This window comes from Aplidium turbinatum, chromosome 3 (genome assembly GCF_918807975.1).
Source record: "Aplidium turbinatum chromosome 3, kaAplTurb1.1, whole genome shotgun sequence".
In the NCBI taxonomy this organism is placed as follows: domain Eukaryota; kingdom Metazoa; phylum Chordata; class Ascidiacea; order Aplousobranchia; family Polyclinidae; genus Aplidium; species Aplidium turbinatum.
The window spans coordinates 8,240,552-8,384,595 of NC_137474.1; the positions used below are offsets into that span (position 1 = coordinate 8,240,552).

The following is a 144,044-nucleotide window of genomic DNA, read 5'->3' on the forward strand; positions in this document are numbered from 1 at the left end:
TCTTTTAATTGGTTGTCGTTTAATGTTTTTATCATTGCAAATAAACTTTTGATAACGGTTTGAATTTAGTCAAGTTTAGGTGGCCACCAGTTGGAGCTAGTAGTATTTTGGGACTTGGTATTAATTTAGTTGGTTAGATCTATGCTTGTGCTTTTCAACGATTGCAAATTTGTTTAAATTGAACAACAAATCAATAAACAAGAGACAATTTCCTTCTGGTGTGTTTAATTGCATTTCCACCCCGCTCTTCCTCCTTCATAATAGTCCATTCCAATGTGTTTGACGTACTATGACGTCCTCATTTTGTCCGGTTGACCAATGGGGCGTCTTGTGGAAGAGCACCGATTAATCATGGTGCCACGCAAGTGAAAAGACTATTAATTTTGGTGTTAAAGCAGGCGCGAATCTAAGAGTTTTTTTTCGGGAGGGGGGCCAGAAAATTTGAAAATTAATTAAAAAGAAAGAAAAAGCTAAACAGATATGAACAATGATACTACGACATATACGATATGCTAGAAAATAGACATTAAAACAATCATTTTCATCAATTGTGATGCCGAGGGACTAATATCAGCTGTTTAGAAGCATATCAAACCATTTGATGCGGAAACATACAATTTTTCACAAAATTTCGGGGGGGGCCCGGGCCCCCCCCATAAATCCGCGCCTGTGTTGAAGTGCTAGTGAACTAAACAATTGTTGCGTCAATGGCGAATCCAAGAGGCAATCACCCCCTAAAATACAATGAAGTAACTTTATTTACAGTGTATTTGCAAAGTCGTATTAATATATAAACATTCACATCATGGTGTTTTGTTGAAATTATTCCTATAAACCTAGTACTTGCTGGATTAGCTGTTATGCTGTTGGATGCCATGATATTGGCCTGACGGACCAACACAAAACATCACTCCAATTATTATTGGGTTTAAAATAAGAGAATATTGTTACAAATTTTATTCCAATGAACAAAATGCATGTACGGTACATATTGGCTAATGGTACAACTTGTTTTTCTTGTGGTTCTCCCAAAAAGCTCCCCTTTGACGTTTTTAGAAGGGAGCGTTGTTTTTTCTCTGAAGCCTGTTCAAACCAAATATTTCTAATAAAAGTTAATTTTGACGCAAAATGCCGCGTTAACAATCCATTGATTTGATTAATTGATTGCTGAATGCTGATTTTTAAGATTTTATTTATTTTCCAATTTCATGCTCCAGTTGAGAAATGACATTGCGCCACACAAATGTTGCCAGATGCTGGTAAATGTATTCTTCACCTTCCACTTGCATATAAATTTCTAAAAACAACATTTTCGTTCGTGTGTTCATCTGCTTCAGAAATAATGTTTTATTCATTCTTGCTAAGTTTTCGTTTTTTATACTTTAGCACAGTTGTCAACAATGTTTATTAGCACCGTTTGAAAGTGTTCAAATTATTTGTTTAAAGAGATGACCGCGTATGGTCTTTCGCTACCATCTTGAGTGCGCCATGACATAACCAACAACTGTAACTAACAATGCATTATTTTACTTTTCATTTACTTTATGTTGCGTTATTGAAACAACATAACTTTACTTGAGTTTTGAGTGTTGGAAACGTTTTGAAATAACTTCAAAGTTGCGGTCGCCATTTTGCTTTACTTCACATCAGTTTTGATTCTGAAAAGGATGACATGCTTTTGCTTAACGTCCGCTGTTTTGTTTGAATTTTTTTACATTTATTTTTTTGCTTTTTTATTCTGAGGCTTTGGCTATAAGTATAAATGAAAGCAAAAGTTTAATCATTCAGCCTATTATTTTTTCAAAAGCCAGTCATAAACCAATTAGGAATTGTAGATCATAGGGATGCGAAACTTCATCCGCTTTTGGCTTATCCGCAACGGTAGAAGGGTTACGTTTTTTTGTAATTTACAAAATATTTTACTTTTTATGGGTTACATAAGAAGAGTGAAGCTCGTTTTAAAGTAATTTAAGGTTTTTAGTTGAAAGCAAGCCAGCAGTAAAGCGTAAAAAAAATGTCAAATTGGCAATTGACCCTTCTAATATTGGCGATTGACCCTTCTAATATCTACACCCACGACCTGCCAACCACGGTCTCCGCAAAATACGCTTATGCGGACGATCTGGCAATTCTCCACTCCACAAAGTCGTGGGAAAATCTAGAAGACACCTTGAGCCAGGACATGCAAACCATCTCAGCTTATCTTCAGAACTGGCGACTGAAACTCAGCGAAACCAAAACTGTGGCGGCAGCTTTCCACCTACACAATCGGGAAGCTGATCGTGAGCTACATGTCCACAACAACGGAAAACCTCTGTCCTTCTGTCCCGAGCCAAGGTATCTTGGGGTGACACTAGACAGATCGCTCACATACCGCCACCATTTGGTGTCACTTCGCAAGAAACTGACATCCCGCGCTGCATTACTGAAGCGCCTGGCAGGCTCTAGCTGGGGGGCGAGCAGTAGCGGCGCCACGGGGTGGACTGGGGTGGACATGTCCACCCCACTCCTATTTAGGGTCAATTTTGTAATTCGTCGAGATCCGATGAGAATACTTGGGGGGTGTATGCAGGGGGTTAGGGGGGCCTAGTAACTGCGTCATAAGCTAATTTCAACTACTTACGTATGAATTACTTTTGCAGCATTGACATACGAAGAAATGAAGAATCTTCAATTGTTATCGCTCTGTTGTATTGATTGATGGTAGTCTAATTTTACCATTTTGAGGTGATGGCTTTTATCACAGCTGAGAAACAAGCTTTATAAGACCTAATAGGCAAAAGTTTTGATGGGGCCACCAACATGTCAGGCAAGGATGAAGGTGTACAGCAACACCTAGTTGCAGCGAGTGCCAAAAACTGTCGGTATATTTTCATTGTTTTGCACATCGATTAAAGCTTGTGCTTGGGCGCATTGTTGAAAGCGTAGTTACAGTCAAAACAATTTTTGAAACAATTGGTAACATCTCCCACTTTATGGACTGTTCTCCCAAGAGATATTTTTTGTATGAAGAGCATTTGAAAAAGGAGGGAATCACGTCTGGAAAAATTGCATTGCACTCGTTATCTGATAGGCTACTAGATGGTCTGCACGTTTAGATGATCTGGATGGGGTTATTATTGTAGCCTCTATCCAGCACTGCTGTCAATGTTCCAACAGATGTCAAACGAAGGTAATGATGTAGCTACTTGTTTGTTGTTCCGCATCAAGCAAACTGAATTTGTTACTGCTAGTCTTATCCCTCATAAATGCTTTTCGTTAAGTAAACAGGCTTCAGATTATTTAAACAGTGAAGAAATGGATCTCACCACTGGGGTTGTTGCTATCAACGACTTGACAAAAGCAATTGACTCACTGCGTTCAGAGGAAAATATTAACAAATTGGTTTTCAACTCATCGCTGTTTGCGGATAGAAATCCAATTACCAGTGAAACCATCACGCCGGCTAAGCGATGCCGATGCCCACTAAGCCATTTCCGAGATGGTAAGATATTATATTGATAGGTTGCAACAGTCTTTTTTGGAGTGAATCTGAATCCATTACAGAAAAGTTAAGAAGAGATTTTTCTCCATCCTTTGACGGAATGCTAAATGAACTTAAAAAGCGTTACTCGGATCAAGCATGTGAATTAATGTAAAATGCCGCTACATTTTATTTCATGCACATGTCTCCATCAAATTTGCCTAAAGTTGAATATTTAGTCAAATTCTATAATTTCGATGAAAATCAGGTTGGGCAGCAATATCTTATTTTTTTGATGTCAGCTAATTGTCGCAAGTGGAAACTAGAATTTGAAAAGCACCAAGTGGATTGACCAAGACCGCGTGGTTGTGTTCGCCTTCACTTTTGAATTTGTGTGGACAAAACGATCTTAAATCATTTGTAGGCTACAGCGATTTGTTTCAAATTATTGCTACTGTTGCTACTTTGCCCATGACTGTGGCATCTTGTGAACGTATCCACAGCAAAGTTTAGACAATAAACTATTATATCTGCGACCTGCCATGTCATCACAAAGACTTGAGCATCTGCTGCAGATCAGCAATGAGCGAGACATTGCCGTTAACACTGGTCCTCAAAAATTGGTGAAAGCTTTTAAACTGACCTGCGAGCGCAAAATAAAACTTTAGTGCAGGGATTCTTAACCTATGGGTGGCTATGGGTAATATTGGGTAACAGCCAGGTTTTTAAAAATTCTGTTTAAGAGGCCACCCAATAAATTTTTATGAGGCCGCCTATCATTGCAGCAGCAGCTCCATGACATAAAATAACGACAAGCTTGCTAACATCAAGATCGTATTCGGCCATCCTAGATGGACCGCAGAGGAAATGTTTGGGAGCGTTTGGCTCCATTCTATTATTTTGTTCATAATTTAGAGTGCGCACAATAGAAAACCAGTTTTGCCCCCTTTAAATTTCCTTTGCTTATTTTTCAATAATATTCGCAACCGAGTTGCAGTGAGTCACATCGCAATCGGTAATCTTAGTGACCATACTTTACGGTAGTATATTACCTCGAAATATGTTTGTCCACCCCACTCATTTTTGGCTGGCGCCGCCCCTGGGGGCGAGGGCTGACACTTTGCGATTAGCAGCCTTAGCCCTTGTCTACTCTTCAGCAGAGTACTGTGCACCTGTCTGGTGCCGCAGTGCTCACTGCCACAACATCGACACTGCCATAAACAGCGCCCTGCGCACAGTGACCGGATGCCTGCGTCCCACACCATTGGACAATCTCCCCATTCTCGCTGGCATCCAACCTGCTGAGCTTCGTCGCGAAGAAGCCACTCTGTCCCTCGGTCGACGGGCACTGGAGCCTAATCATCTTCTCCACCACAAGATCTCTGCCTTCCCAAACGGGCACCCCCGCCGACTGAAATCAAGACACCCATTCGTGCCAACCGCTCGGCTTCTGATCAACGAAGCTGATGAACAAGACATCTCTGCGGCTACTTGGGCGGACCATAAATGGAATTCTGAATGGAGGTCAAGCACCACCAGACTCCATTCATTCATCCCCGACGCCGACACACGCCCCATTGGCCTGACACTACAGAGACAGGCATGGGTGCGCCTCAACCGTCTCCGTACGGGCGTCGGGCTTTTCCGCTCAACCATGCACCAATGGGGAATGGCTTCTTCCTCCTCCTGTGAATGTGGTGCCGAGGAACAGACCGCAGACCACATCATCAATGACTGTACCATCTTCAAGCCACCTAACGGAGTGGAAGGTCTGCGCGTCATGGATGATGAAACCAGGGGCGCCGGAAGCGGGGGGGCAGGGGGGGCGAATGCCCCCCTGCCCTCAAATTTTCTGCAGATGGAGGGGCAGGGGGGGCAATGGTGCCCTTTTAAAGTCATGTAAGCTACTGCACATTTTGCAATATAACAATTTCTGCTATTCGCTTTTAGCCTAATTAACTTATAATCTTTCACTTTTGCTTCAAAATAATATTTAAGGCACAAAATTTTGCAACACGATACAGGCCTTAAAACTCGTTTTTTTTTTTCGACAGCCATCGTGGCCTAACGGGAGCTCCTTCTCGGCGGCCAAATCTGCGTGCTTGGAGGCCAAAATACAAAATAAAAATAACGATAGCACAAGTAAATAGAATTAAACTTGCAACAATGCTAAAATGATCACTTAGCGTTGTTGAAGTCTGGGCCTGGGCGACGTCCTACAATAGAATCGCTGCACCACGCAATAACTGCATTATCGGGATTGTAATCCAGTACTATTCAAACGACACTCGCAGGAGTGTTTCCAATGTGGCTGATTTTATAAAAGTTCGCTACTCCCCTAGAATTCTTTTTAGCAACGAAAAACAACGTTCGACATGTGTTGACGATGACGGCAAGGTAATAAAATAAGTATTTCAATGATTAAAACGTTACTTGTAGGCTTTAACTGCCCTTTATCAGAACTGACGATGCACTAGCAAGTGCGAAATATTTTTTCTGTTAAATCTACTGACATCTGATCCTGTTGCTTTAGCAATTGAGGTTTTAGCTATTTCAATGATGTACATTACTAAAAGACATTACTAAAAGAAGCATAATTTTTGCAAAATATGATCAAAAAATGTTTTCCCATTGATGTCAACTAACTTTGTTCTCCTTTTTAACAACGGTTCAATGTCCGACAACATCGAATCGACATAAAAACGACAATATTGCCAGCCGATGTAAATTAGCAATTCGGATTAAGACTTTGTTAAAATAAACGTCGGGAATTACAAACAAGACTTACAGCGCTGGCGATCGCAGATGGATATTCCATCAATAACAAATATTCCCCACACAATGCAACAGTGGCGATTATGACGCGCTGATCCAACTTTGCGTCACTCTTTGATACTGCATGTTTTCGACAGTTAATCCACGATCATTCTATTGCGAAATTAAATATTTGGCTAGAAGAGACCGGCGGCCAAACTTGACGGATTGTGGAGGTAGCACCGGTGGTCATTCAAGCACTACTTAGCGGCCATGGCCACCGGCTGCTTTAAGGCTTGACAGTAGGTTACATCATTATAAAATAGCATGGTGCCCTTCTTTGTATACCGGACACTTGTAGGCTATCATTACTCAATACATAGTGAGCTGATAGATTAGCATTATCGCTATGTTTTATCTTAAAACTTGAAAAAAAATTGGCCTTTTAGTAAACAAAAGTGCCCTTTTTTCGTAATCTTGCCCCCCCAGTCAAAAATCGTTCCGGCGCCCCTGGATGAAACTAAAGACTGGCTGCTCTCTAGCAGCCTTCCAGTGTAGTCCGGAAACATCTTGAATCTGGGGTGGTAAAAGGATAGACCCTCGGCCCCAGAGGCTCAGACGACGACGACGACCCTTCTAATGTTGAAGGAAAAACGGAGTTGCGCGTCCCGTAATGTACCGTCCCTAAAACCAATGCACACTCATGTATACCAGAGAACACAAACGCATTTGAGATGACAAGCAATTGATTAAAATGCCATCTTCTATCATGCAGTGCAATTTTTTGTATTTTTACCCCACATTTAAAATTATAGTTTCGGGAGAGAGTTTGCTTTCTTGTACCAAAGACAGGCAAGACACAACAATACCACAGAGTTGAGCATTACAACAATATATTTTACATATTTACAAATAGTTTTGACAATCGAAGGTTTTCGGCTTTACCTAAGCCCTCATCAGGAATCTGAAAATATTTATAAAATGCAATAAATTTCAACTTCTTGAAGGTAACTAGCTAACTGATTATAACCAACAAGAAAAACGCAACGGTAAAAGCAATAGTGTGGAAAACAAACAGACAGACGGAAAACAAATTACATTAGAAAATAACATTAAAATTACCCGTCCAATTTCTATGACAGCACTTTTTTTTTTTAAAGAAACAGCTACAATTAAAGTACAGCAATAAAATATTGTCTTCATTTCATTCAGCATTTCACCTGAAGGAGAGGAGCTAGAAATTTTAGTTTTAGTAAGTTAATTCCAAAACAAAACGTTTATTAAACTTTTCATCAAATGTTCTTATGATTTCACTGATGATCCAACAGGATGAATAGTGTGATAAAATATTTAAAACAAAAGTAGATAGCCTGGTATCACACTAAATCAGAAAAATCAATTTATTTATAAAGCTTTCGCCACACAAGTGTGGATTCTTCAGTATAGTATTATTCAAATAGAAGCAGCTCTATTCAAATATAAAACTCTATAAATAAATTGATTTTTCTGATTTAGTGTGATACTGTCTTTTTGTTTTTAAGTCTGTGTTCAGTTTATAGCCTATCTATATATATTTCTGATCATCACAACAAAAACGATATAGGCTATGCCAAGCACAGCAGAAGTTTAGAAAAAGGTGCAATAGTGGTAGCTTATTGGATCAATACAGCCTTTTTTCTACATTGCAAATACATTTCATGAAATTCAGCTTATGCCAAGATCACTGCCTAATTGATGCATACCGATTACCGATATTGCTTTAGTACAATAACAAAAAAATTTGGTATTGTTTTTGTGTGTCTTTTAACCTAGTCACATTGATTTTACATAGCTGTTTACTTTTGCGTATGTATCACTGTTGTTACCTCCGTTAACCTTAATATTGTTATTATCTTTATTAGTTGTTTACTGTACGTGATTGAAAGATGAATAAGCACTCTGCTGTACAACATCTCATATATCATATTATTATTATCATTATTATATGCCACAAATTAATTCCAATTGGCATAAAAGGTGAAGATTTGATTGTAAAGAATAAAATCCACATAGACTTTGAAAACATAACTAGATTAAAATTACGTCCCAATGCTCAACTATAATCTCTCAAATAATCTAGTTATCCAAGTTGGCTTCATACATCAAAATCCAAATCCAGTTAATGTAGCTCAGTGGTTACACGCTCGATTCATGATCAGGCGGCGTGGTTTGGCTCTCGGGTGTGCACTTGAAGAACGCACTTTAGGACTGCTCTCCATTCAGCGGCACCAAGTGGATAGAATAATTCCCTGGCAACAACACTTTACAACTATCAGAAATTTCACTCTGTCAATCTCGGTGACCGGACCTGCATGGTTAAAAGCCTCTACAAGTACGGTATGCGAAACTTTCAGAATTAAGCTCTCAAAGAAACTTTCCTAGTCCGAAGATAAAGATTTAATCAATCAATCAAAGCATCTTTGGATCATGGCGATTAAAAGTTTGCAGTAAAACTATATAATAGACTCAAGTATATTTTAACTTGAAGCTTCATTGTGGATTTGACATCCATCAACATAGGCCTATAACAAGTAAGATAATAATATTTTTATTAGGAACCATTTTCATAATATATTTGCTTTTCACTTTTGTCATAAGTAAAATTAATCTGCTACTATGGTATTTTAACTTCGTTATTTGCAATCCTACGTAAATTGCCAATGTAGCTCAAACAAAAATGGAAGATTTTTTTGCAGGTTTGTAAAATAGTATCTCATTTTTTCATCACATATGTGATAGTGTAATTATATTCACTTGATCCATATTGAAGTACAGATCTATAGAACTTTTCATTGATTGATGATAGCACCAATAAGATGCAATTAAAACATTTGAGTACGCTGCTTGAACCCCAGGTGAGTGAAGTGTATCTAAAAGGATGTATAGGTCAATATTATGAGTACTTTACTAGATTTACAATTTTTTTGTGGAAAAATTCAAAGAAAGACTTAGCAAAGTAGTTACTGATTTTTTGTGTTTATCTTTGCCATGATGATGATGATGTTTACCTTTCGTTTTCAAATATGACCAATGAGTCTAAATCAGGCTTCCTTACATGTGTGGTTGGCATGCATGGGTGTGAAGAGGACTGATAAAGTGATAAGGTCTATTTGTGTGGTGAAGTTCCTGCTACAGGATGAAAACAGGAAGGATGGTGGGCTAGAGTTCTTGTTCAAGACTTGGCCTTGTAAGTATCGTATGCAAAACAAGTATGCGAAACTACCCCAAATAACCTGTCAAAGACTTTGTCCGTCCATGGATTAAGATTCAAAACCAAACTAAGGTCAAGCAAAATTTCTGAGTCAACATCACCATCTATACCAGCATTTCATAACATCTTCAAGTACGGCACAGGAAATTGATATAATGAGCTTAGAAACATTAATTTATTTTTAGTATAAGAATGACAATAAGTATTTTAAATTTTATAAGATTTCTATTGAAAAGGGATGTATGTTTTGTGTATTACAATGTAAACATACATTTAATTAGTATAGTTCATGTGTATAAACTGTTACTTTTTTTTGTAGCTTGGAGAAGCAAAGGTATGTTGCATGTGCTGGGCACCAAACAACAACAAGCTTGCTGTATGTACTTCTGATCGAATTGTTTTGCTTTACGATGAGAATGGGGAGAGAAGGGACAAGTTTTCTTCAAAACCAATTGATTCTAAGGTGGGTTAAATATAAAGGTTGTTTCAACACATACCTTTAAGCAGAGTTTTGTTTTCTAAGAGTCTTTGTATAAAATTTCACATTTGAGTAAATTCGTCATTCATTAGTAAACTACCAATTCTGCACTGGTAACCACACCTTCTTAGCTGTTGCTGCTATGTGCTAGAACTGTTTCTTATTTGATTAAACAAGCAAAAAAACAATCTATGAATTCATGAATTTAAAATTCATTTGAAAACATTTTATTTCACCAAACGTTATGACTGAATTAATTAGTTTTTAACCATCATTGTGTGCAGCGCCTTGGTGTACTGTACATTTTGCTCTGTGTGGCACTGTATAAATGCTATTAATATTTTTATTGGTCTTGTGAGTTGTCTATCAATTTGAGTTTTTACACTACTATGAATGAAAGAAGTTATGAAAAATGTAAAAAATGTTACTTTTTATTGTTACTATCAGTTCTGTTTTCATATTTATTTTGGGCAATAAACGTAAGTATAAGCTCTTGTTTTTGTTCATAGTATGGCAAGAAAAGCTATTCTGTCAAGGGTATTGCATTTTCGCCTTGCTCCTCCAAGATTGCACTTGGGCAAACTGACAATATCATCTATGTGTACAAGATTGGCGATGACTGGGGAGAGAAAAAAGTTATTTGCAACAAGTTTGTTCAAACTGTGAGTCAATCAAAAATGATTTAACCCCTTTTGTGTTTTGTTGTTATTTTGATCTTTGCTGTATGTATGAGCAAACTTTATATATATCATTCAAATCTTCTGAGCATTAACTCATGAAGCCTACCCAAGTTGCGAACCTTTTGATTGTATTTACTTGTTTTAATTGTATGGTTGGTTGCATCCTAACATCAAAAACATAGCTTTAGGGCCATCAGCATCTTCCTCACCATATGTGTCCAAGCCCGCTATTTTATATATGCGTTATTCATTTGTTTTTACATATTTCTGTGATGATATTCATATTTAACACGACATGTAAAAATGTCTGTTTATTTGTCATTATTTTTATCGCTCACAGAGTGCAATAACATGTCTCATGTGGCCGATGGAAGGTGCCATTGTGTTTGGATTGTCCGAAGGGAAAGTTAGATTGGCAAACACAAGAACCAACAAATCATCGACGATCTATGGAACCGATTCCTATGTTGTTTCTGTAACAACCAAGTGAGCTTGCAATCTCACTATTCCTTGGATAGATGTTGGTTAACTTTGATCTGTCTTGTTTGTTTGTGTTCCTCGCATAAAGCAATCAATCAACTTTAAAAATAATGGTGTCAAGACATTATATAATGATTGTAACATTCAAGAAAGTAAAAATTGTTGAGCTTTTTGTTTTTTACTTTAAGAAGCCTCTTCTCACCTGCACAGGGTCCACGTCTTTTAGGCGCAGACAGTTAGGCGCCGGTCAAATAGGCGCGCACACTGTGGCGTCTGGATATTTAGGTGCGGAGCACTGTGGCGCCCGTTCATTTAGGTGCCATTCCTAGTAAAATCTGCAGATTGTATCAGCTTGGCAGGTAGGGCAATGCTTTTCACAAAAAATGTTACATTGAACAGAAAAATATGTTGTTTTGTTAATGCGCGTGTGGAGATGAGGTGCGAGACAACGCTCTACTACTCTTGATATTAGCGCATCTCCACAGGACATTTGCTATGCATCCTGAACACAGGTTGCCGCCAGATGGAACCTTACTTAATTTGTTATCTTTCGCAATTGCTTCTAGTCGGGATAGATTGGTCGTACGGCGAGTTCGTATGAGACAACGCTCTACAACATGAATACATTTCTATCGGGCATATGAACCCTAGCTATAAGTTGCAAGCATAATGGAGCGACTTTGCTCGTTATTACACCTAGTCGGGGTTTTGACGAAAAACTAAGTTATTTTTCACTCAAGCCTACCACCCGCTTGAATATAGGCTACGGTATATTTTTTACTGATGTTTAGTGTATCATAGTTATTATTTTACTCACTAAAAGTGAACTCAGTCATGTTCGGAAACTTGAATAATTTATTGATAAAACTTTCGCCGACGCAAACCTGGACTAACAACAAATAAATGCCGAACACACGCATTCAAATACAGTATATTTTTCTGTTCAATGTAACATTTTGTGGGAAAAGAATTATCCTACCTGCCACGCTGATACAATCTGCAGACTTTATTAGAAATAGCACCTAAATGAACGGGCGCCACAGTGCTTCGCACCTAAATATCCAGACGCCACAGTGTGCGCGCCTATTTGACCGGCGCCTAACTGTCTGCGCCTAAAAGACTTGCTCCCCCTGCACACCATTGGTTAGCTGATCAGTGATCACGTCTGCATACTAGTGCGTAAACATTTCATGATGAGACGATGCTCCTCCTGATAAAATCATTACCCCTTGCCATTAATTGATTAATTTAAAACTTCATTACTTTCATTTCGAAAATATCCACAGGTTTGTTAAACAACAGGCATAAAACGTTGAAAATACGTTAATCAGTGGAATTCGTATGTCTACAGTCCAACCGGCAAAGGCGTGCTGTCCGGTCATGCAGATGGAACATTGATCCGATATTTCTTCGACGATGAGGGAAGCGGTGAAGCGCAAGGGAAGATCATCACCCACTCATGCCCTCCTTATGCAGTGGCATGGGCTACCTCTTCGTAAGATACTTACTTTAATTTTGTATTGCTGTAAGATGGTCTCATACTCAATTACTGAGCTTCAGGGGAATGACAAGATAAGGTTCTCATCAGTATCATACTAAGTCTTCGGCACCAACACGAGCAAGATGGCCAGTTCCTTTCTCTCGACCGCTTTTCCTTCAGCAACTATGCCCACTCAATTGCAATTACACCCTAGGTAGAGGTGAGCGTTGTTTACCAACAACCAGCTTGAGCCGGGAGTTAAACTAAGTTCGTATTATTAGATAGCCAACGCTAACCCTGCGTCATCCCACCGCTGGTAAACCAATGTAAAAGCTAATATAGAACTCTTAGAATAGTTGCAGCGACAAATGGTAAAAACGCTTTCTGGGCTACCTTTTTTGCAATGTTGTCCTTATTGTCTCACTTTAACATCCTCTTTTATGACATCCGCAATAAGATTGCTTATTAATTAAAAAAAAAAATCAACTTTAGCATTCTTGTGGCTGGGTGCGATCGTCGTGTTGTGGTTTACAACAAGGAAGGCAGACCTGTGCAAAACTTCGATTATTCTCGTGATGAGACTGAGAAGGAATTCACTGTGGGTGTGGCCAATCCCAGTGGCCAGAGCGCCGTGTTTGGAAGCTACGACAGGTAGAACTAAAGGAATTACTCCCAAAACGTTGTGCTGTGCCATATTGAATAATGCTCTGTAGGCAACAGCACTGGTATTATTGTCGTATTCTTAAATATAATTTACTACCGATGTATTCTTTCTAGTTTTTAATCAATAGTTGAATTTCTTCGATTTCTGTTACAGTTTAGTGTCATATTTGATACATCTAAGATTAGATATGTGTCAAGCTTTAGCTTTTCGATTCCACCAATGTTCACATCAGCTGCATCTCCATTCTAGGCTCCGCTTGTTCACACACAGTCCACGACGAGGCACATGGGACGAAGCTAAACCGAAGGAAATTAAGAATCTTTACACCATAACTTCGCTTGCTTGGAAGAAGGACGGGTCCAGGATATGCGCTGTACGGTCTTACGTGTTTTATGCCGTTTTTTTTATAACTTTTCCCTTCAGCAACAATTCTTAATGTTATGCAATTTTTCGGAGTTTTGTAGTTTTTAAGTTTTGCAATCCGGAGAAAATATAAAATTATGTTAGTCCATACTGTACGGTTGAATGAACAACGGTGTTGTATTGTATTCACGAAAGAAAAATGAAACAGTCTATTGCAAATTGTGATAAGAAAAACTTAAAATTTTTAATGGCTCATAGTTTTATAAACTTTTCATATACAGTAGCAGTTTAAAAATCTTTTTTCAAAATTCATACTTAAAATGTCTTTAAAATATTAACTTTTTGGATGTCATAATTAACCCTATCTTTCCTGACGGTGTCCTCAGGGCACACTTTGTGGAGGAGTCGAGCTGTTTGACTGTTGCCTTCGCCGTTCCATCTACAAAAACAAGTACGAAATCACTTACACTGGACTTTCTCAGGTACAAGCAAGGGGTATGAGAGTACTATCCCTTTTCTATATCGTACAGCCACATTTCTAGCGCTGTGCATTGTGAAAAACATAATTGTGATGTCACTTAACATGCACATACACTTCATGTAGGTAACTTCCTTTTCATAAGTACGTAAAGGAAACACTGTTTCAAAGTTCAAGTTATATTAACGTAATTCAAATTACAAAAGACATTGTATTGACGTCTGCAAATAAACAGTGGCATTACTCTTTGAACCAGGTGATTGTGAAGAATCTAACAAGTGGAACGAGGGTGGTCTTGAAATCACATTACGGATATGAGGTGAGCAATGCGCTTGTTGGGTATGGATTTGTTTATTGTTGTTCATCAATTATTCAAAGCGATATTTTTGTTTCGTATTGTTAGAAAGTAATAATAAGTTTGATGATGATAATATCTCCGCATTATCTCAACTTTTCATAAAATTGTTGTAACTCTAACCGTCGTAGATCACCATCACAGTTTGTGGTAAGTTTCTAGCCATGTGGTAAAGTAGTGAGAGCGTCTGCCTTGCAATCTAAAGTGGGCACGCAGTTATTTTTTTTTGCGAGGCTCAACGTGCTTGAAGAACAGAGATTGCCTTCTTGCTTTCCCATTTGCAAAATCCATCTATCAGGCACAATTGTACAAATACGTAGCGCACGTAGAAAAACTTTTTCTTTTTTTTGAGTATAAAAAAATCTTCGCCAACGAATCTTCTTCTACACAGATTGATGAGGTGAAGATGCTGGGAGGAGATCGATTCCTCATCGCTCATACATCAGATACCTTGCTTCTTGGTGATCTTCTCACCAACCGCTTGTCAGAAGTGACTTGGCAAGGATCAGGTGGAAATGAAAAGTTCTTCTTCGAGAATGAGAATGTCTGCATGATCTTTAACGCAGGTTTGCTCAGGATTTGCCATGGATGATCTAATACTATGTAATTATGCACATATTTGAACTTTTCACATATTAGATCCAAAAACATACCATACATGCGTATGACCTTCTTGAAGAGTTGATTTGTGGTGCAAAACTTGAAACTTGCGAGAAGAAAGTTTTTCCTAGCTGACTACTAGGCTACCAGGGCTTTCTTTTGCTTTATCAGTGATATATCAACAAATTGCATTGACACACAGAATACGATATCAGATATTTTATAAGCGCCAATACAGTATAGTAGTGGTAGTGGAATGGCGTAGCGGATAAGGCGCTGGATTTCCAATTGTGCGAACCTGGTTCACCGGGTTTAAGCTGATTGATAAACATCACTCAGCTCTACCCAAGGTGTAATAAATTGGGTGGGCTAGTTGCTAAAGAAAAGGCGGCCGAGAGAAAGGAGCTAGCCACCCTACTCTCATTAGTGCCAAAAACTTAGTCACTTAGTGTAATGAAAACCATGTCATGTCTGACCCTAATCAGGAGCTCTCGTCAGAATAAAGTTTAATTTGTTAATTTGAATTACTACGTTTTTCTAAAATTTACGTTTCGTTTTCCTTCTTTCCTTCTTACCATAAATACCTCACCACATTAGGCTTACTATATTCTGACTATATGCTCCTAATGAGAGTCAGACGAAAAACCGCAGTTCCGATCTATGAAAAACCTTCTCGCAATATCATCTTCAATTTGAATGAAAGTAATATTTTTTTACTAATTCCGGTTTTTATTCTACTATATATTCATGTGATTAAGGATGAAAACCAACATCCGCAATCTTCATCTTTTCAATCGCAATTCATTATTCCTTTTTTAGGAGAATTATCTCTCGTTGAATATGGAAGCAACGAGGTCCTGGGTTCGGTCCGCACTGAACTCATGAACCCGCACTTGATAAGTGTCAGACTGAACGAGCGACAACATTCGAACAAGAGGTTTGAAAACAACAAGAAGATGGCTTACCTAATCGACCCAAAGACCATTTCCATTTGTAAGACACTGTGATCTCCATTTTGTTTATTTCACAGTTTAGACGTTAAAAGTTGTTTGTTGACAAACGTAATTCTTACTTTAACGTATTTCTATTGGGTCCTTCAAAATTGTACCCGGTATATTTTAGCTCATTTGTACAACCTTAATTTTGTAACTAATGATATTACGGAGAAAAATGTTAATAAATACATTGCAATAAATAACACTGTTGAAAAGGAGCGATCTTCCTGGCGTCAGCACTACCTGACTACTCACTATAGAACAGCTAATACTTAAACCAATAATTGCCAGCAAGAAAACTAAACGTATTTTTTTCACTTTCTAGTGGATCTAATGCTGGGATACCAAGTGTCAACTATCCAGCATAACTCCAAGCTAGACTGGCTAGAACTTAATGAAACAGGTAAGGATAGGATCTTTGAACGTTCTTCTTAGCATGGTGAAGTGAAGACTTGGAACTTGCTACTTGTAGTTTTATCTTCTCATTCTCAACTTACTTTTAAGCGGCGAAGCTTTTGTTCCGAGACAAACGCCTTCGACTCCATCTCTACGACATTGAAAGCGAAACGAAGATGACTCTTCTCAACTACTGCTCTTTTGTGCAGGTAAAGTGAACTTACAAGGTGAACATCAATTGAATTCTATCACTCACTTCGGTTGAGCAATGTAACAACTTTTTCCTACGTACGTAAAGCTACGAGTTCAATCCCAGGCGACGCTGCAGCAGTATTTTTTTTTATTTTGCACCCTTCAAGACATTCATACCTCGATATATGGTTTTTAGTGTTATGGAAAGCATCTGTAGCATGAACTGCTATTTTTATTCATTCCAAGTGTTTACGTTAAATCTTTTTTCAAGACACGAAATTAACCACACGTTGATGTATTTCTGTGTTGAAATGCAGTTTCTTTGTCGAAATGTGAAAAAATTGTCAAAATTTTTATTGTCAACATAAATGAATTGCAAAAAATTTTCAAAATGTGTCAGTGTGTGTGATCTATTTCTGTGTCAAAACGCGACTTGTCTTGCAGTGGGTTCCACAGAGCGACGTTGTGGTAGCACAGAACAGGGATAGCTTGTGCGTCTGGTACAACGTTGATGCCCCAGAGAGGGTCACTATGTTTCCCATCAAGGGAGAAGTAATTGAGCTGGAAAGATCTGAAGGAAAAACTGAAGTGAGATGTTTTACCTTGTTCATTTTTTTGTATTCTTTTACGCTTGTTTAGTGTTTCATGATGTAACCTAGACAGCAAATCAACCGTTTTTTACATTGATTCAACGTCTGCAGACGTTAAATCAATGTAAAAAAAACGGTTGATTTGTTGTCTGGGAAGGTTCTTCTTTTTTGCTAATTCTCTGAAATTTAATTATTCTGTTATGGACATTGTTTTCAGCAATAAATCTGAATATATTTTGCTCCCATTATTTTCTTGTTTAGTTGTTAAACAAAAGTGAAAAACATTATAAACGTTTCGCACAATACGTTAGCGCGCATCCTCAGACTAAATCAAATGCTATGAAATTTGTTTCCAAGAAACTTCACAAACGACCGTCTCTTTACGTTAAATAAACGTAAATGGACGATAGGATAATGATTTCCACAATGTCCTCTGTCAGGTTTTAGTGCAAGAAGGTGTCAATGTGATCACATACACTTTGGACGAAGGCCTCATAGAATTTGGTACTGCTGTTGATGACGGGGATTTTTCAAGGTGAATTATATCATTAGTGGTAGTGTGTGATTTAGGTTCTCGAATCATTGTTTGTGATTTATGGTCTCGTATCAACGTAAGTTTAGAATATCTCGTATCATTCATGACAAAAGTAGATCAATAATACTGTAGGTTTAGCTTCACTTTAGGATTTTTTTTTGTTTTTTTTGACAAATTGATTGTAGATAGGCCTATTAGGTTTCATCTCATGTTCTGTTAATTCATTAAAACAGTTTAAAGACGCTTTGTCAGTTTTTAAAGCAAACACTGAACAATAAAAATGCTCAAACTTGTTCAAATTTTCAATTAGGCTTAAACAGTTTTTCTTTAGTTGGTGTTTTCTACACCTAGCAGTCTCATCAGGAAAAGTTACGTTTGTATGGCTTGTAAACGTGGCACACGGTGAACGCAAGAACGTGAAAACGTAGCGTGCGTAAGAATTTTTACGTTCGACTCATGTTGCGTTCGTTGTCAGGGCCGTGACGTATCTTGAAACGTTGGAAATGTCGCCTGAGACTGAAGCAATGTGGCGAACATTGAGCAAGTTGTCCCTGGATGGAAAGCAACTCTACATTGCGCAGAGGTTTGTTTGTATGATTTAAGATCTTGCGTATATTTCCTCACCGAGTGCAACGCTAAGCAAATGTAGCACTTAACTCATAGACGCGAGGACCCTGGTTCGATGCCCTGCGGTAGTAACATCGACTCTGTTGGATTTGGTTAGTATTTGTTGAAGGAAATGTAGACGAAAGATAGGAACTGATTGTGCAAATCTTCTGCACAATCGTTGTATTGCCGTTTAACAACGTTACTGGCATAACTTCATTCTTCGTTTCTCGGCAGCCGATTGTAGCAAAAATTGATAGCGATAAACACGTGTTTTGCCCACGAGACTGGGCTCATCAGTATCGCATCGCTAATTCATCCCACAGAGCTATCGACCGCTTTATGATGAACAAATTATTCAGTGTTTCTGTCGTTGTGCAATTTTTATTATTTCTTAAATGGCTGATAAACTCACTTTGACATTTTTTAAAGATGCTTTGCCGCGCTGGGCGATATATCGAAGACGAGATACCTGAAGAACCTTAATGATATGGCTGATAGCTACTCCACAGAGACAGTAAGCTTGATTGATGCTGCACTAATGAAACCTTGCATTCTTTCATATCTTGCTATTTTTCTGCAATAATTCTTCTTGCCAGTTATAGCTGCTGTTGATCGTCTTTTTTTACGTAATCAGTTTCTTGTATGAAAATGCAAGGTAGTACTAACGTAATATCTCGTTTCAGGGATTGGATGGAATGGAATACTACAAGGTTCAAGCAAAACTCGCAATCTTGGAAAAGAAATTTAAGACAGCTGAACAGGTAGTCTGCTTGATTAAGAAATTATCGTTGTGAGGTCAAGGTTTAAATAATATAAATGTATAAACACGACTCTTATGTCTGAAAGCGCATGGTTTTTGAGGTGAGGAACTGAAAAGAGAAACTGAGAAAAAGTTTCCATTTAGCTTTCTTGTTTGATTCAAAATACAATTTCATAACGAAAAAATCTCTACAAAACAATGAAGGCTAATCCTCTACGAAGTGGTAATCCTTCCAACAAGTTAGCCAATGCTTGGTTTTGCCTAATTTCTATGTAATGTCATTAATTCACACTTCTTTCAATACAGCTTTGGTAGAGAGTTTGCTTTGTTGAACCATAGAGAAATAAAACAGAGTAACCTTAGCGGGTTTAACATACAACAATCCATCTCTCAACCGGCAGTTATAGGCCTGTGGCTCATTTTTCCTTTGGTGTGTGTTCTAATTGTTTGTCAAATGCCTGTAGTTTACGCCTCATGTGATCTGTTTCCCACCGCATAATTTACTCGTAATCATTCCTGTATCATCTGTTCAGTTTGTGCTTCTCAGTCCAAAATGTCGTCACAGTTGTACAAAGTCAAATTTATCTTACGATTTTTCATTTTATGTATTTTGTATATTTAATTCCTGATGAGAACACACGTACGTGTCGAAAACGTTTGAGTTTATTTTAATTATGTTATATTTCTTTCAATACAGTTGTTCATTGAGAATGGCGCAATAGACGAGTGCATCCAACTCTACCAGGATATGCACATGTGGAAGGAAGCGATCGCCCTAGCAGAATCGAAGGTAATTACTTTTTCGTATCTTTTTTGTGCATAAGTAGCGCAATCTTTAAATTTCAGTGCGGTAAACTTTTAAGATTCCATGTGCTTTATTAAAACTTCACCCTGTATCATTTCATTTTTTTGTCAATAACATATACGAAACAAAAACGTACCGCTTACTATAAGCGTTATATCGGCACGCTCGTGAACGGGAAAAGCCTGCAAAACTTTAAAGGTACAAATTAAACGTTCCGAAATAGTTGCTAAGATTGTGCGTTGCGCTGCCAGTCCGTAGGTGGCACAGTCACAAAGCCATAAAACAACGGAATCAATCTCCGTCTAGACAAAAAGTTGGCGAAATGTTCAAAGTTAACTACTGTAAAATGTAATTGTTGTTAGTAAATGTTTCTTCTTAAACCGTATCGGAATTGGTTGAATGCTGAAAAATCGGTTAGTTTTTCACAGATGATTTCATAGTGTCCCTTTCTAGAATCATCCGGATCTAGAGAATCTCCGCTCCATTTACTACCAGTGGTTGATCGACACGAATCAAGATGAGTCCGCAGGAGGACTCAAGGAGCAGCAGGGAGACTGGCACGGAGCCATCGCTCTCTATATGAAGGCCGGTCTGCCTGCCCGGGCAGCCAAGCTAGCTTTATCCCGCTCGGTAATTAATTGTATTTGTTACTGGCGACAAAATAGAGCATTTTTTTCGGTTGATATTGTCCAGTACGTCTTATCACAACTAGTCTTCATGTTTTGCTTAAAAAAAAACAAAAAAACAGAAAATCTTTTTTACTATTTCCCTGTATTTCATTAATTTTTTATCTCGATCATTTTTCATATTAAATCAGCCACCCAGCAACTAGACATTTTCCGGCGTTTCTTTAATGTGCAGGTGTTTACATCCGGAAAAGTTTAACACAACTACTTAATGCTGTATTTGCTTCAATAAATCGTGGCGTCTATATTATTGCTTTTACGAACATGCTCCAATAGCATTAGTTTGATGTAACTCAGCCATAGCGCCTACCAGTTTTGCACGCTATACTTAAGTATTTGTGTTTCTGCTTACGAAACTATATTTCCAGCTGCTTTATCGTTTACTGATTTAACCTCGACAGTCAACAGCTTACACTTTTAAGCGAGATTTACAAACTTGGCGTGAGATTTACAAACTTGGCGTGAGACTTACAAACTTGGCGTGAAACTTACAAACTTGACGCGAGAGTTACAAACTTGACGCGAGAGTTACAAACTTGGCATTTCTTTAGGATCTGATGTCGAATCGCCACTTAATGGAACAAATCGCCTCTGGCTTGCTCAAGTACGACCTAAATGAACAGGTAAGATATATCAGGCTACAGCTAACTCAAGATCTGAATATCAAAGAATGAACTCTTTGATCACTTCACAACAATGCTAGAAAACTTTGTTTTCGTCCTGTTGTGTTAAACCGTTTTGAGCCGCCATTTTTAAATGGTTTGTTTTAGACAATGTCTGACTTTGGCGGTCATTTCAACTGGTATTTCTTTATTTATTTGACATGGCAATTGTTAGCTGAAATCTAGCAATAAAAAGTTAAATTAGAAAGCTTTTGTTAAAGTTCATTTCGACCAAGTTTATTTTTGTAAATCTCCATTTTACTTTTGGTTTAACAGGCTGGAGAACTGTTTGAAAAAACTGGAAATTTCCAAAATGCACTGGATTGCTATAAACGAGACAAAGCCTATCGGTATGATTCGAGGTTGAAAAAACAAAAGTGTGATAATTCTTTAAAGTTTTTGTATTCTAACTTTCTATAATTACAATGTTAACAATTTGTAAATAAAACATTAAAGTAATGCACCAAATCATCGAACCAATGTTATCTCACAGCCGTGCAGTGGAGCTGGCAAGGTCCTCTTTTCCATCAGAGGTTGTCAAGTTGGAGTATCAATGGGCTGAACATCTTGCGTCACAGAAGCAACACGATGCTGGTAAGGGAGAGAATATTCACATCCACGCAACATGGACTGCTCATTTTTGCAACTGGATTTCAAGGACACAACGGATTGTCATTCATGTTGCGTTTGTACTGAAGGCTTTCAACGCAATTCTTCATTGTGGCTTTCTGCTGCTTTTTTGCATGAGACTTATTTGCTATACTCCAGGAACAATGCTTCGTAGAATAAAGTCCGTTTTCGTCTTAATGATGATGTTTATGGAGCTAGCCACTCTGCATTACTTTCTTTGTATCTAGATGTTGAATGGTCAAATTCTCGACAGGTGCCTTCTTTTGGTAACAAGGGATAAGTTACTTTACAAGCTGCATATTCTTGGCGCTGCTCTATCTGAATTGTACGGATAAGAATCGCAATCATCTTTGAGGGGACTTCAGCTTTAGATTAAGTATTTCACTGGTGGAACAATGAAATTTAAAGTGGTCTTGTTCCTGGAATTTATAAAGTCAATTATGAAACTACAACAGGATTAGTTGTAGTGGTGTGTGCAGAAAAACTTAACAGTGGTTGTTTTTTTCCTTCGCAATACATCGACTGCAAAAATAGATGCCGTAAATATAGCGAGTGGGGTGTCCACGCTCCCTCCCCGGTGTTCACCACTGACCGTTGCCTTGCTTCTGTGCAGCGATCAACCACTACATCGAGGCCGGTGCAACAGAAAAAGCAGTGGAGTCAGCGATTGGGTCCCGCCAATTCAAGAAAGCCATCTTGATACTTGAAGGCCAAGATCCTTCGTTAAGCAGCAAGTATTACCACAAGATTGGAATTCATTACTCACAGCAGAATGACCACGAGGTATTTGGTTTTGAAATAGAGAAAGAAAACATGATAGCGTCAAATTACATTTATTATAAATTACTTTCTGATTCCTTTTTTTGTTAAAGTAAACCTTCATTCCCAAAACTCCTAAAATTTGTTTTGATGAACGTTTTTTTCTCAATCTTTATCCTCCAGATGGCAGCAAGGCTCTTCATGAAGGCAGGATCTCGTCAGGATGCTGTGCAACTTCTCTTGGCATCAGAAAAATGGGAGGAGGCTCACTCTCTGGCTCAGACTTGCATGGAGCCTGAAGAAGTGAGCACCCTCTACATCACGACTGCTCAGCAGCAAGAAGCTAAATCCAAGTACAGGGAGGCAGAAAGGTGAAGTTTACTTTTTCCTCATTCATTTCTTTCATTGTTTATCATCAATTGCATCTACTATAATGTTGAAATACCAGAGAAACCAGTGATGTATAGCTGCTAAGAAGCGCGAGCTGACTATGACAAAATGGTTTCCTTTTGTCAGATCAGCTTATGAATTTTAAGAGAAACCTTGATCAAGCATTCGAAATTTTTTAACTTTTGCTCTTTGGTTTGTGGGTCATAATCTATAAACCTTGTAACAATATCCAACGTTCATCCGAGAGTTATCTATCTTTTTCATGTTTTATTTCCACCCTCGTTTGATGTTACTCCGCTGCCTTGGCTGTATATTCTTCCGCTTTAGAGTTAAAATAGCAAGCTGTCTTTTGTTCTCTTAGATTGTACTTGACCGTCGGAGAACCGGACCTGGCTATCACCATGCACAAGAAACTGCGCCGCTATGACGACATGATGAGGCTTGTGCAGGAATACCATCCGGATCTTCTCCAGGACACACATTTGCATCTTGCTAAGGTTGATGTGATGTTTGTTCGTGAGCTTCAGATCCTTGTATAAAGATGCAAATGTTTACAAGAAATGTTCTTTTCATAAAAGTGATTCTTATTTTATGTTTTACCTTGAACGAAAGAAAAAAATGGCTCTGCATATGAATACTGCGTTTAGTTCGTTTAGCATTCTATATATTTGCGTGCCCTGAAACGTTTCACAACACGGAAAACTGCACAGACGAAAACAAATAGACATAAAACAAGACAATGAACGTTCGATAAAAAACTTATGCCTGATGTGTTTGTATATAAAAGAAGCTTCGTCTAGAGCCGCTATGCCATGCATTCCATATTGTAGTACTTTGTAAATGGGGCACTTGAGGAAGATATGAACAACAGTTTCTTCTGCGTTGCGTTGGCAATTCGCTGAGTGAGTCAAACCCTACTTATGCTCACTGGAATAGAAACAGCTAATTCCTGCTTGAGTTCGATTTACCTTGGCAAGGCTGGGACAGGTTCAGTCCAGCGGGCTGCTTTGCTGTGTGTTTCATGTAACCAACTTAAACTATTTCTATCAGGAGTTGGAGGGCGAGGGGTTGCTCCAGCAAGCAGAGAAGCATTTCGTCGACGCCGGAGACTGGAAGTCCGCAGTGAACATGTACCGACAGCGGGTGAGTAGTCGATGTTGATGTTGCTCGATGTTGCTTTAACGTGACATAACGTAACAACAATTAAGCTTATGCCCATCCATCAAAATAAAGAGGAAAAAGCTGGAAATTAACTTTAAATTTTTGCAACTCACCGACTCCTAAAATCGTACTTGACCGTGCCACCGCACGACTGCACTGAATTTGTCTGTCTTGTAAAGCCCCAAGAGTTGCGAACATCTGCCGTGAATACAGCGCTGTACAAAAATCTGCATTGTTATTGTTCAAGAAAATGTCTCGTTTTAACCCGTTTACAATCTTCTGTAGGACCTTTGGGAGGACGCGTACAGAATTTCAAAATCACACGGCACAGCTACAGCCCACAAACAGGTACATCAACAACTACAGAGCGAGATGCTGAGCAATTTCCATAATTACAATGTCTCGAATGTCTGACTTTACCTCAGCGCTGTCATGTTCAATTCTTTTTTTTTTATTGTTAAATGAAGTTCAAACCGGTTGAATAACTGCCACGTTGCTAACGAACTATAAATCGGTTAGGACCGTTGATGAAAGTTAACATCTTATCTTGAACACGATGGGCTTAGCGTGGCACTTTTAAGCACAAGAAAATGTATATAAAGAACGTTTTTAAGATATCTATTTTTCTGAGGTTTCTGAGCTGCCGATGCTATTGCTCTGCAATTCTTGAGAAAAAAATTCATACATCAACCTTAGAGGGTTTGACAGAATGTTTGCATTAAGAATGAAACTGGTTATTAGTGTCACTTCTGCACATGTCTGCGTCATACTTAAATGAATCTTTAATTTAAAGGTCGCTTACCTCTGGGCCCGTTCTCTGGGTGGGGACTCTGCAGTGAAACTTCTGAGCAAGTTTGCATTGCTGGAAGCAGCAATTGATTACGCAGCTGAAAACTGGTAAATAAACATGTTATACACACGTTAAAGTGTGTATTTGTATTTGAACGTGTTTGTATTGAACGAAAAAAAAGTATTTGAACGTAGCTTTAAACTATTTGGTTTAGCTGTAACAGTGCTTGCTCTTTTTAATGCGAAAGTTTTGTTTTATAAATAATTTTATCTCAATTTTCGATTTTTTTTTGTCCGAATACGACAGCTGATGAAAGATAAAGTAACATGAAGTGGCGAAAGCTTTCAAGTAGTGAACTATAAACTTAGACCGCATTGGTTGGCTGAATAAGCGGTAGTTTACTTTAGACGTGTGCCAGCGGAAGCAGGAATGCAGATATAACGTATTTACATCGACAAAGGATTTTGTCCACTCAAACTATAGCATGGGTTCTTTACTTTTCTGTCATTGATAAATTGAAATTTTTGCCATCTTGTGATGATACGGCTACATGGGCTATTTCACCTGCAACTGATTAATATAGTTTTCGTAAATACTGTTAAATTTGAATTGATTTTTTTCTTTCATCTTTCTACAAAGACTTGAAAGTATGTCTTGGTGCTAATTTATTTAACGTTTGTAATAAACAAAAATTTTCATCTTGTGAAATCGATGTAAAAAATCTATTGTGAATCAGCTGCATTACCTTGTCTTGATAAACTTTCTGTATCAGTGCGTTCGACTTCGCTTTTGACCTCGCTAAAACGGGAATGAAATCCAAGATGGGAGACATCCACCTTAAACACGCCATGTACCTGGAAGATGAGGGTGAGATGGCTGTGCGGGTTTTCTAATCGGTTTGCCAGGAAAGGTTCTTTTAAAGTTGCTTGATTTATCTTGAAAGCGACTACCTTATTAGCCACATGTATGAAAATGAACTATGAGATGTGTTTCATTTTTACAGCTCCGTTTTTAGAGTGGAGGTTTGTTATTATCATGATAAAGGTTTAAGTGCTATGTAGCATAATAAATTAAACTTGTTTTTACTGAAATTAAATTACTCTCTCCAAACATTTTAATATATCAAACCCAGAAATGATGATTGATCAATAAAATCACTCACGACGATAGCTTTAAAATTGGCAGGAAAAATCAGGTTATGAGAAACATTAAAAATTAGCCAAAAAGCATTAAATTGTCGGTAAAAAGTTTAATTTCTGCAAAAAAGCATTGAATTTGGAGCAAACACGTGTAGAATTTTGTCATGACAACTTTTACAACACAGGCAAGTTCGAGGAAGCTGAAGCCGAGTTCATCAAGGCGTCCAAGCCGAAGGAGGCCGTGTTAATGTAAGTTTTCATATCCATGTGCTTGTCAATAGTTTGACACTAATTCTTTTGTGCGTTGTTCAAAAAATACCTTTTCACTTCGTGTGCGAAAACTTGAATACTTTCTGTCTTTTTTGCTGTCAAGGAAATCACAACATGTTCGATTTCACTGTACAAATAACTGCATACTTGATTATTGTCTTCACTGGCACAGCAATAACGCAATGGCAATTTAATGACACAATGTTTAAATTTAAACTCTTTTTTTTCACGTCGTTCTAAACTGAAAACTCTTCATTAAAAAAACGATGAAAGGAAGCTATTTTAAAACCTCACAACTTTTATTCTTAGTTCATAATGCCCATCTAATATGCAACTTACCGTTGCTCATCCCAGGTACGTCCATAACCAAGACTGGGAGAGTGCACAGAGAGTCGCTCAAAATCACGTCCCAGAATCCGTCAACGACGTGCTTATTGGACAGGCCCAAGTTGCTTTTGAGCAGAAAGTAAGTTTTGAGTACTTGTACTATTTACTGTCTGGTTTGTATGTTTTCAGTGTATTTTCTCTTGACAAATTTTTTACATTTTTTCAACGAAATTTATAAACTAAGAAATCTGCTGTGCTAGTTTTCTTTTCCGCTCTAATATGTATGTCTTCCACTTTTGAAGGAATTTCAACAAGCGGAAGCTTTTCTTCTCCGCGCACAGCGGCCTGACCTTACAGTTAAGTATTACAAAGATGCTGGACTATGGAAGGACGCTTTGCGAATAACCAGGGAGTACATGCCCAGTAAATTCGATGCTTTACAGCGAGAATATGAAAAGGAAATGCACCGGAAAGGACCAAGGTACCATAGATTTATACTAATTCTGGTGTCAGCAGCTGAAAAAGGCAGACCCCCTCTGTTGCTTTGTCCTACACTAGAAGCCGGGTTGTTTTACCAAAGTTGCGTCTTCGTGTGGGGACTTGGTAGGAGTGTTTTCCTACAATCGAAAGGGCTTCGGTTCAACACTCATTGAAGTCACTATGTCTTGCCAAGAGGCTTAAAGTCTTATTTTTTGCGCAGTGGAGCGGATGGTTTGATGAAGCAAGCCAGAGATTGGGAATCACAGGGCGAGTACAGCCAAGCGGTAGCCTGCTACTGCAAGATATCATCAGATATGACTACAGATGTAAGGTATGGGCACTGGGAAAGTTCTAATTCTTTCAAGGTTGAGTGCATTTAAAAAAGAAATTGATAAATGGTGACATCATCGAAAAAGGACTCACTCTAAATTTATTCATTGCAAGTTTTGAAATATATTCACACTTTGAACCGCACATACAAGCAGTCACACGTATAACCAGTCACACGTATAACCAGTCACACGTATAACCAGTCACACGTATAACCAGTCACACGTATAACCAGTCACACCAACCAGTCACACGTATAACCAGTCACACGTATAACCAGTCACACGTATAACCAGTCACACGTATAACCAATCACACGTATAACCAGTCACACGTATAACCAGTCACACGTATAACCAGTCACACCAACCAGTCACACGTATAACCAGTCCCACATAACCAAAGTTGCCTAAAACTTTGAGAATATAAAACGTCAAGTTTTGTGGTTAGCTCAATAGTTTCGATGCATTTTATTATTGTCGTTTGCACAATCATCGAATGCGCAGGTTGTTGGAGAAGAGTTGGGTGAAAGCCGCTGAACTTGCTTTGAAGTTTCTTCCCCTTGAAAAAGCCACCGTAGTCATTCAGCTTCTTGGACCAAAGTTTATTGAAATCAAGAAGCACGCCAAGGTGTGTGTTTTCCTTACATTTTAATCACTGTTGTACAATGTACATGACACTGTTGTTCGCGATTTTGTGCCTTCGAAATGAACTGTTATTAATGATAGGCCTACTTGTAGTTTCAAAGGCCGAATGCTTATTGAACTTACAAAAAAACGCTAAAGTATACCTGCTGTACTATACATATTAACTAAACGTACTAAACGTACTCTAAAATGCCTAGACTTTCAGTAGAAGTCACTTGCAGAGGATTGTTGCAAAACCTCAGCTGAAACAAGTATCAAATCTTTCGGTTGTACTTCTATGCGGCTGCAGCTGCACTGACACTGTCTGCCTTGTAAACTACTGAGAGCCACACAGAGCAATATAAAAGCACACTGTTATCATTGAAATCTTCCAACAAAAAAGTGCTTGAATATGTTGTTTTTACGTTCTAGGCTGCAGAATTATACGTACAAGTGGACATGATACAAGAAGCGGCCGACGCTTTCATCGAGAGCAGAGATTTCCAGAAAGCCAAGAGTGTTTGCCGGGATTACGCTCCTGAACTGGAGGCTTATGTGGATCAGAAGTACAAGCAACACTTGAAACATCATGGAAACACGCAGGAGGTAAAGATTCTGACTTGGCATTGCATTTAACTTCCTAAATTTGCTTTCAGGATCTAGTGTTCATTTTGCCGCAAAGGTTGTGATCATAGGCGCCGACTTTTCAAAAAACCTTGGGGGGCAGGAAAGGTGATGACGTCATAACCGTAACGCTATTTTACTCAATTAAAATAGTCTTTGATTAAGCTTACTGTCTTGTTTATACTGACACCTAGGTCGCAAACCAAATTTATTAAAACCGCTGCTTGAAACGATTAGTTTTATACATGCAAGACGCCTAGACGTAAACAAATTGATATTGTTAGGTCATAATTGGAACAGTTGGAAAACAAGCCGATTAATTTCCTTTCCTGCGAGGGCATAACAACGATCAAGACAGTGAAGTTATCGAAATAAAACGCAAAAAATCATAATCAGCTATCAGTTTTATTAACCTCGTTTTGCTAATTACTTACCTTCAAAGCGTTAACAACGGCGAAGTGTTTTCTCTTGTTTTTTATCGAAAGTCTTTATAGTCGAATACTGTCGAGTATAGGTCGAGATGTTCGCAAGTGATGTTCACCTCAAAAAGACAGTTGAACTTATACACGGAACAAGCTGTTTTTTCCAGGCAGTTTACAAAATGAACGCATTTTTGCTGCGGGAAATTGCCGACGTAGATTACGGAAGGTGAAATGGCGTCGGCGGAAGCAAAGTTTTGAATACGTTTATTTGCAGTGATTCAACCTTAATTTTCAATTTTAATGATTTCTTGTCAATTCTAAACTTTATGCACTTGTTGAGCAATATGCAAAGCTCACGAGACAAAACAGCGGAAAGAGCTGTTTTAAGAGATCGATTTTTTTTATTTTTGCGTGTAAGATATAATCGTTCTTATTACGTAGCATTCCATGATCGTTGAAGTCGATGTCAAACCTTAGCGGCCGCATAAAACGATGATGTCAGGTTGGTTAGGTGATAATAGCGGTAAAAGACGTCGTTAATGCAGGCAATACCTGCGACCAAGCTCATTAAACACCTTTTCTTTTATCGGTTTTCGATTTAATTCTCACACATTGTGAACAAAACAATGCGTTCTGTTCAATCACAATTGATCTTACAGCTGGAAGACCTCGTTGAAAATAGCGCGTCTAATTTAGTTGGTTTACTTAATATTGCCGTGAATAGTTACGTGACTATTCCAACAGCGTAAGTTACACTACGATCTACTTTGAAATTTCCATACCTCATGTCAATCCCAATTCTTAGATGAACCATCGAATGGTAGTGTCGGAATAAGCTATTCGACTTATACACGGGTGAAGGAAATAATACCAATTTTCGGCTCAAAAGTAGGGGTTCGACGTATACGAGATTGACCTATACTCGAGTATAGGCTACACGGTAGTGCAGGAGTGTCATATTTCATATAGATGAGTGTATGAGATGTATATATTTTCACAATATTTACATCAATATATAGTGCTTATTGAAGCAAAACACGGATGACAGTTTTGAAAAATGCATTTTTTCTTTAAGCTGTATTTACGTAATTGTTCGTTGTGTCGTAGTTTCAACTCGATAAAGTTTGCTAAAATCGATTTCATGTTTGAAGTCACAAAAAAATCTAATGGACGCTTGGATAACTCGTGAAATGAGAATAAACATTCAACCTCGCATTCGCTTTTTTGCTACCACGCGTTTTGACTTTGAAGTTGCTCCTCACGCACGGGAAGGTAAGCAGTGTGTGACTGTGAACGTGCGCATCTCAGTAATTCACGTGCCAGAGAAAGCCATGCGATCAGCTGCTGTTTTGCAGTCAAGAGCAACGTTAGGCTGTTTTTCGCTTTCGGCATTCTTTAAATCCGTTTAAATGATCTAAATCTTTTTCGCGAAGTATTTTATCTTTGAAACACCACTTGTAATAGACATTTTTGTTGCCCCTCAACCATAAATTTACGGGGGGCGCCGCCCCCTGGCCCCCCCGGAAGTCGGCGCGTATGGTTGTGATACATGTATTTTTGACTGTTTTTGTTAATGTGTTGTAAAATTTCTGTTTAGTTAATGATATGTTACACTGAAATGGAAATGTTTGTTGCGTGTATCAAGGTACACCATGTCACTGAATTAAGCTCTATTCATCACACGTTGATTCAATGTAAATGAACTGAGTCTTTTGTTTGGTATTTTGGATTACAACACCATCCATATTTAGATCTGATCAAACAACTTTTGTTTTCAGATGGCTTCTGTTGATGTGATAGCCGCACTGGACATGTATGTTGAGCGCGGACAATGGGACAAATGTATACAAACCGCAGAGCAGGAGGTAGACGAAGGGATACCTCAAGGCGTCATTTATGAGCGAAAATTCCTTGTGTGCTTAAGTTAAAAAAAATAGCTTTTGTAAAAGTTGCACTACTTCCAACACACTCGACATAAGATAAATAACAACTCAAAACTTCCTGTAGACGTGGAGGAAGCCTCGATTTCACAACATGCTTGAAAAAGAAAATTTAAACTTTGTTTCATTTTAAAACATGTTTTTCTTGCAGGGTCAAGATGTCTTACACAAGTATGTTGCGCTGTATGCCGCCAAACTTCTCAAAGAAGACAACGTACTGGACGCATTGGAATTGTACGCCCAACATGGTATGATGCTGTATTGCTAAAAAGGGCTAAATGGCGTAGTTTTCCATTAGTTTTTCGTAGTTTTCCATTCTTTGTCACCTATTTTTGACGCATTGACTGCTTTATCTTTTTCATGATCCAAGTTTAGCATGATGATGTAATAGAAGCGTTTGTTCTAGATTTCACCGACATAAGCATTTCTTAATCCTACTTGCTGAGTAAAATTTATCTGAGGTATTCTAGTGTTAACCTAGCCCTAGCCAAATGTTTTGAAGGTTTAGAGACTGTAGAAAAAAATTTTTTAATTTGTTTTCTTTTTTCCTGCTGTATTGGTATTGTCAGATGCCATCGACTCAGTGTAAACTGATCATCATTACTGTGAATAATTTGTTGTAATCTTCAGGTTGTTAACGCCGTACACTGGTGTTGGTTAGTTAGTTTAGTCTTGCGGAAGACTTTGACGTACAGTTGTAAGAAATACGTTAAATTCTATTATAGTCCCAGGTTTAAACTAAGGAAGCTTTCATAGCGATTAAGACGATCAAAAAATGAACAGCCTAAAGTTTAAAAATTAAGCTCATGTTCAGCAAACATTACGAAAACGAAACTGTTTTCATCTTCAGAGCTAAAATTTGAACGAACGAACTTAAAATAAAAACAGATTCGTTTTCCAAACGTTTTCTGAGCACAAGTTTAGCGTCTACAATTCGGGCTCTTTATTTTTGTTGCAATGTATTCTGGTGATAAGTTCACTTCTTAATACATGATGAACAAACGCCATTTGGAATCTCCCATTGCAGGTGCTCCACCCAACAACCAAAACTTCAATATCTACAAGCGAATCGCCAATGACGTAATTTCTTCCTCTGATGTAGACAACTACAAGACGTGGGCCAGCCTTCGGGACACCTTGTTTGGCTTGGTAGGTCACGTCGTCAATGATCATTTACTCCACGTCTACTGGAAGTTTTGAGTTGTTATTTGTCTTATTTTTTCTTTGAAGGCTCAAACCATGCAGGAAACCCAACATAAGAACTCGGCTGAATTGGAGGAATTTGAAACCTTTATGCTACTGGCGCATTACTACGCGGTGAGGGCCGCTTGTAAGGAGCAAAGCAACATGGTGGGTATAGTAGATTATATTGCTCCATGTAGATGAGATTGCTAATCTAAAAGTTCAGGAGTTATTGATGCTTTGGGCTTGTCTTGGTTGCTTTTGTCAAAACCTTGATTGTAATCTGCGGAAATATCAATTTACGTTGAAGATTAGAAATACTTGCTCTTTTTTTCAATCTGCTACATTATTCACTAAAACTGCTTTACAGGGTTGCCATTTATTTAATTTAGAGTAATATAACTTTAAATCAAAGTCTTCAATTGATCAACTCAACAAATAACTTCTATCTTCCAAGGGCGACTTGCTGGCGAAGATATCTACCTCTCTTTTGCGCTACACAGCAGTGGTGCCTGCCGACAAAGCTTTCTACGAGGCTGGGCTTTACTGCAGGGCTGTGGACAAGCTCAACATGGCTTTCTTGTTTTGGAACAGGTATCTGACGATCTTTGTCAAAGTCACACTATCTTAATTAAAGCCGATAAAATTGTACCAAAAACTGAGATTTGTTCATAAAGTGGTATTACGAGGTTGTATGTGGTCATTAAGTTTTTCACAGCTTTTCAATTTCTATTGTTACTTATTTGTCTACAGGCTGCCTGTGAACAAACATTAGTTACTGTAAAGCGTCTAGACCAGGGGTCGTAGACCACGCTGTATCGCTGCGGCCCGCGGAAGGTATCAGCGTACAAGTATAACCAAAAATACTTTTCTTGAGGAGTTAAAGAGCACGAAGGCCAAAAATACTTTCCGGGAAGCATATTTTCGCTTTGCATACGATTCCACCGACCGACCAATCAGATTATAGTTCTAGGTGGGGGTTGCTTAAAGCTATTCCAATGCGATGTCCAGCCACACTGTCCCAGTGGTTGATTAAAACGTCTGTTTTCGAATTTCGAAAATGTCGAGCATAGGGTTGCTTATTTTAAGTTTGCAAATGTAATGTCATGTAAACACTAGTGTGCGTTTCACCGTTATTGTGTTTCACGACCAGTGTTCTCTTTATGCAAGTTTTTGTTGGCAAAATAGGTCGGTGTGCCAACTCAATTTATAATAAATTGGCAAAATATTATATATAAATTTAAAGACTTTTTGTGATTGTATTATGAAAATATTTTGGCGATGAATATTCTGATGAAACCGCTCGCCTCGCTTTCAGTGCGCAAAACAAGTGGCCTCGTTTATTAGACATTGTTAAAAAAAGTCAAAAGTGTTGTAAAAGGAGCTTGGCCTGGCAGTAGCGTTGTTCGATTAATTTTGTTGCTGCGGTATTCTAACATAAATATGAACAACATGTAACGCTGGATACAGGCTACGAAATGCGTTATTTTTTAGCATAAGAGTCAACCTACCTAACATTTTATCAGTGCAGCCCGCCACAGCTCTCCTTAGTGCCAAAGTGGCCCGCATGCAAAAAAATTGGTGACCCCTGGTCTAGACGAATTCACAATACCTATTTTAAAGCGTCTAACTGAGCTTTTTTGATTGACGATAGACTTTGAAAATTTCACAAGCGTATCAAGTCACTGAGTTTCATACATTCAGTGCTACTATTGATCAGGTATCTTGACTTGTCTGAAGCGATTGAAGAAGGTTCGTTGGATATGATCGACAACTCAGACTTCCAAGAAACAGATATTCCGTTTGAAGTTCCGCTTCCGGAGAAACAATACCTTGATGTGAGTATCACCTGTATGCGGATTTTGTTATTCATATCTGGATTTTATTATTTGTATCCGGATTGTATTATCCCCATTTTAATATTCGAATATTTTGCTATCAAAATATCTGTATCATCCGGATTTCTTTACTATTGGGATACGTTAATTATCTGGATATATTCACTGTTAGGATATCTTTAACATCCGGATTTCCACTACCCTCTGGTTTGTGTTGGTACAGTATAAGGGCCATTAGTCACTGAGCAATGAAGTCTAGAAGACACGTTAAAAATCACCGTTGTCTTTGGCTGTAGAATTGTTTACGAACTGAAATTTTAATTGTTTTATTACAAAAGTATAGACCACCTTAACACATGAACGACCGTTCAACATGCAAGCATACAATTGAAGACTGAAACCTAGATAAAAGCAAATAGATGAAGTTTGTTTCTTGTCAATTTGAGTACGAAATCGGAGGATTGTTTATAAGAAATGTACACATCAAACTCAGAAGATTCTAATAACAAGCACAAAGATAACAGTACAGACATTATACTCATCAGAACATCAGTAGGATGTAACAATCACAAAGATAACAATACAGACATTGTACTCATCAGAACATCAGTAGGATGTAACAATCACAAAGATAACAATATAGACATTATACTCATCAGAACATCAGTAGGATGTAACAAACACAAAGATAACAATACAGACATTGTACTCATCAGAACATCAGTAGGATGTAACAATCACAAAGATAACAATGTAGACATTATACTCATCAGAACATCAGTAGGATGTAACAAGCACAAAGATAAAAATATAGACATTGTACTCATCAGAACCTCAGTAGGATGTAACAAACACAAAGATAACTATACAGACATTATACTCATCAGAACATCAGTAGGATGTAGACAAGTTCGAGTTTGCTATGTAACGTGGTTCCATTTCAGTTTGTATTATTTTTCAGTTACATTTTCTATTTATCGACTCTGGTGCATTGAAGCGATGTCATCAGCTTGAGAAAGAAGTTTATTTGTAATGATGCTAAATACAGAATGGGACTGTTTACCAGGCAGTATAATTGTTGCAAGAAATTAAAGAATGCAAGAAATTAATCCAGAAATTTATTTATTATTTTGTCGCAGGAGAGCGGTAGAGAGGAAGTTCGTGATTGGGTTTTAGCCGTTTCAATGGACCACAAAGTGGAGCAAGTGCTTCCTGAAGACGAACGCGGCACGTTTGAATGCAACCTCTTGGCACATAATACCGGGATACGTGCCTTGCCCTGCATCATAACAGGTTAGAATGGCTAAGATGCAAGTTTTTAGTATTTCTACTTAGACTCAACGCTGCTGTTAGAAAGGCTACAGTTTTTTCTAACAGTAAACTATGTATTCATGGTTCTATCATAATCTGTGTTCTATTCGTGTTCTATGTGCCGTTGCACGGCAAAAGTAGCCTGCTGGAATCTAAATCTTGGTAATAGTTTTTATTTAAAAAAAATTCTACAATTTAATCAATGGTTTTTGTTTTTATTAACTGGCTATGATAAAATTTGTCGCTTTAAACTCACCAAGAATATCTATAAACTACCGGTAGGCTACAAGTAGATTTTCTTAGTGAAAATCCCTCGTATTGCGCCTCATGCTTCTCCATGTCTTCACACGGATTGAATTGAAACTGCTTGCTGCATTGTGATGTTTTGTCAGAAACCGTGGCGTTGACTGGGAGTACTCTTGGACCCGGCTTGGGATTATTTTAGGGGCTCAAAATCGTTATAAGCTTGAAGAATCCACGCGTAATCTTGCGATATGGTGCATTTTTTTCGAGAGAGTGCCTCGGTTTGGGACCGGAGGATCTAGATGCCAGGCCCAAGTTATTCTCCCAACAGTCCTGGGGTGAAACATACTAATTAACTTTTTTCGATTATCCAGGTTACCCGGTGCTTCGCAATCAGATCGATTTTAAGGCCCAAGGACGTGCAGCGAACCGTGACGACTGGCAACGTATCACTGTGGCAACCAAAATGACGTCGACATGGGCGTTGCAAGATGTGTTGAGATTCATCAACCAGTATACAGGGGGGATGACGTCGGCTGGAGCTGCGTACCGGAGTTAAAACTGCTTTTACATTGAGTCTGTTATTACAGTGTCATTGTTTTTATGTCTACTCACCACAACAAACACGACCCTTTTTTATGAAAATGCACCTAAATTAATTTTATTCTGAAATTTGCTGAGTCTTTTTGATCAAACTTCTCTTCAGCATCAAATAGAGTTTTTCAATAATTGAAGGCCAATTGCTCCAAAGGCCAATTATTGGCCTTTGGAGCCAAATTCTTGGTAGCCACGTTATTTAAATAATAGCACTATTGGAAATGTTCCGGATAAATGCACTGTGATTCATACACTCGTTTTCTTTTACCCTTATCTTCAAGTCAGCAATGAAGAAGTAACTTTTCTACTGCCTAAACAGCAAATCAGTCCTTTTTTATTCAACATCTTCAGACGTTGAATCAATGTAAAAAGGACTGATTTGCTGTCTGGATAGTTTGATGTCGTAGATCTTGGGTGCACCTTGAATCAACGTTGTTTTTACGTCTGGATACGACCTTGAATCCACGTGCCCTCCTTGAAATGGCATTTCTCTTTTGTTACTTCAACGTATCGTAATGAAAATGGTTATTTCAACATGCTAAGTAGACTATTGGCTCCAATGGTGTAGTATGGTTTTGATTTTATTGTTAGAATATATCGGTATTTTCATGTTTGTAAAAAATATATGTTTTATAAGACCCATCTCTGTTATGTTTCATCAAGTAAGTAATACAAAAAATAGTCATTATGGCCTTTTAACATCAAGCAACGCTCTTAATAAGTAAGTTAGGTAGTTTACAAGTAGAGCACCCTGTCACCATCTCAGAATCGGCCACAACCTAAAAAAACTGGAAAATATGACCCTAAAATAATCAGGAAGGAAAAAGTTTTCAGGTTACAGAAACTATTCAAAGCATTACGATTCAGTTTGCTCAGCTGCCACTGCGCATAACAAGTACAAGAAAAGCTGGTATGTAGCATGTACTTTTTAATTCTTTCAATGTCTCCATAGTTTTGAAGGATCTCACATCGACAATACAAATCAAGTGCATTTTCAGTGGAACTTGCAGAGTAGGCTACTTCCCATCTTAAAAAACCCAACCTTGTTGCATTGATTCAACGTGTACAGACTTTAAATCAGTGTGCAAAAACTGTTTTTCTGACTGGGCATGGGTAACTGTTCGGAAGTGGAGAAGCAAACGTCATATCATTATTCTCATGCTTGCCGCTGGTCAACTCCCAATTGACACCTAGCAGATGGAATAAATTACAGATAACAACCCTACACTGCAAACGAGACCTTCGCATTGTCAACCTTGATAACTTGACTCTGCATCAATGGCACAAGGTTCAAAGTCTTCTACGATCATGAAATGAGTACCGTCAGGACAAGGCTTCAGAAGAATCTTTCTCAGTTTGAGATAATTTTTTTCTCAATTAAACACAATGGAAAAGAGCACAAGTGTTGCCAGATTCAATACCGGAACTTCCACACACTCGGAGATCACATGTAAATAGTTCACTTTAAGGCACCAGTGAGCAAGCTGCGAGAACTTCACAGATCTTGAAGAAACTAGAATGAAACACTCCGTCTTTGCCTCTGTTTTGGAAAAATAGTAATCTTCATACATGTTGTAAAAGCTAACACAAGAATCAGTTTCATTTGTATTGTCAAATCATTGGCCCTGTAAAAAAAAGTAGCTAGTTAGTGTCTTTTTTAAAAAAATGGTGAAGTTCCGGTAGAACTGCATTCAATTTCTCTCAAACGAATTCAAAAAGATTAAACCGTACTCATCTTTATTTTGTTGCCTAATATTAATAATAGAAATGAATAATAAGTAAGCATAGACGAAAACCGAGACGAAGCAGAACCATAAGCAAGTGAACACCCCAAAAAAATATTGTTGCAACTTTCGTAAAGAAATCGATATGTTTTGGTGGAGATAGTATGGTCTAAGTTTTGAACTAATTAAACGTTTCGCTTAAGCAAATGTCTCTTCAGAACTATCTTATTGAAATGTAAAATTAATAAAACAGATAATAGGTAGATCGAAATTAGTTGACAAAGAAAAACAAGAGTTCATTCGATTAAAAATTTTCTGAAACCTTGCAGACGTTATTACCGATACACATTCCCGAAGCAGAAAAGGCTACTGAGTGCCTTCACACGTTTCCTGATTTCGCAAAGGTAGACCTACAAACTATAGAAAGTGAGAAACTGGACCCTTAGTTGTCTGGTTTTACTCTTTTCTGGTTACTTAGCCCAGACCAACCTCACCTTAGCTGACTATTTTAAACGGTCTCGTAAAGATGATTTCCGCACATATCGGTTGTTAAAGAAAGTTTTGTTGATACAAAATTTCAAAATTTATCACCAATTTTGATGTGATAGTTGTAAAGTCGTTTTTAGCCCAATACTTGACCATTTGTTAGTTTCTTTGCATCAAATATGTGTTTTTAAACGTGTTTTTAACACTGTCTTTCTTAGACCAAAACTCTGTCGTAGCCTAAATGCTTTTCATAGTGCAGTTCATATTTTTTCAAGTAACCTGTTATGTTTTGTTACTACTCTCATGTTGTTTTGTTATCATTGCTGAAATATAAAATAAGTTTCATTTTTATAATGATCAATCTAAAAACCCATATTTTCGTCAAACGTTTAAAAAAATCGAATGTTTGATTTTGATTTGTCTTAGAACAGTGGTTCTCAACGGGGGCGGTACCGCCCCCCGGGGGGCGTTTTGATCTTGCAGGGAGGTGGTATGATTACCTCGGCTTAAGGGGGGCATTTTGATTATCAGGAGGCATTCTGGCAAGTCGGCAGCCGTGGCCGAGTGGTTAGCGCGTTGGGCTCGCAGTCGAGAGCCTGCATGTTCGACTCCAGCCCCCTGCAATTGCTGTTGTTTCTCTGGGCAAGAAACTTTACGATAATTGCCTCTACCTAGTGATCGATTTCGAGTAATGGGTAGTACCGTACCAAATTTAAGTCATAAGTAAAGTAGACAACCGGAAACAGACATTGCCGTCGGCTGCAGCGTGGGTCAGGTGTATGTCGGAAGCAGTGGCGTAACTACCCATTGGATCTTGTGGATAAATCCAGGGGCGGCACGTTGCTAGAGGGCGGCAAAATGTGATGACGTTTTAAAGTTTAAACGAACAAAGACAGTCACATTAATTTATTCTCGGAGAGACTCACACAAAAACGACCCAAGTTAACACTGATCTAAGTGAAGCCAAAAAATTAAACAAGTTATGCCTATAAACTAATTTGCAACTTTTTAGATTTTGCCTCACCATGTAGTATTTGTGACGGTTTAATGATGCTCATGCTGTTGAAGTAATGATAGAATGTCGGCAGGGGCGGATTTACCTATGGCGCCGGGGCGCCCCCTAAAATTCCAATTTTTTTTTTATGTTTGCATACAAACTTCCTTTTTATGCTATACTTTAACTTGTAAATTTCCATTTTACTAACGTAAAACAATGCGTGATGTTTAGTTTCGGCAAGTAGACCTACTAACCGCTAATAACCGCTGATAACGGTACAAGAGACAATGGACATTATATAAAATACTAATAACTAATAAAGAAACTTTTTTTAACTCAAGTTTAAATAATATAATGCATGCTAGCAATCCAGATTTTATGGCAGTTTAGGCAGAGAGATAGGATGGAATGCCATACATCAACCTTTTAGACAGTAAAGCTGGATCTGGTCTTGAACACATCTCTGCTAAATTTATTATGTATTTTATTCAAAACATGTTTGTGATCGAATTGCTTGTTTGAGGAAATCTAATGTCATTTTTATACGTTGTTACAACTTACAATTACGTATTGAGACGATTTTGCAACATTATCAGCATGAGTAGTTTAATCGTATTGTTCTTTTGCTCAATTGCATCCTTGTCAGTTTCACAATATTTTGTTTTGCTGATAGGGCATAGGCCCGATTTCGCTTATTCTACAAAATAGAAATAGTAGACTCTTATTGCTGCAAGCGCTTTGTTTATATTTGAATTATTTTTTTATTTGCAATATCTTAACTGAGTAGGCTACCACTCACTTGTAGTACACCTAGGCCTCACCGTTAGAATGTTTTTTATAATGCATTTTTTGGGCTATGCACCAGTGAGCTTCAGGCACTCTAGGTTGGTGATTTATTGAAATGGATTTTGGTAGTTACCCCTTTTCATTCACTTGGAGCAATCACTGTTGTATAGTCTAAAGTTTTCGTGGAAAAAGCAAAATTATCATTTCACGTTCGTTACTATTGCTTTTAATTGCCACGAGCGGCATTATGGCAGTGCCTTAGCTTTACAACTGATTGTCACTTGTGGTGTTGATTTGTGATGTGGGAATGACTGGTAGCCTGCCTGACTTAGATAGGCAATTTTATTGATAAAAACGCAAAAAAAATTCCAAAGATATTTGCGGCGAGGTTATTCCATATTTCTTTGGCGCCCCCTAAAATTTTGCCCTAAATCCGCCACTGAATGTCGGTTGTAACTTGTAAGCTACAGCATTGTTCAGTTAATTTAGCTTTGGTAGTTAAGTTCAGATTAGTTTTAAGTTTATTTCACTTTCGGGAGGAGACAGGAATGAACCGTGAGGTCATCGAGTCAACTGCCACCTTTACCATCTGTCTGTGGTAGATAGATGGGATTCCTCCATCTTCATGTGTAAAGATGGGTTAGTTTAGTGAAAGGTTTAAAGTTTCAGGTCTGAAGTAGATTACCTAGCTTAACTCAGCGAATTTGCAATTATGGTTATTGTTTTTAACGGTTATAGGCAAATTGTTCGTAAGCAATTGTTCGTAAAGCAATTGTTCGTAAGCAATTGTTCGTAAAACAATTGTTCGTAAACTGTTTTTCGTAAAATTAAATCCGTAAAACAATTCTTCGTAAAGCATTTCTTCGTATACATCAAATTTTAACTGCATGCACGAAAAAATGCTTTAGGAAGAATTGTTTTAAGAAGAATTAATTTTACGAACAATTGTTTTACGAACAATTGCTTACGAACAATTGCTTACGAACAATTGCTTTACGAACAATTGCTTACGAACAATTTGTCGGACACCGTTTTTAACTAATGTGCTGCAGATTCCAGAACAAAATTCAAGTTGCAATCGTTTTAAGTTAATTTTTTCCTATGACGAGAGTAAAAGAAAGTGAAGATTTTTTTAGAAAGAAAAAGAAACCTAGAGAAGAAGAACTAAAAAGAATGAAGGAGTCATTTTGAAGATCGTAAAAATTGCCTCCGCTAAAAAAACAGAAGAGATTAGTTAGCAGCCACAGTAAATCGCTACCTCAAATTGAGACGGAAGTGGTAGCGTACCTCGAGCAAAACAATAAAAAGTGATCATTGAAAGACGTCAGCCTGTGAATGAAACACTAACTTATCAGATAAAGATAAAACAGATGCTATCTATTATTCTCATAAAGATGTGGCTACTTGGCCAGAAACATTTACTCATAACATGAGAGTTGAGATGATCAAACTAGGGCCCGAAAGGTTTCAGAATAAAGGGCCATTCAAGCCATCGATTAGAGTAATTAAAGGATACAAAGAATCCTTCAGGTGTCTGAGTAAGAAGTGGTTTTATTTTGAACTTTCAATAAAATTAAACAAAACTGCTTTAATTCTTCTGCTGTGTGGAATGCTTTTACGACGGTGTCAAGGGGGGGGGGGGGGGGATAGGGGCGGCGTTTCGTGCAAAAATCCAAGGGCGGCATATTGCGTTGCTACGCCACTGGTCGGAAGGCGTACACCGATGCATAGCGCTCAAGTCCGCTTTCCCGCAATGCAGGATAAAGATAAACAAACAAACAAACAAACAAAAAACCATCTACCGCCCAGCGTCAAAGAGCTCGTATCTTCGTGGTAGTATTTCCTAACTCATACCTGGTGGAAAAAGGATTCAGCTGTGTTGTTCTGCTACATACCAAACAGCAAAACCCACTTGACATATCCATAAGAGGTGATCTTCGAATGTTTCTCACTGGCTTTACACCGGATGTGAAGAAACTGGCACTTTCTCACCAAGCCCAAGGGTCACACTGACTACCAGTAGGCCTATACTGTTTTCATGCTCGCAAATAAGTTACAGTATAATTATATTGCTTTTCATCAATTATAGTTACTAGTCTCTAATACCCTTACAGCCTGTTTCACCCTAAAAGGGAATCATCAAAAGGTCCTTATTCTAATAGAAATAGAATTCTATTTGAATAAAGACCTTCTGATGATCCCCCTTTTAGGGTAAAACATTTTTTTGTAAGGTTTTTAGAGACTGGTAACTAGTCTAGATTTGACGTAATTCACTCCAGTAGCGTAGCCAGGAATTTTGAAAGGGAGGGGTCTTGACAACCCAGCGGCGGGGGGTCTGGGGGAGGACCCCCAGAAAAATTTCAAAAATTACTTTGAATTTGGTGCATTCTGAGAGCATTTTCAACAAAAATGTGGGTATGAATATTCCTGTAAAATGGTGCTTAGCAAAAGGATAAGATCATGTTTTCTTCGGCATTTTTCGGAAATAAAGCTAAGTCTCTGTGTTTTCTTGTTGCTAATTCTTGGCTGAGATGTTTGGTATTGGCAAAACTTGCTCTTTTAATGCAGTTTTGTTTAAAATTAGGCAATTTGTTTTAAACTGAAAGTATCATTCTCAATATCGTGACGTCACACGCGTGCCAAAGGGGGGTTGTAACCCCCAAAACCCCCCCTTGGCTACGCCACTGATTCACTCTGCTTGGCTTTTTGCTTGGCATTGAGCACTTTTTGTAGTATTAATAGTATTTTTTTTCGCTTTTTGTAATTAATCGTTTTTGTTGGGGGGCGGTAAAATTTTGCCAGTTGATGAAGGGGGCGTTGGGCCAAAAAAGGTTGAGAAACACTGTCTTAGAATGTTCATCCTCATACAGAATGTCTTCTGCTATTGCGAGAAAATGGAATCTTTTCAGTTGTGTTTATAACCATTGAAGTAGTTTTAACGGTCTACAAACAGACAAATGTTTCAGACTATGCTGCTCTAACACCTGTTATTTTATGCATACAATTTTTAAGTTGCTTGCTTTCAATTTTGCAAAATACCAAACATTATGAAAGTGAAAATGCCTTGCAAAATTTGCTTTGAGATTGAAGAACCACTTCTATAAGACATAGTTTCGGGCGACAATTTGCTTTTCAGTACCACAGACAAGCAGGCAGAACAACAAAAAAGATATTGCACGCACATATTTACAAACAATTTTAACAATTGAACGTTTTCAGCTTCACCTAAGTCCTTACCAAGAATCTGAATAAAAAATGTTTTAATTAATTTTTGGACGGTTCAATCGGTGCTAATTTTTTGTTGTTTACTTTGCTTTTTATTTCAGTTTTTTTTGTTTGTTTGTTTATCTTTATCCTGCATTGCGGGAAAGCGGACTTGAGCGCCATGCATCGGTGTACGCCTTCCGACGTACACCTGACCCACGCTGCAGCCGACGGCAATGTCTGTTTCCGGTTGTCTACTTTACTTATGACTTAAATTTGGTACTACCCATTACTCGAAATCGATCACTGGGTAGAGGCAATTATCGTAAAGTTTCTTGCCCAGAGAAACAACAGCAAGTGCGGGTGGCTGGAGTCGAACATGCAGGCTTTCGACTGTGAGCCCAACGCGCTAACCACTCGCCATTGTTAGCAATGGAGCCTGATGTTGCAAAAATGCAAGTCCGCATGAAGTTTCGTTATTTGTAATTTAGCAAATCCGTAAAGTAAGTCATTAGTCATTACTCATTTCATTGTAAGTAGGTATTTTCAATTCAATATTTTGGTACTGTTACACTATCATTGGTATTTACTCTAGATTTTAAGCTATTTTACAATTCCATGTAATAATTCTCAGTTGATATTAGAAAACAAATTTGTTTCCAATCTGCTTGTCTTGTGGTTTTGGCGAGCTAGCCTAAAGCAGCGATTTGCTGATTCAACCGACGGATTCGAATGTCACGAACAAACCTTTACTTTCTAAATGAGAAAGTGATATTTGAAGTTGTAACGCAAATAAAACCCAACAGTGTTTATAATTTATCATACAACGTCATCCAGTTACACTTGAGTGGTCGGAGAGCAAAGCAATCCCTTTTGCATTGATTCAACGTCTGCACATGTTAAACCAATGTAAAATACTGTTGCTTTGCTGTCTGGAATGGTTGTATTGTAGTTTCGTAAATTCGTCAGTTTATCATATATCATGTTATAGTTTTCGTTCACCTGTTGGCCACTGTATTGAGAGATGTCATTACCAGACTGTAGCAGACGTTGAACAGGTGTCACGGTCTACTCAATAAAGATCAACAATCCGGAACAGAACGGTTGATATTTTTTCTTGTCTCATTTTGTCTGAACACGGGTTCAATTATATTAATTGTATGGTTTGAAGGAGCCTTGAAATTGAAAATTAATTTTTTTTCGTGACCATAAAAGAAGCGGTAATCATATCTCAGGTAAGACCGCTGTTTTTCTTAACGAAACTGTTTCAAAAGAAAAATTGTTGACGTTTTACGTCAGTTTGATGTAAAACAAAGTTGGGCTGATGTAAATCAAATATTTTCTCAAGTCTAAAGTTTTACTTTTGCCGGCCTATCAAAAAGTATAAGACAGTCATTATGTCTAATAGCCAGTTACAACAGCTCGTTATGCGGATGTAATTCTTGCAAGATAATTGTCTCACCAAGGCTGAATCCATTTCGCTGCCGCTAAAATCTCTACACTCTGTTCCTTACTTGCAGGTGACATTTGTGGGAAGGTAATAGCATATTCATTGGCAAGATTGTTTTGGTGCAGCAAAAACAAAAACTGTAGCAAGCCAGGTAGACAAAAGCCTCATGTTTTAATAATTTTTTGAACACCAGAGCAGCATGAAGAAATTATACTTGTAATTGAGAAATTCGTTTTTATGCCGTAAGTCGCGACCACTTCTCCTACGTAATCATTTTCTGCTTTGTTTCTCAAAATTAAGTCTCAATTAAGCAAGAATAGCTGAAATACTTCCTACAGTGGCGGGATTGGCAAGTTGGTTTCCTTGTTACCACGCTAAAAAAACAACTCAGCAAATTAGTTTGTCGTTTGTTCTCAGTTCAGGTTGTGTTATTTATGTTGCCATATGGTGAAGGTATAAGTGCTTGAAAAAGTAAACTTTCTCTGTAAGCGTATAATAAAGTAGGCTACTGGTTAATAAAATTTAATTAATATGAAAACCTTTTTTCACAGTACAGTAGTTAGTGTTTTATTTCTGAACATTAACGTTTGTAAGACTTCAAATAACAACTTCATACCCAAACGTTGCAGCCTACAGGTACGGAAACTACGGAAATATTTGCTTCAAAGATTATTGCGTCGATAGCGGCCTGCATTCCTAAAACAAACTTGCAAATACATACATGGCAATTTTTTTGGGCTTCAAAATAAGTTGTAATCTGAAGTCATTGAAATTAAGATTTGCGTGGTAGTTTCAGGGTAGAGCACAGCAAAATAAAATTTAATAAGAAAACCAAATATTTCAGTAAAGTAGATTTTTTTGTCGTTGTTGAATTAGTTTTTTTTCCTTGAAGGAACCGCTAGCGTGACTCAACATAATTAAACAAATAGAAACAACTCATATCAGGAAGTTGAAAACTGTTATCAAGACGTTGATTTGCTAACATTGAATTAACGTAGAAATTGTTACCTTTTGTTTTGGTTGGGATAGCAGCAGACGAAGAAATTTGTAAATGCTTCAATCCTTTGCGAAAAGGAAAAACGCTCGACGCATTGATGCGTGACCACAATGAAAGCCGGTCACAGTCGGCTTTTTCTCTCCCAAGAACAACTGGAGATTCATAGTAAACCTTCATTCGTTGTTGCCTTGTTGGGAGACGTTTTGCAGTTGCGGCAGAAAGGAGAAATGTAATGATTTAATTCAGAGTTGAGTGCGAAATGATGATGAGTGTTGAGGAAGAGAGTTTTCATTTCGTGTTTAAACTTTCATGCAGAATTAATGTTATCTTGGTAGCCTTGTTTATATTTTAATTTTGTTGACTATTTTTAGAGTCGCCCGAGGTTGTTTGATATCAAAGCAAAAGTGTTAAAGCTGCAGGAAAACGGGTTGGTCAGCACTTGTTGTGATTTATCAAGTGAAGGCGATACGTTGAGTAAAAAGGTGTATCCAGAGGAGCTCATTAATCTAACTGTGTTGTCCTCGGATTAGTTTTGGACGCGACGACGACGAAAATATGAATCAACTTCAAATTCCTCTTTTGTTTATTTTCACCCTAATCGCTGTCGGCAATGCAAGGATGGACGATTGCTATTTGAGAGATGGCATATCTCAGCGTTGTTTGCCTCCATTTGTAAATGCAGCTTATGGTAAAACTGTTGATGCCAGTAACACCTGTGGCACGCCAGCGGAGGAATATTGTCTGCAAACAGGCGTCACGGGTGTGACGACGTCTTGTCACATCTGTGACAATGAAAACCCATCTCTCAGACATACAGCTACTTTTCTTACGGATTTTAATAATGAAGAATTAAGTACTTGGTGGCAATCAAGCACAATGCTACAACCTGTGCAATTTCCAAACACTGTCAACCTAACTTTGGATTTAAGTAAGTAAAATTTGCTGCAGGAATTTGTTTGAAAACCATACGACCTTGTTTTGCTTGTTTTCACTCACAGTATGACGTAAAATGACGTTTATCAACCCAGAGAAGTCTGTGAAAGAATTGCGGCCCCCTAAGCTTGGCTAAGCAAGTCACATGATACCTGAATGCCTCTTTGGGGTTGTAGGACCACAGCCCTATATATACATGTGGTCGTTCAACTTAATGTTGCGATGAGAAAGCGTTTACTGAATATGAAAATCGTGTTTACTGTTGAAAAACTGGAGCAAAAATGTTTGAAATCAGTATCAATCGCATCATCGAAGTATACATAACATGTTTACAATTGGTATAGTTTGCCACTCGACTGCCTATGCCAGCTTAACACTTATTGCACCTGTATATGGAACTCAGTTACTTTTCCAATTCGCTTTTCCGTCATTGTGTTAAATTAAAGAGTCATGAAAGCTTTTTCATAGGAAAGTTTTTGCTTGGAAAAACCATAGCAAGACACACGTTTGTTAACGAATTTGCAGATACTGGCATAAATATCTTTTCCATTTGATTTACTGTTATATTTTTGGGGGGTACTCTACTATTCATGTAGTTTTTCGTTGTAATTTCGTGTGGAAAAAACCTCACAGACGAACCTTTCTAGCAAAGTTGAACCTTGATCCAAGTTCCGAAAAGTTGATTTGTTGAATGTTAATAATCCGTTTGGTGGATGTTCGTGTTTTTTCTAAAATTTAATCATCATCCCAGCCAGTTGCAAGTTTTTTGCATTGCTGCGATGATTGCAGGTTGCACAATCAGCTGAAAAAACGACTGATTTACTGCTGCCTTGGGATTTCTTCAAGACAATGTACTTGCTTCAATGTTAGACAAAGAGCTATCCAACCTACAAGAATTGTCGTTTTGGAGGCGGCGGCATCGAGTGATGTAAAAATTGTAATGTAGTTATCTGGGTTAGTTAGCTCCAACGACTGATCGCGTCAATTGGATTTGCCACGCTTGTAATGGAATCAAATTTGATATTTGAAAACTGTTTATTGACTTGTTTTAATTACTTTGCATATTTTCTGTATGACAACTTTGCTTCCAGTTTCGACATTCATTGCTGTGAATGAATGAATGACAGCTTGTTTGTTAAGAGATAGTTGTCGTGTTTTAAAGTTACGTCTTAAGCACTAAAATTTAGTAAAAATATGAGTGAAGCATTAAAACAAAGGTGCTTGATTTAAACCCAAAAGTTTGGATTGGTAATCAAAAGTAAATTAAAGGGTTTAATGTGGTCACCATGAAATACAGAAAATCTTTTCCCACAAATTCTTCAAATTTATTTTTTGTGTTTGAGTGAGCAAACTTTTTAGTGACGCCAAAGAGTCCTCGGAATTATTCTTTCAATATTCTCATTAAAATCATCAAGGTACTCAACTCCCGAAAAAGATGTTATGCATATATTGGCACTACAATTTTAGCCTAATAAGTTAGCTGGGAAGCACAACGTTAGCAAATAAAAACTCTAACAGTGTTTTGTTCACTGTTTTTGTTTAAACAACAATTTTAAATGTTCTGTGCTTTTTCATTCAGTTTTCACTGAATAAAGGGGGTTCCCTGTGCATTTTTCTGAACAGCAATCGTAATTGTGGTGTTATTTTTTTCTATCACTCTTGCTGTATGGTTTAAGTTTGCTGTTGATGCAAATGGTACCTCAAGCTTTTTACGTTTCAGTTAATCGCGTTTTGCAGCTGGCAATGTTTCGAACGCGATTTGCAGCGACGCCAAGAGCAAAAATCGTTTCCTTATCGTATATCCAAACAAGTTGCAATATCGTATCAGATCCGTGAAATGAACCAACTCTTTCCATTTGCTTCCTGAAATTGTCGATTTTTACGTGATATCAGCCGCTTTTAATGGAAAACAGACGAAAAAAATTAACAAAGTGAACTTTGGCATGCTTCACTTTAAAAAATTGTCCTGAATCGGTTGAATTTCTTACAAAAGTACTTCCTCGATACCTCATACTATTGCGGCTTGATCGGGCCTTTGATATTTTCGCGCGAACATTATGTGTTTGTATTATATCAAATAGGTAAGAGTGATAAATGTTAATTTTTATCAGATAATTACCCGTGAAGTTCAATCAAAAATAGGGCACATCGTGTTGAATTTAATCGATGCTAAAAATAATGGCAGTTTTTTTTATAAGAGTTTTGTAACACACACGCGAGCCAGCTGGCTGCAAGCTATGTGTTGTTGCAGCAATTCACTAGCGTTGGGTAGTGTGGAATACTAGCACCACCGTATAATTTTTGACGGTCGCTTGCGTATGTTTGACCTACATTCTCTTTCATATGACTTTAAAAATTGTGAAAATGGCCTTTATCTGTTTTTTGTTGTGTGAATATTTCCTTTTCAGAGACATTTCTACTATCCGCCAACTTTCTGATTACCGCTAAAGTAAAAGAATAAAACAGTTTCATGAATGGTTATGGACTATGGCATTTCACTGTCACTGTAGTCAAGAACTGACAACATTTTCTTTTTGATTATGTCCAGAACTCAATTGTGATAATTATTTCTCAACACTTGAACTGCCATTTACAGTCGCACCAAGATCTCCATAATTTCATTGCTCCTTGGGCGTCTGTTGGTTTTTTCGTAGCTACCGTGTCATTAACAGAAACCCGTGACGTCCTTTTCAAGTTTCCTCGCTGTGAAATACAGGAAACCTTTCGCATTCTTTTCAAGTTTAGCCCATCTCTTTTTACTTGCATGAACAGGAATTTGATTCTGAAAAGAAACTTAAACCAAAGTCGCCTGGTTACAAAAACAATTGACCGAATTGGTTTTAAAGAGTTTGCTTTAAGTTTTCATTGTCACAAATTGTCATGTTGCAATCGTTGTCTATCAATGTAATAACTTTCATTTTTTACATAGGCTCCAAACCAAGTTCAGCACATCAGATTGCTTGCAACATTGATTCAACGTACCCAGACACCAAATCAACCATTTTTACATGATTTCAACGTTTGCAGACGTTGCATTAATGTAAAAAAACAGTTGTCTTGCTGTCTGGGTATGCATACTGCACAACGTGCTGCGACGTCTGACGACGTTGAAGCAATGCAAAACAAATTGATTTTTGTTGAGCATGTAGAAACAGATCTGGATGTAACAAAAAGATAAAGGATGACTCTGTGCTATGACATGCACTTTTAGAAACACCAATCGATGTGATAACAGTCAACACAATAATGAAATAGTTGCATATATCTCACATCATATTACTAATTCTGCCAGTGTAACGTATATGTGGTAACTCTGTGCTCAATTTATTTTTTTATGAATGAGGTTTAAGCCCACTTATACGTCAGACGTAAAATGATGGAGTTACTAAATACGACTTTATTGATACAACTTGGTGTTTTCATTTGTGGTCGAGTCTCTTGAGTCCCAGATCTTTAATTTTTGTTGACTTTTTACCACTTAAATTAAGACCCAGTGCGACAGTATCAATGTTGGCGTTAGATTGGATGAGAATTCGAGGATGTCACGGTCTAGTAACTTCAGTCCACTGGTGGGAAAATCGCCACTCAAACAGCTGAAACAAGCTTTTTTTTTAATCACAATACGAGACTTTTTTCTGTTGTAACTTTGCGACAAATCCTAAACAATTGTCAGACTTTATCTCAAGTACGTTGGCGTTATCCAGTCTAATGGACATCTGCTTAGGCCAAAATTTAAAGATCTAAGAGCACATCGTCGTCTGGTTATTACTAAATGATACAGAAATACTTTTGTTGACGGTTTCACTTGGTTTATCGAAATAAAGATTTTTGTTGAATGATAGCGCCATAGCTGAAATGAATAAACCCAGTTTTCAGATTTTGTCATTTTAAAAATATTTTTTGCCGAAAAGTGACTTCTTGTCTCATTTCGGCAACCATAATGTTTATACTATTCTAACATCATAAGATGTATAAACGACGTGATTGATTCTTCTGTAATTTCAGCACTAATGTGTGGGACTTGTAAATAATCAGTTTCTGTCGAGGTGATGTGAGGCCTATTGCTGTAAATACAAGCTTTTGTTTACAGGATGTAAACAAATTGGATTACTCTCACAGGCTGCTAAAAAGCTTCCTTTTAGTAATTTAGTTGATATATTGCTATGATGTAAAAAGTTTCCCAAGACGTACAGTCGTACATTCAACGCTTTTTATCTGTCTAGCCTACTATGTAACTTTTGGTAATTGCATCTTGATTTTTTCATGTCTGAAAAGATTTTTGCACTCTCATTGAGTGGTTGTACTAGTCAAAAGCATACTCCGAAATCTCGTGAAGCAAGAATGTGAATTTGATCGAAAGTGCTGTAATTGCCATTGAAAAACAAACCGAAAACAATCTTGTAATCTAGAAGCAGCATTGCCTACTTTTTAAATTTTTAGCCTAAACTTAAACATAATTCTACCGTTACGTTTCCAAACCATGTTTACATTTTAGGGTTTAGCCGATTCGTTAAACATGACAATGATAAAAAAACGCAGCAAAATTAAAATGTTTTTGACATACTTCAATTGGGGCATCAGTAGAAATGATTGAATGTTAACTATAAGATTTTCTTAGCTTGGTGCATATTAATACACGGTATTTTTTTATCATTATCAAAGCAAATTTCACAGAACAGGTTTATTTTCAACTTAACCAATGTGTGTTTTGAATTATGCTCCCACGATAGTGCCCGCTTATTAAGCCCAATTTGGTCCGGTCTGGAATTACTAAATGTATAGGAATGGCTGAGAATGGTCCCCCGCTTAATAGGCCCACCCGCTTGAAACCCCAAAATCGTTCAGTTCCGAGGTAGGCTTAATAAGCGTGGACCACTGTATTTGCATTCCGAATAATCGGATAGTTTGCTTTGTACTGAAAACATTGTAAAGCCCAAACTGTTACCAGCCATTTGTTACAAATTCGGATCAGCACTTTATCTGGTTGAATGTTTAAAGACCTTAGCAAATTGGTCATGCGATTACCTGGGCCCGTAAGATGACTTACATAACCATGGAATGGAGTTAGGCAGGATGCTATCGAAGAGTTGATTTTTTTTAGCTTATTTTGCTACGTTTGTGATTTTTTTATTACTTTATTTACGTTCAGACATACATTTAGCCGGAAGGCAAGTCTAAAGCCATGAAAGGGCATAATTTTGTGAAATCTGATTTTCGAGTCATGGCAAAAATATGCAGACCTGGCTTTCGTTTGGACTTGAGTGCGTCTGGCCTAAAAACTAAGTTATTGAGCTTTTTTTAGTTTTTATATGAGAGTCTGCAACATTGAGTAGTCAATGTTTCGCTACTTGCTATCTATGGTGGCTGGTAGCCTACTCTTCCAGAACCGTTAAAGTCCAAACAATCTAAACTCTAAAGAACCCAGGAAGGATGAAACAAGTTGTGAAAGGTCACGTTAGTTGTTGCTTCAAAAATAGTTTGTTTTGATAGCAAATGTTTTCTCTGGTTTCGTTTCGAATCGACTTTTAAATCGACCAAAAAATTCTTTTCCTTTTAAACAGTCTTTCATTGAATAAAAGTTGGCTTGGTTTCAGGCAATAAACAGCAACAATCGTGTCGCAATTCTTCATGCAATGGTGTTGTGATTTTTGCATTTTTATTATGATGCAAACAAAGCATTTTTTGTCTTAAGACATTCAACTAAGAACAAACCAACTCAATTAGCAAACCGAATTCTTTTTACATTAATGCAACGCCTGCAAACGTTGAACCAATGCAAAAAACCATTCAATTGTTTCTTCATGGAGTAAAAATTATTACATGTCATGCAAGAGGTATTCTAAGTTACGTATTTTCAACGTTATCAAACGTTGAATGACGTAAAGTTAACTTGATTTATGTATCATGGCTATCAATTCCTCTGTCAATCGTTGATTCGAAAAATATTACCCCAATCGGTTTTCGAAGTTACAAAAACTGCAATTTTACATTTAAATAAACATTACCAAACGTTGAATTCATGTAAAAACTATATTTGCAATGGCGAAATTTTCTTTGATCCAAGGCAAATTGCACCCTCTATAAAAGCAGGTTTACGGCCGTTTCACTTTCTTTGATGTAACGCGTTCCTTCTATCCAATTCATTGAAACAGGTGCTCGTTTTGACTAGCGACAAATAAATGTTTATTGAATGGCTGAGTATTTCATTGTGTGATGACAATTGGAGAGAATACTCTTTGCTGTTCAAAAACTGGCCCGAATTTTCGTTGGTAGGCAAAATGTGCGATTGTTTTATCAATCAAATGAAAACAAAATTTCTTGTATCTGCATTACAAGAAGACATACAGTCAAAATATATCACTTAGAAATTTGACCGAATTCCATTCCAGCATTTACGATTTATCTCACTTTTATGAAAGAGAGTGTTTGCGACTTTGCAAATTGTAGGTTGTTCTGATATTTACAATAGCTCTTAACCAATCAAAAGGTTCCATAAGAGGAAATTTAAAAAAATGTTTCAAAAGCTTAAACTGACCCAGTACAACTTACGATTTATAAATTCGCTGACTATGCGTTTTTAAATTGGTGGCTGTTTTCCAAGATATCAAATCCATTCTTTTTCAATTTGATTTTAAAAAAATGTTGATTTCTTGGCTGCGTTGCGCTGTTTGAATTTGGAAACCGTTTTTGTCTCATTTTGCAGAACGGTTTCTTATTTTGGTAATTGAGGGCATGGCTATTTTAATGTAGCACGAGAAAGGTTTTGAAGTCGTAGTGGACGACCTGTGCGACGCGCATGGTTGCAGTCATTTGGTGGTTGCCGTTGTTGATTTATTAATTCCAGTTATGCAGATCTAACGCTTTTTGCACTATCGGAAGACTTAAAACTTGATCTCAAAATTGGGACACGTTCGATGTCATAATCAACACAATTTTTCTACCCTATCGTCGAAGCTGAATCCACTGAAGAATCGCATGACCAGATTTCTTCGTTTGATTTAGTACCACTATCAAATTTCGAATTTCACTTAGTTTGTTGTGTTCGAAACACTCTTTTGCGAGTTGATCTTAATCGATAACCCGCGCATTACACAACTCTTGCCAGGTTAAGACTGTAATTGTCCGTCACAAAGTGCCTCGCAAAGATTCAAATAACTAGTTGTGTATCCTTTTCGGTTGATTTGCTGATTTTCCCATTATGAGAATCGAATCACTCTTGTTTCTGTAACATAAAATATCCTCAATTGAAAAACCTGATTCTGCCTTTTTACATCTGTTTGGTTGTTTGTTCATTGAATGTGTTGTAATGTTGAATAGATGTGAATGGTTTAAATTGCAAAGTATTGCAGAGTGAGGATTTGTTTTTGGTTTTCTTAAAAGGACGCATTTGCAGAAGAAATGGGAAATTGTCTAGACCAAAAGCCGCAATTAAAACTCGATAATGCCAACTTGAAAAACACGGTTCTCCTTCAAGTATATCTGCTGGCAAACGCCAGTTGTGCTGAACAACTTCGTCTGCTTCCCACAAGGCTGCTCAAAGTCTAACAACAAAAAGTTGTTTACACGGAACGAGACCAAAAATGACCCCAGTCTATCGGTGAACGGGGTACATTTTAATACACGTACAATTGTACAGGAATTTCAATTTGTAAACCTACATTAATTTACCTTAAAAAAAAGATTTTGTGGACAATATCTTTCAGAAATAAAATTCAAATCTAAGTTGGTTGAGAGCTAATACTTCTCAGTACAGTATAGTATGGATATTAGATAATATGATACTATAGCAGTATAAACACAATTCGGTCAATTTCTCGACACTCTTTCACATAACCTCCAAGGTAGCCAGCAAACCTTTTTTGCTTGTATTTACACTGTTTTATTGCGATTTTACAGTAAACTGGTGTGAAAGATTTGTCTATTGTCAATTTACCTCGAACAATTGTTATTCAAACAAGAAATGAGTTAAATTGGAACTATATGTTTGAAAAAGCAAACTGCGCGACATGTGAAAATTGTCTACGTCTCTTTCTAAAGAGTAGCCTACTACGTAATGATTATAACTTTTGTTAAAGTATCCACGTTAAGACATTCAGCTTCAATTTTTTAATAACATAGCCATGGTGCATTTATTACTTTTACTCAAGACTGTAAGTCTATTGAAGCCCCTACTTTTACTGCTTTTTTATTACCATGCTGTGGAATGGACGTTAGAGAATGAAAGATATGTTTTTCAAAATGTAAGTAATAGTAATGTTAACTTGGATGCTTTAACAGCCTCATCCATTGTTAATAGTTACAGTCACCTTTTTAATATGTCATTACATTCTTACTTTTAGTTTGATAGACATGAGAGTAGCAAGATTGTTCAAAGCGAACTGTGACCAAAGTACCTTGACAACCAGGGCCGTGTGAGCACCATCTTGGGCCCCCTTTAGTGATCGCTCTTAAAAATAGGGACAAAAAGCGTTTAGGGCCGCAAAATCATTCGATGTGGGGAAAAAATTGGCATTCATCATTTTTGCAAAGAGTAAACAACTCATAAGATTTTCTGAAAAAAATGTTAATAAGCTATGCCGACAATGAGGAAGGTGATCTAGAAAAACGTTGGGAAAGGACGAGAATTTGAACAAAGCAAAATTGATAACATAAATGAGCAATGCAAAACTTAATGTCCGAAAATTTAAAACGGAAAGAGTGTGGGGGGCTTGCCTCTCAGAAAAATTTGACAAATATAATCTTGTTTTTTGGCCACTTTTGTCTTTTAGGCATTTTGATGATCATTAATCTTTTTTATCAAGATGCACACATTGTATGTAATCAAATTCAATAAAATAAAATTGGATTGAGGTAGAAGTTTTGGTTTAGGTTAGCCCACCATTTGAAAAAAAAATCATTCATGACCACAAAAGGATTACAATAATTTGTTTCTGGAAAGTTTGTATAGCCTTGGAAGTGGTGTAGCCTTTCAGAGGCTAGAACTTGGAAAATTTATCTGAGGTGTCCCCACCTTCGTCGATAGCATTGTCACTTCATAGCTTTCTTAATTAACACTGGAAGTAGAATTTATCAATTTAATTGTTAATTAACTAAGCTATTTAAATGAGCAGTATATACTTTGAACTATTGCATTATTTTGTTGTTTTTTTTTTGGGAGAAAAAACTTTTCCTTCCCTTAGGCCTTAATTCCCAACCATGCATGTTCAATATCGCCGAGGTAAACGATATAAATTGATAAGAAATTACAAGTCGAAAAACCCTGCACGAACTAAATATGAGTGGGCCCCTATAGGCAGACATAGACCAGTCAGGGGTTTTGAAAGCAGTAAATAGTAACGGCCTTGCATTATTTAAGCCATTGAAAATCGAGCTTTTGTAGTAATTTTTTTATGTTTTAAACAGTCAAAAAACATTTAACAGGCTATAATGAGTGGGTCTCTAATCAGCCGTGTCCCCCACGACCGAGGGGTACGGGGGACGGTTAACACGGCCTCTTGACAACTGCTGATGTTTTGCTTGTACTGGGTGTTTGCAGGTTTGCGATTAATGTAAGGATTCGATGATTAAAATTATTAAACATACAAAAAACGAAATTTGATAAAGCTGGTTTTACTAAACATAGCCTACTCGCAGAAAAGTTATAGCCTGCAATAAATGATAACATGAATGTCAAGTTTTTTGACAAAAATAAATTCTATTCTCGACTTCAGTGTCTTGTTTGCTCCTCCACAAACATCTTTTAGTAGGTAGAGCACGCGAATTGTGATTTTTGCCAAAAAGGTTTGTTAAAATTACTGTTTTCATGTTGTAATTGCATTCACAATAAATTTGTGAAATAACCCATTTTTTGAAAAGTTTCTCAATTATTCAATATCGATTTTGTGTTTCTAAACTTACTGGTTCATCAAACGACTAGGTGGTTCTTTACGAAAACACCTTTTCTTTTATAACCATTGAAAAGAAGGAAACTCTGTTCCAATAGCGGCGTTGTTATTTCCTTACACAGTAAACACTAACAGCAGAAATCAATGTGATGCATCAGGCCGGAATTTCTTTCAAACAAAAACTGCGAAACGAAGGCACGCAACGTTTGTGTGTTGGTATTTCCTATGCGGAGAGATAAAAGAGAAGTAATAATAACATTAATTTCTCTGAGATTGTCTCTTGAGTGCACTCGACAAAGTAGGCGCTGCGTGTGTCAGTGTCATTTTCAATCATAATTTGAACAGGTTATTCCATAGACATGGTTAATAGTTATTCTGCTAAAAAAGTTTTCACTTTTATTAATTGTGTTATGTTTTAATTGCGTTTTTGAACTTCCCAGTTGAAACTGTCGAAATGTAGGCTACACAATTGCTGTTAAGAAAGCGGGCGTTCTTTGAACAAGTTTTATACCAGTTATTCTCACTGTAATAGCACTGTCAAGAGTAACCAAGACGTTCATTTAACAATTACGTGCTAATTGCCAAAGCAGAGTCTTCTTGGTTCATTTGTTGATTTGGTACGAAATTTTTCCTTTATTGCTAAATAAACAAAAGCGACAAGAAAGAAAAGCTACCCCGTGTTCCAGTGCCCAGTCACAACGCAGTGCGATCAGGGGTAGATGTGTGACGAATAAATCACGTCGCGTTTAATTGTAGAATCGTTTTTGTAACGCTTTGTCCGACTGGTCTTCCGTGTCCGACGCAAATCTATCTAATTGTGAGTTTCATTCAACCGTTTCAGACATTCTACTTCCTGTGCTAGCCCTTCCCTACAGCTGTCGCAATGTTTCAAGAACTCCACTCACTGCTTGCGTTGTCTGCACAAAAAATAAGCACCTTTTCTCAAGCAAGAAGAATTCTTGCATTTGTGTTTAGGATAAACTTTTGTGGCTTATTTTTCACACTGCTGTGTGTTGTTTATTGACCCAACTGTAATAGTTTTTATAAGGGATAGAATCAGTTGGTCCAATAGGAACATTTGTCCATACAGTCCACATGATATCAGTGTGTTGTGACTTGTTATTGCTTGCTTTAACAGGATACCATGTGCTTTGAAGAGTGCGATCGGTCATTTTTTGCTTCTGCGCTATAAACTCATCATGCATTGATGCGTCACCACAAGTTATGTTGTACGTTAAAAATATTGCTTCAAAATTCGGTTATGCGATCAAACATCGATCAAGATTTGAAGTTGCTAATGAGTTTCGGTACACCTGTGAACAAAATGCTGTGTATGTTATGGGCCATACAACACTTTTTCTGATGCATATTATGAGATATATCGTTGATAAATCTTCATTTTCCTATTACTGTATTGGTTTCAATTTTACCAAATCAAACGCGACGATTAAAGATAATCCTTTTGTAGAGCTCAGATTGACAAACGATCTTACGGTCACAAAACTTGATCTACTTTTTCGACTTTTAAAAGCAACTCACTGCATAATGTTGGGTTTATCTTTTAAGATTGGTATCCTGTTTCATTCGCAGTGGACCTACCGCGTTGCTGGCACAAAATACATAATGAGACATTTCCGAGCGCACTTTGGTCAATTTTTGAACCCAGGCAGGGCTATGACCCATGCAGATGCAATTTGTCTACAAATGTGAGACTTAACGCAAATCGAGCATCACAAAACGTAAAAACGTGCAATCGATTGATATTTTGCAACTACGGTGAGGCATCTCAGCAGAAGGCTGTGACGGGTCGCAGATTTTGACGATGACGTCATATTTTTGCTGCTTGCAGCTTTTTTCATCTTTGTGATTTGGATCGGTCAATACCATACAGCAAAATCCGTTATACTTACATTGTGTGTAGACGCTGAATGAATGTAAACATTACGGGTTTTGCTGTCTGTTCGCAGAGTAGTTCATACTCACTACTGTTTCTACTATCATTCAAGAAAATACATTTCATAAAATTATTTCCAAATAATTCATTTTATAAACTTATCATTTCTAAATTATTGTGTTTGAGATGTTCAGTACCTTTTGTGAGTGAGTGTTAAAAACGCTGCCATACTACTTTGCAAAATTGATCCTACTGCAACTCTTTATGTGTAATCTCTAATATGTTTTCATTTTCAGACAAAGCTTTCGATATCACATACGTCAGACTAAGATTTCACACTTCAAGACCGGAAAGTTTCGCAATATACAAGAAGAAATGTCAGGAATGCGAATGGCAACCCTTCCAATATTACTCGGGTTCTTGCTTCGCTACATACGGTCTTGATAACAAGGTAATAAAAAATTGTCATTTTTACATTCAATCAATGTCTGTTTTGCATAAAAAACCTCCGCTAAGTCTTTGATTTTCTGCATTATTTGTTGAAATGAAACCGCATGAACTAAATGTTGAAGAGAAGAGGTTCCTTCAGTTAGGCTTTTTGACAAAATTTAGTCATTTTTATGTTTTTTTAGGAAATTGTAACGGTAGAAAATGAACAGAAACCGCTCTGTACTGATGATTTCAGTGATATATCACCTTTGACTGGAGGCAATGTCGCCTTCAGTACTTTGGAAAGCCGTCCAAGTGCATACAATTTCGACCGGAGTCCAATATTACAGGTAAGTTTGCAGCAACGTTCAATGCATTTCCTCCATGAAGCGTTTTGCAAGGCATAATAAATGTCACAGTTTGGTCGTCAGGATTTGTTTGTAAGGCTTAATTGTGCCTACTTTGATTGGATTAAATGAGATTGAACTCTTTCTTTGACCAAGCGGTTTTGTGAGTAGATTGAGCGTTGCGTTAAGTTTAATCAATCGTACCACTTGCCCTTCATGACGTGATAATGACTTGTGAGGTCATCAATGGCATCAGTTTGTGCGTGATCACTTCTCAGCTGTTGCTCATGCTGTGAGTTTGTTTTTGAAGTTTTTTTATGCGTCACATAACAGAATCACGTCCGCCTCTCTTATCACGTCAGGTCTACTCAGCACCCAGCGCGAATTACGTAATCGAAAGTCTCTTCCGCCAGTAGTCGCAAGAGGGGCCTGTAGACAGTTTAAAGAAACCATGGACTCTTTTTCAAGAGCAAAAAATATGGCCTTTTAATGAATTCATACCTTGTCTTCTGCGCCCTTTCGAAGTATGGTAGCACCGAGAACTTCACCCATTGAACAAAATCTAATAAGTAAATGCCATGATGTTTGAATTGCTATAATCACGGTGAACACTTTGAGCAACATTCGAGCAAGACGCTTCTTCAGGATTACTCAAACTAGGTGAAAATAGCTAAAACAGGCCCACTGATCACGATTTGATGCGAATGTTATACTTTTGATGCAAAATAAGCCGATAGAGTCCCAGTTTTCCAGTTCTTATATTCAAGTTTACTCCCCTGGCCTTCATTACCCTCCTAGTTACTCCCCTAGTCACATGCTAGCTATGGTCTTGATTTTAAGGCACAACACATGAAAATGAGAAACAATGGCTGTTCCTAAATCCATTTCATAAAAAATGTGACTGATAAACCAAAATGAAACGTTTTGAGCGAGTTTCAAACTATAGTTAAGTTTTTCTATCCCAGTATTTGGGAATCCATCGTGGTGCTTCATTCAAACAGTCAAGCAGCAAGAATCAACGCGAAATTATTTTGTTCACTGGATTGGCCTCATAACGACATTAATAACAGCAATAGGAAATTATTTGGTTGAAGTCTTTTCTAACTTTATTTCTTTACCAGTTGAAACATAAAGCAAAACCGTATTGAATCGGTGCGATAAAACTGACTTATACCGTAAAACAGTCCTCTTTTAACATTGATTCAACGTCTGCAAACTTATCTACCGGCTGGAAAGCGATATTTTGTATGCCAATCTATCGCCACTTAACCTTTTCGTTGTAGTTATCTTTCATTCGTTACAAGAAGCTACTAATATTCCGCAGTTTTATTGGTTATTCAAAAGGATCCAACACATGTTTCTTAATGACGTTGATATCATCAAACGCTGCATCTATCAATATACTTTGCAATATGGCACTTTGCGTTACGAATGGTAGATTAACTTTGTTCATAGTGACTATGTTTGTATATACCATGGCGATACGTATATACCTGTGCTTTGTGGGTTTTATTTGTGGATATCAGCGACAGACGACAACAGCGATGAAACTTCTGTCTTGCAAAAAAAATTGTTTTGATTTGTGACTTTAAATTTCGAGTAACTTTTTAACTGAAATTTCTGACTTCGTCAACAATTCAGAAACTTTTGTTAAATTTTCACTTGTGTGGAGGCACTATGCAAAGTACAATTTTGCTTTTCTCCTGCGCCACCGTTCCCATGTGGTAGACACGACCAAACAATGACCTGCTTTGTTTATGATTGATTCCATCTGTATGAGTCAATGGTCATTTTAGAGTTTATGACGTTAAAACGATGTAAAAACTGCATAATTTGTCGGCTAGTAACTATATTGTCAGACTACCGATCAAGTAGATAATATTTCGTCTAAGCCAGTACTTAACTGTAAACTTGGGTTTGTCTAATTCATTTCCAGTCTAACAACAACAATATGTGCTTTGTGTGGTTCTTTATATTACATCGCAGGTGAGCGTTGCTCAGGACAGACAGCTTCAACGCTGCCGAGTGCATCATTATCTTAAATCCTTCCTCTAACGATATGCTGAGCGGGAATAAAATTTATTGCTGCTTTTCATAAGGTTTTTGGTATGCGTCGACAAGTTATCCTACCCTCATTAACCGGCTCAGAGAACCGGCAGCAGTGGCCGTGGCAGCGCGTTGAGCTCGCACTCGAGAGCCTGCATGTTCGGCTCCAGCCACCCGCACTTGCTGTTGTTTCTCTGGGCAAGAAACTTTACGATAATTGCCTCTACCCAGTGATCGATTTCGAGTAATGGGTAGTACCAAATTTAAGTCATAAGTATAGACAACCGGAAACAGACATTGCCGTCGGCTGCAGCGTGGGTCAGGTGTACGTCGGAAGGCGTACACCGATGCATAGCGCTCAAGTCCGCTTTCCCGCAATGCATGATAAAGACATGAAAAACAAACAAACAAACAAACTCTCCAACCACGAACACACCGAGTTGGTTATAGGCTTGAACATCAAAGTTTAGTTCAAAATTACTACTTTTTCTTTAAAAAGAAAGGCGCTGAAGCAACTATTCAAAATAATAAATCTGTATCCAGTATAGCTAACTGCTCTTGGCTGATGCTGAGCTGCGTCGGAGTCTGCCTCGCTTTCTGACCTAGTCTTATTCTGAAACGATCCCTGTTCCATATCTAGAAAGCTAAAACCTCAATTGCTAAGGTAACAGGGATCAGTTGTCAGTAGATGTTACAGAAAATATATTTCGCACTTATTCAGTGCATCGTCAGTTCTGATGTATCTGATGTTCTTTGTATCCAGTATACTAATAACATTTTCTTTGTAAAGATATTTCTCCTGATGACTCTCATTTACTCGCCAATGTTTTTTTGTGTGCTTTCTGGTCTGTCTTCCAAGCCAGCTAATCAATCCTTGATTACATTGATTTAACATGTGTAGAGAGTTCATTTAATTTCAATGTTTTGTAACTACAGTTACAGAACGTATGACAGATGTTTCGTTTACGTCATCCATTTGAAATGTAATGAATTCAATTTACCTCACTTGAAAATTACCTCACAACCGCCTGCTGGGGTTTGTGGACGGCTTTTTGATGTTTTATTTTATTGTGACCTCGTAGAGGGTGTGCGCAACACTGCCAGAACGCATTTCGTTACCAGTGCAGCATATCAACTGGTCGTTAATTGCATTAGGATTGAAAAGGAATTTCAATGCTTCATTTGTCCTAATTGAATCAAGCAGTCTTGTTGCTTGTAGCTTACACTGTACTGTAGAACTGATGTCTAATCACAATCGACTGTAAAACTGGCCTGCGTTGAAACGTTTAGTTGAAAATTGTCTCAGACCTTGTTCTTTTTTGGTTTCCAGGACTGGGTAAAAGCCACAGCTATAAGAATATCTCTGAACCGTATCAACACTTTTGGAGATGAAGTTTTCGCCGATCCAAACATATTGAGGTCCTACTACTACGCAATATCCGACTTGTCAATTGGAGGAAGGTACAAATAGAATTTGCTGCGCCTGGTTTTCATGTGTCTTCTGTCTAATGAATGTTTTGTATCTGCGGCAATTGTTAACTTTGACGAAAACTGAATTTTGAAACTTGCTCTCGAACATGTATTTTAATGTTGGCTACCAATCACAGAATAGTAGGGTTTCGATTTTCGGTATTTTGAGTCGCTGTTTTCTCAGTCGCTTAATCAGTCCTTTTATCATTGACTCATGTCTGTAGACGTCGAGACAATGTAGAAAAATCTGAGGACTGTGAAGTTTCGGTTTTGACGCTTTGCAAAGATAGAAACTTCATGTTGGCTAACCACTGTTCACATACGCGTTGCCCCACCTCACAAATCTGGGCTTTTTACATTGATTTACCGTCTCAGATTTACTTAAGACAGAAACTGTGCAAATTACTTTTGAGGAACTCATAAATGTTTTGTTTTTTTCTCCAACTTTTCTCCAACCGGCTCGGTGGCTTAGTGGTTAGTGCGCCGCCTCTGAATCGGTAGGCATGGGTTCGATACCTTGTCGGGTCATACCAAAGACTTTTTAAAAATGGTACTGAATCTAATTTCTGCTTGGCACTGAGTAATGGAGTGGATTCGAGTAATAATGTACTCAGTTGCGCCTCTATACGGCTGCATTGACACTGTCTGCTTTGTAAAGCGCTGAGGAGCAACGCATTCTGCGATGGATACAGCGCTATATAAAAACTAACATTATTATTAACATTATTATTATTAACTTTTCTGCATTTCTTGTCGTAGCTCTTTAATAGGTCAGTTGCTCAGCATGTCCTAATTTAAAAATTGAATGACTCTTTTCACCAGCCATTTAGCTAATAGGTTCTTCTGGTGCGAACATCCTTAATTAAGGTACATTTTTCCAACATTGAGATTGCGTTAATGAATAGTATCCCTTGATCATTAAGCAACCATTCGTACTCTATTTCTCATAGGGCCCTTTATACTAAAAAAATACAGCTCAGACGCCCAGCCCAAGAATCCTTTTAGCACCTTCTTGTTTGAGGTTGATTGATTAAGCTACTGGGTAATAATAATAATTAAGATTGACGATCTGAAATCGATGGGAATATTGTAGATTGTAGAACCATACAACTGTACAAGTCCCAATCACTTTTTCTTCGACAACAGCGTGAGATTGGCAGCCGAGATGAAATGTTCAATGAGTAAGCTTAGTAGTAACTGGATATGATTGGAGACAGCGTCTGATAGTTATGACTCAAACCATAGCCTTTCAATTGCTCGCATATCCGATGCATCCTACAACGGTATAGAAATTTCGATGGCAATTTTGCGTTTTGTAAATGTAAAAATCAAAACTTTACTTCTGACGCTAACTGCAGCTGGGATCAAGGATTTTGCCCTTTACCGAGTCACAAAATGTCGTAAATGCCTCAGAATATTAACCAAATATCCCCTAACTCTGTACCACTTTTTCAGTATTTTTGAAAGCAATTCAAAGTGACGTAGTTTAAGAGCAAGAAATCTAAGCTGTCCTCAGTAATCTAATTTTATGGTAAGAAATTAAGTCATAAAGACTTTGATTGTCTTAGTTTTGAATCTTATACTGTTTAAATGAAAAAGAAAACTTATTTTAAAGTTCTCTGACACCAGCGATTGCTTTTTTGGGTCGGCTTCACTACCTCATAAAACAATGCACATTTTCAACTGGCCATCGATTAACGATATTTTGCACTGATGCGCCAACGCATTAATTGTATTGCAGTGTCGGTAGAGTGGTTATTTGTTGCAGTAAAAAAAAAAATGAAAAAACTGCATACAATTTTGACAATAGCTTAAAAAAATCCCACATTTTTCACGAGCACGTCAAGCCATGCTGACTTTTAGTCAATGTGCTCAGTTGCGCCTCTATACGGCTGCATAGACACTGTCTGCCTTGTAAAGCGCTGATGAGCAACGCATTCTGCGATGGATACAGCGCTATATAAAGTCAAGCATTAGTATTATTATTATTAGCCATGTGGCTTTGTGTCTACATACTCCATGGCCAAACATTGTCTGAAAGAATTGAAGATCTTCAATCAAAATCTACCGATTACACTGAAGCTTTGCGTTTCCACGAAGTTGCTTCCACCAGTTTATCTTGACCTGAACGCCAGTGATGCCATCGCTGTTTTGCTTTATCACACTTTCTTGAAGCAAAATTTCGTTAAAAAGGCGCAATAGAATGTCACCCACACCGGTGCATTGGCAACATTGATCTGCAGCTCACTGGTATGACCGTATAATGCTAAATGGTAACATAATATTATGGGTTACCTAACCCAGTTCATCTTAGCCGTCTGCCACTTTTTGTGCCTGCGCAGAAAGTGATATGGCCATATACCTGATGAAGTTTTGGTTAGCTCTCCTTGCTGATTAATGGAAGTGTTGAAGCATTTTTGTCTTGGTGGCTATTTGATTTTTTTCCGAATGTTACCTCAGGTGGCCCTACTGACTAAAATCTAGTTATTTGCATTTGCACAGACGTAATGAATTGTTGGCAATTTTGCGAAATATTTCTGCATTAGAAACATTACAAATCTCGTACGGAGGGCTGCCACATGATAAGCTGCTTGTAGATTACTGGTTGAGTTTGGAAATGAAGTACACGCTAAAAGTAATATACGAAAAAATGATACTATTAATTTGTTTGGCGATCTTGAAACTTTTTTGATGTTGAACCAAACTCTACAATTTCCGCTTCCAGGTGCGCCTGCAATGGTCATGCATCAGAGTGCTATGTTGCTGCCAACAACGTCCTGCAATGCCGTTGCAAGCACAACACTGCCGGAAGGGACTGCGAGCGATGCGCGGACATGTTCAATGACAGACCGTGGTCCAGAGCATCACGAGACAACCCAGCTGAATGTCAAGGTGAGACAAAACCCAGGTAGCAAAAAATGATATTTTTTACATTGATTCAACCTCTATCGAAGTTGAATCTTTGTAAAAAAGACCAATTTTCATCCATTCTTTTAATTGACTTCTATTAAATATGTTATAACTTCTGTGAAAAAAAGCTTTCTTTTACATACAAGTTTCTTAAGGAAGAGTTATTTGTTCGAGACAAATGTCAATTTGAACTTTTTTTAACATTTGATTTGATAAAACCGCAGCAAAAAGCTATTCAGACAGTGCATGTACCTCACCAACCAGAAGTGTTGACTTCCGCACTCGACTGTAAGTTATAATGATGCTTTAGCCTAGCCCTAGTGCCACTCTAACCAGTGCTGTTGAAATCATGACTTGTCAATTGATGTTTAAAGCCAACGAGATACCCAAGAATACGTCATTAAACCAGATGTCCACTATGTCCTTTATGCCATTTCATTCCAACTTACCTTCTTCGTTAAGGGCTTTGCTTCTTGCCATGGGTTCATTTTTTATCTTCAGAATTTCTTATCACCCAAACAGCATTGCATTGTTACGTCACTGAAGCGTTGTCGTTTTGTGTTTATTTAACGTTTCTGGACACAAGTTTGCGGTGACAGGAAATTAGATGGAGTTTGACGATGGGCAATTTTGAAACGAAAAAGCGAAAGAACTGAGCATTCAGATTGTTTTGTCAGCTTTCAGTTCCACATAAAGACTAGAATTACGTCTTTTTGACGTTAAATTATGTCAAGAGAGCAAAACAAATCTTAATTGTGAATCGTCGAAGCATGGGACTGAACGAGAGTTGTGGCAACAAGAGCAGCTGCTGATAGAATACGGTCTTAATAAACAGTGTTTTTTTTACGTAGATTAAATGGCTGTCAAGAATAAAGGAACGTAAAAAAAGTAATGTGGGAATGAGGGGTGGTGTGAGGTGATGAATGATGGGGTCACCATGGCTCGCCCGATTTGTGCTGTGTAAGAATGAAGCTCACGAATCAGAACCTTGATTTGTTCTCGTGAGTGCATCGACCTTTGCTGGCTGAAAAATACATAATGTGTATACGCAGGGTGGTGCTGTGGAGTTTTATACTGCTTATCACTTGTTTGCGCATGGTAGAAATGTATGACATTTTAACTCACTCAGTTTTTTGTTTCACTCACCGGGTATTTCTACTGACAAAATTTTTGAGTATTGGGCAAAATTACAACGAAAGAAAAAATGTAAGAAAGTGACAAACTGTTGAAAGTTCAGAGCACGTGCAATTTATTGTGATTAAAAGAGCTTGAACATCAATTCATAATTAAAGCTGGATTGCCACAGTCCGAAGTGGCCTAGTTTGCCGGTAAGAAGTTCAACTGAACGCAAAAAACTTGCAATAACTTGAAGCACTTTTCACCTTCCCACTTAAAAACTACAAGCTTCAACGGACATTCCTTGAGGTTCAAAGGTGGTTAGTTTGAACCTTCCCAAGAGCACCGTTGATTTTGCTTGGTAGGACACTGTATGGCGTGCTGTCAGATGGGCGTACAGCCGTACAAGCGTACATATGTTACTTTTTCGTACAGTCTGTTTCGCCTCATTTTCTTTACGCACAAAGAATTTAATTATCTATTTACAGAAGCAGAACAAACTTGTCAAAATGTCAGGACAACCAACAAGATGAATTAACTAACTCTAAGCTCAAGTTAAAAAGCTTTTCAATCGTTTACGACTAGAAGCCTTTTTTTGAAAACTTTTATGGAAGCGTCTTGAAAAGTTAACTTTCCGAACCATACAGAATAGGGCGTTGACACCGTCCGCTCTCAAATCTTTCGCCGCATTGATGCAGCTTGTATTTTAACAACTTGTAATAGCTGTTTGGCCCAGTGTGGAAGCATTCGCCTAAGCTGTTATTGTTGTAGCCACCAATAAAAACAAATCACACAGCTGATGACAGTCTTCTGTCCTGCTCATAACTCAAAGTGGTTTCCTGGGAAATGGTAACTTAATTTTTTTCAACACGTAGGTGAGCAGTGCCACTAAACTTACAGATATTTTGTGTGTTAACAATTATTTTAACTTCACGTGGTATGTGATACACGTATGTGCAAGGCAAACGAACAAAAGGACGACAAAAAATGAAATATTTTGATAATGTCAAGCAAATTATGGGAATAAAAAGCATGCCGGAAGCACTAATAAAAACATAAGACAGAACAAAATGGAGACAGTTCATATGGGAGATCACAGCTGATCAAACATGATCAACCTGTTGAAGAAGAAGATGTGATACAGGAATTAAAATTTGACTAATGTGAAGTTTTTAGGTAAAAATGTAAAAGGTTTGTTTAAAGTGGTCAAAAACTTCAACTTGAGACAAGATATTAAAAACTTTTGCGAACAGATGCCATATGCACTGCACGCTTTTTGACTGTGGCGTTCGATTGTTTGCGTTGTACCTTATCCGCTTTTTTTCTTGTAAAATAATGATTTATTGAGTGGTCAAGCGAAAATTCCAAATAAAAATAAGCAAAATAAAAAGTGATTTATTTTTGCCCAAGGTACACTCGTCTTTCAGGCTAGGTTTGATAAACGATTGTAAAGATTGAACCAAACTTGTAAAGATAAAACCAATTTTAACAATTGTTTTATATTTCAACGGATTTGTAGGCCAAATATTCTTTCGTTTTGGTGGCTTTTGGATGTTTACCTTGGGTGTAAAACACTAAACTAAAGCAATGTTTTTGTTTTTTTAAAGCTGTTATTGCATTGCCATGTCCTTTGTGAGTGCCAACCTGAGAATTCCAGTATTTTTTCATGGTTTTCTATTTTCTTCAGAATTTTTTCGTTCAATTTAATGACTGATTTCAGTTTGTTTTCATTGAAAATTATGCGTTTCTGATTGTTGACGTCACATTCCAGGACTGACGTAGTGATTTCGTCCTTTGCGTTCCAAAATTAATCATTTTTTTTGTCAAATCAACAATAGCAAACATACAGTTTTAGAAAATAGCGCAGAGTATCTGGTCTTCCGTTACGTCATTTTGATCTGTCTTCACTTCGCATTTGTTCGGTGTTATTTTTGCGAACAAACGAGTGGTTCACTAACTTGTCGCGTCGATTACGATGTTGAAGAAAACAAAACCTGGCAAAAATGCATCAATACAACGTTAGGTTACATAGCATTAGTGACAAAACACCCACTTCAACCGTAGTAGTAGCGGGAGTTAACCATTTACGAAAGGAATGGTCTATTAAAGTTTTTATTGACTTTTTCTTATCTGATGAGGACAGCAGGACATGTCGAGAACTGATCGACTTGAATAGTCTTGTAGTCTCTTAGGACATTATCTCATTGGTTCAACTTCCTGCATGTAATAAGATTTCAACGCTCTCAAACAGCCTCATGTCTGTCACCGTCCTTTTTCATACGTTTTACGTTACCTAACGTAACAGTTTTACGATTGCCTTGTCTCAGACAGACAGCCAACACCACCGCCTTGTTTCGAAAGCTAAGTGACGGAAAATCAAAACATTACGCACAGAAGAGGCCGCCGAACTGGTGTGTCCACCGACCACACCGAAAAAAATATCTTTTCAGTGTTTTTGATCCAGTTGTGTGATACAAGGAAATCTTCGTCATAAGTTTCTTCATGGTGGTTTGCAAACAGATCAGCAATCAGAAAAGTACATGTTGAGGAATGCTGTGGTTACTAGCAGTTAACAGCCAGCAGCACGATAAATCGAACTGCTTATTCAGATTATTCAAGAAATCTTAAAAAGTGAATCATGGTTTGCCAGCACGTGAAACAGAATGCACCGACTGCGGCTAGTTCATCAGCTCACAAATATTGCAATTGCAAAGCACAGAAAGAAGACAGAAAGTCGAGGTTAAAATGTAGTGAGCATGCCTTGCTTGGGCTGGCAACCCCAAATAAATCACGAAACTACGTCAATGTGGTTTTGTTTGTGTTTATTATGATGTCATTGGGACCCAGCAGGTCAAATGGTCATATGATGTGGACCGGGAAAGAATGGAGACGTAAGTACTCAATGATGTCACTATGACGTAAAGTGACAATACAGCTTTAAAAACGTAAAAAACATATTGACAAAAATTATTTCTTGCGTTCAAGAATTCTTTTACTTTTTTGTCCCTGCTTTTTTTTTGTCTACAGTGTACCAATTAATTTGTCAGTTGTTTGGACAGCAATTTTTAACCAGCGGGTGTTGCCAAAGTAATCGATCTTGGAAATTACAAACTTGGATGACTTTCATTCTGTTCTTTAAAAGAAATACCGACAATAATTATATGGCAAAACATAGTCTGGTAGCTGTTGGCAACACCTATGGTGATATGACAGGTGTCAAGCAATAGCCACCCAAGGGTTCCGTACGTGTGCTCTTTCTTTGCCTTTTATCAGAATGACATCGCCTATTTAATTTGTTCAAAACCACCTTTGAAAATTGTTATTGATATCTTAAGTGTTTGGCTGATTATAGCTTAAAATGCGCTAACGCAGACTGGTTACATCAGAAGAGCGTCAAATTCTTTGTTTAAAGTTTTTTTTTTTATTAGCGTTTTACGTTCAATCTTGTTGTTATTCCCTTTCTTGGTCTTTTGGTTTCTTTTTGTGATTTTTTTTTCTGGGTACTGTAACAGTGTAGCCTACATACAAAACGTCCTTCCTGTGTTACAGAAACTATATGCCGAATTAACATTCTCAATTTTACTTTTTAACTCTTTTGTTTTGACAAAGCTCTCCACGAAATTAAAGTCAACACCACATTTTTTTGCATTTCACCAACGCTTTTGAACATTGGTCATTGCTTTTTACATAGTGTGTGGATTTTAAAAATGTTTACACAGCTTAAAGCATTATTTGTATGTTATTTTAAAGCTTTTATAACATTGTGTGAGAGACTGTAATACGCAGTTTTGCTGTGTTTATTTTCAAATCAACTCGCTTAGACAAACACGCTTGCAAAAACCTATGATGGAACAACTTAAGCAACAACCGTTCCGGTTTTGTTTATTTCACGTTATTCTAACCAAAGTCATGTTCAATTGGCACGAAAATTTTCCAAACGCATAACACAATAGGTCGTTGACTTGGATGTAAACTAAGGAACCTGCAAGATGTACCTCGTTCACTCTCCTTTTCCCGTTTACCCTCCCTCTCTCAAAGCTTAGGTTCAAATCAGTTGAGCACTCAAAAAAGCAAACATCGTTCGTAGAGCGATGTGATTTCTTTTTAACTTCTTTTCCACAGAGTGTTTCACGCAAATCTCCAGGCGTGGAACTGACGAAGGGACAACCCGCAACCGACCTTTCCCTAAACAAACTATTTGTAAAACTTGTATGTGTTTTTATTTTTTTGTCAAAACACGGGATTGTTTAAAAATGCGACCGATAGGTCTATTTCAGTTCTGCTTGCCCCACGACACAAGTTTTTGCTTTCTCGTTAGCCCTACCAGGTTTGTGTCGCTTTTATGATTTTGTGTCAGTTGATCCTAATATCTCGGATAAGATACTAGAGAGCAAAACGGTATCAAGTCAACGCAATTTCAACAAAAGAAAACTCTGATGCAGTGTTGCCAGAAGTCACCAACTGAAGCTCCCGCTGCTGCTTTGAAAACTCTCAAATTGCATTCGCATATTTCACCAGGCGTTTTGTATTGCGTCACTGTTGACGCGTTTCCATGTTGAGCTTTTCTTGCTCACCACTCGAAAATTTTCCTGATCACAATCTTGTCCCTAACGTTTTCAAGTTTCAAAATTGATAATAGAGTCTTTCATCGGGCAACATTACTTCGAAAGGTTTTTAATCGAACGTGAAGATTCAGCAGAACATCAGATGGAAGTTATAAATTGCAGAATCCCAGAATACGTCACCCCTTTTTGTGCGTTAGCACGTTTTTTATGTTTCAATTCAACTTTTGCAAACGTTAAATTTATGCAACAAGGACTAATTTTGCCGGCTTGGATATGGCACCTCATGTGTTGACGTCCTGTGTGGCGCGTTTTGATCTTTCAAGTAATTCCTTTAATCTAGCACTTTCAAACTTGGAAGTCAGCGGGTTGCCAGAGCCTCGACTTAGCCTTAATAAAACACATACCCACATGAAAAGCTGCCTGTTCGTAGCCGTCGTGGACGATTAAACCGACAACCTCTGCACGCTTTCTCTTCACAAAGGTAGCTAGCAAGTTGTGTTTAATGGGTACATGCGTTTCTAAAAATACGAAAAGCAAGATTTCTGTTTGAAAACGAAATGATCTCCACTACGTGTATTAACTTTCACCTTAATAAAAATAAATTTTCCTGACAACTAAAAGCGAATTGGAGTAACTGCTGCGTGTAGCCAAGTCGTCACTCCTTGCAAGAGATAAAGCCTGGGACAATCGGAGTGCTACAATCTGGAAAATAAACTCCAACTTGCTGCAGTGATTTAAGTTCACTTCTTTTTTACAGCCTGCGATTGCAATGAGTTATCCGATACCTGCTACTTCGACCCGGAGCTCTATCGACAAACCGGCCATGGCGGCCACTGTACCAACTGCAGGGATTACACTTCGGGACCACACTGCGAACTATGCTTGGAAAACTATTACAGAGGTCCCAACAAGAAGTGCACAGCTTGCGATTGCGATGAAATTGGTGAGTGGTTTGTTGATGCAAAAAGTTTTGTATGCATCGTTTAGATTTTTCACTTTATTAGATTTTTCTTTGATTTCCTCTTCTTTTACACATCAATTTTTAACTTTACGTTCATAAAATCGTGCGTTGTTTTGAAGTCCTACCGCAAATATTGACATTTTGCATGGCCGGTATCAAGTTATAAGATTTCTTTTCAGGCTCTGTCAGTCAGCAGTGCGATGTGACTGGACAATGCAGGTGCAAAGCCGGTGTTGGAGGAATGAGATGCGATAGATGCATGGAAGGTCATTATGGCCTCAGTGATGCCGGGTGCCGGTGCGTGGAGTTATAATAATTGAATTGATTCAAGTTAAACTCGATCGACTCCGTTTTGGTCAACTTTTGAAATATAGACTTTTAGTTGATGTTTGTTTGTTTGCAGTGGCATTGCGACTAAATTCAAGGGGAAAAAAATACAAAACTCCTCCGAATGGATTTGACAACAGTTTTCGAAATGTTCATTGAATCATGAGTTGATTTTCTGCATTTCAGCTCTGTTCCACATTGTTTTAATTCCAAAACAACGTTACTGTTTATATTTATAAAATGGGGTCAAAGTAAATGCCAACTGACACAAGGATTTTCGAATGTTTGTTGTTAGCATTTGTTAAATATTTTATCATTATGTTGCGTTAAACCGACGGATCATCAAAATGCTGCTTCCTCTGGCGTTGCAACATAACGCCAAATCGAACACAACTTATGACTACATATGGCTCCATGTGTGCAGGCCCTGCCTCTGCTCTCCAGCTGGGACTGTGGAAGGCACAAGTTGTAACGCGGAAACCGGAGCCTGTGTCTGTAAGCTCAATGTCGAAGGACAACGTTGTGACAGGTGGGCGACATTTCGGTTAAAACTTGTGTTTGTCCGACGTTTGCAGATGTTGATATAATGTGAAAAGAACAGATTTTGCTTGCTAGGGAAGTTGTAAATCCAAGAACAGCTTTCTACTGATAACTTGTTTTACTCATGTTCTTACAATAAAACTATGTCTGAAAACTAATTTTAAAAGTCATCAATCAATATTTACTTACGAGAACAAACAGATATTTTTTGTCACACGCTGTTTCCACTGCTTGTCCTCACAAGCAAAAAGATGTAGCTTAAATTTTATAAAACGGTTCCTTTCAAAATAACAATACTTCAGTGCTTCCAGGTATTGTTTGATTGACATTTCACAGCCCGAACGTAAGCCTATGATGTTATAGTTGTTCTGTGAAACGTATTATGATGTTGTTTCGACAACAATTTATCATCAATTTGTGGCTGATAATACATGAACTGATATAACTTGTCTTCAGTATATTTTAGAACAACGCCGATATTGTTCAAGCAATTGAACATTTTTTTTATTTCTTCAGATGCAAGAGAGCATCCATGAATTTACAAAAGTCAAATCCTTATGGATGCACGTCGTGTTTCTGTTACGGACACTCATCTTCGTGCAGCGTATCCGGTGACTACACAGTCAAATACATACTCAGCGAGTTCAACATCGGTAAGCGAACCATTTCCTAACACAGCTGCTTTTTTCAACCCACATAACTTTATCTAACACAAATTCATTGCTTATGAACGTTAAGATAACCCAAAATTGCAAATCTGTTTCTTCCCATCAGGTGATGAAGACTGGACTGGAAGAGATTTCTACAACGATCCCTTACGGGTGACCTACACTGGTCAAGAGATCACAATGCAACCGAAGTACTATTCCTACTTTGTTGCGCCAGGTCAGTTCCATCTCGTCTGAATTAGTTTTGTTTACCTTTGTGCAATGTTGAATAACAGTAAATAGATTAGGCGACGCATAGTAATCGCATTTAACTTTTAACCTTCTGTTTATTAATTTTATATTTCCTTTGAGACGTGCTTTGAAGTTGACGTCTCAGATTTGATTTTGTTATTCCAAACCGACTCTGTTGTTGAAATGGTAATGGCAAGACCACAATTGAACGTTTTCTAACATAAAGCTGATCAAATAATTTTTTTCACTACCATCTTTGCAGACAAATTCCTTGGAAGTCAAAGATTCAGCTACAATCAAATGTTGGAGTTTGAATTCTCTGTGCGGCCGCAGCTCAATACAGGTGTGGACCTTGGAAGTGGAGAGGAAGAAGCCATCGCCCTCATGGCTCATCCAGGAAGAGAAGACATCATTTTAGAAGGAGAAGGTCACAGGGTCACAACAAGCATCATCAGTCAGGTATCAGAAACACTTCACTTCAAAATTCGTCTGCTTTTTCAACAATAATAACAAAATGTATGATATTGACTTTACCGAGGTAAAATTTGTTTATTGAAGCAACTAGGTTGAAGACTTGTAAACATGTTGTAGTTCATGAATTCATCACTTTCTTCACCTAGCTTTTGCAATAAGTAATGAAAATGATTAAGCATATAAAGATATTCTGCAAATGCTCAATAGGCAGTAACAAGGAAATAAACACCGTCGAATAGTAGACCAAACATGCGATTGAATTAACTCTTATTTTTTTCAGTCCTTATTGCATTGCGCCCTCTCAATGTATAATGTACAACAGAGTTACTCAACTAATGCTAACAAAGGTCCAGTTTTTCAAGTTGAATATTTTTAGCGGTCTGGTGAATAAGTAATTTCACACGCAACCACGAAAGTTAAACTATCAATACCAGCACCGAATCATCTCTTTTTTAGGTGAAATGTAACTCGACTTGGAGTTTTGACAAAGTGTTGGGAGTCTGGCGAGCTAAGCCCCCAGCTATCAAGATAATCACAGAAAAATTGCTTCCAGTAGAAATATGTTTAAAGAAGTTTTGAAACGTTGCAATGAGGTTATTCTTCCAGAAACCCGAGGTCCGCCATCAACACGCAGAAGGTCCGGATTTAGACCGCGGTCCCCTAATTGAGTAGCTCTGTTGTACAGGATAGTTCATGACAAGACCATTTCAGTATATGTTTTGTTTTTGCAGGGAAACCCTGTTCCCAACGAGCAAACACAGCTGTACAGGTTTCGTCTCCACGAAGCAGCGGAATTCGCTCCAAGACTTACTCCTCTCGACTTCCAGAAGATGCTGAACAATCTCGATAAAATTTACATCCGATCCACGTATGGGAATGGCCGTAAGTTATCCGGAAAAACGATTGCATATACTGTAAACGTACTCATCGAGATTCGGTTTGTGTTGATGGTTAGATTCGCTATTTTAAAGGTCTCGTGAAGGGTGGCAGTGTTGAATAGAGCCTTTTAAACTTAGTTATCTCAAACGGTAAAACTAACGTTTTGCTACATTTTCTTTTATTGGCGTGATGCTATGTGTATCACATATTTTAGATTCCGTAATTGGAAGACCTACTTTTATTTTTTTGTTCCGTGAACGTTAACCAACGAAATGAAAATTAAACTGCAAGTCACATATGAAAACTGCTTTCAATTCATCGCGTTCAGATGACAGATTTTTGACGTCATCATGCGTCATCACTTACTGTCAATCATGGCTGTGCGTGATTTTAACTGTATTTTGAATTGGTTCAGTGGTCGGCCACTTGGACAATGTTCAATTGAAATCTGCTGAAAGAGATGGGGCCGGTGAGAAAGCTGACTGGGTCGAGTATTGTGAATTGGATGGATACGTAGGTGATTTCTCCGATAACTGCGCCCCGGGGTATACCAGAGACCCTCCCAACGGGGGGATCTATGCCCCGTGTGTCCCCTGCAATTGTAACGGACACTCCGATTTCTGCGATGGCGAAACAGGTACAAGTTGTACAGTAGTTATGAATTAACGGTATGAGGATATGCACCTTTAAATTATCGAGTTTTCAACACGCACAAAAACTTTGAAGAAACCGCCGCAAACCAGTTTTTAAAAGATGTTTTTCCTTGCAGGTGTATGCGAATGCAGCCACAATACCGTGGGCGACCACTGCGAGGTGTGCATGGACGGTTACTATTTCTCCGGCGACGAATCGAGGCGCGGAACCCCGCAGGAATGCCAACCGTGCCCGTGCCCTCAAGGATCCGCTTGTGCGGTGACTAACGACGGGAGCGTCGTCTGCACGAGTTGTCCTCCTGGCCATGCTGGTTAGTGAGATCTGTGCTTGCAATAAGGTTACTGTTTTACTTTACGTTGCTGCAACGTTTGTGGATGTTGCATTGACGTGAGTAGGTACGCGACCCATGTCCATGCTCTGCATTCATAACGATCAACTACACATTCTATGAAAAAAATCACTGTTTTATTTTTTTATGCGTTTGCTTCATTGCCTCCACCTTTCGACGAGAGAAAGAAGCAATAAAGAAGAAACGTTCTAAAACGTTCAATAAACGTAATTTGTTTCATTTTAATTAAATTCATTCGTTTTAACCAAAAATTGACTCATTTCAGGCAAACAATGCGAAATGTGCATGGACGGGTGGTTTGGCGATCCCAGGGGCAGAGGTCCGTGTCTCCGATGCATGTGCAATGGTAACATCGACGAAAACGCCGTCATGAACTGTGATCGGATGACGGGAGAGTGTTTGAAGTGTGTCCACAACACGACTGGATTCCATTGCGAGTCCTGTCTGCCTGGATACTTTGGAAAAGCAGTGACAAACAACGCACAAGAACGATGCCAATGTAAGTTGGTTTTGTTCGTTTAATTGATTCTAAACGGATTCGCGCGCACACACACACACACACACACACACACACACACACACACACACACACACACGTACATACTATAATAAGTCAAAAATTGTGTTTCATTATTTTTGTTTTTTTATCAAGCAGTTACAAGAAAACGGTTAAGGAAGTTCAAGCTACCAAATGCTCTTAATTGTCAATTTATTGACAATGTCATTTTTTTCACGTTGGTTCATACTCTACAGGAGTTGAATCAATGTTGGATAAAGCTGATTTTGTTCACTGGTGTGCAATAGGCGACATCTTACAGACACAGAGTTGCAACACTAAACCACTTTTATATTCCAGTGTGCGAGTGCGACCACATCGGCAGTGTGCACATGACAGCCTGCAATGTAGCGACTGGACAATGTCAGTGCCAACCAAACGTTGAAGGTAAGCTCATGTCACTCAACGACTGAAATCTACAAGATTGTAACATTGCGGTTGCTACTTTTTTGGTCTTGGATCAGTGCTTGTTGCTGGGACACATGCCGCATGGTTGCCTAGGGGACAACTACCACCTAAAATTTAGTGTTACCTTCAGAAGAAATAGTCTTCATGATGATATAAGTCTTTGTTGGTATTAGACTTTTACAGTAGTCATGAAACGTATTTGCCCCCCAAAAAATAATTTTGTCCCCATAAAACTGTCTGTTTGGTTACGTCATCTTGTTGGGGTATTTTGATTAGTGAACCCTTTTATTACATTTCTTCGCTGACGGATAGTTGTCGGTTTGGAGAGCCAACTAATGATGTTTTTGCTAATGCAACGACTTTTACATGGTAAAAATGTTATTTTTAAAGACAAACTCGAAACCGCGTAATTGCTTAGACTTGTTTTAATGAGTTCTTAGCCTATGTGAGAGCATTACCTTACATTTAGATTTAGTCGGTATCATCAGTTATCGTCAAATCAACGTAAAACAACGTCTTTTCTTGTTTTAGGACGTCGTTGCGATCGTTGCAAGAGCGGATACTGGAACCTCGCTAGCGGGCAAGGTTGCGAGGCGTGTAATTGCAACCAGCTGGGGTCCAGCACCGGAAGGTGTGACCAGGATAGCGGTCAGTGTGACTGCCAGCCTGGGGTCGGGGGCCAGAGGTGTGACCGTTGCCTGCCCAATCACTACCTCCTGACCCCAGAGGGGTGCACAGGTGAGTGGAAGTTTTTCAACTCTCGCAATTTTTTTTAACATTAATGCTTTACGACTTTAGCTCACGAGCAAATAATTTGCAAGGTTGTGGTAAGCTGTGATGCTGATGGCAACTCTTCCAGGAAAGTTACATCTTTTTACTTCTGGACGATGTTAAATCAATGTAAAAAAAGGACTAAATTACTGACTGGTTGACCCTAGGCTTCAGGAAATAACCAATCAATCTTTCAGCCTGTGACTGCAACACTGATGGGAGCACAGCCCTGCAATGCGGTGAAGACGGTCGCTGTGAATGCAAGGAAGGAGTCCTCGGGGTGAAGTGTGATCGATGCCAGGACAATTATTATGATATTGCCAGTGGTTGTATAGGTAGGTGCTGTCAGAAGGCTGCTTCTTCTTTACTGTGGTTCAACGCTTGTTGGCGTAGAATTGATGCAAGGTGACACTTTTGTGTGTGCCAGCTGTACCTATTGTTATTATTTATATATACAGTAGAATTCGCCTATAGTGACACCTGAAGGGACCGCGGAAAAAAGTGTCACCATAACCGAAGTGTCACTATAACCGAATTCTACTCAACTGTTGCCTATGCAAACGGGACTTTGCAACAGGCGTCACTATAGGCAAAGTGTCACTATAGCCAAAGTCACTATAGGCGAATTCTACTGTATATATATTTTTTGAGAAACCCGTGTTTGATTTTTAACAAAAATAAAACTGCTTTGTATAACATGGCTGCAGTAGGCTGACAAAAGAATCAGATTGAAATAACTTGAACATCAAATCAACGTTAAATTTTGTAGCCGATTACTGACTCATGTTAGTCTCTTTCCAGAATGTCCCACATGCTACGGTCTGGTGCAAGATGCAGTGGAGATCCAAAAGCGAGAGTTGCAACAGCTTGAAACAATGCTTGACAGCGTAGGTGAAGTCCCTGACGGGAATCAACCACAAGGGGATGCCCTGTTTCAAGAAGAGCTCGACAGGCTTTACAACATGACCCATCACCTACAAATGGTGGCAGAGAAAAATCAAGGTTTTAAGAAAACACATGATTAGCATTAAATTGGTACTAGTTGAAAAAAACAAACAAGTGATGTGATCATTGTGAATGGGCTCCGAATAGTCTTCTAACGTTGAATACGTCAATACAATTAGAATGAAAATGACATACAACTTTCGCCTTATACGCTCTGTCGGTTATCAAAGCTCTGTGTTTTTAAACGGAATCTACTTATTGCCGGTTATAATTGTTACAAGCCTATTAAAAATATTAAAAGCATTATGAAAGTAAAAGCTGTTGTGTATGTAATGCGGTATCAAAAATACATCAAAACACTAATAATAATATAATAAATGAATATTGTTATGAGATTATGTTGAACTTGTGTATATACTGCTATAACTAAGCTCTATATAAGAAGCGATCCACTCGTATTGGCAGCGTATTGATCAACGACTGTTCAAATTCCAGATAGTAAAGACAAATTAAGCAACCAGACCGACGATATCCTGGAAACTTTGCGGGGATTAATGGAGCGACTTGCCGGGGTCGAAGATAACGTCGACCAATGTGCCTCCACTGTGCAAGAAGCCAGTGACAAAAATGCGGCTAGCAAAAATGACACGACTGTTATCAAGCAATCGCTAGATGTCGCTGAAGAAAAATTAAAACAGGTGAGTTGGCTGAAGTCTTAAACATTCTTTTCCCAGTTCGCATGATCAGTCTTGTTTGCGTTGATTCAACATCTATAAACGTTGAATGAATGCAAAAAAACGGATGTTGTTAACAGGTTTTTACACATTTTGAAGACATCTCCTTATTCAACCCAATCTTTTACAGAGGGTGATTCTCCGGCCCAGACAACAAAATCCGTCATTTTGACATTGATTCAACGTCTGCAGACGTCTGTTACTGGTGTTACATTGCTTACACATTGACATCAAAAAGGCAGAAAGTTATAAAATAAGTTTGTGCTTTCCAACAAGAAGCCAATCTTGCAACCATCCAATGGTTGCTTCATGCGAGTTGTGCTTTAGCTCGTGTTGTGCTTGAAGTGTCTTGCTTCACGCGTTGGAGAAATAGCCAATATGCACCACCAGCACCTTGACGACATAGGTGCATTGTGACTGGTGTAGGGACGCAGTTCTAGACTACGCTTGTTGACGAGAATGAGAAAAGCCTCAAAGTAAATGGCTTATTCTTGAGCGAAAAAATCGTTTAGAAAAGAGTTGTTATCTAGTTGATGCAATGAAAAATGAGGAAAACAAAGTAGGGAAGATGTAAAAATCAAATCTTTATTTTGTCTATGCTTTACACAGGCCATGATGGATTTAATGCAAGCTCAAGTTATCGCTGATGACACTTTGACCAAAGAGGACAACATGAGCAGGATTGCTGAAGAGGCGGAGACTCTCGCATCCAGGTGGCTAATCCGGAGACCCAATTGCTTGTTGCGCAACGCCAAAGCTGGCTCGTGACGTCATTTTTGCGTCTTCATTTGTTAACGCTTCTACAGTAACTAGAGAAATGCCTTTCCTTGAAATGCATGTAGAAAAGCAACAATTTTCTTCTTAGTTTTATTCAATGTGAGATGTTGTTCGGACAACTTTTGTGTTAATTCATTCTTGGAATTGAAGGTCAATGTAAAAGTCCACTTTGAATCTCGGTCTGCGAGACTTGATTCTGGATACAAGCAACGTTGATGATGGTTTGATATCTCTTCTGGACAAAGACAAGGACACTTATTTTTGCAAGCTTCCTAAACACAAAGTAGTCCTTCATTCGCCTCCTTGAGGAACGCTCCAGTGGCTTTCTAAATTTTGAACTTGAAACTTATAAATTGTTAAAAAGAATATTAAAAAAAAAAAAATTCCAAAAAAATAATACATTGCAAACTTTTAATGTGAAATTTAGGAACTAAATTTATTCTAAAGCACGGTTTTGTAAATTTTGCGAAAACTTTTCAGGATTTCTACATTGACTTAACAAAAAGATAAAATGTGAAAAACACCACAAGACTTTCATTTTGCGACTCATTTTATTTACACAGCCATCAAACGTCGGCGCAGGAGATCACTGACGACGCGCAGAGCGCCTACGATGCGTCAAGGCGAGCCCAGGATTCGATCCAAGAAGCTCTGGATCTGTTGGAAACTCTCATGAACAACTTGGACGCGATGGTTGAATCCAAGTATGTGCCACAATGGATACTCAACTTCTAACTTAGTATTGAACAGATTTATTCATCTTATTCCCATGCTTTTTTTGCTTTTAAAAATGCTACTTTCTTTTGTGGTTTGGCACAACTGTGTTAAGAGATTTCTCTTCTGCCCATTCATCAATACTTTCTTTGTTACATAACCATCAGTGCTGGATACAATGATGCTGGCATTATAAGACGTATGTCTTGCGTTATAGCACTTACCCTTTTTTATAATAGCTTCGTCACAATACTTGGCTTCTCATGCGCGACAACAGCAAAGAAAATGTCTTGTTGAATGTCTCGCCATGCTTTGTTAGTTGCTTCATGTGAGTGGACGGCAACACATTTCTTGGATGGCCATTTTTCTCGAACATTCAAAATGCAGTATCATAGCCAATTCATTACCCAGTTAGCAAATGAGACCCTTACTAACTTAACGTCTGCAGATGATGAAGCGACGTTAAATTGGACTGATTTGATTAGTGGGTAAATGTACGTTGCTAACAAACCAAAACTTTGATTTCACTTAATTCCGTTTGTTTTTGATATTATTTTGCAATTTATTTATTTTGAATCCATCAACATGATTTACAGACAAGTTCTTTCTTTTCCACAAATGAACGTTGTTTTTCAAAAATGCAACGACATATTCATTTCTGTTGCAGAAATAAGCTTCCAGCGGTTCGTCGTCTGCGTGACGACTTGCTCAATCAGACTGGTACCGTGAAAGACAACGCGGAAACCGCCAAAGATGACTCCACTGATCTGCATGCTGAAGCAAGCAAGCTTGTCGTTCCTTCCGTGGACACAGACGCCATGGACACCACGTCCCAAGACATACAGACGGAGGCGGAAGCGTTGCTGCCCAAGGTAAATTATCTGCAAACAATCAGATAAAGCTACGAGTGTGAATTATTATGCAAAATGTGGAATTCTCCTAAACCGGCGCGTTTCAACCATTTTGTCGTCGAGGAAACTAGGATTTACTTTCGCGTTTTTCACGGAACCCCAACTAACAAAAAGGTTGGATTAAAACAACAACGAAGCTGATGAGTTCAACTGATGAGACAACTTTATTTTACTCAGCATTGCAGTTAGGGTTCTACTGGTCCGAATCGCGCTTAACGTGCTCATATTTCAACTGGTCAAACAAATGTTAAATTGAAGTTATTATGTCCAATTTTACCGTTAAAAGACAACTCCGATAGTGTTAACTTCTGCTTTAAAAATCTGGCATCAGATTGTTCTGATGACAAAAATTTAGATAAATTTCCAAGACTCCCATAAAAACGTTCTATTTTACACGACACTATGAGTAATTGTTTCTCGGCAGTCGAGTGTAGCAAGAACTCAGCTATAGACAGTTAGACACGTGTTTTTCCCGTGAGGCTGGACTCATCAGTACCGCACCACTAGTTTGCATATTGGTTGCTGTTTCCTGTTGCAGTGCTGAGTGGCATGATTCTTCCTACTATGGATGTGGCGCTATGTAAATGGTATTGCATTATTGTTATCATTCATTTCCTTCAAAGATCACTGAACTGGACAGCGAATACAAGCAGAACTTCGGCGAGATGAACGCAAATGTAGCCAGAGCACAAGAACTTCTCAACCTTGCCGACGCCGCACAAGACGTAAGAAATGATTTTTATAAATTTGATGTAAAGTTCTGAATAAACATCAAGTTTCGTCGATTAAACGCATTAAAATTGACGCAGACGGCCGATTCGTTGCTGGCTCAAGCTCACGCCGCGTATGAAGATGGGAAGGAGGCGGTACGAAGTGGAAACGAAACGTATCAATCGGTTTTGGATACGAAAAAGTCTTTGGAGAGTAAGCACCAATTATGACATTTTTTAGCGCAAAATAAATGAAAAAGGGCCACTTCTGGCTCGAGTTTAACGTCGTGGCTTAGACCAGTGCTACTCAAACGCGGTACGCGTACCGGTGCCGGTACGCCAGCACTTGGCTGCTGGTACGCGGTCAGTTAGGAGAAATTGTAAATTGAGTAATTTGTTTAATGTTGATCAGAACGTCTATATAATAATTTTTAGGCAACGACAATGTTCAATTTGCTTTCCCAGCTGTAGACTGTTTGGTGGCCCGCTACTACGACGACTTCCAGTTACGTCACAAAGAAATGTTATTTTGTAATTGTTATCCATTATTTCAACAAAGTATCGCAATGTTCGATGCTAGATGATCATCCTTTTTGTGTGTGCTGTGTCCACGTGCTTGACTATACCTGCAGCTTTACAAAAGAAGTGAGAGGCTCAATCGATCGGACACACTCTGACTTCAAAATATCAGATGATTGTAGTTTAGTATAAATTATTGGATCTATCTGCTGATGAATGTTTGCGAAAATCTTTTGAATCAAACTCCCTTGCAAGCTTCTGGGTCAAAATAAAAGCAGAATATCCGAGACAGTGTACCATGGCTATTAAAACACTGCTTCCATTCCCTTCTACATATCTATGTGAAGCCGGCTTTTCTACCATGAGCTGTTTAAAGAAAAAACACAGAAACGCGTTGGATAGCCTATCCATGCTCCTCTTTGAGTAGCATTGTCTTCCATTGAACCGCAATTGAATAAGCTGGTTGCAAAAGCAAGCGCACACTTTGCATCAAAATTCGAAAGACCATTAATAGAAGCGTTTTTTACTTGTTTTTTTTTTGTGTATTTGTTACAAAAGTAATAATGACTTTGCCCTTGTCTTTTTTTCGCAAATTGACCGGGACGCCAAGTGATGGAAGGTGCTGAGCCGGTACATGGCATAAAAAAGTTTGAGTAGCACTGGCTTAGACGACGCAAAAAGGACAAATATAGCACTTGGAAAAAATCTTCATCAGTCTTTATACTTTCTAGGCTTTGATGAAGAGATCCATATGAACAGGGAAGATGCAGAACAGGCTCTTGGGAAGGTTAACGAGATCCAAGCCAAGATTGATCGAGCTACAGCGATCACTGGCGAGGCGAGGACGTCACTTGGTTCTGCACGCGCCACAGCCACGCAAGCAAACGACAAAGCTCAACAGTCACAAGAAATGGCTGGAAGCATTCAAAGGGTAAGCGGTTAATGGCAAAATTGAAATGAATCGCGTCTGAAGCGGCCCGCCCATGCACGCTACTCAAAGAACTGTATCCTAGTCATCTTTTTTACAATGATTCAACGTCTGCAGACGTTGAATTTATGTAAAAAGGGTTGGATCACTGTCTGGAACAGTGCTAGTAGAAGGAAAGCAATATCTTCATGTTGACAATTCTCCAATTCAGTTTTACTGAGCGATTTGACCGAGATCTGTACGAGGCACTAGAATAACCGAGCACCGAGCATAAGTCTGACCACGACAAACAAACCAAAAATATTTATTTCGTTTCGAAACCTAAGATTTCAAGTTCCCAGCATCGCTGACCTTTTTCTGCACCCGTTGACGACGATATGACGATATTACAGGACGCCGTTGATATTCGAGATAATGCCGAAAGAAGTCATGGTCGAGCAGCGGAGGTTGCGGAATCGGTCTCTTCCTTACAAGAGTCGTTGCAGAGAGAAGGGGGGATGCTGGAGAGGAGCGAACAACAAGCGGAGGAGGATGCAAGCTCAGTGGCGTCGGTGGGTTTGTGAAAGCGAAAACGTTCCAGTGACAATTGTTTTCAATAAACAATGTAAAAATACGTCTAAAAACCGCTTTGCATGTGCAAACGCTTTTCGTTAGAATTAGTAATTCCCAGATAGAAAATTAGTCCTTGCGTTGTTTCAACGGCAGCAGACGTTGAGTCAAACTAAAAAAAGTGATTTTCTGGCTTGGTAGCTATGCTGATGGACTTTTTTTGCACTGAGTCTGCGTCTTGAAACGTTTATACAACGCGAACACAATGCAATGTTCAACAACTCTGAGTGATGTGTTTAGGCAACAAATGCTGCGTCCGCAGCCAAAACGTCCGCTGGCGAGACCAAGCGGAGAGTAGACAGCGTGCTGCGGCAATTGAGAGAACTTCTCACCAGTCTAAGTGAGTTGAACGACTATCTATATTCATCATTTATTCAACGTTAAATTATGCTTTAATACTGAATAATTATGCCTTTAGTGTATAAGAAATTGGAAGTTGAAGTTTGGTTGATTTACAGCAACATGGTCCTGTGTTTTGCCATGCTAGACAGGTAGTCACTTCCTGATTTAACCCCCTGAAGAAGTCAGTCGTGTATGATGGACGAAACGTCGGAATAAAAACAGATCATCACTTTATACATCTTGTGATAGTTCTGCTTAGTTTGCCCCAGAAGAACGTATAGCATGTTATTTAGCGATTTAATTGTTGTAGAAGTTGGTTGGTTCCAGCAGGAGATAGCCAACTCTGTAACGCCTGAAGATACTTTGCTGTTTTTGCTTTACTGGCACATCATCATTATCCAAACTTGATTTTGTCCTCACTAGTGGGGTCGGCCGATTCTTTCCTTGTACTGCAACGTTTGTCTTTATTCCTATTCTCGTTCTTTCCTTCGCATCTTCTTCCTTCAGTCCAACTTTGTCTGCCTCAATTTGTACTCGTTCTGTCCGTGTTCGTTTTGGTGATCCTCGTTTCCTCATACCATCTACCTTTAAATTGAATACCTTTCGAAGAAAACTTTCTTCTTCCCTTATTGGTACGGGCACTCTCTTGCCAAAGGTATTTTTAATCTTAACACAACGTTGAGGCCACAGCCAGCAAAGAATTATTATAGATCGAACTTAGCTATCCTGTGCTTGGACTCATATGAAGTGTGACGGTAATAATTCAAAAGCATCTAAGTCTCTTTATGGAATATGGTTAATGGTTATAGTGTTGGATATGGGCTACACGTGTCTTGTTCTTATGTAGTCAATAGCTATCTACTATATTATTGCTTAAACAATAGCATACGAAGAATTGTAGGCGGAATTTGGCCAGTCTATGCTTGGTTGTTGGAAGCTGTGATGTTAATGTGCTCTCGAAGTGTGATGAACTGATGTATTTAATTTAATAGCATCTAAGTTTCATCATGGAACATGGCTATGTTGTATCCGTGTTAGCAGCGTGCTGTATGTTGTTGCAATGGGCGATAAATAAAACATTATCATTATTATTGTTATGGTGGTAGATATGAGTTGCTCCTGTCTTGTTCTTTGACGCAATCAATAGCTACCTACTATGTTTGTGCAGTTTTTCACATGATTACCATTGTAATAATTAAGACATGGTGTCCTTTTCAGACAACATGGCGGATGTGGATGAAGATGAAATTGCTCGGATGGAAGCCCAGTATCAACAAATCCGAGAGGATGTCAATGATGCTGGAGTAGCGGATGTCATCACGGATCTTCAAGTCAAAGCGGATAAGCAGGATCGCATCCTTCAAGCCTACGATAGTGACATTGCAAAGTTAAGAAAAGACATTGCCAACCTTCAAGAGATTGATCGGGCCATACCGAAAGATTGTTCTGTTGTGGCCGAGGTAGAACAGCCTTAACCCGGCCAAATTTGCGCTCTCTGGCCGATCTAGTCCATGGGACAGAAGTAACATTATTTTTGGAGCAAACTGCGGTCAAAAAGCGCGCCATTTCTACGTCTTTTCACCGTCTGAGAGCGTTGTATCAACAACGCTTTTTGATGCTTTCAACCTATTGACAGAAAGTACTTTTGGGTTTGGTTGGGTTTATTTCCATGGCATACGTGTCTTACACTTCTCAATGCAATTGAATTAATTTTGTTTATTTTTCAAAATTGTGTGAACACGTTTGGACTGTTGATGATGTCACCATTCCAAAAACGATGAGGTCATAAGTGACCGCCTGCGTCTCATTATCTTGCTCCAAAGATGTGTGTCAGTTGTTGATTGCAAATTTGCGTCATTATCATGTCATAGAAGATCCAGCCATTTTAAATGACGTCATCAACAGTCGGTCGTTTCTGTTAATTTAGTTTTTCGCAATCGCCAATTTTAGCCAAAACAACGCATTTCTTACACATTTTCTCACTACGGATTTTATGATGTGTGTAACCAGTTAACACTCTTGCTGCACAACATAGGCTTCGAGTTACGTAACACGTTAGAAACCGCCATAGCAATATTGCAATAAAAAGGTCTAAAGCGATAAACACTCCCAGCCAGCAAAAGACGTAATTTTTCGTTTATTTTACGCCTAGTGACGTTAAAACGATGTCGAAATGGCCTTTTGCTGATTGCGAATGTGATTTTTGTTGCTTATTTTAATATTTGGTGTGGTTTTAACATACAAACCTTTGAATAGTAACTCAAAAATTAAGACTGAAAAGTGCATGTCATTTGTGATTGAGAACATTGCTCCAATAACCTGAAATAACCTTATCATTGCCTCATAATACGTTGTATATTTGCGTTTGCAAAATCGCAAACTATTTCGAACTAAAACTTGCATTTTGAAACATTGTCACGTGACATTTCGAGCCATGTCTGGTGTGATCTCAGACAGCAAATCAACCGTTTCTTACATTGATTCAACGTCTGCAGACGGTTGATTTGCTGTCTGGATCTTGCCAAGTTTAACTCTTCAGCCTCACTTGCTGTCTGGTGACATTGTTTTCAGAAAATTTGCGTCTTTTAATCGTTAGTTTACAGAAAGCCGCATTCATTTGTAACTTATTTTGTACATACGAGTTGTCATTTTTGATTGCATCACGTGCAGTCAGTCAAGCGTGTCCGTGAGTGTTTAAACTTTCCAGCATAAATCGTGAAGTGCTTTATCATGAATCACGGGACGTCACATCCGGCTGAGTTGCTATTTTTTATATCTCCAACGACGTTGGAACGATGATAAACAACTCAGTTAGGTTGTGACCCCGGCAATGCCTTTATACAGCATATGTTTGTGTTGAAGTGTAAGGTCATTTTCTTGTTTACCGAAGTTGCTTTTTTTTCATCAAATCAACGTTGCCTGCCGTTGGACATTGAAAAGAGCAACTTTCGTTTGCTGGTTTTTCACGTCAAATGATGCGAATATCATATAACGCGTTTTTCCTTTATTTACACCCTCTTGCAAAACACGTAACGTCCCAGCCGAAAATTACCCCTTTTCTACATTAATTCAACGTCTGTAGACGTTAGTTAAAATAATATTACAGTTATAAAGCCCTACTCACTACTCTGCCAAAGCGTTACGTGATATTTGAACATCTCAAGCCGATTTTGCGACGATGTTTTTGTTTTGTTTTTTTCCTGCCAGTTTTTACCGCCAAACAACACATTCGGCCATTTTGATGACGTTCTCAGCGTCAAAACGTCGCAAAATGACAATGTGCTGTTGGACGTGCCATCCCAGTGACTTATTTTTGTCGATCAAACGTTTGGTGATGTAGAAACAACTTTGTAACTTTTTCGACTTGAGGAGTTTTTATTCTAGTCAGCAAATCAGTTCCTCAATAAATGTAAAAAAAAAATGATATGCTGATTGGGTTGAAGAATTATTTGCCATAACGGATAAACCACAATGTTACACAATTTTAACGTTAAAATCTACCATAAAATTTCAACCGTTGCAGCCAGCGATAAGTTTTTTGACAACTGCGGTTGACTTTCTGTGATTTCATTGCTCAATTTCTATGTACTGTACTTCATGGCCATCAGAAGATCAGTGCAAAATGTAAAAAAGCAATTAACAGAAGTTATTATTTTATCAAAAATTATATCTTCTGTTGGCTAAACGACGGGAATTAGTTTAGGTTTTCATCTACAACGGTGCATTGCTGCACTCGTAAAGTGTTCGAGATCTTTTATGACTCTAGCGCCGCGTTGTGATGACATGTTCACTGTTTGAAAGAATGGGATTTTTTTGTGGATTGCTTTCAAAATTATTTTTTAAATTTCTTCGACGCGATTTCTTACAAAACTTTGCCTCAACTCTTATCAATTTTGTATAGAAACGTAGTTTTTCCTGGATTTCTATGTTTTGTTCTTCCCTTTCTTGCGTGTTGACGTTTCTACAGATAATGCCCTGCTTGCCCGAAGCAACTTGCTAACCATTCATGAAGCAACTATCCCTGTGTGCTAAAGTCATCGTTTTTACGTTGTATGAACGTAAAGCGACCTACTTTAGCTTTCGGCGTTCTTCTTGTGCATTGACTTTCTAACCCCGCTTGTATTTCCTCATCGTAATCAATTCATTTTCATTTGTTACAAAAATAACATAAATTTTACATAAAATCGATGTTTATTGCATTCGGTGACGTAATCGAAAATTGCCAGCTCAAGACAGGCAATGCGGTGCCATTGTTTTTCTTTTTGTATCATTGAATATTAGCGACATGTTGGACTTTGCTGAGCAAACTCGAAGTGAGGGGTTTCCCCCTTGTGCCTGTATTGTAAATTTCTCATTCTTTTCTGAAAAAAATATAACCGACAAAATAGAATTTGACTTCGTCAGCTTTTTCACAAAGTACACTTTAGTTAGTGCTTTAACTGGACAAAGTCGCCATTTTTACATCGTTTCAACGTATGCGTTGTGGTTAGACGTTGTAGCAATGTAAAAAAAAACGGTAAGACTTGCCCTTCAGGTTAAGTTAACTTATTGATTTTCATTTCATAATCAGGTACCAACAGAGAACTACAGTAATCCATAGGACAAAAATTTGCTTACGTCTCGGACAGGTAAGCCTTTGTAACCTACTTCATCAACCGAGAACACTATTTCTACAAAGCAATACTGCATGGTAAGGGCTTACAATATTGTGGTATTGTATTGCGCCAATTTCTTTATCTAATCACTATACTCCTCTAATTCAAGGACGTCATAGGATATTGACACAGTTTAAAAGTTTTGGTTAAAAGCTTTTAGTCTACAACTCTAGAAGTACACAAAACTGCCGGAGTTGAAGCTTCAGCAGAATAAGAAAAAATATCACAATCCGTAGAAACGAAACATAAGATCGTTAATCGAAATTGTGTTTCCTATAATCAATGACATCAATATTGCATTGTTTATTCGTCTCTTTTCTCCCGTAACTTTGAGTTATAGCTGCTGAAGAGAGTCAGACGAAAACCTGCAGCTTCGAGCTACCATGAACAACATTCTACTCACAATCTTCAAGTTTGAATAATTCGAAAAAAGTTATTCGATCAATTGTTGTTCGATGAATTGTCGGTTTACGCTTGTTCAATGCTGAGCTTCTCTAAGCTTTTAAACGCTGATATCAAACACAGCGTTTGCTCATCTCAGTTTAATATGTATTCAATATGGTTGAAGGCAGGACGTTGCTTTAAAACTTACTTTATAACTTTAAAATGAACACGAACTAGAGTTCTCCTGGTACTGCTGTACCTCCAAGTTTGGCCTTCATGCCGTGTCTAGATGGAAAGAAACAACAATAATAATATTAACAAAAGAACAAAAGAAAAAGTTTAACTTAATTTTTATATTCTAACTTCCGCTTGGATCGTGTATTTGTATCTTTAAATAGACAATGATTCATTTGAGCTTGACACTTGAAGAGTGATTATTTTTGCCAAGAGTAAACTAATGTGATTAAAAGGTTATCGACATGTTAGTAGTTGTTTGTTAGCTTTCTGCTCGTTTGTCGGTTAACGCCAGAGGAAACTTGTTTTTCATTTGAAAAAGATTTTGTATTCGTTTGCTAAATTTTTATGTAAACAAGTGATTGTTATTTTCAGAAATAAACAATGAGCGAAAACGATATTGCAGACGACACATATAAAAGATACTTATTACCTCTAAACAAAAAACAAGTTTTCTGATTGCAGTAGGCATACACGGTGGTTTGAAATAAAAAGCCCAAGGCCACACTGGCTTGTTACTATCTCACTAAGCTCGTATTGACAGTAAACACTGCTTGGAAAATCTAACATCAAATTACTTTGCAACCTTTCATTTGTTTCCGTCTGCACTTGTTATTTCCTCTTGCCCTTCACAGAAAACCTGCTAAGCTGGCGTACGGCTTTCTTCAGTTTATGTTGACGAACGGTAAATCTGGAAAACTTCTTTGTCACCGACAATAAAAGCAAATTTTTACCTGAAGTCGACCACAAAACCTTGAGGTCGCACGAATATCAGTCAATAGTGAAACGAAGCAGATTCTGCGTTCATATAATTCATTAAAAGAAGTGGAAAACGTGAATAAGTTTAAAAGAAAACTGTTTTTGTAAAATATCAGAAAAGTTCAGCTAAAAGACGTCAAAATGACAGACCAACCTCCATCTTATGCAGAAGTTGCCAGTTGCACAAATCAATCATTTCTTAAGGAGGAATCATCGGTTTGTACAGTAGAACCTTCACAGTCGATCTATGAAAATGATAGAAGAGAGAGTTCAGATCAACAGCAGATCTTCACCCACCAGTCACCAAGAAGAGTCGGGTCCTGTCTTTCTCATTATTCGATAGATCGAAGCAAAAGGGCAAGTCAACTGAGCAACCCTTGTCACTCACAAGCCACACTTCACCAACCTTTAACTACATCACCTTCTCAGCACTCCACTTATCTTCCAGTCTATCACAGCGGTTCACAAAGAGGGCACCAAATAGTTACCCGTTCTCCTAGCATGGTACGCTATTCCATTCAGCAAGAAATAGCAATGCACCAAGCAATTTTAAGTGATTGTTCTGTCCAAATGACTTGCTTTGCGTGCCACAATGAAATTTTCACACAAACGAAGAAGGAAACTAAAGATGACGCGTGGTTGATTTGTTTTTTAATGTCTTGTTTTGGTGGAGTACTTTGTGCATGGATACCTTTCGTTCTGGACAGCATGTACCGCACGAAACATCGCTGTCCAATCTGCCATGCGCACCTTGGAATATACAATGCATAATTCAGAACAATATTCTGTTTAGTTATTTTGAAACACGGAGAGACAAATGAGAACCTCTTTGAAAAAACAGAGCTGTTATTCTTTTCAAACCTACTGTATGTAGCCTAGTAACCGACTGTTTGGTTTCGTTGTGGTATTGGTATCACTTTGAACTTGAAAAAATATGTAAAGTTGCATAATTTGTAACAATGTAGAATGTGACACAATGTAAATGAAAACTACTCCAAGTTGAGAGTTTCAATTAGGGAGCGTACCTTTATGAAATATCGTAGCTAGCCTTGCCACAGTTGCTTGTCTCTATTTATGACAAGGGTCGCCTTTCACTGCACAAAACAATTCTTCTGGGCCAAATGAGCAGATTACTTTTATTTTTATCATTTAATCGAGAGTTGTTTCCTGTTTTTCCATTTGTATGTTTTGTATTGTGTTACTTTTGCGTTGACGCCAAAATGGTAATCAAGCCTTTGGCTATAAACACTGTGGGCAAGTTAATCGTTAGTTTTGCTTTAATCGGCTTTACTGTTGTTTATCGCTTATTCACGTGCTGACACGATAAAACACACATCAGTTATAGGCCTGATTCATACTTCAAGCCTTCTTTTTTGTGTACTTTTAATGACAAGTTCGAATTCAAAGAAAGTGTCATTTGCTGAGGCTAGTATGACCGCAAATGGATCCAGATAGCCTAAACATAGGATTTTATGCTGTGGGTTTTGATGTTGTAAGATACAATAGTAAACTTTTCGCATTGAATTTGTGATCAGGCCTGCCAATGCCTAGAAAATCTGGGACTGCAAAATGATGTGTAGGTTATGCAGCATTTGTTTAAAAAATAGCTTTAATATTGTCGTTTTTCGCAAATACTGTAAATCATACATACCGTACTGTAAATCATCAACAATAAAAGTATTCTTTCTAGATAAGGCGTGCGTTCATGTTGCAAGCAAGGTAACAGAATATGCACAAGCACAACCACATTTTTGCTGGTTTAAACTACGACACCATCACTGCTTGTTTACAAATTACACTTCCTTAATTGCAACCAAGCAAAGTTGTTCATATTGTGCTGAAGCAAAATCTTCGTGGTGGTGTTCCTCATAAAAAAGCAAAGAACTTAAGGCTAACAAGTAGAAAAAAGGATGCATACCTCCACAGTTCATTTCTAAATGTAGGCTTATGACTTTCAGATCCTTGGATAGTCGCCGATCCGATTACGCTTAGCGAAGTTTTATCTGCCGGATAGCCCACACAATATTTCCTGGTCAAATGAACTAAAATAAGCGCCATTGGTTGAAATGTTTTAGAATAACTACAAAAGGTATGATCACTTTTGGATGCTAGACATGAAATTCCGAATTCAAGCTGTGAACTTGCAAACATAAAACCAGAAATTCCTGATATTGCACCAACTGTAACCTATAATTAAATCCATCCTTTCTACTTGTTTCCGTTACAATGAGAAACACTTCAAAACTTTCGACCTTTTTGTATGAGAAGCGCTCTTTCACCAACAAATGAGTTTATAATTTGGATATTTCTGGACAGAGACAACGGTTTGTTATTGTTTAGTCTTTGCAAAACATTTCCACTCACAACGCTTTGAAATTCCACAAATGCAAGTCTCCACGCCATTACAGCAAGTGGTTCTCAAATTGTGCGTGATGATGTTATCTGTCAAATGCGCATGCGTTCATCCAATAATAATTATTTCTGTATTTAAGAGCGTTGTGTGAGCTAAGACGACGTAGGCCCAGGGGTGTGCAAAGTCCGGTTTGCGATACGTTTTTGTATGCCCCGCGCCTGTTGATTTACAATGTGTTATTTTCGGCCCGCAGACCCACAGAAAGCATACCAATTTAGCTTGCACTATTAAAAAACAATTAGGACAGCATTTTTTCACAGATAAAAGAAATGTCAGGGAGAAAAGTTAAAATCATTGTTACGTTATGTGCGAAATCAATGTTTGTTGTCCCGAATAGTAAATTTAGTAATGAGTTATAGTCAAGCACTCATTCATTTCCATGATGGCGAATTCAGCGACCGCTTTCGGGATTTTGCTGTAAATGAAAAAAAACTTATTGCTGTTCATTTCTTTCTGCGTGAACGCTGATGAGGCTCCAGATCACCTGCAGCTAATTGAGCTCAGTGGCGTAGCCAGAAAAAAAAATTGGGGGGGGGGGGGCCAAATATTTGATGAATTGAAGAGAGTAACAAAGTGTTTGATTTAAGCCATCGCCAGTTGATGTGCAGTGGCGTATCCTGGTGGGTTGAGCAAGGGAAACAATGAAAGTGGTGGGGGGTTAGAGCGTGCCGAAGGCACGCGTATTCTAGGGGGGATCCGGGGGCATGCTCCCTCGGAATATTTTTGAAAATTTACACTCAAATAATGGATTGTAGCGCTTTCTGGAAACACTTAAAGTAATATTTGTATGAAATTTATTAGCAGATAAACAGCTATTAACTTATTAAAGGTAGCTCTTACACACGAACGGCAAAAACTGCGACTAACATTAGAGAACACCAAAAACTCAGCTACACAAAAACTCAATAACTACAGTACATAAAAACCCAACAGAGTAAACCATTCTAAAATTGCTTCCACAAATTAATTCAAAGAAACGTAAATCGCATAAATTTTGCGCGATTTACGATTTGCAAAATTTATTGGTGTCTATCTGTGTGTCTAAAACAAGTCCTGGGGGGTGTTAATAACCAGATGTCTTGGAAAACGTTATAAATTTCGACAAATTTTATTACATTTTCAACAAAAAGCTAAACTTTGGAATCCAAAGTTGGAAAATTTGGGGGGGCCATGGCCCCTTTCGCCCCCCCTGGATACGCCTATGATTGAGCTTCACTGCGATGCCGAGTGCCGAAGTCTACACTACAGGAACATCTTTTCTCCTACAGGAACATCTTACCAGCAACTGGATAATCAGAATTTTCAAAAATGCAAACGTTTGCAAAGAAAACCTTGAGCTTGTTCGTCTCTACATATTGATGTTTATTTTTCACCTTATTACAGCTGTGTTTTACAAAATTTCTGGATGTGTCAATTTATAATGGAGCAGATAATTTATATTCTCTCTAACTTATCACATCCGGTGATATGTAACTTATGTAACAAAATACTTAAACCTGCATATTGCTTTGTTGTATGAAAATGATATCAAATAACACAATGTTACTATATAACGCACCTTTCTTTGAGCAAAACAAGATTATCAGATATTGTTGGCCCGTGGGCTCTTTCGCATAATCAAATTTGGCCTGCCTAAGGAAAAGTTTGGACATCCCTGACCTAGGCTATTGTATGACTAGGCCTATAGCGATGATCGAAGCACAAAGTATTTTAAAATTGCTTGTTTTTTCTGATGTGAGATTGAACGAAACATAGTAGGCTACGGTGCATAGCGTGTGTTGTAGGCGATGTGTTTAGTTTTATTAACTAAAGTTTCAGACAGTGGCGTAGCCAGAAATTTTTTTTTGGAGGGGCCAAACATTTGAAGAATTGAAGAGAACGACAAAGTGTTTGATTTCAGCCATCGCCACCTGATGTGTAGTGACGTATCCTAGTGGGTTTAGCAAGGGAAGCAATAAAACTGGTGGGGTGTTAGAGCGTGCCGAAGGCACGCGTATTCTAGGGGTGTCCGAAGGCATGCTCCCCCGGAATATTTTTTGCAAAATTACACTCAAATAATGGATTATAGCGCTTTCTGGAAACACTTTTAGGGTAATATTTGCAGGAAATTTATTAGCAGATAAACAGCTATTAACTTATTAAAGGTAGCTCTTACACACGAACGGGCGAAACCTGCGGCTAAATGAGAGAACACCAAAAACTCAGCTACACAAAAACTCAATAACTACACAAAAACATAACAGAGTAAGCCATTCTGAAATTGTTTCCACAAATTAGTTAAAAGAAACGTAAATCGTGTAAATGTTGCCCGATTTGCAAAATTGATTGGTGTCTTTCTGTGTGTCTAAAACAAGTCCTTGGGGGTGTTAATAGCCAGATGACTTGGAAAACGTTATAAGTTTCTATAAATTTTATTATATTTTTAACAAAGGGCTCAACTTCGGAATCCAAACTTTGAAAATTGGGGGGCATGGCCTCTTTCGCCCCCCCCCTTGGCTACGCTTATGAGCTTGCCCCCCCTAAATCCGGGCCTGAACAATAGACTATGATTGATTGTTTAAAACTTTATCCTCGGACTGGGAAAGCTTTCTTTAGAGCTTGATCCTGGCAGTTTCTCTCACTTTTAGAGTAGAGGCTTTAAACTATTAACGCAAGCCTCATCACCGAGATTGACAGAGTAAAGTTCCGATAGTTGTAAAGTTCCGAAGTGTTATTTGTGAATTATCCCATCCACTTGGTGCCGCTGAATGGAGAGCAGTCCTTGAAATGCTTTGCTCAAGCACACACCCGGAGAGTTGAACCAGCACCGCTTGATCTTGAAGCTTCTTCCTGCATGCAATCGGGCGTTTCACCAACTCAGAATTAAGTCAAAAAAGCGACTAAAGGGGCAAAATTGGTCGAAACTTACGAGAAAACAAACGTCTCAGATCCTCTCAATTTAATATATGCATAACTAATGCATGAAATGAAACTCAACTTCTATTTTGACCAGTTTTTCTTTGACTGAACACTGAACAGTGGTGATTGATTCCATTTTTATCTTGATCACCAAGACAAGAAAACCTTCTTGCTTAGTCTTGTGCATTATTTTGGTCATAAGCACATTTTTACGTTCTCGTTTTGTCGCTTTTACCCTTTTCTTAACTCTCGCGATGTTATAGCGAATACTGTATATTATTTTTCGCTTAAATTGTTGCTTGATGAAACCAAGATATCTATGATGAAACGCACTCCATATTTTGGTACGTGAGTGTGATGTCATAAGGCAAACTGTTTTGTTGAATACCATCTTTGGCTTTGCTTCACTCTACTCAGAGTTGCCAGTTCCTCGGTTTTTCAGAGGAATTGGGCTAGTTTTGCTTCGGAGAGAGAGAGAGTGAGAAAGAGAGAGAGAGAGAGAGAAAAAGAGAGAAACATTTTATTTTGTCTGCTGCGACAATAGTACGGTACAATTATACACAATACGAATAAAATAGTACCATAGCTATCTAAATACCACAACAGACAGGAAGCAGCGAAAGACTATATCAGTCATCGAGTCAGCTGCTTCCCAGTTCTTAATGTGACAAATGTCAAGCATCGGCAAATTACGTTGAGTAATGGAAAATGGGAAAATTAATGGGAAATTAATGAGTAATGGGAGTAATGGGAAAATTTTATCAGTCGCTTTTTTTGGTTTTGTTTCGTTTTTACAATTTTTTTTTCGATTTTGAGGATATTTTTCTCGAATTTGTCATATAGGCTATTGTGCTGCTTTTGGGCTTGTTCATCACTTGTAATGATTGGATTTCTTTTTCAGGAGCAATTGGGCTGAAACTTTTATAAACATCTGACAATCTTGGTTTGCAGTCAGTGCTTTCATTTTACGGGAATTTGTCCCTAAATTGAGACTTTTGACCACTTTTAGGGACAAGTTCAGGGAATTTGATAATTTAAGGATTTTTTGGAGATTTTAGCAGTTTTGTCTTGTTCGCTTACAAAATGAATGGAAGTTTATTTGTGAAGTTTTCTTCCGTATTTGAGTTCATATTTAGCAAAGTAGTCACCTGCATAATGTCCCTGCCATGTTCAAATGGAAATGCCCCAGTTGAACAACTTTTTAGTAGCTTGAAGGACATTAAAACTGACTACAGGAACAGTGAGAAAGTTTAGTTGGTTTGCTACACACCCAACAAGGTATGAAGCCAGCTGGCTTATCAGCTGACAAACTGGGTTTAAGTGATCGAGCTAAATTATTGAAGTTGGCAAGAGCTGTAAAGAGTTCAGCTACAGATGCTGAAACTAGGGATTGTAAGTCGAATTGCTAGTCGAATTAGCTCTCATGAATAAGTCGTTAGTCGTGCACAGTTTATGTCATTTTTGGCATGTGATAAGCATAGGTAAATCTTCACTGTATCCCTGTAATGCTAATTAAGCATCACTGTACTGTAGTTTAAAATACTGCTTTTTGCTTTGAGACTTAGCCCACAAACAACAAAGTCATGTAGAAAGGTTTTTGTTAGTGTTGTTGTTTAAACAGCTTAACTCTTGTTTTTTGTTTCAGAACGTGAAACTGAATGTAATAATGATTTAAGGAATTTTGATGTAATCTAGGGATTTTTAGACGTAGCTTTGGGGACTTTCAGATTTTCATTTATGAGAGCACTGTTTGCAATTATGAAGTTGTAGTTGTGTTGACTGTTGAGTGACGAGTGACGACTACTGAATGTGCTGATGCAACCGGCAACCGCGTATGTTGGTTGTGCTAGAGAAGCTAGAAGTAATTTAATTTTGACATACAAGCAATCCGGGAAAGAGCTGTCAAATTTGCGCTAACGATATGAGTTTGAAAGAGGCGGATGTCTTGAGCAGATGCAGACTGCAGTGATCTGTCAGTTTGGTTAAAGCAGGCTCATTCAGCAAAAAGTTTGCTTAACTTGGGTTGGCAATCGTCATTCCGCTTTTTATGGATGGACCAGCATGTAGGCCTATGGATGATCAATTAAGCGATGTGGCAACTGGCAAAGGAAGAATTTAATAAAATTGAAAAAACCTTGAGAACTGCGCTGATGACAAATTCTTATCCTATTATTTCTGCTTTTATGATTTTGGAAATAAACATGGAAGAACGGTGAGTCTATTATACGTGTGATTGGCATATATCTTAAGCGATTATTTCATTTTGCCAATATTGACAACGACAGCCAGGATATTGTTAAGCTTGATTTTGTAACGGGGGAAGGTTGCTTCTCAGTTAGTGCCACAACAAAAATTGATACGCTTGATTGAATAGCCTACAAGTTTTTCCTGTGCCTTGTTGTCCGACAATGCGAGGGGATTCGTTTGAAGCTGGAGCAGTTGCGAGAAGGCGTGGAAGAAAGCCTGAGACTGGTTACTCTACTTAATTGTGGAGGTCCATGCTGTTGCAAAATCTGTCCAAAAGAGATGGTTTGCTGTGCATACAGCAAGCCAGAGCGCTTCGCAGGAAAATGGGTTTTGTGTTCCAACAATGACCCCAAAGACGTCAACGATGCGATCATCACGATGACGATGCGAGTATTAATGTTTACCGACAATCAGTTTATGCTTTAATTGACAGTGATTATTAACGCCGAAGCTGTGACAGAGCACTTTTTAAAGTTTGGGCTAGTAACTAAGCCACCAGAAAACTTGCGCTCTTCAAGTACAATTACTGGGACTCACCAGGAGGAGTTTGACAACATGAGTCCCGGCGGTCCAGTAGAGAAGAACAGAAGTTTTCACGGCGGACCATAATAGACGAAAGTGAGACCTTTTGTTGTGCTTTTGTCGACCGATGATCACGATTTCATGGCAACTTGAACTATCCTAGAGTCTTTTAGAGATGCTCTACTTGGCAGTTATGAAGTTGCTCTGGTGTAGGCTATGTTGATTGTTGTGTGAGTGAAGACACAAGCAACTTGATTTTGAATTCTCGCAAAAAGTGTTCAGCTCAAAAGCGTTTCTTAATATCTTGTTTCGACGCAAAATCCTTTGTCGGGAATCGTTCCCTTTCGGTTGAACTCTCTTTGAGGATGTAACTAATCAACGCCTGCATTAGATTAAGCAATTAAGCATATCAAATTCCAAAGTCATGATTGAGCTTGCGCAAACGCAAAATTGATTGAGCTTGCGCAAACGCATGTATTTCGCAAGAGCCTTGATCCACAAACGAAGTTTGAATTATTTATAGACGACCAAGCGTGATACACCGTTTCGCTTTAGCTGAATGGTTTTCCATGCAACGTAGCTTGCTTTAGTTGCTTGCAAGCGCTTGTTAAATTGAGCCTTCGAGAAGGTTCAATCATTATTTTTCCTGGTTAAGGCTAGTACAACCCTGACACAGGCTATTACAATTTTAGCTTGTATTTGTTTTCATCTCAGTCAATGGTCTCAGTGTTAGCTTGTCATCAACTATATTTTACAACAGAACAGATTGTTTAACGTTGATCACCGTGAACTAGATACCAGTGGTTCAAAGTGGCCTGTGAATAGCAGCTAAACAGCACAGCATAATAGAAGTTTAGCTACATATTTAGCCGAGTCGAAACTTTGCTAACTATAGCCTAGTGCAAATCTTACGCCTTTCATAGTTTTCACTTCGGAAAATCTTTTCATGTAGCCTAAGCTGGACTTGTTGCTATAATCATTGACATTTATAATTATAGCCTACTAAATTTACAACCAATATCGACTTTTCGTACATGATCTGTTCAAGCAAAGTATGAATTATAATGAACTTGTTGGCTTGCGGACACCTTACATGGTCTTGGATCAAGGGAGATCATCTCAACCCATAGGAACAAAATTTACTTAGTCTTAGGCTGTTGATTGATATTAGCGCCAATAGCTGTATTTGCCACTAACTTAATTGAATAAGAAAAGCTATGCAGTTTTTTATGATATTACAACGTTAACATAACATGCGATGTGTTCATTTTAGCGTTTTTTTTTATAAACAACAGCTGCAGTAGCGGGTGTAGGAACAATGGAGCCTTATCCTCAAACAAATGCTGTAGGAGTTCAACCTCACAACGCAATGTTGCCAAGTGCACCATCACAGGTAGTGCCACCTCCACCATATTCGCTCAACAATAAGCCTGAAAATTACAACCAGCAAATGATGCCTCCTCCATACATAGCAGCTGCTGGGGTCACGTTACAGCCCACTCATCCGCCAATAACAGTTGTACACCAAGTTACCACCGCGACTTTAACTGGTTTTCCTGTTAACTTGCCCTGTCCGGCTTGCCATCAAAATATTCAAACAAGGGTCAGAAAAAACCTCAAGGCAGAAGCTTGGATCTGTTGCTGCCTGCTATGCTTGATTGGATGTGAACTTTGTTTTTGGATTCCATTTGTCATGGATAGTAATTACACAACCGAGCACTATTGTCCATCATGCAATTCGTACATAGGAACTGTTCGCTATTGAAGTACAGTATATATATTGCAAGTGTTATTGCACCCCCGACTCCTCAAACGTGCCAGAAGCGGTTTGAGAACAACATTTTATGGACTTTTCAATATGAATCAAGTTGGTGACCAAGAACACTTTGGTACGTGCACGACAACTGGAACCCTAGCAAAGTTTACGAGCTCAGAACCAAGTTCGTTTATGACTATAAGAGCATAAACTCTGATACATATAGTACGATTACGACAACAAGTATTAAGGAGGTAATCAAGAAAAATAAAGTATTGAAATACTGCAAGAACCCAATCATGACGATTTTCTTCTCTCATTAATATTACAAATGGTACAAATTTTGAGAGAAAAGCTATTGCGTTCAGGGGCGCCGGAAGCGGGGGGGGGGGAGAACATGGGGGGCGAATGTCCCCCTGCCCTCAATTTTTCTGTATATGAAGGGGCAGGGGGGGCAATAGTGCCATTTTAAGGTCATGTAAGCTACTGCTCATTTTGCAATATAACAATTTCTGCTATTCGCTTTTAGTCTAATTATAATCCTTCATTTTTGCCTCAAAATAGGCTAATATATTTACGGCGCAAAATTTTGCAACACAGCAGGTTGCATCATTATAACATAGCATGATGCCTTTCTTTGTATACCGGACACTTGTATGATTACTCGATAGTGAGCTGATGGATGGGCATTATTGCTATATCGTATCTTAAAACTTAAAAAATCTGGCCTTTCATCAATAAAAGTGCCTTTTTTTTATAATCCTGCCCACCCACAGTCAAAAATCGTTCCAGCGCCCCTGATTGCGTTGTATCATACGCAGATGACATAGGCCTATTCAACATCTACATTCGCAAAGTGAGATAAATCTATAACTTTTTAAATTGAAACAGCAGTAGTTTACATGTTGGATGCAGCAACAGTAGACTATCCACTGATTAAACAATTTAATTTATGTTTTTTATACACTAAAGCAGGCCTGTGCAACCTTTATTACAGGAGGGCCAGATATAAATAACTGGGTGAAGCCGCGGGCCGCACGTTTATTTAACATGATTTCTAGGCTAGTAGTTGCAGGCACAAAAAAGTAGTTTTTTTTGTTATTCATGTTATTCTTATGGCGTTATTAGGGGCTATCTTCTTTCAGAAATAATAAGTTAAGACACATAAATTTCTGAAGAAAACTGCTATTCTAATTTATTGTGACACCGTCTTTTAACGAGATCAGTGAGAAATTTCCAGCTGGCTTTTCCCAACGGCATTTTTCCAAATTTAGTTTAATGGAAGTGCTCGCAATTCGAAGTCCATTTTCCAAGTGTTTGTCTGTCAGAACCAGGCCCGTAACTAGGGGGGGCGCAGGGGGGGCGAAGCCCCCCCTGCAAAAATGTTGGCACCCCCTGGAAAAAATTATGTTAATTAGCTCTGTTTGCTGACTTTTCAGTTTTATACTCAATTTTCTTGTGTTATTTAATTGTATACATTGTGTGCTTAAGGGTGTGGTAGAATGTTATCTCTAAAACAAAGTTTGCCTAATTTTAAACGAAACTGCATTAAAAGAGCGAGTTTTGCCAATACCAAACATTCAAATATCTCAGCCAGGAATTAGCAACAAGAAAACATAGAGACTTAGCTTTATTACCGAAAAATGCCCTAGAAAACATGATCTTATCCTTTTGCTATGCCACCGGACAGCACCATTTTACAGGAATATTTATACCCACATGTTTGTTGAAAATGCTTTCAGAATGCACCAAATTCAAAGTAATTTTTCAAAATTTTCTGGGGGAGGCCCCCCCAGACCCCCCGCTGCTGGGTGTCGCCTTTAGCGAAGACGCCGTCGGTCTTTGCCCGTCGGCCGTCAACCCCCACCCCCTTTCAAAATTCCTGGCTACGCCACTGACTGTTTCTATGATAAACTAGTCTAATGTAAACGTTGTATTAGGCCTACGATTAATGTTCTTGCGTAAATATACCCACATTGTGTACAAACGTCGTTTTCGTACATGATACGGGAGGTAAAAGTTGGGCCCCCTCTAGAATACTTTTTGCCCCCCCTGCTGCTCCAAGCTAGTTACGGGCCTGGTCAGAACCGATCGATAGGGTGATGTCATGACGCCCATTTTAGAAAAAAATGTTCGCACAAATAGCCTACGTTGAGCCAAAAAGAGTCATTTTTGAAGCCATGGATTTTTTCAAATGTGGAAAGTCATCTTAGTTGAGATGTTTTCGGTGAAAATCGCCAAGATTCATTTCTAAATACTTGGCTTTCAAATCCTTTTTTCTCTTGAAGATCAATAAGTTCAAGTTATATCTGCTGGTGCTTTGTCAATGTCTGTGTTGAATGGCAAAGAGAACATACCAAACAAATGTTCATGAGATTTGAAGTCCTTGAAACGAACCAAAAATTCATACAATGTTTTCAAGTTGGTCTGCAAATTCAGTTTTCCTCTTAGGATGCATTCCATAGTCTCTCAAAGTTGGAAAGTGAAAAATATTTCCTGTCTGTATGTGAGCTTTTCAAAGTCGTAAATTGTTCATAATGCCTTTTATGTGACCATACATTTTTACTTTCCACAAATAATTAAATACAATGGATTAGCGGTGGCCGGTAGAAGATTTCTAAAATGGTTAACAGAAGGTGTGAAATCTACAATAATCCGCTCCACAATAAATTGTTCCCACGTACCAGACTAAACTAAATTGTAAACACGTTTCGCGGGCCGGACACAATTCAGAATTGGCACATCTTCGCGGGCCGCATTTGGCCCGCGGGCCGCACGTTGCACACCCCTGCACTAAAACTTATCAGATGATTTAAATCCCACAATACTGATCTACCGCTCCTCGTTGTGCAAATGAATTTTTGATTAACTCACCAGACGGTTGGAGATCCGCTGTTGGTGCATTAACCCTCACTGTTTCTTGCACAACAAACTAGAAAATCTGTGCTCTTTACATTAATTTAACGTCTGCAGACGTTGAATCAATGTAAAGAGGACAGATTTTGATAGCTGTGCCAATGATGAGCACCTTCACAAGCCGAGTTCAATTACAAATGAAAAGGCGAAAAGAAGCTCATCAACAAGTCAGAGATAAAGACTACCGGTACATTTACGAACTGTGAGAAAATATGCTGAAAACTTTCACCTTTTTGTCGCATCTACATTTTCGTCACCTCTATATATTATATAGGCCTATGACATGTAGCCTATTGTTTTTGTTCTCATGGTTTTACAACATTAAATGAACTGCAAATCCCAAATTTACAAATTATTATCTATAATTTTATTGCATTTAATAAGGTAGTGTTAATAAAATTACTAAGACGCAACTAATAGCTGCACGTTTTTGCTTTTTTCTGCGTGTTTACTTGATTTCAATATTGTAGGCCTACGTTAAAATCAGGGATATCTAGAACCAGGTTTTTTTTAAGGTTTGGTTTGGGTGACCGCGAAGTAGTTTTAAGAGACCGCAAGTGTTTCATTTAAATACCAAAAATAGCCATAACTACATACAATCAACGCAACATAAAATGAATTAGTCGACAAGGCACAGCTTAAATGATTGTGACAGCGACCAAACAGCCTGCCCAACACGGCCACCAAACAAGTTTGCTGCACAATCAAACAAAGTGTGCTTGTTGGCTTCTGCTTGTTATGTTTCCACACGTAAAAACATTATGCGCCATAAATCAAAAATAAACATTGACGAGTATCGAAGGTGCACTTGTGAATAACTCTTTGATTCAGCTGTTAGCTGTACCTCCACTTATTCTTTTTTCCGGACGTGAACTATTGATCATAGGCTATATTCGTATTATCGACAAGACATAGCAAGAAACAACCATTACTTTTCTACTGTAGTTGCAAGCCCAAATTTTGGGAAACCGCTGGAGAAATTTGGAGGACCGTTTTGGTCCCCCAAAACACCTTAAAAAAACACTGTCTAGAACAACGGGATTGCTGACTTTGCGAATATCGATAAAGCGATGGACACTAGAAGGGTCAGCGCTGTTAACGCCCGAAAATGAAAAAGGCGAAAGCGCGTGTCAATTACGCTGTTGAGAAGTCGCCTTTTCTAGGTATCCTTGCTGTGAAGCTAAAATAAGGTCTTGAAAGTGGGCACTCGTAGGCATCTTCCCTAGCAACGCCCATAGCAACAACTAATGGCTGGCCTTGTCTATAACTTAAGATCATCATTTTAAAGCAAACTTTTGCTGTTAGTCATCCAAGACTATTGAGTATTGAACACAGCTTTAGTTTTCATATTTAATTGATTATTGCATCACTTTTAGGCAAGTTTTAGTCATCAAAAATAGGAAATAAAAAAAAACATGAAAAGAAGTAAAAAAATTCAATTTTGTGGTATTGCTAAACAAAGAAAGTTGGATAAGGTTGGTTGTAAGTCTAACAATGGTGGTAGACTTGATGAACTGTTACTGTAACACAAGTGTAACCTTTCCTGTAACACCAGAAAGCCATTCAACAACAGAAGATCAAAGCCCTTTTTGCCAACCTTCTACTTCAGCACAAAAATTTAGGAAAACAAGACAGTGGCAAAATCTCTGCATATTCAGAAATCTGCCAAATACTCGACAAGTTTTGACTTGATAAATCAAGAAAAACAAGCTTTGACACATCCAAGGCCAGGAGAAAAACATTAAAAGCACTTAAGAAAAAATTACAAACCCAAGCAGAGGCAAAAAAAGGGTGTACTTATGATAAAGGAGGCTTTAAGGTGTTGAAAATGTTTATTGTTGTTTTTCGTAAAATGTGATTTTTGACCAAGTACCAAATTTTTATCCCGAATATCTTTTTCATTTATTTGCCAATCGCTTTCAAATTTTTAACACTATCAGACCGAGTAAACATGCAAAGCCTCTGGTCAAAGAATTTTGGAAATTTGTCCATGATGCTGTCGGCACCCATTTGTTTCATGTCCGAGGATCAAAAATTTTTGAAAAAATGCAACAATTCGAATAACTTTTTATTTTCTTAAAATACCTTCATTTCCTTCCATAGAGCTTCAGTCTTGATACTTATAAACATTCTGTTAAAATTTTATTCAAATCCAGTAAGTGGTATTAAAAATATTTGTGTTTAAAATTTGTGTATTTTTCACCACTTGGTGGCGGTTTGGGTAAAAACGGCCACATTTTCAAATTTTTTTTTGCTTTTTTTAAATTATTTCATCTTCAAGCATCATTTTAAAAACAAGAAATGGGTTGTATGTTGAGAAATCCACATTTTAGTTTGTGCAGTAACCCTCCTATTGTCCACTTCAAAACAGAGTCAGCAATCCCGTTCTAGATATCCCTGGTTAAAATGTATCCTTTGCCTGCAGATAATAAAAAGGAAATTAATTATTTTTAAAGCATTTTTATGTAAGCAAAAAGAAATATACGGTACCCAGAGCCGACGCAAGGCAAATTTTACCATGATTTTGTCCTTCAGCAATTTTCCTATTGTGGATTTATTGTGCTGAAAGCTTATCGCCAGGTAGCGCAATGGTCAATTTATGCTGAAGTTTTCTACTCCGTCACCCAGAAAATCAAATCTCTATTATAAAAATTTCTTTACGTTTTTTAAGTTGTATAACTTCTTAAATTGAGAACCTACTTTCACAAGAGGTCACAGAGGTGAACAACAAAAACCTATCAAAAAATAATAAAACCTGAAAGCAAATATCGGGGAACGACTGTAGAGAAAATAAGAAAAGCCATCTTGCTGACACGGGGAGCCTTGTGCCTATATGCAGTCCAATACACGCCAACCGAACATCACTAGTTGTCTCTTGGCTCCCTGCGTCTGCGCTATTGCGTATTAACTTTTAAACCATTACCGACTGTGTTTTGTCGTTTCTTGTGTAACTCAGTAAAGATGCCTCCCAATAATAATGTGGTCACATCGTAAATGTAATATAAAAATAAAAACTAGGTAGGCTACCGGGGCAAAAGAATCTCAATAATTGCAGAGAGTCAACAAATAAATCGTAGCCTACCATTGTAGTTACGTTTTGATTGATAGTGGAAATTCTTATTCTCGGATGGAGAAAGCCTTTTCTGAATCCTGGCAGTTTTGCATCATCTCACAAGCTTTGAGCCACTGGCCCAGGCCTGATCGCAAAGATTAAAGCAGTTTCTGCTAATTGTTGAAATGTTGTTTTCTCTGCATTGTTCCATCCATTGAAAAGAGACCTTTCTTGAAATGGTTGCTTAACCCTCTGTCGAGTGTTTACGAAGTGGTGACACAAAATGGTAAATAAATGTTTGGGCAAAATGGTTAACCGCATCCAGTGTAAAGGCTCTAATTTGGGAATCTTAGAGTTTTCAGGAAAGTGGAGCTGCTTATTTACATTACTCCCAGGCCCACTCTGGTCGGGAGTGGTAGCATCTGTTAAGATCCCAAATATGGGTAAAATGGACAGAGATCACTTCTCAATAAACAGTCACCTTTAAATCTGCATTGGGCCAGCATGAAAGGTTATGGCCCAACACTCCCCAAATTAACCGTGTCAGTAAAGAGATTACCTACCGTTCTCGGTAAAGAGATTACCTAACGGATAGAGGTCCATCTTCAGTAAGCTACCGGCTGCGCACAGGGGTGATGTGTGCAAAGACAGCGACTGTGCACAAACCCATAAACAAAAGCGCTTTATTGCAACTTACAATGTGAGAACTCTTTTCGAGGAGGTGCATCTTATCGACCGACTGGAGGAAATTAAAATTGTCAACTGGAAATTGGTCTTTCCGAAGTTGGAAGAACAGGGGAAAAGCTACTCAATGTTTAGGAGAGTCACCTATTATTCCACAAAGGACGAGAAAATATCAAGCAAAGTTGTGTGGTATTTCTCGTTCACAAAAGTCTAATGATTAGACTAGATTAGAAATTCTTTCACATTACTGATTAGACTCTAGACAGTAATGTGAAAGAATTTCATGAAAAGTCGGTTGGTTGGTATTAAATCTTTATCCTCGGACTGACAAAGCCTTGGTAGGTTAGTCCTGGTAGTTTCGCATGCCTCAAAGTTGGTCTAAAAACAAACTAACTCGTACGCAATGGCCTGCACGTCAGGGCCGGTTTTAGGCCGATTAGATCAAATTGGGCCCCGCACCTTGAAGGGGCCCCGCGCTAGCGGGGGTCTTTCTGTCGTCTCCTTCAACCCAGAATTAAGCCGTATGCCCTCTTTGAACACTTGATAGAAAACAATAGATTTACAACATTTCCTAATGTTTTCATTGCATTGAGGATTTATTTGACGATGCCAGTAACTGTTGCATCAGGGGAAAGAAGCTTTTCAAAGCTGAAACTAATTAAAACGTACTTGAGATCTACAATCGCGCAAGAAAGACTTAACAGTTTGTCAATGCTTTCTATAGAATGCGAGATTGCTAAAGCCATTGACTTTGAAGTTATTTTGAATGACTTTGCTAATAAAAAGGCAAGAAAAGTTTTTTTCTGAAAAACTAAAGGTTAATTGCCTAATTTTCCTTTTTTGCTACCGTATTAAAAGTAAAACAACATATCGTAAATAAACATCCACATTACCTTTAATTTGTTTTATAGCAAGTAATAAATGTCTATCTTTGTAGTTTGTATGTACTGGTATGTATTTTATGATATATAAACACCCATAAATTTTGCTATGAAGAGTAGGGGCCCCGTCATCACATTTCTAATTGGGCCCCGCGGTTCTTAGCACCGGGCCTGCTGCACGTGTTTAAGTGTTGGTCTTTTATTTACATGTTTTCACTTGGTATGATATCTACAGTATGTTTACTCTTTTCAGTGATGGTGCAATGGATGAGTTGCTCTATAGGCCGAAACAATTATGCCTTAACTCTTATACTGGTTTAACTACTTACTTTGATGCTTTAGGTTGCAACCCTAGGTTGCTACAGAAAAGCCAGCTGCTTTCAAACTTTGCTATTTAACAAAGGCTGCTAAAAAGCTCTGGTTTTTATTTTAACTAATGGATGCCAATGTTTAACCGTTTGTCCTGTGGAGAGGGGAGAATCGGTTGGGGCTTTGTAACTTTCAAAGCAATATCACTAAAGAACCACGCGATCAACGCCTTTGAAATTTTTTAATATTTTTTGAAAGTGTTTGCCGTATTGGTGGTAAATTGGTAAAGCTCAGTTCAGTTTGTTTTTATTTCTGACCATCACAACGAAAAAAACAATATATAACAAACATTAAGACATAGCAGAGGTCTAGAAAAAGGTAGAAGCGACAAAGCGCGGACGTTATAACGTGCATGATACCAAAGTAGGACAATCTGTTTAAAATATGGCACGGTCGCAACCAGGGCCTCCAAGAGCCCTGCCGGGCCCCGGTGCAGATGTTGCTGCCGCCCCCCCCCAGCGCGACATGTTGCGTGATATCTCACAAATCACAAGCAAAATTTGCGGTGCGCTTTAATCCATAATGCCAATGCACACATGGTGTTCCAGACAGTGCTTTTATTTTAAACCCAGATCTGTTTAAAAAATAATACAAAGAATACATTAGGTTAAAGTATTAACACTCCGTTATTTCACAAAGAATGCAGTATTGTAGTGGTGTTTATGACTTTAAATTCACAGATACACACTACTTATAAACAAAGATAAGATGCTGTGATAGCATTGCCAGATAAGGAATTCTACCTTAATTTGAGGAAAAGTTTATAGCTGTTGAAAACCGAAACAGTTTGCATTTTGGAAATATTTTTTTAGCCCTGGGCAAAGATCAAAACCCTAACTTTATTCCTAACTCTGACAAGATGGCTGAGAGCATTGCGTGTACAATTGGTTGATCGACTAAAGGAGTGAAAATAAGAAGCAGCCTAATGATCCTGAAATGAAGTTGGTATTTCTTATTGTCATGAACAATACCAATGCATTTATCCTAAGTTTGCACAGTGTGCAATGTGCATACAGCTTTACATTAACATACATTACCATTTCTGACCTTGAAATCTGCAGAGACTAGGGGAGCAAACTTAGGATAAATGCATTGCTATTGTTCATGACATTAAGACACCAACTTCATTTCAGGATCATTAGGCTGCTTCTTATTTTCACTTCTTTAGTCGATCAATCAATTGGTTATTAAAACATACACACCCAAATATTCACATTAAAGCACCCAGTCTAACACTGAAATTAAAACATTGAAATATTCATTAACATTGCAATATGTGTTTTCTGTAGTTTTTAAAAAAGAATGCCCATGATGGGCCTAATCGAAATATGAAATTACTATAAAAAATAATGTTTTATGCAAAATCGACCTTAGCACGCAAATTTAAACATTTTGTCAGGCCCCCTTGAACACAAAAATTGAAAATTCTGTGATTTAAAAAAGAGCATAGCCTACCCATGAGGGGGCCCAATCGAAATACAAAACTAACATAAAAACAGTATTTTATGCAAAATCGACCTGAGCACGCAAACTTAAACATTTTGTCGGGCCCTCCTGAACTAAAAAAATTGAAAATTCTGTAATTTAAAAAAAAGGCATAGCCTACCCATGAGGGGGCGCAATCGAAATACAAAACTAACATAAAATGCAATATTTTATGCAAAATTGACCTTAACACGCAAATTTAAACATTTCTATCGGGCCCCCTGAATGCAAAAAATTGAAAATTTTGTAGTTTTAAAAAAGGGCATACCCATGAGGGGGCCCAACCGACATACGGAACTAATATAAAAACAATATTTTATGCAAAATTGTTGAAATCAACCTTTTTAGCGCGTAAACTTAGACATTTTGTCGGGCCCCCTTGAACTCACCGGGCCCCGGTGCAATGCACCGGTTGTCCCCCGCTCTTGTGGGCCCTGGTCGCAACACCTCATGGCACTGTTGCAGCACCTAAAGCTCTACGAATTAATTCTCCCAAGTGTTTATTTGTTGAGATTGCATGTTAGGCTATACGATGTTTTTATATTACAAGCTTCACATCAGAAACTAAAAATTCATAACAATATGTCCTGCTAAATACAAAAATGTCCTTTACTGGTGTTGTAACTTTCTCTCTGGAACCTTTCTCAAAAACTCAATTGATAGAGCTGCTTTAACTGAAATTAAACTTCCACGGTCATGCGTATGTTGTATGTCATTGCATTTACGATAGAATTATTGGATATGTGAACACGAAAAGCAGGATACCGTAGCCTAATGGGCCTAAACTGAGAAGTAAAAACTGTACCAGTTCGATTAATATGCAATGCCATTTGTTTTCAGCCTAATTAAAACTATCTCTTTTCCCTATTTGTGGCGTAACAAAGGAATTGACTTAAGTTGCAATAGAATTGATTTGAATTCAACTCTTGCTAACTTCAATCATCGCTTCTCCTCTATGTAAATAGGCCTGAGGCAGCTTAAGAAACTTTAGAGACACTTTGATTCATCAAAAACAACGAAAATTATTATACTCTAAAGAGAATTAATCCAAGTATGTGAATCATTTGTTGCTGAATACTTCTGGAAATTTCAAACCGTTATGAAGTGTCCTATTAAGAAGACAACTCTGTTTTTTTGTTTTAATATCAAATGTTGTATGATGAGTTGTAAAAGTGGGTTTATGTGTTTACTAAGAAAAACAGCGGGAGGTCTGGGGGACCACCCCAGGAAATTTTGAAAAAAAGTGCATTTGATTTGGTGTGTTCTGAGCTTATTTTTAGCTTTCAATAATGAAAAGTGAAGATAAAAATTTCTGTGAGCCAGAAGCTGTCAAGTCAATTTATTTTGTTTTAACAGCGCCATATATTAACAAATAATCAGAGTAAAATGTAATTGTCAAAACAATGCATTGTACAACTGTTGGTTAGATTATGGCGCAATCAGGATGGTAGCGAAAGACCATAAGCAGTCATCTAGTCAGCCACCACCCCATCACAGTAAATCTAACTACACATTCATACACACTAGTGTGCAGAGGCAGGCGCACTACTTCATTGAATAAAAAGGGTTCGCCACTGAGATTGAAAAACAACTACTGTTGGTTTGAATCTGCATTCTCAGACTGAGTAAGCCGAGGATGAAGATTCAAACCAACGACAAAGAATTGACCAACCACCAATAATTAGTGATTGTGTGCTATAATAGGCTACAGCACTTGCGAAAGTTTTCCTGAAATAACGAGGAAAAACGTGGATACCACCACCGAATTGCAACAATTTTTATGTGAAGCATACAAAAACAGGGCAATTTGATACTAATAACTGTAGAGAACAAATATTAATAAGTACGATATGATGATATAGGCCTACTGTAAAGGTAAGTTATCCTTTGTATTGAGCACTTAAAGTACGCATGTATATTCATGTAACAGTTGGTTTTTGAGACTTTTTTTAAAGCAATGGAACGGTAAATCTTTTATATCGTGTGAAATTTCACTCCACACTTGCACACACAAGAAATGGAGTGTTTTTTTGCCAAAGTTTGTTTCAAACCTGGGAAGAAAAAATCTGGTTTTAGCCTTATGTCTTGTATCATGTTGATGTATGTCGTCTAATTTAACAAAGTAGCCAGAGAAACATGCTGGCAAAAAATTATTTTCGTACTTGAACATGAACTGTGCATATGCCAGCTTTGCAAGGTCACTCACTTTTAATACCTGAAATTTGCTGTACATGTAGGTCGTCGAAGTTTTCCTGTCACCAAACAAACACGCTCTAATAAATTTGTTCTGAATCACTTCCACCTTGTGTACTAACGTTTTGTTGGCCCTACCCCAATTAATTATCGAATATTGAAGATTTGATTTAAATAATGAAAAGTAAATTAATCGTAATGTGGATAATGGGACATAGTATCTGATTTTGTAAGCAATGCCACATACTTTACTCAATTTTGTGCAAAGGTCAGAGATATGGGCGTTCCAGTTCAATCTGTGGTTCATCGTTACTCCAAGATATTTTACTTGATCAGTTTTGTTAATGCTTTGGCCGTTTAAGGTGAGAGAGAACGATTTTGCAACAGGAAGATTTCTACAAATGATCATAAAATTAGTTTTAGTGTAATTAATCGATAATTTATTGGTTCTCATCCATACATCAATCTTTTTTATTTCTTCATTGGCTTGTTGTTCTAGGCAAGTCAAATTATGGTGTGTCATGTTTAGGCTGGTGTCATCCGCAAAAAGAGTGGTCATGAAAGAGGACGCAGTAGGTAGATCGTTTACATATGATAAAAATAACAAAGGACCAAGGACTGCCCCTTGGGGGATGCCGCATTTGACCGTCGAAAAGTTTGATGATAATGAGTTAAGTTTGGTCATGAAGAGCCATATAGGCTATGGCTCGCGAGCCATAACTCCACAGTCATTAACTTGGCAGTGTAGGCTGCGAAAACACAGGCAACAAAACATTCAACTTAGGTAAATAAAGCTGACTTAACTTTAATCTACATTCATAAACCTGCCTGTATTCCAATCGTAAATAAACCATCAAATTGAATCTTTTTTGCATCAAACTTGCACCGCTGAACAAAACTACTTTTAATATTTGATATAATATTACAATAAAATCATAGTCAATGTTCTTTCAGCGCAATCGTTACGTTAATAAATGGGCATTTTTACCCAAATAAAATTACAAATAGCTGCATTAGTAAGATATGGATAAAAATCAAAAAATTTAAACAGGTTTCCAATGCTAAAACAGAAAGCTCATGAGGCCCAGCAGGCTTTCAAACATATTTTCCCTCTTCTCTTTCTTTCAGGTGGGGCTGCAGCCCCATGGCACGAGCCGCCACTGATTGTTATTACTAGGGCTAGTTTTTGTTGCACTAAAATCGTGAGAAAGTTGCATTTATGCAGAGGTTATCGCTTCTTACTTGCAAAATAACAAATGCACTTTTATAAACACACAGTTTAACTAACTAAGCTATCTCAACTAAACTTGACCTCGAAAGACTAGACACAACCCGTTTCCGTTTGCGCGGGCTTGGCCAAAAGCCAAGTCATACTTCCAGTTCCACTTCTAATTTAGTTCGGGCACTGTCGTGCTTGGCTGGGGTTGTTGAACTTATAGCTTGCAAGCCAACTGCTGGGTCATAGATAACATTGAGATGCAGCTAATCCATCACATAGCTTTTTGTTATGCAAATCAAAGAGAATAGAACCATACTAGAAATAGTTTTATAGCATGTTTTTTAAATCACTTCTTTACATTTTGCGCAATACTTGATAAAAGTTGCATGAAAAATAGAAAAAGTTGCAATATGAAATTCCTACAAACAGTTTGAAACATCATACTACATAAATTCTGAGCATTTAGGTAGCTGCCAGAAGCTGTACAAAAAAGTTGCAAAAATCGCAAAAACTTGCCCTAGTTATTACATTACAAAAACGAAATACAGAGTTTTTGAATAAAATGTACGAAAACACCGCATTTTAAGTAAGAATGTTCAAGGCACTATCCCACCTCTTGTGGATGGTGGAAATTCCAGTGCATTTGTGAAAATGGTTTGGCTCTACCAAAGATCAAAATAACTTTGGTTATATTTCAAAGTATTTTTCTGCACATTTTTTAGAGATAATAGGTTATATACACAAAAACAGACAAATGACACCTCCAAAATACATGTCAAGCAATGTGATAAAGTTCTGTTGAAAGCAGTATTAGCCATGATACCAAAACGGAGTCATTATAAGTTTTTATCAGGTAAAACCACACTTTTAAAGTTGTAATCAAATCTTAATTGTTGCTTCTCCTCGCTGATCCCCCAACATATCAGTAACTGGTCTGCCAGTTTCAAAATTACGTCTTCGGGAAAAATTATGCTTGGAACAAAAAATTAAAGATTAAAATATATAAGTAATCGAATATAAGTGCAGGTTATTCACTACAAATTTAGCAAGAACAGATACTACATATGTTTCAGTTATGGAAGGTAAGTTGATACACCGTATCATATTACCTTTCACCTGCTGTATCAAATTACCTTACTAAAGAATTTGGGTCAAAACTGGTGCTGCTCAGCTGAAACATGTGCTTTGCAAAACCAAACCTAGGTAGGATTAAAGGCTCATTTTAACAACTGACTATATTTTTATTTGCGTAAAACTTTTTTTCATTTGTCTACACGCTAACATGAAAGGACGAAAAAGTTTGGAAAAAATCGCTAAAAATACATTCTTCTAACTCACTGCTTTGAAAGACAAGTAACAGCTCTGAAATCAACCCGAAAGCCATTATTCGCATTTTTCTACCACTAGACGGCAATATTTTTGCTAGATTTATTTCAATGAATGCTGTAAGGGGGGGTGTATCAAATTACCTTTCGTATCAAATCACCTTCCTCTCCCCTATTATTATTTTATTTATTCTTTTTCTGACAGAAACGTTTCACACCCAGATATTAATATTTGTCATCGTTGTCGCACTGTATATGTCGTAGACTCGCAGTTAATATGCTTATAATCATTGATGACTTGGTTCTGTGCTTGTAAACCTTGCCAGGGTTCCAGTTGTGATGCATCTGCCAAAGTGGTCTTGGTCGCTAAATTGATTCATGTTGAAAATACAATAAAATGTTGTTCTCTTCCTGCTACAGGCAATTCTTTAACATAGTTTACTTTATTAGAGAACAGTTCCTATATGCACATTGCATGATGGGCAATAGTGCCGGGTTGTGTAACTACTATACTGGACAAATGGAATCCAAAAACAAATTTCACATCCACAGAGGCAGAGCAGGAAACAATAAATCCAAGCTTTTGCTTTGAGCTTTTTTTTTATCTTCGTTTTAATATGTTGATTACAAGCTGGACAGGGCAAGCTAGCAGAACGATTAGTTAAAATCGTTATGGTAGATTGGTGCACAACTTTAGTTCGGTAACGACAGGTTGGCGGTTGAGCTGTTATTGGCGGATGAGTGGATTGTAAAGCGACCCCAGCACCTGTGGTGTATGGCAAAGGCATCATTTTCTCATTGTAGTTTTCAGGTTGATTGCTGAGCGAATATGGTGGAGGAGACATTATCTGCGACTGTGCATTTGGCAACACTGCGTTGTGAGGTTGATATGTCACAGCATTTGCTTGAGGATGAGGCTCCATTGTTTCAATACTCGTTACTACAGCAGGCTGTTGTTCATAAAACAAACACTAAAACGAACAGATCACATGTTATTTTAACGTTGTCATATTATTAAAAACTGCATAGTTTTACCACAAATACAGCTTATTAGCGTTAACAGGCTTTTCAATCAATACCGTAAATATGTTTAATAGGTTGAGGGGATCCACTTGATCCAGCACTAAGAAAGGTTGCCTATTGTCTGCAAGTTCATTATGATTTATAATTTGCAGAAATGATCACATCATGTACAAAATGTCGACGTTTTGAGCAGGAGCGCCGGAAGCGGGGGGCAGGGGGCGGATGCCCCTCTGCCCTCTCATTTTTTTGTGGATGGGGGGCAGGGAGTAATGGTGCCCTTTTAAGGTCATGTAATTAAGCTACTGCACATTTTGCAATACGATAATTAATATTAATATTCACGAAACAAAAATCTGTATCACAGTGGGTTAGCCCAGGGCTTCCAAACTTTTTTGCTCGCGACCCTTTTTAATCTCTTAAAATTTTCCGCGACCCTTTACAGTTAACATGATAAACAGTGCAACATATACATTTGTGATATTTATTAAAAGGCCAAATTCGAACGAAACTAGAGTCTGTTAGTTAAAAACTCTACAGTAGATGAAAAAATTTCAAATGAATCATTTTCAACTTCTTCTTTCTAAATTTTTAAATTTTTAACAAACGCTTTAAGTTTCTGATTTCTTGATTTCAATGTAAAAACATTAGTGTTTTTTCCTTAGATGGATAAATTAAGTTCTTTCCATTTTTCAAGCAAAGCTCACAAATAGCATTGAAAGTCAGATGTCATTGCAAAAATGATAGATCAAGTTTGATTTTTTTTCCATTGGAAAAACCACGACTTCATTTTTCAACATTATAGCATTTTTAAAGTTTTGTTTTTGAGAGCCATCTTACTTCACAATGCAGTAAAAGGGATTTAAGCTGAACTCTCATTACCTTTCACCATATAAACTTGCAAAAATAGGGGTATTGAGTGCGCGACTTATTTAAAGTTAATATTTTCACAGCATCTTGCACAATAGCATTCCGATGAGGATATATTCTTTTTAGCTGTTAAAGGTCTCGCAATGAATCATAGCCTATAGTGTGTAAATGCAATATGACTGTGTAGGCCTATCACTCGCAAATCGCACTTTTGCATGAAACCCAGCTGTATGTCCTGTCATTGCAGAAGCTCCCTCAGTAGACATGCCAACACACTTCCGTGCAAAATTTTTCGTTACAGTTCAATTTTTTTAAATCAGCTTTCGATTGATTCGACCAGTTTTACTTTTTCAATTTTTTGCTACTAGCATGCAATCCTCAAGCTAGCCCACTACCAGGGCTAGGCCTATTTAAGAGCAGAATCTAAGTTACAACTCAGTTAAGAATAATGTTTTGAACAGTTAGGCCTACATCAGTTTTAACAACTGCATTGTAAAATAAACGTTTAAAAAGTACCATAGGATAATTTGCACTACTTTATGTAAAATTAGTATACTCTCTGCGACCCCTGAAGTTCGTTACGCGACCCCTTGCGAGGTCGCGACCCCAGTTTGGGAAGCCCTGTGTTAGCCTACAACATTATAGCATAGCATGATGTCCTTCCTTGCCATTGTTCTTTGTATACCGAACAATTGTATCATTACCCGATGATGAGCATTATCGCTATAGGCCTATATCTTATCTTAAAACTTAAAACAAAATTGGCCTTTCAGCAACAAAAGTACCCTTTTTTCATAATCCTGCCCCCCAGTCAAAAACCGTTCCGGCGCCCCTGGTTTTGTGTAAATTCAACATAATTATAACCTACTTGCATAAGATTGTAGCAAAAAGTCCAGCTCATGTGGAATAATTTTTCTGAAAAATATGATAGCTTTCAAATTTACACTATAGACTGCATAAGATATACTGTATAGTTTTATACGCGCCCGGCTCAAGATCACGCGGCGCAAGTTCGACTCTCGGGGGTGTGCGCTTGACCAACACATTTCAGGACTGTTCTCCATTGAGCGGCACCTAGTAAATGGAATAATTCCCCGGCAACAACACTTCAACAATCGGAAAACTTCACTCTGCCAATCTCGGTAACCAGCCCTGCGTCAAGAGCCTCTAGTCTACAGGTATGCGAAACTACCAGGAATAACCAATCAAGGCTTTGTCAGATCGAGGATACAGATTCAAAACCAACTGTCGTGTAATTTACGTTGTATGCTACAGTAGAAACTCCTGCCGCGTTCCACGCATAATGCCTTTGGCCAACGCAACTGTTCAGTTGGCGCTCCCACTCTGTTTACTTGCTTGTTATGTTGAGGTGCGGTTCAGGTTGATAATCTTATTGTCTGAAGTACTAAGCTTATTTCATTTGTTTATATTTATTTAGATGTTCCATTTAGTTTGTTAAAGCTAATATAAGCTTGCGTAATAAAGTATGTATTAGTTCACGACAATTTAACAAACTAATTGAAGATGGATAGCAAGTTTATAAAGCCCAGTTTGTTCAGCGCTGATCCCAACTCTAGTCAAGCTAGTAAAGAGTGGAAACATTGGCATCGAACATTCGCGAATTTTCTTGCAGCATTTCCAGCTGAACCAGAGATCAGTGATGACGATAAACTGCGATGTTTGATCGCCCACGTTGATAAGGATGTTTACGATTACATCAGTGAATGTAATACTTATGAGCTTGCAATAAGAACTTTAGAAAGATTATACGTGAAACCAAATAATCTCATATTTGCCAGACATTTTCTAATGACGTGCAAACAGGCAGAACAGTCATTAGATGATTATGTATTAAACTTGAAGCGGCTATCTCGAGATTGCAATTATAAAGCCGTAACCGCGGAAGTTTGCCGCAATGAAGCGATTCGTGACGCTTTTATATCAGGGATATTGTCTGCATCAATACGTCAAAGACTCTTGGAAAATATTAGAGAAGAGACCATAACCCTCGATGCTATTTTTAATCAAGCTCGCTCATTAGATATTGCTCAGAAAAATTCTGATGCCTTTCTAGTTTCAAATCAACAGCAAACCTACTGTCAAGGAAACACATCAACATTTGCCAACACGATACAGTGTTCTCAGAGAGAATCGGCTGAACAAGAGATTTCTTTGCGTGAAAGACTTCCGTTAAATGAAAGTTGTGCTGCAGCTGACTTAAAGAAAAAATGCTCCCACTGTGGCTGTCCTGACAATCATGGAAGAGAAAGATGCCCTGCGAAGAACAGTAAGTGCTATAAGTGTGGTTATCTTGGTCATTATGCAAGAGAGTGTCGTTCTCGTAGAAAACGAATTTCACAAAATCCGTCTAGTGCTTCTTTATTCTCCTTACATTCTGCTCCAAATAAAGTTAACTACACTGTGTGTATTAATGGTGTTACTGCAAGAGCACTTGTGGACACGGGTTCTACCCTAAGTCATGTGAGCAAACATTTTGCTTTAAAGAATGCAATTCCTATCGAACCGGAGTTTAATGAAATTGGTTTGGCCGTGAATAAAAAAACTTCACAAAGCGATGGATTTTCTACTGTTAAAGTTTACTTTCAAAGACGTGAATACGATAAAGTGAAACTTATCGTGCTTGATAATTTGTTAACGGACGTTATTCTGGGGCAGTACTTCTTGGCTCAGCATAAGCACGTAAAAATTAACTTTGGAGGTAGCGAAGCTCCTTTGTATCTGGGGGCACTAAAATGCGTGAAAACGGATATTTGTCCAAGATTGTTTCAACATTTATCGCCCAACTGTAAGCCTATTGTGACTAAGTCCAGAAAGCAGTCTGCTGCTAACGAAAGGTTTATAACTGAAACTATACAAAAAGATCTTCAGCAAGATGTAATTGAGCCAAGCACTGCACCATGGCGAGCTCAAGTCCTTGTGGTATCTGGAGAAAATCACAGGAAAAGAATTTGCATTGATTACAGTCAAACTATCAATAAGTTTACGTTGTTAGACGGATATCCATTGCCTAACATGCAAAATTTGGTCAACAAGATTGCTCACTATTCATTTTTTAGCACATTGGATCTGAAAAGTGCATACCATCAAGTTGAAATTCCTGTGGAAGATCGGCCTTATACAGCTTTTGAAGCCAATGGTAGATTGTATCAAAGCAAAAGACTATCGTTTGGATTAACAAATGCTGTACCTTGGTTTCAAAGAATTGTTGACAATATCATCGAGAGCAATGATTGTAAAGGCACATTTTCTTATTTGGACAATATTACCGTGTGCGGTAAGACAAAGGAAGAACATGATGAAAACCTTCAGCATTTCTTAACAGTTGCAAACAAGTGCAATCTCACTTTCAATAATGACAAGTGCACCTACTCCACGGACAAGATCAACTTACTGGGGTATGAAATAAGTAATGGCAGTTTAAGCCCTGATCGCGAAAGAGTGAAGTCGTTATTAGAAATGCCGGTTCCAACCTCAGCCAAAGAGCTACGACGAATTATTGGTCTTATGGCATATTATGCTCGATGGATACCGCAATATTCGGACAAAATAAAACCGCTTGTTGATAGTAATAGGTTTCCCCTGAGTGATCAAGCTATCTCGTGTTTTAACGAACTTTGGCAAGTCTTGGCAGAAGCCACTTTGAAGGTAATAGATGAAAACTTGCCCTTTTCAGTCGAAACTGATGCCTCGGATATTGCGTTGTCCGCAATATTACATCAGGCGGGAAGGCCTGTGGCGTTTTTTTCTCGGACCCTGAATTCGAACGAAAAGCGATATTCCAGTATCGAAAAAGAAGCTACTGCCATAATAGAAGCGGTTCGAAAGTGGTCACATTTCCTTTTAGGCAGACATTTTACTTTGATCACTGATCAAAATTCAGTTGCTTTTATGTTCGACACAGAAGAAGAGGAAAAGTAAAAAACGACAAGATAATGCCTAACTTGTTGGCGAGTCGAATTGGCACAGTATTCGTATGATATCGTGTATCGCGAAGGCAAACTTAACGTGGCATCTGATGCTTTATCTCGTGCGTATTGTGCCAGTACAACTGGGAACACACTGAAAGAAATTCATGAAAATTTGTGTCATCCGGGAGTTGTGAGAATGCAACATTTTGTAAGAACAATGAATTTGCCATACTCGATAGATGATGTGAAAAGATTGGTCACAAATTGCAAAGTTTGTTGTGAAGTGAAGCCAAGGTTTTACAAACCTCCAAAAGCTACATTGATTAAAGCAACGCAACCATTTGAACGCTTGAGTATTGACTTTAAAGGACCATTGCCGTCAAATAGTAAAAATCATTTCTTTTTAACTGTTGTTGATGAATTTTCGCGTTTCCCCTTTGTTTTTCCTTGTAGTAACACTACTTCTCATACTGCAATTATTTGTTTGAAATCTTTGTTCAACATGTTTGGTATGCCAGCCGTAGTGCATAGTGATAATGCAAAATGCTTTATATCCAAAGATATAAAACAGTTCTTAAGTGAGAGAGGCATATCCACAACACATTCGTCAGTGTATAATCCGCGTGGCAATTCACAGTGTGAACGTTATAATGGTGTTGTTTGGAATGCAATTAAGTTAGCTCTTCGTACTAAAAATTTAGAAATTTCACAATGGGAATTAGTTGTTCCAGAAGTATTGCATTCACTTCGATCGTTATTGTGCACATCCACAAATGAAACGCCTCACGAAAGACTTTTTAATTTTCCACGACGTTCAACTTTTGGGATATGTGTACCTTCGTGGTTGACTGAAGAAGACAAGGTACTGGTAAAACGTTTTGTACGTAACAAGTACGATCCACTAGTGGACAAGGTTCAACTTGTGAATGCAAATCCAAACTATGCTGTGGTAAAGTTCCCAAATGGAAGGGAAGCAACTGTATCTGCCAGAGACTTGGCAGCGCCAGGACGAGACTTTGCCGACCCCGTCAACCCTGCTGAAGTGGAGAAATCGAATGAAGTGAACTCCAGAATTAGAAATGTTTCTGATGACGTCGAACGTGAAATTAACTGTGAGAGGAGCTCTGCAGACGATGGTGCGGTTATTAACACGCAACCTATTGAACCTAATGTTGAATTGCAAACACAGAAAAACTGGCGTTCTGTTCGTATAAAAAAACCGCCAAAAAGGCTGAACTACAATTGAGCGTTTGTGTATTTATTGTACTGTAATTTTATGAAGGGGTGAATGTCGTGTAATTTACGTTGTATGCTACAGTAGAAACTCCTGCCGCGTTCCACGCATAATGCCTTTGGCCAACGCAACTGTTCAGTTGGCGCTCCCACTCTGTTTACTTGCTTGTTATGTTGAGGTGCGGTTCAGGTTGATAATCTTATTGTCTGAAGTACTAAGCTTAATTCATTTGTTTATATTTATTTAGATGTTCCATTTAGTTTGTTAAAGCTAATATAAGCTTGCGTAATAAAGTATGTATTAGTTCACGACACCAACCATATGCATAATTGAACACTTAACTGCTGTTGTGCTACTAAGCTGCTAATTACAGGCCACTTTTGACCTTTGGTATTTAGCTCATGGTGATTAACGTTAAACTGAAATTCAATTGTACTTAGCAGTAGGTGCGGCGTAACTCAATCAACAACTTTGTTACACCGCTTTTGTAACACAGTGACTTTGTAAATCAAAAATATCTATTAGGATGCAATGGACAGTCGTTGCACTATTAACTTAAGATTTTTGTAGATTTGTTCAAACCGAAGAGGAAACTGAAAATGCTAAACTGAGGGAACGTAACTCGCCTTTTTTGCAACAATTTGGCCAAAATCTGTACTTCTTATCAAAACTGTTACTTCAAACTAAATTGAAAAATAGTTTTATCAGTTATCTAAAACCAAACTGCAATAAAAAAGGAACTAAATGTCCAAACACCTTGACGTATGCCCTTGGCCCTGAATTAATCTGCACGTTGATTTGCTGCTGTACAAATAGGATTGCTATAGCCTCAAAGCAGTTTCACTTCCTCTATGAATAAAAAAGAACAAACTTGGTATTGTCTTGAACTTTTGATCTTGTACTTCATGAGTATCGTGATTTCAATTTGATTTCATGAGAAGAGTTAGGCTACAAAGGGCATATGCTACTGTAGGGTTGGTCAGACCTGCTTCATGCTCTAGCAGCATATCGTAACATGTAGTTTTAAGGTGCTGCAACACAAGCAGTAGATAAGATATAAAGCTTTAGCTTCATTATCAGTGAATGCAATCTCTTCCGATTTTGCTTCTGCTTTTTCACTTCCTCTATTTGCAAATCCTATATGTTCGACAACGGTATTTTTTTTGGCATAACTTTAATACCATGTACACTCGAACCCATGCCATGATACTACAGTATTTTCTTTGGAAAATTACAAAATTAATGACGTATTTGACAATACTGTTGTGCTATCAATACATTAATTACAAAGAAAGAAAGAAACAATTTAAACAGTGCTTTGTAAGTTTAAAGAGCATGCATTGAAAGTATTATTTGCAGCAAAAAAAATGCACAGTTTTTACAATACAAAAACCCGCATTCGAAGGTTCAAAAAGCCGTAACTTGTCCACCACAGGCATATTGCATCAATGAGATTTTACCAGTGGCGTACGGTGGGTGTTCACGTAGGTACCACTTTTGGGTGTTCATTTTTTTTCAGCAGTCTTCAAACACACACTATCCACATTTGTCCGCTCGTTAGCTCATTGGTTGTACGCCCGGCTCAAGATCACGTGGCGCTGGTTCGACTCTCGCATTTCAGGACTGCTCTCCATTCAGCGGCACCTAGTGAATGGAATAATTTTCCGGCTACAAGACTTCAACAAATCGAAGAACTTCACTCTGCCAATCTCGGTAACCGGACCTGTGTCAAGAGTCTCTACAAGTATGCGACACTACCAGGAATAATAACCTATCAAGGCTTTGTCAGTCCGAGGATAAAGATTCAAAACCAACCAACCAGCACACTGGGTTTGCAGTTTGCTCAATGACTGTTCAGATCATATTAAAATTATCTGATGTGTTATGATATAAAGAGTCACTGTGCAAATCAAGCATACGTTTGAAACTTTTTAAACAAAGTAAACACCCAAATAAATCGTCACCATACACCACTGGATTTTATGTGTCCATTTTTCAATTAAACTTATTCAAATATGCAGTATGCCACTTCACGGTTTGCTGTAATAAACGTACGACAAAATTCCAGGACACTAATACTGATTTTTAATAAAATGTTGATTTTAATGTAGCCCTAAAATGCATTCGGCTTTGTTCTTTTGACTATCTGCCTCTTCATTTAAGACTATTAATTATTTTATTTATTCTTTTTCCGACAGAAACGCTTCACAACCAGATCTTAATAAGTTATTTGTCATCGTTGTCGCACTGTATGTGTCGTAGACTCGTAGTCAATATGCTTATAATCATAGATGACTTGGTTCTGTGTTTGTAAACCTTACCAGGGTTCCATCCAGTTGTGGTGCATTTGCCAAAGTGGTCTTGGTCGCTGAATTGATTCACGTTGAAAATCCAATAAAATATTGTTCTCTTACTGCTACAGGCAATTCTTTAACATAGCTGACTTCATTAGCTAGCAGTTCCTATATGCACATTGCATGATGGGCAATAGTGCGCGGTTGCGTAACTACTATCCATTACAAATGGAATCCAAAAACAAATTTCACATCCACAGAGGCATAGCAGGATACAATATAACCAAGCCTCTGACTTGAGCTTTTTTTTAATCTTCGTTTTAATATGTTGATGACAAGCTGGACAGGGCAAGCTAGCAGGACGATGAGTTAAAATCGTTGTGGTAAATTGGTGCACAACTTTAGTTGGCTGATGATAAATTGGCGGTTGAGCTGTCATTGGTGGATGAGTGGATTGTAAAGCGACTCCATCACCTGTGGTGCATGGCAAAGGCATCATTTTATCATTGTAGTTTTCAGGTTGATTGCTGAGCGAATATGGTGGAGGGGACATTATCTGCGACTGTGCATTTGGCAACACTGCGTTGTGAGGTTGATATGTCACAGCATTTGCTTGAGGATGAGGCTCCATTGTTTCAATACTCGTTACTACAGCAAGCCCAAGCTATTGTTCATAAAAAAAAACACTAAAATGAACAGATCACATGTTATTATAACGTTGTACTATATAACGTTGTAATATAATGAAAAACTGCATTTTACTGCGAATAGGCCTACAGCTTATTAGCGTTAGCAGGCTTTTCAATCAATACCATAAATATGTTTAATAGGTTGAGGGGATTCCCTTGATCCAGCACTAAGAAAGGTTGCCTATTGTCTGCAAGTTCATTATGATTCATCATTTGCAGAAATGATCACATCATGTAAAAAATGTCGACGTTTTGTGTAAATTCAACATATAGCCTACAGTACTTGCATAATATGATTGTAGCAAAAAGTCCAGCTCATGCGGAAGAACAATTTTTCTGAAACATGTGATAAAACTGATAGGCTTCAGATTCACACTATAGTATCCAATGCTTTGACTGGATTAGATAGGCCTATACTGTATACAGGGCCGTTGACAGGATTTCTCGGGCCCGGTAAGCTACCAATTTATTTTCGGGCCCCCTTTATCGATAAAGTTATGAATATAAAGGTTGTGTACAAACTTTTATTGATGTCGTTTAAGCATGGTCATTTAACAAATCTTGCGCAATCTTTAAATTTCTTGAACCGCAAAACTTACTATCTCTGTCTAGCGGTTGCTTATTTGAATTTTTATTTGTCACATGGCGCTAGAGTATTACTTTCAGATTCCATTGATGTTTCAGGCTCATTTTAAGCTCACCAGAAGAGAATTTATAGCACTGCAGACAGTCAGAAAGTTTTCAATTTGGTTTGGGAAAGGTGTTTGGGCCTAGGTCAAGCATTTGCTGATTGCTGCAATCTGAAAATCTTGAAGTTTTGGTCTGATTCTTAGTGCAGAAATAAGGATAGTAGCTTAATCTTCTTACCTTTGCCATTTCAGTTTTGAGTTTGAACAAATATTAGCCTGTTTATTTTGAAATTCGTGTTTGGGGAAATATTTGTGCTTAGGGAAATTACTATACTAGACTAAATTCTTATTTTATTGTTTGGTGGCAGAAGTGGCTATTTTACCACCAGAAAGCTGAAGTGGTCCCGGTACCCAGAAGGGGCCCGGTACTTTACCATCTGACGGCTGAAATGGCTGTTTTAATCTCTGATGGCAATTCCTTTAGATCTGATTATATCAAGATCTGTTTGAAGTCGAGGGAAATTTTTCCGGGCTCCTTAAATATTCCGAGCCTGGGTCCAAAAGTACCACCTAGACCCCCTTGTCAACGCCCCTGACTGTATAGTTGAACACTTAACTTTTGTTGTGCTGCTATTCGCAGGCCACCACTTCTGATTGTTGGTATGTAGCTCATGGTGAACTGAAATTCAATTGTACTTAGCAGTAGGCGCTGCGTAAATTAATAAACAACCATCTGTTAATAATTTTTTCTATTCAAAACTTTCTCAAGCAATTAGAATTCACATTGAAATGCATAATAAACTAGAAACACATTATTTTGTTCGCTTTTGTAGCAAAGTGACTTAGTAAATAAAAAATATCGTTGCACTATTAAATTGAAATTTTTGTGGAATTGTTAATGACAAATAGGAAATTGAAAATTTAAAAACTGAGGGAACGTAACTCGCCTTTTCTGCAATAGTTTGACTTCTGCAACAATTTGTACTTTTTATCAAAACTGTTAATTCAAACCAAGTTGAAAAATAATTGTATCAGTTATCTAAAACGAAAATGCAATAAGAAAGGAACGAAATGTGCAAACACCTTGGCGTACGCCCCATGGCTCTGAATTCATATGCACACTGATTAGCTATAGTACAAATATAATTGCTATAGTCTCAAAGCAGTTTCACTTCCACCATAAATAAAAAGAACAAACTTGGTATAATAACTTCAAGAAAAAATAACTTCAAATAATATGCCTTGGTTGAAGCAAGCAAGCGGATAACAATGGTTCGCTAACATTGATACAGCATTTTTCAAGATGCGGCGAAAGCTTCGAAGAGACAACGCGCTTTACCAGTATTTACAGTCACATACAGACAAATGACATTTAAACGTTGAATTAACGTTGGCCATACTATGCCAACATTTAAATGGATGATGAACAAACGCCGATTAATTTTCAGCCCACAAGATGACATAAAATTGTTTTTTACAGAAGTAAAAGTTAAAAATAGCGTTTCTGAAGCAACACAATACAGACTCTGGCGCCCGTTTTATGAGTCAGGCCCTTGCAAACACAGTTTATTGTCTAAAAACTGACAGCAATTATTTAAACTTGTTTTTTGGAAAGAATGAAGAATTGCTAAAAATGTAATTGTTTTTGGACAATTCGATGGACCACCAACTCCGTGGAAAGAGAGATATGAATTTAAGTAAACACAAGCTTTATGCTTGTAAAAGTAACGTAATAATTTATCAACACAAAGACACGATTGCCGTTTCAGATATTTTTTCGTTAGAGATTTTCTTGAAACAACAAGCCTTGCTTGATCGGCTGATAGTTGACATGATATTCAAGTCGATTATAAAACTAACACATATTAATAAACTGATGTGATATGATAGGAGAGTCACTGCGCAAATCAAGCATGTGTTTGAAACTTTTTAAACAAAGTGCACACCCAAATAAATCGTCACCAAACACCACTGGATTTTATGTGTCCATTTTTCAATTAAACTTATTCAAATATTCAGTATGCCACTTTGCGGTTTGCTGCAATAAACGTACGACAAAATTCCAGGACACCATTAAAATATTGATTTAAATGTGGCTCTTAAATGCGTTCGGTTTTGTTCTTTTGGCTATCTGCAAATTCATTTGAGACTATTAATTATTTTATTTATTCTTTTCCCGACAGAAACGTTTCACAGCCAGATCTTAGTATTTGTCATTTTTGTCGCACTGTATGTGTCGTAGACTTGTAGTCGATATGCTAATAGTCATAGATGACTTGGTTCTGTGCTTGTAAACCTTGCCAGGGTTCCATCCAGTTGTGGAAGGGCATCTGCCAAAGTGGTGGTAGGTCGCTGAATTGATTCAGAATTGATTCATGTTGAAAATCCAATAAAATGTTGTTCTCTTACTGCTACAGACAATTCTTTAACATAGCTTACTTCATTACTTAGCAGTTCCTATATGCACATTGCATGATGGGCAATAGTGCGCGGTTGCGTAACTACTATCCATTACAAATGGAATCCAAAAACAAAGTTCCAATCCACAGAGGCATAGCAGGATACAATATAACCAAGCCTCTGACTTGAGCTTTTTTTTAATCTTCGTTTTAATATGTTGATGACAAGCTGGACAGGGCAAGCTAGCAGGACGATGAGTTAAAATCGTTGTGGTAAATTGGTGCACAACTTTAGTTGGCTGATGATAGATTGGCGGTTGAGCTGTTATTGGCGGATGAGTGGATTGTAAAGCGACCCCAGCACCTGTGGTGCATGGCAAAGGCATCATTTTATCATTGTAGTTTTCAGGTTGATTGCTGAGCGAATATGGTGGAGGAGACATTATCTGCGACTGTGCATTTGGCAACACTACGTTGTGAGATTGATATGTCACAGCATTTGCTTGAGGATGAGGCTCCATTGTTTCAATACTCGTTACTACAACAGGCTGTTGTTCATGAAACAAACACTAAAATGGACAGATCACATGTCATTTTAACGTTGTAATATAATGAAAAACTACATAGTTTTACCACAAATACAGCTTATTAGCGTTAACAAGCCTATCAATCAATACCGTAAATATGTTTATTAGGTTGAGGGGATCCCCTTGATCCAGCACTGAGTAAGGTTGCCCATTGTCTGCAAGTTCATTATGATTCATAATTTGCAGAAAGAATACTTAGCAGTAGGCGCTGCGTAACTTAATAAACAACCATCTGTTCTGCTGCAAGATACTGTTGATAACTAGCTAACACTGAGAGCTAATAATCTTTCTTATTCAAAACTTTCTCAAGCAATTAAAATTCACAATGCAATGCATAATAAACTAGAAGCACATTACTTTGTTTGCTTTTGTAACAAAGTGACTTTGTAAATCAAAAATATCTATTACAATGCAATGGACAGTCGTTGCACTATTAAATTGAGATTTTTTTGTAGAATTGCTGAAGACAAAGAGGAAACTGAAAATGCTGAACTGAGGGAACGTAATTCGTCTTTTCTGCAACAGTTTGGCCAAAATCTTCACTTCTTATCAAAACTGTTAATTCAAACTAAATTGAAAAATAGTTTTACTAGTTATTTAAAACCGAAATGCAATAAAAAAGGAATTAAATGTCCAAACACCTTGGCGTATGCCTCCTGGCTCTGAATTAATCTGCACGTTGATTGGCTGCTGTACAAATATGATTGCTATAGCCTCAAGACAGTTTCTCTTCCTCCACAAATAAAAAAAAACAAACCTTGGTACTGTCTTGATCATGTACTTCATGAGTATCGTGATTTCGTTAACTGCGTTAATGTAATTTTAAAAATCCTGTTCGATTGACACTTACCACTCTGCCGGTTTAAGAATGAATTCAAACAGGAACATTAAAATTATCCTTGTTCCTTGTATGTGTGCTGACACAGCAGCTTTAGAGTATCAATATCACTTGATTGTGAAAGCAAAACAAAAAGCAATTCAACTAAGTTATTTTTGCAAATAATGTACGAACACGCGAAACGGCCTGACCCAGCATGCAAACTATAGTCCACCTAAGTATCACAATCGACAAAAGTGAGATTGGTGGATACTGCTGACGCCCTGGCGGTATGAGATAAATCAAAACAGTTGAATCCCTAGCTTGTAAACTTGAACTGCGCAGTTCAAAGACGATTTTTATGCCAAACTTTAAAACCTGATTGTGGTTATAGTCCTCATGCAAATTTGGTATTTTGGGCTTTGACATCCAATTGCAATAAAGCTTAGCCAAATCAGAGCATTCCATTGCGCATAAGAGATCCAAAATATGGCAATCGGAGATCCAAAATAAGCGTAGGACATACAAATGGGTTTAGGACAGGGGCAGGGCCGGATTTAGCTGATGGGGGCCCGGGGCACTTTTAGATCGGGGGGCCCCCCCGTGCAAAAAATTTTTTCGCGCCTACGGCGCGAAACACCACCTCTGCGTCTACAGTAGCATTAATCCAGCACTGCACAGCATTTTGAAGAAACTTCAAAGGCTGAAAGGAAGAAAAAGTAACACAAAATCACATTTTTTCCACGTAGGGGAGCCCTTCAGAAGTCGGGGGGCCCGGGGCACCTGCCCCCTCTGCCCCCCCCCTAAATCCGGGCCTGGACAAAGGTTAACCATTTTGGTATGTTAGCTACTTTAGTACGGTACTAAGGAAATCTCTGCCGCGCCGCACTAATAACATTTTGAAAAGGTCGACTTTTATGCTAGAAAAAAAAATGCATTTGGTACCCAGCATCTAAGACAAGCTTCGTATACTCACTGCAGACATGGAGGAAATATTTTAAAAGTCGGTGGGCCCAGAGGCGCAGCAGTCAAAGTCAATCCAACTTTTTGGAGGTCGAAGTCCCCAGACCCCCATAACATTGATGCATTCCTAATACTTGAAATCGTTTATACATTCTGTTTTCATGGTTGCCTTTTGTGACAACAAGCGAAAATTTTCCATTGTTGCACCAGATTTGGCCAATAAAGTTACAAAATTGTTAAATTGTTCTATACCGCTGTACAAAATATGGCGATGTACACACAAATAAAAAGGCAACAATACACACGCAGTTATAATACTACCTGGGACTGGGAGTAATAATCTGCAGCATTATACACTACAGTAGCCCAGGGCTTCCCAAACTTTTTTGCTCGCGACCCCTTGTAATCTCCTAAAATTTTCAGCGACCCATTACGATTAAAAGGATGAACAATGCGAAATATACGTTTGTGATATTTATTGAAAGGTTTAATTTAAACGAAAACTAAAAATAGACTATCTGCACTCGAAGCCTACTACTTTACTACTTGTTATAGCCTGCTGGAAACAAAACCAAAAAGTAAACATATTTATTCAGTGTGATGGGTGCGACTGCTCTCTGCCACAAAGCAGGTCTAGCCGTCGCTCGATGTTTGTCAATAGGCGGTTTCAATGTTACTTACGCTGGAACGGTATTTTATCAACGTTAAAATCACTGACACTCACATATACGTGGAGATTAACGGCAGAAGTGCGGTTACTGCTAAGCCATATAATGGTAAATATTTCGCTCTAAAGTTCGACTAAGCCAAAAAGTGTGAAACTTTTTTCCAGAAAATTCAAGCCACAACTTAGAGTCAAAAGATAGATCCGAAATTTTTTTTCTGAGATGTGAAAGAGAGGTGCTCGGTACTTTGTTTTTGCATTGCAAATGGATTTTGGATCCAATCTAATTTGGTATTGTCCAATTCTAGAAGAAACTACTTTTTAAACTCTTTCAACAGTCTTGACAAGTGTCGATAATAACCAGAGGCTTAATAACGCTTGATTCCACGCCATTGTTAGCCAAAAACTTTTCAGTAAATCAGAATATTTCAAATGAATCAATTTCAATCTTTTGTTTCTAGATGTTTACTTTTTTGATAAACGCTCCAACTTTCGATTTCAATGTAAAAACATAGATGTTTTCTCCTTGGAGGGACCAATTAAATTCGTACCCGTTTTTCAAGCAAACCTGACAAATAGCATAATTTGACAAGCCTTTCCAAAAATGTCTTTACAAAGACGGCGGAAAAAGGCTAAACTTTTTTCCTTTGGAAAAATCACGACTTAATTTTTTAACACTAATAACTTTTTAAAGCATTGGCTTTAGTTTCGAAATCCACGTATACAATGCAGCAAAAAGGGTTTTAAAGGCATACTAAATGAAATTTTCAAACGGGAATTAAGCGTTAAAATGCGTAAACTGAACATTCAAGAATACATTTCAAAAAAAATACCGAAAAAAATTTGTTTTCTATGGCACTGGCAAAGCGTAACGTCCAATGTTTTATTTATTTTTAATTTTTTCAAAATGACTAAAAAGTGGAAACACTGCTCGAGAATACGTTACTATCGACAGCAATAACAAAAGCCACGTTACCACATTTGATGTTTTAACATCAGATCTGATGTTTTGAGCAAACTGTCTGATGTTTTGATGTTGAAATCTGACGTTTTGATGTTTACATACATATCCTACAGTTAAATCGCCCGCAGTAACAACTATTGCTCGATCAGCTGATTGCTAGTCTATAGTGACGTAGACTGTACAGTCGCACGCTTCGCTGCTCACGTCCATTCCCGTTTTAAAAGCTCTGACAAAACCACGCGCGAAATGCTGATCAGACCGCAATGGGGCAAAATTTTATTGAAAATCGTTTTATGATAGCATGTTAAACACAAAGAACGTGTACAATCGCCAAGTCAGGTTTTTCCTTTAATATCCTTTTAAACTCCTATTCCACATTTCACTATATGAACTTTCAAAATGCGGGTAGCCTATTGAGTGCACGACTCTTAATAAAGTTAATAACTTTCACAGCATCTTGCACATGTGTTAGGATGCAGTGCTTTGTGTAAAATTTGTATGCTTTCTGCGACCCCGGAAGTTCGTTACGCGACCTCTCAAGGGGTCGCGACCCCCACTTTGGGAAGCCCTGCAGTAGCCGACATGCATATGTAATGATATCATTGTTTTAACCATAGAGACCATAATAGTTATATTGATTGATAGATTGCTCCACCAATCACACGCACACGTGCTGCCCAATGCCCATCAATAGTGGGCTCAACCGAAAAGTTTGAAGATTGGATTTCATCATTGAGCTATCAAAGATAATTATTATAATCAAACTAGTGTGTATCACATGAGTGAGTACCTTTTTTTGAAACTCCTTCTCCGATTTGCCATTTTCGCTATACTGCTACCTACTATTTTAAAGAAATTTGGCTTTCAAAAGTGGGTGGGCCAGGCCCACCCAGAAAATAAAGTAAGTGGGCCCAGGCCTACGAGGCCCACGTGGCTCCTCCATGCCGTATACTCAGTAACTACCAGACCAAGCCCCTTTAACAACACTTTTAATTTATTTAACAATGTTAAATGATTAACGAAGCCACTGATAAGCGAGGTGGGCGATTTTATCAGAATATTTATTGCAAAGCAAGAGTAGTGTTGCAATGTTGCATCTTTGCTTCACAAATGGGTATTTTTTAAACTGACGGGCCTCGGTGCAATTTTTTTTTTTAATTTCATAACCTAGCAAAAACACACGACAGCTGGAGAAATATTGAAAACTGGAACTGCACCGACTGGGACCTTGAATTTATACCAATCATTGGATTTGTATTGACTTAACGTTTCAGCCTCATATGTCATATTCTCAACCTTTTGACTTTAGTCTCGCTATGCTTAGAGATGGGCGTGATCTTGATCTTGAAGATCACTTTTTTTTGTGTGATCTTGATCTTGAAGAACTATAAGATCAAGATCACTTTAAAATTGAATTTTACTTCCCAGATAAAGGCATTTCTTTAGAACTCGTACTGTACAAAGTAGTTAGAGGCAACTACTAACATTAAGCCACTGTTAATATGATATGTGTCCAATAGAAGACGATTTAAAGTCTACATCTAATTTGGTCTGTGTTGCCATATCAAAATTGAAAAAGTTTTCTGTGTTGGTCGTAATAAAGAAGTCAACTTCCGTGTACTTTATGTTGACGTGTAATAAAAAATGATTTAACTTTGTTCACAATTTCCACGTGTGAATTTTAAAGAAATGTTTTCTTTCTTTGACCCAATTTTAAATGTTTCAAAAGTCTAGAATGGAGGTGTTTAAAAATCTGGACTCTATAGGACGCCGACTTTGGTCATGTAAAGTGGTTTATTGCAGCAAATCAACCAGACCAAGACTTGTTTAGGGTCTGAGTATTGAGCGGTTTGTCTGACCGCAGGCTTCTGAACTTTTTTGATAGCAGACAACAGCATCAAGGTTGCCAGATGGGTAAATGGTGCAATAAACATTGACATAATACAGTGAAATTTAAAACTACTTCGTAACACGAATAAAAACTCCCACATGAACCAGACAAAAATTTAGTAAAAAATGATGCAGTTCAAAGTTTATTTTTATTTATTTATTATAAATAAAAAGTATAAAACTAATTGCAAATTTTGCGACTTTTTCAGAACTACTGTAATTATTAACCTCGGCCTTGGGTGTGACGTTGCGATTCTACGCAAACTACGTCAACAATTGATAGGCCTAATAGCAACAGTCACTAACTTATTACAATTCTTAGGCCAGCGATCGAGTAGTAAAAGTTAGCAATACCAACTATATATAGCCTATACCTTTACCCAGGTTGCTTATAGTAGGCTAATTATTTTTTGCAACATCATTGATCAAAAACTTCATTTTTTTTCAAGTACACAAAAAGTGATCTTGAAAGTGATCTTGATCTTCAAGATCACATAGTTTGGTGATCTTGCCCATCTCTGGCTATGCCATATTAAATTACCTGTATTGAGCTCACGTTTTAGAAATTAGATATTACCCTTAAATCACGTCATAGACGATATGCTCTCCTGAAATTAGTTGAGAGCCTAAAGAAAGTATGTTGTCATTTTTTCTACCAGCTCTATATACCCAACCTGTATTTTTTATTAAAGCTCATCAGCGTCCCCACTCCCGAGAGGTATTTCATTACAGACGTAGCCTATGTATGTATAGTGAGCAGCCATGATAACTTTTTTCGATTAATTTCACTTCTGACGGAGGGCTGTGTCACATTTTACTTCATCTGCTTGTGGTAACACATGGCGACATCGAAATGAATTGTTGCCAGATTTCTGAGGGTTGCCGTATGTTTTTAAGTTTCTGTCTTTTCTCATTTAAAAAAAAATTAATTTCACTAAAGTTGCGATCGAAATTGGAACGGCTACTTTTCCCAAAACTGGCAAGAACAAATACTTTTGTTTTCTGTTAAAGTTTAAGAACGCAATACAAAGAACAAGAAAAAATATTTTGAAAAAAGATTGCAAACGAAAATTTTATGGTTATCGTTTTGTATCAAGCCAGAATCGGAGTCGGCATTTTTTTAACGACTCCGGACGTTTCAAAATCTTTTTGATTCCGACTCCACAGCCCTGATAACTGTACTTGCCACAATTTACTTAACACAACATACGTTATGCATAGTGGGACTAAGTTTAAGCGGAAATTTATAGCGAGAAATGCTCACCAGCACAACATAAAGATTAGTGAAAATCATATGAGTGGTTTAGGCAAAGGTGAAAAAAGCATCATGAATAACGATGCAATTGCTGAAACTTGACTTCAACATTTTTCTCTGTCACATAAATCCTATACCACAACTTGTTGGGGTACAGTATTCCAGTACAGCGGCCACTTTAACGTGAATCAAACAGTTTTATACCTGTGCTTCGCATTGTATACAGTTGGTGAAAAGGTTAATTCCGGTTTCAGAAAGACAGAAAAATTAGCCATTATTTAGCTCAATGGTAACTTACTCATCCTCAGTAGCGTTGACAGGGGGTCCAGGGGGTACTTTCGGACCCGGTCCCGGGATTTTTAGGGGCCTGTAACCATTCCAAGGGGCCCGGAATTTGAAACCACCTCGTATTCGTTCAATATGTTGCGTTTTTCTAAGAAGAGTCTTGAATTTAGGATCCGAGAGTCTCGTTGGTACCGGGCCCGGGATCCTCTCAACGACCCTGTTAATCCTTATTTAGTGGTAGCAGTGCGTGGCTATAGCCTAAAAACTTTTTTCTCAGAGCGAGCCCAAACAACCACTTCATCTGGTCCAAATTTGATATAGATCTGGTCAGATCCGTACAAGATCTGGTAAAGATCTGGTCTGGATCTGGAATTATTCACCCCTGAGTCGAGTGTAATTTGGACCAGGGAGTTGGGTAACAGAATGTCAAGATAAATATTTAACATGTTGTTTTTTTTTTAATAAAGAAAAATGTTTTGCAATATCACAGGAAAGATTGTAGGCTACTGTCATTATGCTGCTTGAATTATATTCTTAATGTACGCTATGTTAAACCACTTCAAGACGTAAAATCTGATGCTGTTAAGCCTACTGATTTCTATATTACTAAACAGTTTCTATTGTTTAACTTGAAAACTAGTGCAGCTTTGGCAAGCGTGGATTATTTTTGCTTGAACAACTTTATCTTAACTTTAAAAACTGCGTTGGCCAGGTTGATATGAATGCAACATGTCTAGAAAGGTGTTCAAGCAAGATCAAACAAAGTAAATTTTTTCTGCTTACTTTCTGCTTATGGATGTCATTGCTTAATTGCAGTTGGAGTTCATGATGTGCGGTTTTGTCATATCATTTTCGGAGTGATTGATCGACTCTAAGCTTATGTCATTTTCAATAGTAGCTCGTCAGATAGGGGAAATTCTAAAGTAAAAACTTTAAAAATCCTGAAGGAAAAACGATCAAGAAAAAGGAACTGGTCAGTGCTTATTTTCGTTAGTGCGAAACGATTCGCGTAATGCCAACTTCGTCTTCTCATTCTTCAAAGCTCACTAAGGACACTAAGTGAGTGTGGGACCTTTACAACAACTATACATTTTGGATGAGTTGGTATTTTGAGTGAAAGCTACACAGCAAACTTGAGCTGTAAACTATAACGCACCATCCCATGATCTCTACTAAAAGAAATCATTGAATGCAACTTTTAAAACATTTTTAAAAGTATTTTTGTTGTTTTAAAATTGGTTGGTTGGTTTTGAATCTTTATCCTTGGACTGACAAAGCCTTGATTGGTTATTCCTGGTAGTTTCGCATACTTGTAGAGGCTCTTGACGCAGGGCCGGTTACCGAGATTGGCAGAGTGAAGTTTTCCGATTGTTGAAGTGTTGTTGCCGGGAAATTATTCCAATTCACTAAATGCCGCTAAATTGAGAGCAGTCCTGAAATGCGTTGCTCAAGCGCACACCCCGAAAGTCGAACCAGCACCACGTGATCTTGAGCTACGCGCTTAACCACTGAGCTAACGGGGCTAAATGTTTTTACATAAACTGGTACCTCCAACGGTTGCAAATTAAAACCGTGGTTTTAGCTTGCAGAAATTTAAGAACAATTGTTTATCCTCCACTATGACTCAAAACTTACCTGAACAGCCTATGCAATGCACGTTGTGCATCAAATTAGACATTTCAAAGTTTTTATTATTTGATGCTGTGATCCGTAACTTTGCATTGCAAAAGGTCTGGAATGGATTGAATGCTTTGTTGAGCTATGTTCATAGCCGACATACATGTGGCAACATTTTAAGTGCTGGTTGCGGTCCAAAGGCACCGCATATGAGATGTGCACACCATATGACTCTGTTACACTTTTTTCTAGACAACATAATCTTCGTCGTATGAGCTGTTCTTCTGGACTATATGTTTGGGCATGATGTCATCAGCCACTCGACAGTCTCGTCATCCAGGGCCTTCAGTCCAGGCGCTCCATGTGGTGGTTGATGGATTGGGCAGTCATGGACGACATGATCTACTGTCTGGTCTGTGGCGCCACACTCGCATCCCGGTGAGGGAGCCAGGCCCCATTTGCACATGTCTGAACGAAAGCGACCGACGCCGGTTCGTAGGCGGTTAAGCCGGACCCACGCAAGTCTTGCGAGGGACATTCCCGGAGGGTGGGGATCGACGTCGGGTAGGAAATCACGGAGTCGGGAGGTGTTGTTTTGCCACTCCATGTTCCATGTGTAGTTCGTCCAGTGTGCCGCACTTATTCCAAGATCTTCAACGTTGTTCAGAAGCTGTCGTGCGGCAGGCACAAATGGGCGTCTTGATTTCAGTCGCTGCTGTCCTCCAGGTAGGCGCTGGAATGTACTGTGGAGGAGGTGGTCGGGGTCCAGTGCGCGACGAGCAAGAGAAATCATGGCTCCTTTACGGCGAAGCTCAGCAGGTTGGATGCCTGCAAGGATGGGAAGGCAGTCCGTTGGAGTGGGACGCAGGCATCCAGTCACAGTGCGTAGTGCGTCATTGATGGCGGTGTCAATGTGGCGGGTGTGAGAGCTGCGGCACCACACTGGTGCGCAGTACTCAGCGGTAGAATGGACAAAGGCCAAGGTAGCTGTGCGAAGGGTTTTCGCATCAGCTCCCCAACCGGAACCCGCCAGCCGCCTCAAAAGTGCAACGCGCGCAGATAGTTTTTTGCGCAGTGACTCCAGGTGTCGTCGGTACGTGAGTGACCTGTCCAGGGTTACGCCGAGGTAGGTGGGTTCGGCGCAGTAGGGGAGGTGTTCGTCATCGGTGGTAATGTTGATCTCACGTTTTGCTTCCTTGTTGTTTAGGTGGAAGGCCGCCGACACTGTCTTTGCCTTGCTGAGCTGTAGCTTCCATTTCTGGAGATATGTTGATATAGTTGACATTTCCTAGCTTAGGCTCCTCTCCATTGACTGCCAATCTCCGGCTGGATGCAGGAGAGCCAGATCGTCTGCATAAGCATACTTCCTGGAGATGGTGTCAGGCAGGTCATAGATGTAAGTGTTAAAGAGGAGAGGAGCCAGGACAGAGCCCTGTGGGACGCCGTTCCTGAGTCGACAAAGTCTACTTCGTCGGCCGCTACCGGTGGAAAGGGTAAAGCTGCGGTTTTGCACAAGTTCCATAATCATATGGACCATGTGCCTGTCAGGAAGGAGACGGAGTAGTTTGCAGGTAAGGCCGCTGTGCCATACAGTGTCGTAGGCAGCCGTGAGATCGACAAACACGGCGCCAGCCTTCTTTTTTGCCGAGAAGCTGTCCTCGATGTCTTGGGTCATCAGAGTGACCTGGTCTACAGTAGATCTTCCGTGGCGAAAGCCGGCTTGTTCTCGAGGGAGCTGAGGGTCTATTATCGGTTCGACACGGGCGTAGATAAGTCTTTCGAGTATCTTGAAGGGGATACAGAGCAGAGAGATGGGACGATAGCTCTTCGGATCCCCTGGGGGCTTCTTCGGCTTTGGGACTGCAACCACTAGGGCTCTTCTCCAGATTCTTGGGATGCGCAGGTGACGCAAGCAGCAGGAAAGGAATTCTTTTAACCAGGACCTCATAGAGGGGGCAGCTTGGAGTATTAGTTCCGGGCATAGGTGGTCAAGGCCCGGGCATTTGCCTGGCTTTAGGTGCTGGAGGGCGGAGGAAAATTCTTCTGGGGTAAACTCACCAGAGATGTTGCCCTCGACAGGTGTTGGGACCTTCCAGAGGTCCGTCATTTCCTTGAGGACGGACTTGTCTGATTCACGGTCTCTCGTTCTGTACACTCCATTTTTCACAAGTTGTGAGGCGATGGCATTTGCTGAAATGGGGCATTGGCGACGAGAGGCACGTGATCTGCCAGTGAGGTTGTTGAGTGTACTCCAAGCTGTGCGGCTGGAGTGCGTGAAATCGATTGAGTCTATGGCTTCTGTCCAGCGCTTCTTCCTCTTTGAATCCAATCTTGCCAGCAGGGCTGTTGCTGAGTTGGTGGTGGCGGTACCCTGGGGGGAACGGAGGAAGCATAATGATATAACGAGACAACATAATGAGCGACAATGACAATTTTGCTGCAAGTGTGGTCGAGTGGTTTTCATATCGAAAGAAGTTTTTTTCATATCGATAAGCTGTTAAAATCAAAACTTAGGGCAAGTTCAGCTTAAGACAGTGGTTCTTAAACTTTTTGAGACACGCCTCCCCTTTTACATTCTAACAAAATTCGCTCCCCACCTATTGTTTCAAAATCAAAAAACATTAAGCAGAACAGCAATTCGTTTCCAGGTAAGTTGTATTAATGCGAAGGATGTGACTGTTTTTTGGATACGAAATGTTTAATTCGAGGATTAGTAGCAGAAAATGCACATCTCAGATCGGCTTCACAGTCAAGTTTGTGTCTAGATGTTGTCTTTTTATGTTCATGAGAGTAGAACAAACATTTCCGCACAAGTAAGTGGATGAAAATGGAAGAAGTGTGCGTATAGCCACAGCACTCACACTCTTGTAAATGTCTGTACATGAACTCAGTAAGTGGTATTGCTTCAAAGTCGCCCCTTTCAGTAGAATTTCATGTTAGCTCCAAGAATTCCTCTTGTAAATTGTCTGTGGGGTTTCTTCTCTCGAGCTATCATGTGGGATTGTGGGCAATTCCGAAAGACGCTTCTACAACTTCTGCCGACGACGATTGGCGAAAGCACTAGCTATACTTGCAATGTTCATTTTTTTAAAAGAGCCTTTCTTGTATTGGAAAAAAGCTAAAGGTTTACTTTGGTGGTCAAGGTGTTTTTTTTTTCAAGATGACGCTGGGAACGAGTTGGTCTCAAAGCGTCGTTGCTCAGATTTTAAAAACATATGACGCATTGTGGTACAACTTGGTCATTTACTGTGGCATCTATAAAGTCAAAATTCAGATAATCTTCGTCATACTTTCTCTTTTTTCCACTCATTTTATATCAATACAATGGATTAATTAAAAATAAACATAATTAAATCAGTGTTAAAAAAAGCTTACGCATGGTACTGTTATAGAGTTCTGGATACTGCTGCACTTCTAGCCGCTGTCACTTGTCAGTCAGTCGTTGCCATTATTACAATTAGCTTGAGGCTGTTGTGCCAGAAAACCGTTGTGTTACGAGAGTTAAGGTGTCGCAGAAACATTTAGCAACGTCTAAAACAGGGGTTCCCAACCTTTTTTGCTGTTCGTACCTCTTTGTCAGGTCAGAGCATTCTTCGTACCCCCAAAAAAATCCTGATTGAATTTTTCAGGCATATATTGCTAAATTAAATTGCTTTTATAGCTTAATTAAACGTTAAACCGATATTTCACACAAACATGCAAAAATTACCAAAAGAAATAAAATGTCAGAACTTATTTTGTTTGTCACTTCTCGGTGAGATATTAGTTGCTGCTTCATTGATAAAATTCGCTCAAACGATGGTTCGATTTTACTCAAGGCAACACGTAAATCATTTTCCAGTTGCAGACGATTTCTGTACTTATTCTTGATATACATCATGGTTGAAAAGCCACTTTCACAGAAATAAGTTGTTGTCAAGAGAATTAACACTGTCATGGCTTCCATAGCAAGACTTGGGAAAGATTCATAGCAAAACACCAAAAAATCTTCTAACTTTGATTTGTCAAATAGCAGCAATAGCAGTTTCAATTTTTGGCAGCTTTTCATTTCGATGATGTTCTCCTTCAAATTATCCTCATCGGACACTTTTGTTAAATCAAAAAGAAATGGATTTAGCCAACAATCCAATGCTGGAAATAATTCAATTCACCAGCAAAAAAGTAATCATCGAAAGAATCAACCAGCATCTTTAACTGGGAAATAATTGCATTTTTGACATTTTGCAGCAAAGAGTTTATTTGCAATTTGATCAAGACAAGGAAAATTAGCAAGGTTTCCAATTTCATTTTCAGCAACACCAAGTAAAAAACACGTTGTTATGAGACAATGAGGCTTCTTAGCCTACCAAATAAACAGCCATAGCGCAGCAACAACACTACATTTAACATTATAAAAACACAAACAATAAGCTAACGTTTTCGGCTAATCATACAGCTCTTTTCAAGCCTAAAAAATATATTTTTAAATGAAATACTAAAGAATAATACACTATCACAACAAAAATATGTACAAATCTAAACATTTGAGAAACTTGCTCAACTAGCTCACACAAACTGATAACTGAAAATTACGCAGCACAACGGGTCAAGTATTTGAGAGGTAAAATTAATTAATTGTTCAGAAACACTGTCATGGCTTCCATAACAATTTGCTTGAGTCTGTTTCTGAACAATTAATTAATTTTACCTCTATTCTCTTGGTGTATTATTCTTCAGTATTTCTTTTAAAAATATTTTTCTTATAGGCTTGAATAGGGCAGTATGATTAGCCGAAAACGTTAGCTTATTGTTTTTGTTTTTATCATGTTAAATGTAGTGTTGTTGCTGGGTTATGTCTGTTTATGGTTTATAAAAAGTTACCTCTCTACCCAAATTGTATCTACCAAATAACAACAAATACTTGTAGATAATTTTTTTTTTCAAAGCAAAGGCTGTAATGGCATAATATTATCTACAATTCCAAAATAAAACTATAGCCTACTGTGAAATCTGTTTGAAAAGCTGCTTTGTGGCCTTAGGATCTTCGTACCCCTTGATGTTTAATCTCGTACCTCCAAGGGGTACGAGTACCCCCGGTTGGGAACCTCTGGTCTAAAACATCACAAAGAAAGCGAGATGGGACAACAACAGGCTCTACAAACACTGTGCCACTGTAACACAAAGTTTCATCTTCAACAGTCGACTGTCCAGCGTAATTGTGAAGACATGTTTAACATGAATTCATGCAGAATTTTTCAATTTCTTGCGCCCCCCTTGTGAGCCTCACACGCCCCCCAAGGGGGGCTTCCCCCAGTTTAAGAACCACTGGGTTAAGACATATGATGCTACTAGGGAATGGGATGGGATGGAACGGAATGGAAGATGGAATGAAAGACAGATTTTGGGATGGAAGATGGAAAATGTCAAAGATGGAAAGAAATGGAAGATCTTGATGATGGGATGGAAGACTATCTTCCATCATTCCATCCCAATTCCATCATTAACTTTCTAACGCTTTGTCAAGACATGCAAAATATTACGTTGCTTGCTGAAATAATTCGATTATCGGTTCGTATTAAACCAACGGGACTTTTGCCTGACGCGTATTTGTCAAACCTACTGTCGTTAAGCAGAATTGATCAATCAGAAAGCTATGGTTTTTAGGTTTATTTGTGGCATATTCAACGCGGAAATCACAAAATGTGAAGATGGAATGAAAGATGGAAGAGATTTCTGAGATGGAATGGAAGATGGAATGGAGATGGAATGGAAGATGGAAAAAAACGTCTTCCATTCTATTCCATCCCATACCCTGGATGCTACCCATGACACAAATTTTTTGCTTTTAGTTTTGCTTAAAATTGTTTTGGTGGAACCCATTTTTCGTATTGTTTCCCCACCAGTCCTGATTTCTCTCGGTGGCCCTGGTTGAACATATGGCATAATGAGGTCAAAGTTTAATTATCTTTGTAGTTTATAATAACTTCCCATACGTATTGTTGATGTAGACCTTTTACATTTTTTATGAACTGGAGCTATGTACAAGCATCATCCAAACATTGGCTGCTCGTGGCTATTTTTAAAAAATAGGCTGCAAAAATTATCATCAATGATAACTGAATTGAGAACTGTTGTTATGATGATAGTCAGGGAAAAGAGATTTAGAATCAATACTCACCCAAATTTCAGCCCAATAATTTTAAGCTACCGCAGTTTAAAAGCAATTAATCAATTTCGTGTGCTTAAATCAAATCGCAAAACCAAAATTGCTGCTGAGCTTTTATACTTCATAAAAAACTGGAAAAGCAAAATTCAACAAAATTCGTTTTACGAAACTGAACATTTATTTGAATTTAAAGAATAAAAATTTCTCGCCTAAAATGGCATT

General features: G+C 38.2%; 3 protein-coding genes across 4 annotated transcripts; all 3 read left to right on the forward strand.

The window, feature by feature from the left end:
* The first annotated feature begins 8,995 nt into the window (after positions 1-8,995).
* LOC145767550 (intraflagellar transport protein 172 homolog) lies at positions 8,996-36,970 on the forward strand. Its single transcript, XM_082579393.1, has 44 exons — positions 8,996-9,111; positions 9,787-9,930; positions 10,455-10,607; positions 10,966-11,111; positions 12,457-12,600; positions 13,078-13,236; positions 13,499-13,622; positions 13,999-14,094; positions 14,347-14,409; positions 14,837-15,011; positions 15,865-16,038; positions 16,366-16,443; positions 16,545-16,645; positions 17,073-17,216; positions 17,659-17,753; positions 18,229-18,336; positions 18,792-18,876; positions 19,046-19,123; positions 19,820-19,912; positions 20,381-20,557; positions 21,165-21,236; positions 21,552-21,625; positions 21,769-21,869; positions 22,519-22,688; positions 22,848-23,035; positions 23,416-23,551; positions 24,105-24,197; positions 24,501-24,563; positions 25,009-25,112; positions 25,778-25,872; positions 26,330-26,393; positions 26,769-26,880; positions 27,044-27,222; positions 27,442-27,552; positions 28,058-28,181; positions 28,610-28,783; positions 31,002-31,088; positions 31,315-31,411; positions 32,191-32,312; positions 32,394-32,513; positions 32,803-32,939; positions 34,066-34,183; positions 35,323-35,476; positions 36,112-36,970. The coding sequence occupies exons 1-44, from the start codon at positions 9,073-9,075 to the stop codon at positions 36,294-36,296; spliced, it is 5,256 nt and encodes a 1,751-aa protein (XP_082435519.1). The 5' UTR covers positions 8,996-9,072; the 3' UTR covers positions 36,297-36,970.
* Positions 36,971-46,596: 9,626 nt separating this feature from the next.
* On the forward strand, positions 46,597-89,968 carry LOC145766124 (laminin subunit gamma-1-like). Of its 2 annotated transcripts, XM_082577780.1 has the most exons (29): positions 46,597-46,906; positions 58,986-59,140; positions 59,322-59,468; positions 62,842-62,972; positions 65,707-65,873; positions 72,330-72,515; positions 72,713-72,830; positions 73,285-73,389; positions 73,917-74,053; positions 74,175-74,285; positions 74,562-74,758; positions 75,505-75,655; positions 76,068-76,289; positions 76,422-76,616; positions 76,921-77,154; positions 77,512-77,598; positions 78,151-78,357; positions 78,588-78,725; positions 79,192-79,392; positions 79,831-80,033; positions 80,679-80,782; positions 81,410-81,550; positions 82,228-82,432; positions 83,095-83,196; positions 83,281-83,395; positions 84,432-84,631; positions 85,021-85,179; positions 85,478-85,577; positions 86,798-89,968. In XM_082577780.1, exons 1-29 carry the CDS (start codon positions 46,597-46,599, stop codon positions 87,052-87,054), a joined length of 4,785 nt encoding a protein of 1,594 aa, XP_082433906.1. In that variant the 3' UTR covers positions 87,055-89,968. The 2 variants fall into 2 exon arrangements, with proteins under 2 accessions (XP_082433906.1, XP_082433907.1); XM_082577781.1 differs by lacking the exons at positions 46,597-46,906; positions 58,986-59,140; positions 59,322-59,468; positions 62,842-62,972; positions 65,707-65,873 and adding an exon at positions 69,837-69,898.
* Positions 89,969-121,892: 31,924 nt separating this feature from the next.
* LOC145766505 (uncharacterized) lies at positions 121,893-122,636 on the forward strand. The gene has a single exon (XM_082578231.1). It carries the CDS (start codon positions 121,893-121,895, stop codon positions 122,634-122,636), a length of 744 nt encoding a protein of 247 aa, XP_082434357.1.
* The last annotated feature ends 21,408 nt before the right edge of the window (positions 122,637-144,044 follow it).

Bases quoted from the DNA above. Each gene is read 5' to 3' on its own strand.
- LOC145767550 (XM_082579393.1), top strand. From the start codon at position 9,073: ATGCAATTAAAACATTTGAGTACGCTGCTTGAACCCCAG. The intron at 9,112-9,786 runs GTGAGTGAAGTG...TTTTTTTTGTAG, and splicing joins GTACGCTGCTTGAACCCCAG to CTTGGAGAAGCAAAGGTATG. The intron at 27,553-28,057 runs GTATGGGCACTG...TCGAATGCGCAG, and splicing joins GATATGACTACAGATGTAAG to GTTGTTGGAGAAGAGTTGGG.
- LOC145766124 (XM_082577780.1), top strand. From the start codon at position 46,597: ATGGACGATTGCTATTTGAGAGATGGCATATCTCAGCGTTGTTTGCCT. The intron at 74,759-75,504 runs GTATCAGAAACA...TTGTTTTTGCAG, and splicing joins CAACAAGCATCATCAGTCAG to GGAAACCCTGTTCCCAACGA. The intron at 84,632-85,020 runs GTAAGCGGTTAA...ACGATATTACAG, and splicing joins TGGCTGGAAGCATTCAAAGG to GACGCCGTTGATATTCGAGA.
- LOC145766505 (XM_082578231.1), top strand. From the start codon at position 121,893: ATGTTTGGTATGCCAGCCGTAGTGCATAGTGATAATGCAAAATGCTTT.